This window comes from Sorex araneus, chromosome 8 (genome assembly GCF_027595985.1).
Source record: "Sorex araneus isolate mSorAra2 chromosome 8, mSorAra2.pri, whole genome shotgun sequence".
NCBI lineage: Eukaryota > Metazoa > Chordata > Mammalia > Eulipotyphla > Soricidae > Sorex > Sorex araneus.
In genome coordinates this window covers 45,437,557-45,560,186 of record NC_073309.1, presented here as the reverse complement: position 1 = coordinate 45,560,186, position 122,630 = coordinate 45,437,557, and the positions used below count along the sequence as shown (strand labels likewise).

General features: G+C 43.9%; 3 protein-coding genes across 3 annotated transcripts; all 3 read left to right on the top strand.

Annotated features, from left to right (window-relative positions):
* The first annotated feature begins 17,700 nt into the window (after positions 1-17,700).
* On the top strand, positions 17,701-39,931 carry LOC101545542 (cytochrome P450 2B4-like). The gene is made up of 9 exons (XM_004620775.2): positions 17,701-17,871; positions 27,313-27,475; positions 27,817-27,966; positions 29,420-29,580; positions 34,446-34,622; positions 34,984-35,125; positions 37,189-37,376; positions 37,944-38,085; positions 39,741-39,931. The coding sequence occupies exons 1-9, from the start codon at positions 17,701-17,703 to the stop codon at positions 39,929-39,931; spliced, it is 1,485 nt and encodes a 494-aa protein (XP_004620832.2).
* Positions 39,932-53,942: 14,011 nt separating this feature from the next.
* LOC101545812 (cytochrome P450 2B11-like) lies at positions 53,943-71,020 on the top strand. The gene is made up of 9 exons (XM_004620776.3): positions 53,943-54,110; positions 55,411-55,573; positions 55,709-55,858; positions 58,737-58,897; positions 62,004-62,180; positions 62,588-62,729; positions 69,946-70,133; positions 70,300-70,441; positions 70,830-71,020. The coding sequence occupies exons 1-9, from the start codon at positions 53,943-53,945 to the stop codon at positions 71,018-71,020; spliced, it is 1,482 nt and encodes a 493-aa protein (XP_004620833.3).
* A 22,973-nt stretch (positions 71,021-93,993) lies between these two features.
* Positions 93,994-116,468, top strand: LOC101552590 (cytochrome P450 2B11-like). The gene is made up of 9 exons (XM_004620717.2): positions 93,994-94,164; positions 100,487-100,649; positions 100,790-100,939; positions 105,085-105,245; positions 107,530-107,706; positions 108,110-108,251; positions 112,837-113,024; positions 113,199-113,340; positions 116,287-116,468. Exons 1-9 carry the CDS (start codon positions 93,994-93,996, stop codon positions 116,466-116,468), a joined length of 1,476 nt encoding a protein of 491 aa, XP_004620774.2.
* Positions 116,469-122,630: the final 6,162 nt, after the last annotated feature.

The following is a 122,630-nucleotide window of genomic DNA, read 5'->3' as shown; positions in this document are numbered from 1 at the left end:
GTAGCCTCTCATCTACAGCTTCTCCTCACCCTTCTGTCCTGGATGGGGAGCAGGGCCCAGCTACTATTATAGAACAGACTCTGGAGATGGACCACAATCTAGAATTGCAGTCACTACGGCACAAGGGTCCTTTGGGATGTGCAGGCCAGTTGAACAGGTTCAGGAGCTGTTAAAACCTAAGATTTGTTATTGGTGCCGAGTAAGGAGACCAAACACTCTTGAAGTACTACAGGCGCTGGCAGTCCAGGGAGATTTCTATGCTATTGTTTTCTATGCTATTTTTATGCAGAAGTGGGAGCGGGGGGCGGGGGTGTGGAGAGAGAGAGAGAGAGAGAGAGAGAGAGAGAGAGAGAGAGAGAGAGAGAGAGAGAGAGAGAGAGAGAGAGAGAGAGAGAGAGAGTGGAGCTACAGACAGAAATGACTTTTTGACACCCAAAATACAGACCCTCTACTGCCACGGGTAGCTTGCCAGGCCCCCAGAGCCCCCTGCTGGGGCGCACTCCTGCTCATGCCTTATGTGTATTACTTAGTTTATTTCTCATTTTTAAAAGAAATCAATTGCTGTACTGATACCAAATCATATAATTTAAAAAATAATTGCACTGGCCACTAAACCAAGCTTCCAAATTACCAAATTGAAGATAATTATACTTATCACTTCCAAAAAGCAAGTGAAAAATTGCACTACAAGTGTTCAGAAAGGTTTTTTTTTGGCGGGGGGTCACATCCGGCAATGCACAAGGGTTACTCCTGGCTCTGCACTCAGGAATTACTCCTGGGAATGCTCAGGGGACCATATGGGATGCTGGGATTCGAACCCAGGTCGGCCGCATGCAAGGCAAATGCCCTATCCGCTGTGCTAGTGCTCCAATCCCGTGTTCAAAAGTTTTAACAATGAATAAGAACTATGTTTAGCTCACACGTGTGGTGTACAGTATAACAACAGGTCTGGGTGACAAGTCTGGGAGTCTCTTTCCAGCCTCTGTCTCCCTCTCATAGAAATAGAACTTCAATACTAAAATACTAAAATACAGAAATCCAAAACCATGCGGCCACTATCGCGGCTGCTTGACCTCATATCTCTTCATTCTCAGCAATGGAAAACAAATTATCAAATGCTTCCTTTTCAGCAGGTCCGACTTTGGGGGGAGAAACTCCAAACAATAATAGTGAGGTTTTTTGTTGAAATATAGAATGTAATCAAAGTAAAGTGAAAGTAAAGTGAAATTTATCAGTTACACAGGCGGGGTGAGGGGCTAGAGAGGTGGGGGGTGGGGGGAGATATACTGTGATTCTTGGTGGTGGAATATGTGCACTGGTGAAGGGATGGGTGTTCGAGCATTGTATAACTGAGACTTAAACTTGAAAGCTTTGTAACTTTCCACATGGTGATTCAATAAAAAAATAAATTAAAAATTAAAAAAAATAGAGCTTCAGCGGAATGGAGCATCAGCTGGGTGGAATAGGCCAAGGTCCTGCCCATTCTGAAAAGTAAGGGATATGATTTGTTTGTTTTTCTTTGAATTCGGTTTTTGGGCCACATCCATGGTGCTTAGGGCTAATTCCTGGCTCAGTGTCAAGGACTATTCCTGGCAGACCTGCAAGAACCACAGGAGGTATTTGGTGATTAGCATAGAGGAGCCAAGGGACCTAGTCATATTGAGGATGGCAGGTCACATTGACCTCAGTTCTTGACCTCAGGGCCTCTTTCCATGTCACTGTAGCACCTGTTTTCCCATTGCTCATCAATTTGCTCAAGCAGGCACCGGTAATGTCTCCATTGTGAGACTTATTGTTACTGATTTTGGCATATCAAATACACCACGGGTAGTTTGCCAGGCTCTGCTGTGCAGGTGAAATACTCTTGGTAGCTTGCCAGGTTCTCTGAGAGGGATGGAGGAATTGAGCCTGGGTTGGCTGCGTGCAATGCAAACACCCTACCCACTGTGCTAATGCTCCGGCCCTCTCTTTCTACATATATATGCATATGTATAAATAATGTTGGAGTGCTGCTATTTGTTCAGCTATTGATTAAGCTGATTGAATTGGGCATGAACTCCACATTACTTTTTTAAAAATTGTATCACCATGAGATAAAGTTACAAAGGTTTCATGTTTGAGATTCAGCCATACAATGATGAAATACGCATCCCTCCACCAGTGCATATTTTATACCACCCATATCCCAGTCCTCACCCTGCCTCTATGGCAGACAATTTCCCCAATACTCTTTCTCATTTTGGGCATTACGTTTTTTTTTTTCTTTTTGGGTCACACCTGGCAATTCACAGGGGTTACTCCTGGCTCTGCACTCAGGAATCACTCCTGGCGGTGCTCAGGGACCATATGGGATGCTGGGAATCGAACCCGGGTTGGCCGCATGCAAGGCAAACGCCCTATCCACTGTGCTATTGCTCCAGCCCCATTGGGCATTAAATTTTGCTCAAAATTTCCCACCATTATTCAAGCCTACCTGCCAGGGGCAGACGCTATATAATTTATTTTCCATTGCTCATTTTGAATATCATGAGAGCTTGCATGGCCATGATTGTAAATGTAAATTTCTAGATTGTAAACGGTCGGGTTCCAGAGACATCTCTGTATGGAATTAATCCATTTTGGAATTCAATTGGGGGTCTCTGGGCCAGGGCTGTTGGGGCGCTAAGATGGCACCTGGAGGCAAACGTGGGCATGACAGCCAGTCTACGGGGCAGTCGGGGACCCAGGGAGGGGCAGCCGGGTCCTCTGCTGCCATGCGGCCTGGAGATTTAGTCCTGGAACCTGCATACCCGGGAGAGGTGGGGGCTTACTTGTGGAAGCTCTTGTTCTCTGGGATTCCATCTGGAGTAGGTGGGGAGAGTGCACCTGCTCTATCTGGGGTGCCCCGGTGAAAATGGTCCGGTATGGGGCCGGGAGAGATCTCTGGCACTGTGGTGTCTTCCGGGACTTGCTGCTGTGTCTCTGGGCCAGGGCTGTTGGTGTGCTAAGATGGTGCCTGGAGGCAAAATGTGGCTGTGAGAGCCAACAGGGCCTCTTTCTCTAAGAGACATTCCTGGGGTGATTTAGTGTTTGTGGACCAGGGTGCATGTTTGTCCTTAGGAGAGGCGTCCCAAAGGACACCATTGCTTAGGAATGTCAACAGTCCCAGGATGGACCCCTTCCTTACCTTTCCTGGGTCAACTGGACCTTGATTGCTCTGATCCGAATTTTTTTTTTATTGTGCTTTTTGGGTCACACCCAGAGATGCTCAGGGGTCACTCCTAGCTCTGCACTCAGGAATTACCCCTGGCTGTGCTCAGGAGACCATATGGGATGCTGGGAATCAAACCCTGGTCAGCCCGGTGCAAGGCAAAAGCCCTACCTGCTGTGCTATCACTCCAGCCCCTGATCCGAATTCTTATACACACTCCCTCCCTCTCCCCCAACCCCCACTTATAGATTCCACTTTATAGACCTTAGGAGTCTCACACCAGCCTAAGAGGAACAGAAAGGTGACTGAGGGCAAGAGTGCCCTGTGCCTTTAGCTGCTGGTTTCATGGGATGCCTGGAAGGGCTGGTGGGAGTGGGAGTCAGTCTCAGGGGTGCAGGATGGGGAGCTCTTTGGGAGACTGGCTGCTTTCCTATCAGCTGGAGAAAAACTTTAATACTTTGCCACCAGTGTAAACTTGGCCCCCATGATCCTCACACATGGAAGGCATCTGAGTGAAGGGACCCTTGAGCTCCAAGGAGAGCAGCAGGAGAAAAGAGCAGGGCACTTCAATGTAGACAGACCTGACTATGGGTTCTTCCCCTGCCAGGCTCTGTGCTTTCTGGGTGATCTAGGTTCTGCCCTGAGTATGAGGAGTTGATGCTGGATATAGGGAATGGCACAGGGGAGATGATGGATTGTTCTGGCGTCACTTGGGGAGCCAATTGAAAAGCTGGGCAAAAGCTGGGGCTCAAACTAAGGTCAATTGAATTCTGTTCCAGAGGCAGGGGTGCACCTTCCAGCTGTGTGTGACTGTGAGAAAGCCCTTTGCCTCTGCATCTGCCCTCACTCTCTTTCCTCTCCCTTCTAACTTAACTCAGTTCTAGCTGCACCTCCTTGTTCTGGGATTCTCCAGGCCTGTCCTCACTTGGAGGTTAGGACAAAATTTGAATTCTGTTAGTTGAGGTGCCTATAGCGGTCAGGTTCAAAAAGGCAGTAGGTGGGAAGGTTGCACTGGAGTGGAGCCAAGGGAGAATGAGGTGGTGGTGTTAAAATGCTAACTCTGGCAAGATGGATCAGGTTTTGGGGTGATAATGATGTTTGCCTATAGTATGTACTGAATACCACTGGAATGACACACTTCAAATAAGATGGAAATGTTAGATTTTTGTTCTGCATATTTGATCAGCAGTAGAAACCATTTACTTGGAGCCAGAGAGCTAGCTCAGTGGCCAAGTGCATGCTTTGCATGCCTGGTATTGGATTGTAGTGCTAAGCATTTTAAGAAGTAACATTGGTTTATCCTTTCTCCCCCAACAGGGATTTTAGGTATATTGAGGTACACCCAACCAGGCACACCCAATTCCATCAGGCACTCCCAATCCTTTTTCTTTATCTTTAACTTCTCTTCTGTGCTCTTGTTCTGCTGTTAATCACAAATCTCTCTTTTATTTTATTTTATAAAATATTTTATTGAATTACCATGAGATAGTTACAAGCATTCATGTTTGGGTTACAATCTCACAATGATCTATTCCATCTGCCTTCTCCCCTTTGCTCATGAAGCACTCTTCCAGCTATGGGGCAATCCCCCTGGCCCTTGTATCTACTGTTCTTGGGTGTCAGCCTCAATCACAAATATCTCTAAATCAGAGACTGTTATCTGTAAATTCAAATCTTCCGATGGCTCTGGATTTTGTATATGTAAGTTAAACATTGCTTTTTTTCTTTCTTTTATGTCCTTTGCATAGTTTATTTCAGAGAAATGTCCTTTTTGTATAGACACAGGAAGAAGTAAATGCTGCATTTATGTAACTTGGGAGTTAATTGACTCTGAATAACATTTACTTCTGGGCATCTGTCATATTTATTTGACTTAAACCTCAGTTGCCCTTAGTTCCTAACACCTCAAGAGGAAGTCTTGCCATGGGATTTGGATGAACTCAGAGCAAGCCATAAGCTATCCTGACTTCGAGAAAGGGATAGCTCAAGTGCCATAAGTAGTATAATAAGTTAAAAGCATGGTCATGGAACAAATTGACATAACCCCAAAAGAAGTGACTGAATAAGGACCCTATTGGGGTTAGGAAAAATTAACCTGGCCTGAGGAGTATAGTCTGGGATATATAGCAAGATGTCACCAGGAAGAGCCACTCTTTAAGCTTCATATATCTCTTACTGTGTTCATACAAAATGACTAGAAATATTATTAAGAGGTAAATTTAATATGATTGTTTAAATGAATTACTAGCTAAGGAAAGGAGAAAGCAATACTCCCTTTGGGAGAATGATCTCCTAGTAGGAATCTAGAGTGCTGGATTCCCTAGATGAGATTTTGTCCTTGAGTTAATCTCCTAGAACTTCCCTGAAGGAAGGCTTTACATCTGTTCATTTGTTTATGATAATGTTCAACCACACATATGTGTAATTACTACCCCCAACCCTTCATGATTTCTCTATAATTAATGCTGTCAGACTTGAATAAATAATCACTGATTACCAATCAGCAGGTGGTCCCCATTCCTTCATCCATTGTTGGCCGGCTGGAGGGATGGTGATCAGTCCTGAACGCACCAGGGACCCCTAAGTCACCGTAGGGCGGTGACTCTGAACAATGACACCTGGCATTATGAATGTCTGGCAGTTTGATCTCAGGCACATAAAGGTCCTCTGAGCACCACCAGGAGCAACTCTGAGCACAGAGCTGGGTCCCTGGGTGCCACCGGATGTAACCCAGAAACAAAACCAACCAACCCAAAATGCCGAAATCAAAAAAGGGAACAAACAAAAAACCCAAAACAAAACCCAACAAAAACCTTAAAATTGATGAACCAATATTTTGAAAAAAATCTGAACAGGTCCACAGATCTATTCAAAAATTTTACTAAAAAATTTACATAATAGAGTCTGTGTGAGCTCTTAAGTAAAAGTATATCATGATGAGCACGAAGATTCCAAACTGTCACCCTCCCTGTTACTAAAGGGTCATGGTAGCATCTCCTGAGACCCCACTTAGCAGCTGGTTACCTCTGTGCCTCAATTTCCTCACCCACTCGTGGAAATAACTTACTACCTCTCAGGATTCAATGACTTAAAACTGTCAAGACCTTTTTTTTTTGGGTTGCTTTACAACATGGCCAGCCATAGAAAAAGTGGTTAATAAAGGCCAGCTATTTTTTTTACCAAATATTTTATTTTTATTTATTTGTTTATTTTTAGTGGCTTTACTTAAGTTATTTTTATTTTTATTTTTTTATTAATGAATCACCGTGAGGTACAGTTACAGACTTACAAACTTGTGTTTGCGTTTCAGTCATACAATGGTCGAGTACCCATCCCTCCACCAGTGCCCATTTTCTACCACCAATGGTCCCAGCATCCCTCCCACCACCACCCCACCCCACATCTGTGGCAGGGCATTCCCTTTTTGCTCTCTCTCTCTCCTTTTGGGTGTTGTGGTTTACTATAGAGGTATTAAGTCGCCATCATGTTCGGTCTATAGTCTACTTTCAGCCTGCATCTCCTATCCCGAGCGAACTCTCCTAGCAAACTCTCCTTTACTTGGTGGTCCCTTCTCTATCTGAGCTGACTTTTCCCCCAGCATATGAGGCCGGCTTCTAAGCTGTGGAGTAATCCTCCTGGTACTTATCTCTACTATTCTTGAGTGTTAGTCTCCCATTCTGTTCCTTTATATTCCACAAATGAGCGCAATCTTTCTATGTATGTTCCTCTCTTTCTGACTCATTTCACTTAACATGATACTTTCCATGTTGATCCACCTATAAGCAAATTTCATGACTTCATCTTTTCTTTTTTTTTTTTTTTTTTTTTTTTTTTTTTTTTTTTTTTTTTTTTGCTTTTTGGGTCACACCCAGCGATGCTCAGGGGTTACTCCTGGCTTTGCACTCAGGAATTACTCCTGGCGGTGCTTGGGGGACCATATGGGATGCCGGGGATCGAACCCGGGTCGGCCGCGTGCAAGGCAAACGCCCTACCCGCTGTGCTATCACTCCGGCCCCGACTTCATCTTTTCTAACAACTGCATAGTATTCCATTGTGTAGATGTGCAAAGTTTCTTTAACCAGTCGTCTGTTCTTGGGCACTAAGGTTTTTTCCACATTCTGACCATTGTAAACAGTGCTGCAATGAACATATAAGTGCAGATGTCATTTCTTTTTTTAAAATTTATTTTATTGAATTACCATGTGGAAAGTTACAAAGTTCCCAGGCTTATGTCTCAGTTATACAATACTCAAACACCCATCCCTTCACCAGTGCCCGTATTTTACCACCAAAAACCCCAGTAAAGGGACTGGAGCAATAGCACAGCGGGTAGGGTGTTTGCCTTGCACGCGGTTGACCTGAGTTTGGTTCCCAGCATCCCATATGGTCCCCTGAGCACCGCCAGAGGTGGTTCCTGAGTGCAGAGCCAGGAGTAACCCCTGTGCATCGTCAGGTGTGACCCAAAAAGAAAAAAAAAACAGTATACCTCCCACCCCCCACCCCCGCCTGCGTAACTGATAAATTTAACTTTGTTTTCTCTTTACCTTGATTACATTCCATATTTCAACACAAAACTCACTATTGTTGTTGGAGTTTCCCCCCAAAAAAGACAGCCCTACTGCCAAGGAAGCATTTGATAATTAGTTTTTCATTGCTGAGAATGAAGAGATATGAAGTCCCGCTGTTCCAAGTACATAACTCTTTTTTTTTCCTCCTTCCCGAGCCACCAAGTTCGTGCCTGCTTAATAGTCCTCATAATATGGCTGACGCCATGCCGCCCGACAAGGGAATAAAAACCGAAAAAGAAGGATATTTCCCGTCCTCAGCCGGTGTGGGGCTACGGCTTAGTTCACAGTCTAGAGACATGGCTGCAAGCAGTTTCTGGAACCAAAAGTCGTCTAGTTGGCCTCCGGATCCTGGTTGATCAGTAGCAAAGTGAGGGCACAAAAGTGTGGCCATCGGGTCGAATCTTGGCAGAGCGTGCGCTGGTATGGGCCCCGGCCTGAGACTGTCCAAGCATTCTGCTGTTCCAAGTACATATTTTTTTCCCCCTTCCCACGCCACCAAGTTTGTGCCTGCTTAATAGACCTCATAATATGGCGGACACCACGCCGCGTTTTTCCCCAAAAAGGGAAAAGAACCGAAAAGAAGGATATTTTTTTTCCTCAGCTGGCATGGGGCTATGGCTTAGTTCACAGTCTAGAGAAATGGCTGCTACTTTGATTACCTTCAATATTTCAACAAAAAACTCACTATTATTGTTTGGAGTTTCCCCCCAAAGTCAAACCTGCTAAAAGGGAACCGTTTCACATTGCTGACAATTAAGAGATATTAGGTCGCGCAGCCGCAACAGCCACGATTGGATTTCTGTATAAAGTCCAGGGAAAATTCTGCCAGAAATTGCATCACTGCAAGCTTTTACTTCCCTTTTGTGGTGCTCATAAGATGGAAAATCCTGGAGAGAGAAACCCTTCCCCGCTGGCGCCTCATGGGACAGTGGCTCAGTTCACAGTCTGGAGGCATTTCTGGGAGCTGCTCGTGTCCAAAGTAGTTCAGTTGGCCTCCGGGATCGTGCTCGTGCAGCAGAGGAAAGCACATGTCATTTCTACTATACTTTTTTGCATCTCTGGGGTATATTCCCAGAAATGGTATTGCTGGGTCAAATGGGAGCTCAATTCTAATTTTTTGAGAAGCATCATGCTGTTTTCCAAAAGGGCTGAACCAGTCGGCATTCCCACCAGGAGTGAAGGAGAGTTCCTTTCTCCCCACATCCGTGCCAACACCGGTTGCTTTTGTTTTTTAGACCAGCTATTTTTGATGGCTGGAAGTCATAATTTTCACATTCAGCCTCCTCGTGAGGTTAACTATTTACTCATTAAAGACTGTGAATCTGATTTTTAAAAGATAGCGTGGCTATAAAATCAAAGTGCATTTTGAATGAGGTAACTAGTTGTCCTCACAGGGGATTGTTTTGAGAGTAAAAAGGGTGTTATTAATAATAACGTCAAGATTAGCTTGTCAGCCCTAGGGGTCTGGATCCCATCCTGGGCAAAGATTAGTTTTGCTAAGGCTCACCCCCTCAATTTGAGGGCAACAGAGAGTAAACCATTCAGTGGTACAAAAATGGGCTCTGTGCTTCATTTACTGTCCAAATTTTACTCAAGTAAAATTTTACTCAAGTAAAACCAAATTTTACTCAAGGTGAAAACACGTGGTCCCTGTGTACATTTCTGTGACACAGGCAAGCTTGTGGGATGGAACCTTCCCAGGCCACCTGCACTTGTTGGATCTGGTTAGTAGTTGGGCACCAGAGAAAATGGCCTCTCGGGTCCTGCCTCTATCAACACCTGATGGAGAATCCACAGGTGAGGCATTAAAGGCACTGAAAAAACCCCAAACATATTACCGTCCTCTGCTCAAAGTTCCCTCAGGATTTCTGTCTCTTTCAGGGTCAAAGACCCAATCCGCTGAAGTCCTCCATCCCCTTCGCTTATGTCTCCCACTTCTCACTTGTCCACTTCAGCCCTGAGGACCACCTGGCTTCTTGGCTACTTCTCCAAACTCCGCCCACATTCCTGCCTCGGGCCTATGAACAGAATGTTCCCTTCTGTCTGGAACTCTCTCCATCTGGAAACATGGCCCAGCGTTGCTATGTCCTGACTCAAGTGTTTGATCAAATAGCCCCTCCCCTGCCTGATCTTTCCACTTACTTACTAATCATGACAAAGGTCAGTATAATCTTATAATACACCCCCATGTTTATTACCTTCCAACACTCCATATTATGTGAGTACTTTCCTCCTTCTCCTTCTCCTTTTCTCCCCCTCCTCCCTCCCTCCCTCCCTCCCTTCTTGATTTCCTCCCTCCCTCCCTCCCTCCTCCCTCCCTCACTTCCTTCCTCCCTCCCTCCCTCCTTCCCTCCCTCCTTCCCTCCCTCCCTTCTTGATTTTCTCCCTCCCTCCCTCCCTCCTTCCCTCCTTCCCTCCCTCCCTCCCTCCCTCACTTCCTTCCTTCCTTCCTTCCTTCCTTCCTTCCTTCCTTCCTTCCTTCCTTCCTTCCTTCCTTCCTTCCTTCCTTCCTTCCTTTCTTCCTTCCTTCTCTTCCTCTTCTTATTCTTTTGGGCCACAGCTGGTAGTGCTCAGAGCTTACTCCTGGCTCTGAGCTCAGGATGACTTTTTTTTTTCTTTTTGGGTCACACCCAGCGATGCTCAGGGGTTACTCCTGGCTTTGCACTCAGGAATTACTCCTGGCGATGCTTGGGGGACCATATGGGACGCCGGGGATCGAACCCGGGTCGGCCGCGTGCAAGGCAAATGCCCTACCCGTTGTGCCCCTCAGGATGACTTCTGACAGGCTCAGGGGACCATATGAGGTGCTGTTGATCGAACCTGGGCTAGCCACACTCAAGGCAAGTATGTGCCTTAACAATGAACTCCTGTACTATCTCCTGTCCAAAGGGTGTTGCTCATTTTATCTAACATTGGGAGGATTATGTTTCTCTTCTTTTCTTTTCTTTTCTTGGCCACACCTAGAAGTGCTCAAGGCTTACTCCTGGCTCTGCACTCAGGGATCACTCCTGTTGGGCAAGGGAACCATATGAGATATCAGGGATTGAACCCGGGTCAGCCATGTGCAAGGCAAGAGCCCTACCCACTGCACTATCAATAACTCTGGCCCTTATTTGCCTCACTTCTAACTCCCAGAGGAGACTTCGAGCCCATGCTGAGAATTTCAGCAGTTTTGATAAAAAATTTGGAAAGTGTCAGTGATTTATTCACTTCTCCACTTCTGGCCACTTTTACTGTCAATTCAAGCAAATAAACACCCAGCTATCACGATGGATATCCAGGAACTTTCAGCCCCTAAGATAAAAACTTTCTTCACTGCCTTGGCAAATTTCTCCCCTTGGGTATTTCCTCCTGGTAGCTGCTGGAAAATTCCCTCTGCAAAACAGGTGTGTGCTTTTGGGTATATACCCTGGGGGTCCAAAAACACAGCAGAAATACTCCTGAACATAAGAATCTCTTATGTTCATTGAAGCATTATTCACAGTAGCCAGAATCTGGAAACAACCTGAGTGCCTGAGAACAGATGTATAGATGAAGAAACTATGGTATATCTACACAGTGGAATACTACACAGATGTTAGGAAAAATGAAGTCATGAAATTTGCCTATAAATGGATAGACTTGGAGAGAATCATGCTGAGTGAAGTGAGTCAGAAGGAGAGGGACAGATATGGAATGACTGCATTCATTTGTAGATATTAAAAAAACAGTATGAAACTAATATCCAAGGCCAGGGAAAACGGACTTGGAGAACTGGCCAATGGTTGGTCAATGATATGCGAGATGGAGGGTAATTAAGATTGAGGAGGTCCATTATGACAATACTAGTTGGAAATGATCACTCTTAACAAGAACTGAGTATTGAAAGCAGGGTTATAGATGATAACCTTTCAGCATCTGTATTACAAATCATAGTGCTTAAAAAGGAGAGATAGAAAGAGAGAAAAAGAGAAGAGGGGTGCCCGCCATAGAGGCAGACTCGGACGGAGATGGCTTGAAGGGGTGGGAGGGAAACTGGGATACTGGTGCTGAGAGGTTACACTGGTGGAGGGATGAACTTAGAGCATTGTATGACTGAAACACAATCATGAACAACTTTGTAATGATCTATCTCACGGTAATTAAAAAAACAACAGGTATGTAGGCACACTTCCCATAAACCCCAGGACATGCTGCTTGTCTAGGAAACTACCCTTTCTTCCTGCCCCCTCCCTCCTTCCCAGTTTACCTCCCTCCCTCCCCCCTCCCTCCCTCCCTCCCTCCCTCCCTCCCTCCCTCTCTCCCTCCTTCCCTCCCTCCCTCCTTCCCTCCCTCCCTCCTTCCCTCCCTCCTTCCTTCCTTCCTTCCTTCCTTCCTTCCTTCCTTCCTTCCTTCCTTCCTTCCTTCCTTCCTTCCTTCCTTCCTTCCTTCCTCTCTCTACTTCTTCCTTCCTTCCTTCCTTCCTTTCTTCCTTCCTTCCTTCCTTCCTTCCTTCCTTCCTTCCTTCCTCCCTCCCTCCCTCCCTCCCTCCTTTTTCCCTTTCTTCCTTCTGGGCATCTAACTCAGGATGTCACATATATAAAGCATGCATTGTGTATCCGAGTCACATTCCTGTCCCCTAACCATTCTTTTAAAATACTTGCAACATATATAATCCATGTGTAATTCAGGATAAACTCTCCTTTGTGGTGAGATTATTTAAATTTAATACCTTCTATGCAATCTCATAGACTAAGTAGTAGAGATAATACAGCGGATAGGGCACCCACCTTGCATGCAACTGACCCAGGTTTGGTCCCTAGCACTGCATAGGGTCTCCAGAGCACCATCAGGAATGATTCCTGAGTATCAGAACCAGGAGTAAGCCTTGAGAACTACTATGTGTGGTTCCCCAAACCCAGCCCAACTCCTTTCATTGACCACATAAGGATTGAATTCCATAGGTCATGAGGATTTGTATCCTGGCTGATGGAGGACATCAATATCCAGTCTACTGCAGACTTCACAATCATTAGCCTAGGGGAAGCATGCAGACAAAAGTGAGCACATCTGGTGTGATTCTACTGCACCAAATTTAGACCTTCCAAGTTAAACTCAAGTACCAAATAGAGATCAGTGACTACTGGGGCATAAAATTGAATTTTAATCTATTCTAATACTGGTCATGGAGGAGTAGGGAGAAAGAAGTGGTGAAAGGACTGGAGGAAACTTGTGAGGTGACTTATGTTCACCGTCTTGATTGTGGTGATGGGTTCTCGCGTGCAATGTCAGCATTGGATCACATTGCAGTTTTTAAATAGTTTGAATACTGGGCTGGATGATAGCACAGCATGTAGGGCACTTGCCTTGCTTGTGGCCCACCCACGCTCAATCCCGTGCACCCAGGCATCCCGTTGGTTCCCCTAAGCACCACCACCACCAGGAGTAGTACCTGAGCACAGAGCCAGGAGGTACCCCTGAGCATCACTACGTGTGGCCCCAAAACAACAAAAAAGATAAATTAAAAAAAACTTGGACTGGAGCGGGTAGGGCATTTGCCTTGCACGCGGCCAACCTGGGTTCGATTTCCAGCATCTTATATGGTCCCCTGAGCACTGCCAGGGGTAATTCCTGAGTGCATAGCCAGGAGTGACCCCTGTGCATCGCTGGGTGTGACCCAAAAAGCAAAAAAAAAAAAAACCCTTGATGATAATGATGATGATGATTTTGGTTTTCAGGCCACATCTGGAAATGCTCAGGGGTTACTTCTGATTCTGCACTGCACTCAGGAACTATTCCTGGTGGTGGTGTTCATGGAACCATATAGGATGCCAGGGATCAAATCCAGGTTGGTCATGTGCAAGGGAAACGCCATGCCCACTGTGCTATTGCTCCTGTCCCCGAGAACATAAGAGTGTTGGCCTTAGGTCAAACTCTCCACTTCTCTATGCATCACTGTTCTATCTCTGAAGCAAGGCACCAACAATACCATCCACCAACTGCGAGGATGAAGGGAGTTACTGGGTGTGAAGGACTTCATTCCGCCCTCTCAGGAATTCTCAGAGTTGGAAAGGGACTAAGTGCAGTGCCAGCTCACACAGCAGAGCAGGAGACAGGATCTGAGGTCAGGGAAGTCCATGGTGGCACCTGCCTCAGGTCAGGAGAATGCAGGCTCTGCCCTTTGCAGTGGTGTAGGTCCCCCTCCTCCTGCACCACAGGAGTCTGACTCAGCTTCTGGGCCAGGGTCCTCGGTCCAGCAAGGTGTTTGTTAACATTGTAAGAAAGGTTCTCCCTCTTCTCACCTCTATCCCTTTAAAACATTTTATTAAAAAAAATTTTTTTTTAGTTTTTTGCTTTTTTGGGTCACACCCGGCAATACACAGGGGTTACTCCTGGATCATGCACTCAAGAATTACTCTGGCGGTGCTCAGGGGACCATATGAGATGCTGGGACTCGAATCCGGGTCGGCTGCTGCAAGACACATGCTCTTCCCACTGTACTATTGCTCTAGCCTTGTTTTTATTTTTTATTTTATTATTTTATTAAAAAAATTCTTTTTTTGCTTTTTGGGTCACACCTGGTGATGCACAGGGATTACTCCTGGCTCTGCACTCAGGAATTACTCCTGGAAGTGCTCAGGGGATCATATGGGATGCTGGGAATCGAACCCGGCTTGGCCGCATGCAAGGCAAACACCCTACCCACTGTGCTATTGCTCCAGCCCCTCCAGCCTTATTTTTTAAAACATAGTATGAGGCTTATGCCCAAGGACAGTAGAAACAAGGGCCAGAAAGATTGGTCCATGGTTTGGAAATTTGCTTCAAGTGGTGTGGGGAGAGGACAGTTGGGAGAGAGAAGACTGCCTTTCCCCCTGCCACACCTGGTTGGTGCTCAGGGCTTACTCCTGGCTCTGAGCTCAGGGGTCATTCCTGGCAGTGCTTGAACCTGGGCTGGTCACATGCAAGACAAGCATCCTCACCACTGTGCCTCAGCTCTCCCTTTTAAGGTGTGATAAAAAGAAACAGGCAGCACTTGAAAAACATGAGGGAGGCAATCCAGTTTTATTCTACACGCAGACTGCACCTGGCTACTGCCAGCAATGGGTGACACGCCTGGACTCATTCGCACAGAGTTGATAGCAGTGTTTTATAGGGGACACACAACGATCGCATTTCATGGTTGGCACATCCCTTTTACAAGTCTTTTTTTTTTTTCTTTTTGGGTCACACCTGGCAATGCTCAAGGATTACTCCTGGCTCTTCACTCAGAAATTACCCCTGGCGGTGCTCAGGGGACCATATGGGATGCTGGGAATCGAACCTGGGTCAGCCGAGTGCAAGGCAAATGCTTTTCCCGCTATGCTATTGCTCCAGCCCCCTCCCTTTTACAAGTCTTAACAGATAACTTCCTACGTTTCTTTCTTTTTTCTTTTTGGGTCACACCGGCGATGCACAGGGGTCACTCCTGGCTCATGCACTCAGGAACTACTCCTGGCAGTGCTCAGGGGACCATATGGGATGCTGGGAATTGAACCCGGGTTGGCTGCATGCAAGGCAAATATTGCCTACCCGCTGTGCTATTGCTCCAGCCCCAACTTCCTACGTTTCTTGCATTCTCTCAGATCCTGATTTTACAGCTTTATCAGACCCATATGGTCTTTGGAGTAATTTACTACTGATGCGGATGACTTAAGTGAAGCAGAGAAGAGAGAGGGAATTTGCCGTTTTCTGTCTGACCCCCTCTGCCGCTGAGGATTGGCTGGGGAAATTTAGGACTGTGAGCCTGGTTCCTTACAGGAAGTAATATTACTCCTAAATCTACCCTGGCCTTTCAGGTCCTTGTCTTTCTCTCAGAAAAGAATTTCAGGAGAGATGAGCAGTGAAATATGACAGATTTTATTTGGATGTTTTGAGAAAGGGGGGGGGGTGGAGAGTGAGAGTAAGAGAGAGAGAGAGAGAAAGAGAGAGAGAGACAGAAGGAGAGAAAGCGAGAGAGCATATGCACTCAAGACAGAACATAGGCTTCTCCAAAGTGAATGGGGAGCCTCAGGACATGTCCCAGCATTAGATATGAAAGTTCACATCCAAAGGGGAGATGTGGGCAACACCTGTGCTTGGGCATCACATGGACTTGTGCACCACACGTGCTCAGCAGCAACATGTCACACAGGCAGCACACGTCACACATATACGGCACACAGGCTGTATATGCACAGGCTTCCTTTGTTCAAGTTGACTTTTATAGGGTTTCTCCCAAGCTGACCCATGTGGGGCTTTCTAGCTAGGTAAGAGTCCATTGCTTGAATAGTAGCCAAAAGAGTAGAGTTGGGAGCGGTTGATGATATCTCCTTTGATATTCCTTTTCTTGCCTTTGTTCCTGATGGAGCTTCTCTTGAAGGGGTTGGGAGGTGGGGTGGGGGTCCAGCCTTCTCTGGGTCTGTGCTGAAGCCAGGTAAACACCTTATCAGCCTTAGTTTCTGTGTCCACGAGGTGGATTTTTGCAGCCTCGGGGCTGTTGGTTTTATTACTTCCCGGGAATTCATTGTGATGGGGGTCCTTCCCTATCTCCCTGCCTGCGTTCTTCATTCCCCACTTGGCTCCTGCCCAAAGAGTTTATTCCTAATTTCTGCTTCACGAGAGTGGCTATTCAGGCACCCTGCCTCTTGCTTCCTGCTTCTACCCCTAAATGTTCCACTTTGAAGGGAGGCGAAGTGATGAGAAGAAAAGCCAGGACTGACTAAGACAGGTGGACCAGGACACATTCATTCAGAACTTCTGTAGATCTGGACTGAACCATCAGTGGCTGTGTGTGGCAAGCTCAGGGCAAGGTCAGATAGAGGTGTACACAGGTGGTCATTGATCGAACTGGATGCCACCTCTATGCTCTTGGAATGCAGAGAGTAGCTGGGAAAGAGGCACTGAGGTAGAGAGAGGGAAGGAGAGGAATGCACATGCCCAAGACAGTCCAGCTCTGTGAAGACAAAACCTGAGGTGGGGTGGGCCAGAGAACCCTCTCCCTGCAGCTGCCCCTCAAGCTTCGAATCTGCACAGGTATGTCTCCCCATCAACCCCACCGGGGGTGTCATGGGCAGGAGGGTGAAGGAGGGGACCCCTCTAAACACATGAATTGGGAGGTGGACACTCACAAACTCACACCATAAACTCACACTACATGAATGCACACACATGAGCTCACACTACATGAACTCACACTGCATGAACCTTGCCACACAAATGCAAACCCACCTCTCCACATGTGAAAATATTAAATCATAGAAGTAATACACATGCCAAAATAGAAGCACAAGCTCACACAGACTTAGACACAGAGACACACCACACCAAGTTCACCAACATGCAGACACCCTTTGACATACTAAAAGCACATATCAGAGATACAAGGGCCAGCGTGCATGCACACACTTTTGCATGTACAATCATGGCTGGAAGAGTAAACATACACTTACAAAAATCCCAGCATCACACACACACACACACACACACACACACACACACACACACAAACATGGATTGGATTTTGGTATCTGCCAAGTCCAGAGAGATACCAGATGCAGATTAGGGAGAGCATAGAATGAGCAGACAGCTGGGCTGTGGAGCCAGAAGTTCAGGTTCCAGGCCACTTTTTTTTTCTAAGTTCAGGCTCCTGAACAATGATGAGAAGGAGGTGGGGTTTGTTTATTTTTATTATTTTTGGCTTTTTAGGTCACACCCGGCGATGCACAGGGTTTACTCCTGGCTCATGCACTCAGGAATTACTCCTGACGGTGCTCGGGGGACCATATGGGAAGCTGGGAATCAAACCCGGATCGGCGCGTGCAAGGCAAACGCCCTACCCGCTGTGCTATTACTCCAACCCCAGGAGGTGGGGTTTGGATGAAGTTACATAACGGGGTGTGGCGGCAGCTCAGCATAAGAGGAACTTCTCCTGGAAGCAGCGGAGAGGAAGACAGGCTGGCCGGGACCATGGAGCTCAGCGTCCTCCTCCTCCTGGCTGTCCTCACAGGACTCTTGCTGCTCATGACCAGGGGCCAGCCAAAGGCTCGTGGACGTCTCCCTCCGGGCCCCCGCCCCCTGCCCTTCTTGGGGAACCTCTTGCAGATGGACAGAAAAGGTCTGCTCAAATCCTTCCTGAAGGTGAGACACAGAAGGACAGGGTATGAGGGTGGCTCCCCGTCTCAGTCCCTGGGGATGACTCTTGGCAAGGACTGGGATGGCATCTTTCCAGACTCAGGGGTGGGTAGGCAGTGGTTGGTGAGCAAGGGCCATGGAGATGAAGCTGGTGGAGGGTGGTCAGAGCAGTGACCAGAGGCATCGGTGCTATGTTGGAAGCACATGGCTGCAGTAGGAGGGGGACAAGTGGGGCCTGGGGGGTAAGCCATGGGCAAAGAATTTCACAATGCAGTGTCAATTCTGTGCCTGGAGAGAGAGAGAGACAGACAGACAGAGACAGAGAGACACAGACACACACACGTACACAGAGAGAAAGAGAGAGAGAGAGAAAGAGAAAGGGGCTTTGACACTAAGGAAAGAGGTTCTTGGGGCCAGAGAGATAGAACAGTGGGTAGGGTTTTTTGCTTTGCAAATCTGGGAAGCTTAACTGGCTTTGATCCTTGACACCACATATGGTCCCCTGAGTACCACCTGAAGTAATTCCTGAGTGCAGAGACAGGAGTATTCCTGAGCATTTTGGGGGTGGGCCCCAAACAAAACAAAGAAGCAAACAAATAAATAGAATATCGTCTGTCAACAATAGATATCAGAGAAGTAAGGAAAAGGTGTCTTAGAATCTTATTGATGAACATTAACCTGAGAATAGAGTCGGTGATAATGGGGAGCCACAGCTGGGTACAGTTTCTTATTTAATGATCTACTTTGTTAGCTGCTTGGTGAACATGAATAAGTTTTGACTGTGACAGACCCTCTGCTCGCACTGTTGACTACTCCTGAATCAGGACTCTGACTTACTAGTGTGTGTATGTGTGTGTGTGTGTGTGTGTGTGTGTGTGTGTGTGTGTGAGAGAGAGAGAGAGAGAGAGAGAGAGAGAGAGAGAGAGAGAGAGAGAGAGAGAGAGAGAGAGAGAGAGAGAGAGAGAAACTGCTGTATCACAGTATCACAGTCCTGTGTGCATATCATTTGCTTCTTATCACAAAGATTTGGACTTACACACTTTGGGACTTGTTTTTTTCCTGTCATAAGTGACGTGCCCAGAATTCACCTGCATTGTGGTGGGAGTTCATCTGGTCTCTTTCTCGATTCCATTAGTTTATTTATTTTTTAGTAAAGCAAATTAGTTTTTATTGCCTGAAATTTACTTAGAATGGTACAAAAAGGTGGGTGAGAAGAGAGGAAGTGTATTCAAGAGAGAACATGGGCTTTTCCAGAGTGGAAAAAGCAAGCAAAGAGACACATAGTAAGATATGTGTTCAAGGAAACACGGGCTTGAAGAGCAAGCCTTTAATTTTTAAAATTTGAGGCAGTGTGAATTTCTTTATTAAAATTTATTTATTTTATGTTTTTTTTTTGGGGCCACACCTGGTGTTATTCCTGATTCTATACTCATTGATCACTCCTGGTGTACTTGGGGCAGGCAGGGTGTACTTGGGATGCCAGGAATTGAAACTAGGTTGACGATGTGCAAAGCAATTGTCCTGTTCACTGTGCTTTTTTTCCAGCCCAGAACTGTGGTTTTCAATACTTTTAATGATAGGGTTTAATGCACGGAACATTCCAGCACCACACCCTCCACCATTGTGTCAGTAACCCCCACCTCGTCAGATCCCACAAACTCTAGCCTCCCCCTTCTTTCACTTTCCTTCTGAAGATCACTTCTCGGTTGTGATTGTATTTGGGCATTTGTTACGTCCTTACTATGTCTCTTGTGCATGGTTCTGGGGCTATCATAGTCCTTTCATAGTGAGTTGAGGTGGTTGAGTTGATTGAGGTGCTCTCACCTTCTAAGAGGTAAAGCACTGCGAGACTCAGCCTGGGGAAGAGGTTTGTCATGATCATACAGAAGGGGACAAGCAGGAGGGATGTCCTCAGCTGTGCCTCCTAGAGTAGAGCTGCTGGACATTTCCCACAGCCCTTGGAGAATTAGGTGAAAACTAAGCACTCTGTCCCCTCCAAATAGCCACACTCGTCACATAGATATTTGAGTTTTTGACCTCCTGCAATACGTCCCCAGTCCCTGAAAAGATCTTGTAGGTATTCAGGACCTTCTGTCATAATTGCCTCTTTGTAGAGTTGTGCTCAGGTCACTCTTAGCAGGGGGTCAAGGGACCAGATGGGATGTGAGGAATTGAACCCAGGTTAGCTGCATGCAATTCAAGTGCCCTGCTCTCTGAAGCCCCTGAAAACACATTTGAATGGGATTACTTTGGCATGGGGTGTGGGGATGGTTGCAGTGAGCCAGGAATGGAAATTGGGAAACCAGTGAGGAGCTTTACAATTGATTGACATAAAAGATTTTAAGGTAATCTTAACCTTCTTATGACTTTGTCAATCATTGTTTTCCAATTTAGTTTTAAAAATGTATGTGCCTGATTTACAATATAATTAATATTATTTTTTTTCTGGGAGGTCCACACCTGTTGATGCTCAGGGCTTATTTTTGGCTCTGTACTCAGGAACTATTTCTGTTGGGCTGGGGTTGAACCCAGATCAAGCACATACAAGGCAAGCGCCCTACCCATGATACTATTTGTCTTGCCCCAGTAGTAATAGTGCAGGTATAGAGTTGCTACAGCACACCCACTCCCAGCATGTCAGGGTCTCCCGCCCTCCACCGCTAGGTTCCCTCCCTTCCCTAACCCTCTAGCTTCCCCCAATGCCCCACTCCCCAACCCTTGACAAGCAATTCAATGTGTATATTCTCAGGGTCTGTTATGGGACATGTTCTTCCTCTCTTCCTCTTTCTTCCCCTCCCTTCCTCCCTCCCTCCCTCCCTTCCTCCCTTTCTTTCTTTCTTTCTTTCTTTCTTTCTTTCTTTCTTTCTTTCTTTCTTTCTTTCTTTCTTTCTTTCTTTCTTTCTTTCTTTCTTTCTTTCTTTCTTTCTTTCTTCCTTCCTTTCTCCCTTCCTTTCTCCCTTTCTTTCTTTCTTTCTTTCTTTCTTTCTTTCTTTCTTTCTTTCTTTCTTTCTTTCTTTCTTTCTTTCTTTCTTTCTTTCTTTCTTTCTTTCTTTCTTTCTTTCTCTCTTTCTTCCTTCCTTCCTTCCTTCCTTCCTTCCTTCCTTCCTTCCTTCCTTCCTTCCTTCCTTCCTTTCTTCCTTCCTTCCTCCCTTTCTTTCTTTCTTTCTTTCTCTTCTTTCTTTCTTTCTTTCTTTCTTTCTTTCTTTCTTTCTTTCTTTCTTTCTTTCTTCTTCCTTCCTTCCTTCCTTCCTTCCTTCCTTCCTTCCTTCCTTCCTTCCTTTCTTTCTTTCTTTCTTTCTTTCTTTCTTTCTTTCTTTCTTTCTTTCTTTCTTTCTTTCTTTCTTTTCTCTTTTATTTTATTTTATTTTTTAAAATTTATTTTATTGAATCACCATGTGGAAAGTTACAAAGTTCTCAGGCTTATGTCTGTTATACAATGCTCAAACATCCGTCCCTTCACCAGTGCCCATATTCCACCACCAATAACAACAAAAACAAAACAAAACAAAACAAAACAAAACAAAAAACCAGTATACATCCCACCCCTCACCCCCCAAATCCCCACCTGCGTGACTGATAATTTCACTTCCTTTTCTCTTTACCTTGATTACATTCCAGATTTCAACACAAAACTCACTATTGTTGTTGGAGTTTTCAACACAGACTCACTATTTTTGTTGGAATTTATCCCCCAAGAATACAGCTCTATTGACAAGGGAAATATTTGATAATAAGTTTTCCACTGATGAGAATGAAGAGATAAAAAGTCACGCGACCGCGGGCGGTTTACAATTTCTGTATTATATTCCTCTGTTAGCCGGCAAAAGCTTAGTTCACAGTCTCCATACATGGTTGCAAGCACTCGCTGGAACCCCAAGTCCTAAAGCTGTCTCTGGTTCCTGCTCGTTCCACATCCACGCGGCTGTGCAAAGGCATGGCCACCGGGTCGAATCTCGGCCGGAGCCTGAGCTCCAGCCCCCGGGCTGAGACTTCTTTCTTTCTTTCTTTCTTTCTTTCTTTCTTTCTTTCTTTCTTTCTTTCTTTCTTTCTTTCTTTCTTTCTTTCTTTCTTTCTTTCTTTCTTTCTTTCTTTCTTTCTTTCTTTCTTTCTTTCTTTCTTTCTTTCTTTCTTTCTTTCTTTCTTCTTCTCTCTATTTCTTTCTTTCTTTCTTTCTTTCTTTCTTTCTTTCTTTCTTTCTTTCTTTCTTTCTTTCTTTCTTTCTTTCTTTCTTTCTTTCTTCCTTCCTTCCTTCCTTCCTTCCTTCCTTCCTTCCTTCCTTCCTTTCTTTCTTTCTTTCTTTCTTTCTTTCTTTCTTTCTTTCTTTCTTTCTTTCTTTCTTTCTTTCTTTCTTCCTTCTTTCTTTCTTCCTTTCTCCCTTCCTTCCTTCCTTCCTTCCTTCCTTCCTTCCTTCCTTCCTTCCTTCCTTCCTTCCTTCCTTCCTTCCTTCCTTCCTTCCTTCCTTCCTCCCTCTCTCTTTTCTTTTTCTTTTTGGGTTAACCTGGAAATTCTTAGAGGGGTTACTCCTGGCTCTGCACTCAGGAATCACTACTGGCAGTTTTCAGGGAACCATATGGGATGTCGGGGATAGAACCTGGATTGGCTGCATGCAGAGCAAACACCCAACCTGCTGTACTATCGCTTCAGTACTATTATGGGACATTTTTATTCCCTCATTGTATTTCTTTATATGCCATATGTGAGAGAGATCATCCTGTATTAGTCCCTTTCCTCCTTTGAAGTCCATATTTCATTGAACTCAAACCGCATCCTGTTAAGGCACACATTCGTGGGTGCATGCATGGATCAGGAGATTTTCCCACACAGCAAGTTCATGTGGGTGACTCACAGTTGGGTCTGAAGGTGGCTTTTCCAGAAACTCCTCTTGTGACCCTTCTCAGTGACATCTTACCCACTTCCCTGTAATTATTTGTTTGTTTTTGGCTTCCACATAGCACTGCTCAGGGCTTACTCCTGGTAGACTCAGGGCTCCATATGGGGTACTGGGATGGAACCCAGGTCAACTGCTTGCAAGGCAAGCACCTTCCCACTGTGCAATCTCTCTAACCTCTAAAACTTTATGTTTTGTGTGATATGTTTGATCCCACACTTAGAATTGTAAGGCATGGATACTTCTGTACCTAGTTGCTCTTGCTTAATATCATGAAGCCTTGTATGGGTGTTAGGTGTAACCGGCCTTTATTTTCTTTAGTATTACACAACATATTCTACAACATGACTACACATTTGGCCACCAACCAAACTCTCTGTGAATCTCCCTCTTCAGTTTTTTTTAGTGGATACACATATACTTATTTTTTGTTGAATATGAATGTGGGTGTGAAGTTGCCGAATCACTGAATAACTTGTCTTCAGCTTTAATGGTTATGGCTTCATATTTTGTGGTGTGAAATCAAAGACCAAAATGAAGAAAGTTCCATGGTAGAGCCTATCAACACTTAGACTACGTGGTACAACTTTATGGTGACTGTGTGTATATGTGATTCATTATTGAATGTAACAGGGGTAAGCTGATTCCTGACTGGAATGCTGGACAATTTTAAGTGGCTGAACTGTTGTGATTTTTCAGATTTCATCATTAGCCTGAGAGGGGCCTGCCCTCCTCTTCTGTTTACCAACGATGGGCCAAGATTTTTCTCTAGAGAAAATGTCAGGAGACAGATGAAAAGTGGGGTTGGGTCATAGGAGGCTGATTTTTTTCTTTGATTTATCAACTTCAATGCGTGACGTTGAGGAAATTAAATAGTTAGTAACTCGGAAATTAAATTAATTATTATCTAAAAATTAAATTTATTATGCGATTATTGGTTTTAATATACTTTTAGTGACCCTAAATGCTCACTGCTTGCAAGGCAAGCACCCTACCTGCTGTACTATCATTTCATCATAAAGATACTTTATTTTTGAAAGAACCAAGACAATGGTTATTTAATTTTTGACAATTCCAGGCTAAGTTAGAATGAACTTGCTGCTGAAGAAAGATCTGATAGAAAGGATGAGCTAATTATTGGGTCCTACCTTTGAGTTATGCCCTAAGTTAGGGTCACTGAGGACACCCTCGGGGCTTTCTCTGGCTCTGTGCTCACGAATCACCCCAAGCAGGGATCCAGGGGATCAAACTCAGGTTGACTGTATGCAAGATAAGTGCCTTATGAGCTCAACTATCTCTCTGGTCCCTGGTACTAATTTTTTTTGAATTCAGCATTTGAATTCAATTTATCTTTACCTCTGAACTATACATTCAGTTCTCAAAGGGGAGCCTCTAAAGCAGTCGGGCAAAGGTGGCAGTAGGGCCAGAGCCCTGGTAAGGAGTAGAGAAAAGTTTGGCATGTAGGAGAGAGATAGGAGTTTCACCAGGTCTATTGATTTGGAGCAGAGTAGGAAAATAGATGTCCTCTCCTATGACAATTCTTGACAGAGTGAAGACTTCTTGGAAATTATATTCAGACTCCCTCTCTTTTTTTGACCTTGCCAGGCAGTGCTCCAGTGCTCAGGCTTACTTTTGGCTCTGTGGTCAGGGATCACTCTTGGCAGGGTTCGGGGGATCATATGTGGTGCTGGGGACTGAAGCTGGATCAGCTGCATGCAAGGCAATCTTCCTAACCTGGGAATTATATTCAGAAAGAAGTACGAGGATTAGTGTGGGTTAGGGAGTGTCATCCATGTCATCCATAAGTGGTGAATTCCTTGGGTACAGGAGTAGACTCTGATGGTACTATATGGATCACATGTTTTCTCTCCCCATTTGAGATTCAACCTCAGAGGCAGGGATAAACCTCATCTTAGCCAAGGCATATTTGATGAGGATCTATGAGTGATGAGATGCAAGGACTTGAGTAGCAAGAAATTCCTATCAGCTTCCAAGCTGACCTAACAGAAACTATAAGGGGTAACAAGTATAGGGAAGTTGGAGCATGATTGGGTGTTGGCCAATGTGTTTAGATAATTCTCCTGTAGAAGATAAAGCATTAACAAAAAGCAACTTGAAACAAAACAAACAAAAAACCAACTAAAAAAACCCCTCAGACCCCTTTCAAATAATTCAAAACAAGAAAACATAACAAAAAACCCTGCATTAGGAGGGAAAGGTAATAGCAATCATGAGAAAAAAAATTCTCCTGGAAACTACAATTGGTCACTTTTTTAGTTTTTCAAGTGGGAGAGCACATTTGTAGCATGTGCAGGACCTTGAATTTGATTCCATGAAACACATGCCCCTTGACCCCAACACCAGTGGCCCTGACCCCTCCCCTTCTTAGGTTCCACCATGGGTGGGCCCTAACCTAAGCAAAACAATAAAGCTCTAGCCCTAGGTTTAAAAATGGGACTTGGTGAATAGTAGAAATAAGTACCAGGAGGTTGTCACCATGGCTTGGAGGCTGTTCTCTCATTCTGGGCAACTCAGAGAAGGGAACAGCAAGTAAAATGTGGTTGTTGGTCATGTGGGGGAAAGATGATGCGGGCCAAATATAGACTAGAGACTGAACGCAATGGCCACTCAACACATTTATTGCAAACCACAACACCTAACCAGAGAGAGAGAACAAAAGGGAATTCCCTGCCATAGTGGCAGGGTGGGGTGGGGGGAGACGGGACTGGGAAGGGGGGGTGGGATGTTGGGTTTACTGGTGGTGGAGAATGGGCACTGGTGAAGGGATGGGTTATCAAACTTTGTAAGGGAGAAACATGAGCACAAAAATGTATAAATCTGTAACTGTACCCTCACGTTGACTCACTAATTAAAAATAAACTATTAATAAAAAAAAATGGGACTTGGTGCCTGAAATGGAAAAGGAGGGAAAAATGAGGGTGAGAGGCAGAGAAGATGATATGATGAAATTTGTATACTGTATTCTCATGAAGTTAATTTTGTTCATGGTGCCAGAGAGATAGTACAGTGGGGAAGTTGCTTGCCTTGCATGTGGTCGACTTGTTAGATCCTTGGCATCCTGTGTGGTCCCCTGAGCACCTGTTACTGTTGCCTGGTGTGATCCCTGAATACAAAACCAGGAGTAATCCATGAGCATCACTGGGTGTTACCCCCAAACAACAACAACAACAAAAGTTAATTTTGTTCTTTTTTTTCTTCCTCCTATTGGCCGAATGGTTAGTTTCTTCCTTTTTTTTTGTTTTTAATGTTTATTTTCTAGTTCACATAATTAAGATGATAACATTCTCTCTGTGTACCAATTTGGCTTCATTGTATCCCCAATTATTTGAAATAGCCTTACTGAAAAGAGCCAGAATTTCATGTTTGATTTTCTCTATATCCAAATTAATCACTGTCACTGTCACTGTCATCCCGTTGCTCATCAATTTGTTCGAGCAGGCACCAGTAACGTCTCTCATTGAGAGACTTATTGTTACTGTTTTTGGCATATCCAATACGCCTGGGTAGCTTTCCAGGCTCTGCCGTGCAGGCTCCATACTCTCAGTAGCTTGCCGGGCTCTCCGAGAGGGGCGGAGAACACGGGTCGGCTGTGTGAAAGGCGAATGCCCAACCACTGTGCTATCGCTCCAGCCCATCCAAATTAATGAAACAAAAAATTAAAGTACTTCTTTTTCATTTTGGTTTTGGGCCATACTTGGTAGTGCATAGGGGTTACTCCTTGCTCTCCACTCAAGGATGAGTGGGGCTTGGGAGACCCTATGGGGTGGCAGGGATCAAACTCACACACAAGGCACACACAAGGCAAATGCCCTTCCCTCCCTCTGTACTGTTGTCCTGGACCCTTCAAATACTTTCAAAACAATGGGGATTTGAGGGGATCATCTTTCCTCTCATTTCTTTGTGCCTTTTCATTTTTTTTTAATTTTAGAAAAAATTTAAACTTTATTATTATTATTATTATTTTTTTTTGCTTGTTGGGTCACACCCGGCAATGCACAGGGGTTACTCCTGGCTCTGCACTCAGGAATTACTCCTGGCAGTGCTCAGGGGACCATATGGGATGCTGGGATTCGAACCTGGGTTGGCCGCATGCAAGGCAAATGCCCTACCCGCTGTGCTATCTCTCCAGCCCCCAAAATTTTTTTTTTAAATTTATTTATTTATTTATTTTTAATTTTTTTATTGTGGAAAGTTACAAAGTTACAAAGTTTTCAGGTTTAAATCTCAGTTACAGCCCCCCAAAATTTAAACTTTAAAAAGTTACCATGATTCACAAAGCTATGGCCAAAGAAGGAGGATTATTTCTTTAGCTGAGATGTCAGACAGATGTGTCCAGAGCCAAGGGAATGGACTAGGGTGACAGTAAAAACATTTAACTTCTGTGCTGCTGAGGGCACCTGTCATGAGGTCTGGGATGGGACAGTACACCCTTTACGGAAGGAGATATGTGTTAGTCTATATGTATTAATGATTAAGCAACAGGAAAAATCGAAGAAGAGCATACTATTAATAATCATGGGTGTTGATGTGCTTGGCAGATACGAGACCAATATGGGGATGTGTTCACTGTGTACCTGGGACCACGGCCTGTGGTCATGCTCTGTGGGACAGAGGCCATCCGGGAGGCTCTGGTGGACCAAGCTGAAGCCTTCTCTGGCCGGGGAAAAATTGCTGTGGTTGAGCCAATCGCTCAGGGGTATGGTAAGTGCCTGGAAGTTTCCAGGAAGATTGGGTTGGAGGATGTGGATTAAAGATAGTGAATCCTGGGGCTGGAGCAATAGCACAGTGGGTAGGGCGTTTGCCTTACACACGGCCAACCCGGGTTCGATTTCCAGCATCCCATATGGTCCCCCGAGCACCGCCAGGAATAATTCCTGAGTGCAGAGCCAGGAGTAACCCCCGGGCATCGCTGGGTGTGACCCCCCCAAAAAAAGCAAAAAAAAAAAAAAGATAGTGAATCCAGAAAAGGAAGCCAGTCGTGCAGAGGAATTCAGGTCTACTTCCAACATCTTCTGCAATCCATGATGTGGTCTACACTCCAGGTGTAATCTTTGCCAACGGGGAACGTTGGAAGGTCCTTCGACGATTCTCACTGGCCACCATGAGGGACTTCGGGATGGGAAAGCGGAGCGTGGAGGAACGAATCCAGGAGGAGGCTCAGTGTCTGGTGGAGGAGCTGCGAAACACTAAGGGTAAGTCCTGGGGTATGGGTAGGGCAGACACACACACACACACAAACATACACAAATACAGATACAGAGCAGTGCATGGCAATAGAAATTCATGTGCAAGAGATCAGAGAAGGGGAGGCAGAAAGTAAAAGAGAAACAGAAACCACCCAATAGAGAGACCCAGGACATGGAGAGGGTTGGAGAGAGCTCAGTGAACAGGAAGAGTTGATGGAATAGACTGTCAAGAATAACACTCAAACCTGTGCTGAGATGTCTCTTCTAGGGAATAGCAGCACATGGATTGAATGTGTCTGTGAAAGGCAGAAGTAGGAAGTCCAGGAAGCCAGGAGAGAAAAAGGAAAATCAGACATGTAAAGGGCAGTGAACAATGAACGAAGCAGGAGTGGCGGGGGGAACATCCAGATAGCACTTCCGGTTGGTTTTGGAGTCTCCCCAAATGGGCATTGCTGAGACAGAGATGACAGGGCTCTTTGTCAGGCGATCATCAGTTTGGAGTGAGGAAAGAAGCAGAGGCAAGACAGGGAGCAGGGGGACAGGGCCAGAGGGAGTGAGAAGGAGCTGGTGCTGAGTCTGAGAAAGAAAGAAAGAAAGAAAGAAAGAAAGAAAGAAAGAAAGAAAGAAAGAAAGAAAGAAAGAAAGAAAGAAAGAAAGAAAGAAAGAAAGATATGGAAAGATCAAGAAAGAAATTTAAAGAGGTTAGGGGAGATAGTGAGAGAGAGAGACAGAGACAGACAGAGAGAGAGAGAGGACAGAGAAAAGAAAGGCACTGGAAGACAAATGCCTGAAGGCTCTTTAGAGGCCAGAAAGGAGGGACGGTGGAGACTAGAAGTGAGGCTGCATCTGTGTGTGGTTCCTGGATTCTGCACCCCCCCCCCCCCCATTTTCCCACCTGAGTCTGGGATGTGCAGACATCAGCCAGTGAGGGTGGAACAGTTCCCTGGAGGTCTGAGAGTCCAAAGGTGGGGACAGAGGAAGGGTATAAGATATTTATGGAACAGGGAGAGCAACATTAAAAAAATTGAATATGACTGCAAGATTGAACGTCTGCTCCACATCCCCCACCCTGGGTCTTCCCTTTTCCTGCTCCTAGAGACAGAGCAAGATCCCACTGCCCAGCTGTTATTTGCACCTGGCTTCAGCAATTAGGGCTGTGTAATGGCTCAACCGCCTCCAAGGTGAGAGGATGCTGAGAGCTCTGTGTGTCCATTTGTGAAATAGGTGCACCAGCAGCCTGGTACCTTCCTCACAGGTATGGTGAGGATGAGAAGGGCCAAGTTGTGACAGTTATTGGAGAAGTTCTCACACATAACATGGGATCATGAGTGTCTCTATTATTGTTCAGTTTCCTGACCCCTTGCTGGGATATACAGAATGGTGACAAATCAATGGGCAGCATCCTGGGCTTCTCAGGCCTTTGAGTGCGTGTCCAGGAACCTGTGTCCTCTTTTCTCAGGAGCCCTCCAGGATCCCACCTTCTTCTTCCACTCCATCACTGCCAACATCATCTGCTCCATTGTCTTCGGGGAACGTTTCTCCTACCGAGATCCCCAGTTCCTGCGCCTGCTGGATTTGTTCTTCCAAACCTTCGCCCTCATCAGCTCCTTCTCCAGCCAGGTTGGGAGAGTGGAAGGGGAGTGGGGATGCGGTAGACGCATAGGGCAAGCATGGCAGCTTGAGCGGGTGGGAATGTAGCACAGGGCTGGAACAGGGCTGGATGGATAACAGACAGACAAGAGAGGCAGGGGGCTCAGGAGACTGTATTTCTCCAATTCCTCAGTGTCTTTTCCCTCACTGTGTTGGCTCCCCTTTCTTTCCTATTCTTGTTACAATGATGTCATGAGTCACACACTTGGTTTGGTGCTCACTGGCATCACACACTGTAGTTGTGGTGCTCATACACTTTGTTTGGTATCCAGGGTTCCATCTCGCATTGTCTCATGGACCCTTCCCATCTCCTGGTCTCATGCTTCAATTCGGGTATTTTTGCTACAGACCCAGCCTGGGACCCCTCCTCCCTCTTTCTGTTAAAAGCAAAAATTTCTTCCAGATTACAAAGATGCCTCTCTTTAAAAACAATTGAAAAAGGTCTTCCATTAAATAATGATCATATAAAAGGGAATGGGTTATTGTACCTTTTTATTTTTATTTTTAAAAATTTTTTAATGTGAGTCACCATGAGGGTACAGTAACAGATTTACACATTTTTATACTTTGTGTTTCCCTTATACAATGTTCAAGCACCCCTCCCTCTACCAGTGTCCATTTTCCACCACCAGTGAACCCAGTGTCCCTCCTACCTCCCAATCCCACCCCTCCCTCCCCCCCGCCCCCCCGCCTCTGTGGCAGGGCATTCCCTTTAGTTCTCTCTCTCTCCTTTTGGGTGTTGTGGTCCACAACAGGGATATTGAGTGGCCATCGTGTTCAATCTATAGTCTACTTTCAGCACGCATCTCCCCTCCCGAGTGGGTCCTCCAACCAGGGTTTACTTGATATTCCCTTCTCTATCTGAACTGCCTTTCCCCCAGCATGTGAGGCCAGCTTCCAAACCATGGAGCCAACCTCCTGGTACTTATTTCTACTATTCTTGGGTGTTGGTCTCCTACTCTGTTATTTTATATTCCACAGATGAGTGCAATCTTTCTATGTCTGTCTCTCTCTTTCTTTTTTTTTGCTTTTTGGGTCACACCCGGCTATGCACAGGGGTTACTCCTGGCTCTGCACTCAGGAATTACCCCTGGCGGTGCTCAGGGGACCATATGGGATGCTGGGAATCGAACCCAGGTCGGCTGCATGCAAGGCAAACGCCTTACCCACTGTACTATTGCTCCAGCCCTGTCTCTCTCTTTCTGACTCATTTCACTTAGTATGATACTTTCCATGTTGATCCACTTATATGCAAAATTCATGACTTCATCTTTTCTAACAGCTGCATAGTATTCCATTGTATAGATGTACCAAAGTTTCTTTAACCAGACACCTGTTATTGTAACTTTTTCTGAACTTTGTTATGCAGTAACAGTCATTAATAAAAGCTGATGTGTAGGACCGAAGTGATAGTACAGCAGGTTGGGCATTTGCCTTGCATGTGGTTTACCTGGGTTTGATCCCTGGTATGCCATATTGTACCCTGAGCACCACCAGGAGTGAGTCCTGAGGGCAGAGCCAGGAGTAAGCCCTGAGCATTGCTGGGTGTGACCCCAAAAACAACAAAAAAAGGCTGGCATGTATTAAAAAATACCACCAACAGCAGCAACAAAATAACTGTAATACACAGTTGATTGTTGAACTGCCAGGGGTTAGGGTGCTCACACACCCACTCCAGTTGAGAGGAATTAATGATCACTTCTTCTATATTGTGATTCTTTACTAGAGGATAGGAAACCCAGGATTGGAAAAAAATCCTTGTGGAAGTTTGTCTGCACAGGTCAAACCCTGCCATTCAGGCTCAACTGTATTTTATTTTATTTTTTGGTTTTTGGACCACACTAGGTGATGCTCAGGGGTTACTCCTGACTCTGTGATCAGGAATCACTCCTGACAGTACTCAGGGGACCATGTGGGATGCCGGGGATGGAACCTGGATTGGCTGTGTACAAGCCAATGACTTACCCACTGTACTGTTCCTCCAGCTCCTCAACTATATTTTCAATGAAAAAGTCTAGAGCTGGGGCTGGAGCAATAGCACAGCGGGTAGGGCATTTGCCTTGCACGTGGCTGACCCGGGTTCAATTCCCAATATCTCATATGGTCCCCTTAGAACCGCCAGTGGTGATTCCTGAGTGCAGAGCCAGGAGTAACCCCTGTGCATCGCCGAGTGTGACCCAAAAAGAAAAAAAAAGAATAAAAAAGAAAAAAAAGAAAAAGTCTAGAGCTGCAAAGCAGCTGGCCTCTGGCATTTCTTAGAGGAACTGTAGGTCAGATAGTAACTTAGGACTGTCCCCAGAGTTCCCATGATCTCCCTAAGGAAAGTCTGGTGGAAAATTGGGAAGAGACCCTGGTGAGCTTGTGTGACCAGCCTCAAAGAGGGATTTCCCTGTTCTCCTTCAACAGTTAACCCCAGGGAGAGAAAATTCAGCTTGAGAGGTTTCATCCAACAGCCATAGTTATCTCTAGAAGGAGGAATTGCAAGGGATTTTACATCTTTCTATGTACAGTCCTGCATTTTTCTAACAGTTATTAGCAACAAGCTAGGTATTGCATTTTCCATTAGACTAAAGGATAAAGCCCAAATAAGTAAATAGTGCTGAGTGTCTACTGCCTCATCTGGGTGAGCATAATGTTATCATTCCTGGTGCAGTACAAAACAGGCAGAGAGGAGGGAAGAGTCAGGGAAAAGTTTGAGCAAAACAAATAAAGTGGCTGTGGGAGGCAGCCAACACATTCTTTTTTTTTTTTTTTTTTTTTAAGAAATATTTTATTGAACCACCGTGAAAACAAAAAAAATACAAAGCTTTCAGGTTTAAGTCACAGTCAAATACTGATTAAACCACCATCCCTTCACCAGTGCACCCGTTCCACCACCAAGAACCCCAATGCACCCCACTCCCACCCCTCCCTCCATCTAAGTAGCTGATGATATTCCCATTATTCTCTCTACATATTGAGTACATTTCATATTTCCATACAGAACTCACTATTGTTGATTGGAAATTTTCCCCAACAATCAGGCCTGCTGAATAAGCATCATCTAATAATTTCTCTTCCTTGGTAAAGGTGAAGACTTTGAGTCCGCGCGGCCGCTATTGCGGCCGCGCGGTTTTGGGTTTCTAATATTTTAGCTCAGTTCACAGTCAAAATGGATGGCTGCAAGAATCTGCTCTGGTGCCAAAATGGGTTAGGAGACCTCAGGATCACAGTCAGTAGGCGGGAGGCTCTGCTTCTCGTGCCGCGGCTCTTGGTTCATCTCTGGGCGGAAGGCGCGCCGGGAACACCTCCCCTCCCAGGATCACCTACAGGCTACGTCACTAAAGAAAGTCCTACCTCCTGGTGTAGGGGTCTTAGAGGGTGGCTCTCACCGCGTGGCTGCTGCCGCTGCCGCCATTTTCGCTCAGAAAAATGGGGTGGAGAGGGAAAAAAAATCCCTTCCCGGGCTGCACGAGGTTGTAGTTCAGTTCGCAGTCAAAATGCATGGCTGCAAGAATCTGCTCTGGTGCCAAAATGGGTTAGGAGACCTCAGGATCACAGTCAGTAGGCGGGAGGCTCTGCTTCTCGTGCCGCGGCTCTTGGTTCATCTCTGGGCGGAAGGCGCGCCGGGAACACCTCCCCTCCCAGGATCACCTACAGGCTACGTCACTAAAGAAAGTCCTACCTCCTGGTGTAGGGGTCTTAGAGGGTGGCTCTCACCGCGTGGCTGCTGCCGCTGCCGCCATTTTCGCTCAGAAAAATGGGGTGGAGAGGGAAAAAAAATCCCTTCCCGGGCTGCACGAGGTTGTAGTTCAGTTCGCAGTCAAAATGCATGGCTGCAAGAATCTGCTCTGGTGCCAAAATGGGTTAGGAGACCTCAGGATCACAGTCAGTAGGCGGGAGGCTCTGCTTCTCGTGCCGCGGCTCTTGGTTCATCTCTGGGCGGAAGGCGCGCCGGGAACACCTCCCCTCCCAGGATCACCTACAGGCTACGTCACTAAAGAAAGTCCTACCTCCTGGTGTAGGGGTCTTAGAGGGTGGCTCTCACCGCGTGGCTGCCGCCGCTGCCGCCATTTTCGCTCAGAAAAATGGGGTGGAGAAGGAAAAAAATCCCTTCCCGGGCTGCACGAGGTTGTAGTTCAGTTCGCAGTCAAAATGCATGGCTGCAAGAATCTGCTCTGGTGCCAAAATGGGTTAGGAGACCTCAGGATCAAAGTCAGTAGGCGGGAGGCTCTGCTTCTCGTGCCGCGGCTCTTGGTTCATCCTAACACATTCTTCTGGAGAGATGACCAGAAGGAGAGGCACAGAGAGTTGAAGAGAGGAAATCAGAGAGATTGAGAGGTGGTACAGAGACCAGCAAGAGACAAGATGATGAGGGTCTTCAGTATCTGTATTGCAAACCATAATGCCCCAAAGGAGAGAGAGAATATTGGAGAAATTGTCTGCCATGGAGGTAGGGGGAAGGTTGGAAAAAGGGGGATATACTGGGGACCTTGGTGGTGGAGAATGTGCACTGGTGGAGATATGGGTGTTTGATCATTGAATGACTGAAACTCAAACATAAAAGCTTTATAGCTGTATCTCACAGTGATTCAATAAAAAAAAGATGATGAGGGTCAAGATCCAGGAAGAGATAAATACACCAAGGAGATGATTCATTCCAAAAGTCTCAGCACAAATACAGACACAGAGACAGGGATGGAGGGCAGAGCCAGAGCCAGATGGAGCCAGTGAGACACTCAGAGACAGGGATACAGAGATCCTGAGGAGGTGTTGGGAACCAGGAGGTTGGTCTCTTCCGGTGACTGGGTAGCTCAGACACAGAAGGCTCTATAATCTCTCTCTCTTCCAAATAGGTGTTTGAGCTCTTCTCTGGCTTCTTGAAGTACTTCCCTGGCTCACACAGGCAGATCTATAGAAACCTGCAGGAAATCATTGTCTTCATTGGTCAGAGTGTGGAGAAGCACCGCGAGACTCTGGACTGCTCTGCTCCCCGCGACTTCATCGATACCTACCTGATCCGCATGGACAAAGTGGGGTTTGGGGGAGGGGAAGAGAGGAAAAGATGGGGAGCTGAGAAGAGAGGAGAATGGGGTGCAAGGGTGGGGAAGAGCAGGGAGGGAAGAATAGAGAATGTAGAAGGGAGATTAGGAAAAAGGAGATGTGGTTGGGAGTCAAGAGTTAGAAAGGAAGGAAAGAGATAGGAGAGAGAGAGGAAGAGAAAAGAGAGAGAAACATAGGACAGGGAAAAAATAAAGCATCTACTCAGAGAGAAAAGAGGGGCTGGAAATGTGCAAGAGAAGTAGAAACTGATCTGGATGCCTAGAACCATCCTTGGGTACGAGTACAGTGAGGCTCCAGGGTCCCTTGACCTAAACTCTCTCCCGGACACAGGAGAAGTCTGATCCGAATACTGAGTTCCACCAGCAGAACCTCATCATCGGTGTACTCTCGCTCTTCTTTGCTGGCACGGAGACCACCAGTACTACGCTCCGCTACGGATTCCTGCTCCTGCTCAAATACCCTCATATGACAGGTGGGCATAATGGGGGGTCCATTTAGGTGGATGGGTAATCTGACTGCTCTTTGAGTTGCATATGCAGGATTAGGGGTTCTGCCAAGATGAGACACAACAGTTGACTCTCAGACCAGGAGCACTGCAGGTTTTGAACAAATCCCCAACCTAGCCAAGGCTCTGGGTAGATGGATGAATGAAGAATATGTTGATATGTTTTCTCACTTTTTTACTTACTTTAAAGTTTACTTTAAACTTCAAATCTTCTATCCTTTCATTCATTCCTCCCTTTCTTAATGCATCTCTCATCCATCTCACCATTCATCCCTTTCCATCTTTGCTTTTACTTATTAATTTACCTGTACCCCTCGCCCCAATTCTGTTATCTACTATTTGTCCAACAAACTCACTTCCATGCACTTATTTGGGTTACATTATTTTTCAGTGTTTCCTTGAGTGAGCATGTGTCCATCTGTCCTATGATCTTGGCTCGTTCCTTACTGTTTCTCACTCTTGCTTCATTTTCTTCCCATCTGGTTATTTATGTATTTAGCCTTTTATCATTTATTAATCCATGCATACTATCAGTCAATCCACCCATCAATTATTCCTCAGTTTACTATATTTTCATTCATTTGTTTAGTCTTTTTATTCCTCCATCAATCCAGCCATCCACTCATTCATGTGATTTATTGATTGGTTGAGATCCTATAGTTTTATATAGACTATTAATTTTTCTGGTTTGCTTTTGGCTCATGCAAGTGATGCTTTATGATTATACCAGCTCTAAGCTCAAGGGTTGATCCTTGAAATGTTGGGAGATCATGTGGGATTGAGAGTTGAATAAGGGCATACTGCATACAAAGATGCAATCAGCATGTTGATCTCTCTGGTCATGCTTAGTAATCAAACACATAATTTGGTTACTGACTAATAAGTATATTAATTGGATTTCTATTTCTATTTTGGTTTTGGGGCCACCTGCAGTGGTACTTGGGGCTTACTCCTGGCTCTGCACTTAGGGATCACTCCTGGCAGTCCTCAGGGGACCATATGGAATGCTGGGGATAAAAACTGGGTCAGCCTTGTGCAAGTCAATTGCCCAACACCTTATACTATTGCTCTGATCTCCTAATTTTTTTAAATTCTTTAATTAGTGAGTCACCATGAGGGTACAGATACAGATTTACACATTTTTGAGCTTGTTTTTCCCTCATACAATGTTCGCAAACCCATTCCTCCACCAGTGCCCATTCTCCACCAGCAATAAACCCAGTATCCCTCCCACTCCCCAATCCCATCTCCCCCCCCCCCACCCCACCCTGCCTCTGTGGCAGGGTATTCCCTTTTGACCTCTTTCTCCACTTGGGTGTTGTGGTTTGCAATAGGGGTATTGAGTGTCCATTGTGTTCAGATTCTAGTCTACTTTCAGCACGCATCTCCCTTCCTGCGTAGGATCTCCAACCACATTTTACTTGGTGTTCCCTTCTCTATCTGAGCTGCCTTTTTCTCCAGCATGTGAAACCAGCTTCCAAGCCGTGGTCTAATCTCCTAATTTTTAAAATTAAAAAAATTATTTTCACTTATAAATTGATTGATGTATTTATTCAGTTGTTTATTTATCCATGGGTTAATTTATTTATTTATCCATGGGTTAATTTATGAATGTCTCTCACTGTTATATACCCGATCCCCTAGTTCAGTACTTCATCTACCCACACAATAGAGATTCATTTATCTTACGCTCATCTCAGAGGGGAATTTGGCAGCTTCATGGTCTTAAATTCTAAATATTAAGTAATTTGAAAAATGTGGGATATATGCCATGTGTATGTGTTTACCTGTACGTGTGGGGAGAAAAATATCCATAGCATTCATTAGATTTCAAGGGCTAAAACTATTTGTTGCTTCCTTCCTTTCCCACCCCCTTTGCTCCATACTGTGGCCAGGAATGTCACTGATGTAACCTTTGCTGTGGAGTTTTTCTGCTTCATTTCCCCCAGAGCTAAAAAAATAGCTCGAGGGCAGTTTCCTTGCTAAACTCCTCTCTGAACATTTCTCACCATTCCCCCTCTTGTGTGTAGAGAGAGTCCAGAAGGAAATCGATCAGGTGATTGGCTCACACCGTGCTCCTGCCCTCAATGACCGAGCCAACATGCCATACACCGATGCCATCATCCATGAAATTCAAAGATTTTCGGACCTCCTTCCCATTGGCTTGCCTCACACTGTCACCAAGGACACACATTTCCGCGGGTACATTATCCCAAAGGTGAGGCCAACTGGGGTCCTGAATCTCCTGAATTTTCTTAGTCTCCCTATGTACCTCCCCGTGAGTTCTCCTCGGGCAATCTTGTCCCACACACCACCTGTGGGATGGGTTTATTGGAATATATCATCTTTATTTTCTTTATAATTGGATTTCAGTCATTAATTTTCTGACACCCATCCCTTTAGCAGTGAACATTTCCCACCACCAATGTGCCCAATTTCTTTCTCACTGCCCTCCCCAACCCCAGCTCTATGGCAGGCACTTTTCTTCTCTCTCTCTCTCTCCTTTTAGGCATTATGATTTATAATCAAATACTGAAAGGTTATCAGGTATATCCCTTTATCTACTTTCACCACTCAGTTCCTGTCTAAAGTGATCATTTCCAGCTATTATTTTCATACTGGTCCCTTCTCTATCTTTTTGTCCACACACACCTGTGACAAGCTTTCAACCATTGACCAGACCTCCTGGTCCCTGTTTTCCGTAACCTTGGATATAAGTTTCATACGTTTTTTTTATATCACACAAATGAATGCATTATCTTTTGATCTTGTGACCTTTCCCAAGGGCACTGAAGTGTATCCCATCCTGAATTCTGCTCTCAATGACCCACGTTACTTCGAGAAGCCAGAAACCTTCAACCCTGACCGCTTTCTGGACACCAATGGGGAATTGAAGAAGAACAATGCTTTCATGCCCTTTTCCATAGGTGAGAGGCCAGATACTTCTGTGCAGGAGCACGTCATCTTGAGAGAGCCAAATTGAAGCTTTTGTTTATTAGACAGTTGGTATCTGTTGCTTTAGTTGCCCTGCCCTGTCCATCTTTACAAAAACCCTAGATAGGGTTAGAGAAGTTAGATCACATCCCCCACAATTGATAATTCTGATCTGGGCATGCATTAAAACCCTTAGACACTTAAGGGCAACATACTTTTAAAATACTACTCTGAGTCCAGGGCTTTATTGGGGGTTGACAATAATACATCAGTCCAGTCACAAAGAGTTACAGTTTCTTTCCCCCCAAATTGCCACATAGTAGAAGGAAGAACATTTATTACATGGTCATAAGTAAAAATATCATTAAGGAATGAATGCTTGCAGAGTGCTTAAAAGAACTTGGCACATGGGGGGGTGGGAGGGATACTGGGATCATTGGTGGTGGAGAATGGGCACTGGTGGAGGGATGGGTACTCAAGCATTGTATGACTGAAACACAAGTATGAAAAGTTGTAAGTCTGAAAAAAATTAGAAAAAAGAAAAAGAAAAAGAACTTGGCGCAATCCATTGGTCTTGTGCTATAGAAACAAACACAGAATAGTAAACACAGTATCCTTCACCAAGTGGTATTGCCACGTTCACTAGAATTGTTGCACATTTATTTATTTATTTATTTATTTAATTTATTTATTTTGCTTTTTGGGTCACACCTGGCGATGCACAGGGGTTACTCCTGGCTCTGCACTCAGGAATTATTCCTGGCGGTGCTCAGGGGACCATATGGGATGCTGGGATCTGAACCCGGGTCGGCCGCGTGCAAGGCAAACGCCCTACCCGCTGTGCTATTGCTCCAGCCCCAAATTGTTGCACTTTTACACCCTTTTTTTCTGCCAAACTTGATTTTGCTTAGGTTTTATACCAGCTCTACACCTAGGGATCACTCCTGGTGGGGCTTGAGGCACCATATGGGTTGCTGGGGTCTGAACCCAGGTTGGCCATGTATAAAGCAAGCATCCTAGCCTCTGTGCTATCTCTCCAGACCCATATTTTAACTTCCTAATTCACAATACTTCTATGAGGTAGGTCTCCTGTTCCACATTGGAAAAGAAGGGCATTAAAATGTTAAGCCAGATTTATGGGGCCAGAGCAAAGCATAGTGGGTAGGGAATTTGTCTTGCATGGAACTGACCTAGGTTTGATCCCTGGCACCCCATATGGTTGTCCAAGCCTGCTAGGTGTGATTCCTGAGTGCATAGCCAGATGTAAGCCCTGAGCACCTCTGGGTGTGGTCCCCAAACCAAAAACCAAAAAAACCACCCTACACACATATTGAGTGGAACATAGACACATGTATATTTACACTCATGTCCAACTTGAAGTGGGTCTACATACTTTGTGGGACCCTTGGGAATCCTAACTCATGTTATAAATGATCTCTAGAAAACGTGTGTGGTATTAGCTACCCAGAGATTGCACTTGGTTTTAGGGCTTAGAACCTCCCTAATCATAGTTTATCTGGAATTGCAGGTTAGAGATTAGCCCAAGGCGAGTATGTTTCAGTGGATGCCAGTGTCTGGGTTTTCAGATGAGAGAGGGTAGAGAATGCACATGCCACCTCCCCACACCTGTGACTCTCTGTGTCCACAGGGAAGCGCATCTGTCTTGGAGAAGGCATCGCCCGCACAGAATTATTTCTCTTCTTCACCACCATTCTGCAGAACTTCAACCTGGCCACCAACATGGCCCCTGAGGACATCGACCTCACCCCCATGGAGTGTGGTATTGGCAAACTGCCCCCACCATACAAGATCCGCTTCTTGCCTCGTGGTGAAAACTGAAGGAAGGGAGGGGGAGTCATGGCATTCTGTCATTCATTAAGACACCCGACTTCTGCAGAACATGGCCCCCTGTGGGAGGTATCTCTAGCAAAAGGACACCCAAGGTTGGGATAGTCTCCTGGGCAAATCGGTTTAGGTCTTCAAATGTAATCAGGTATCAAAAGTGTGCCTAGGAAAGAATAGAATAGATGCGAGGCAGAAAAATGGACACCCAGGAAAGGGCAGAAGCAAGCAGTTTGGATATGGAGGGCAGCATTGTCAAGACTTTTTATACTTGAGGGGTGCTCACTGATTGTCGAAGTGAAATATCCAAGTCTCTGCTCTTACTGTGCCTGTTGAATTTTGTTGTGCTTACTAATTGTTCTTCATGTCTCTGTCAACTTAAACAATGGCTCACATGTTGGGAACCAGGATGGGAGAGCAATATTGTGTTGAATAAATGGGGAGCCTGTGAGCTCACTGAGGACTGGCCAGGTCGCCCTGAACCTTGGACAGTTCTTGTGTATTTTTTGTCTTCTTGTGTATTTGTCTCATTCTCTGTAACTAACTCCTGATGGATAGAGTCCAAGGCACTAATGTGATTTGCTTTAGTGTGGTCAATTGGCCCGCCCCTGACTCTCATGTCTTGCTTTCGTTAATGAGGAATCGAGGAGGGAGGAACCAGAAGGCGGAGGCTGGGGTCAGATTTCTGATAGATCATTGTATAAATCCATATAAGGGCTTATGTGATCTGAGTGTTGGTCCCATATATGTTATTTGCATACATGATTAGTTTTTTCAATCAGATGATCTTATAGGACATAACCAACCAGAATAAAGAATGAAGGGGTGGGGGTATGGAAAGTTAACCCAGGTCTCTAAATAGAAAGAGGGAAAAGAAGAAGAGAAGGAAAGGTATGGAAGAAAGTGAAGAAGGGAAAAGAAAAGAACAATGAGTGGTGAACGATGAACAGAGTGAGGAGGACGAGGAGGAGAAGATGAAGATGAAGAGAAACAACAATTGGGGTTGCTGTTCAGCAAGTGGAGGTTCTTATTTCTCAGTCTGCTGCAACCAGTAGAGATACATCTACATGGGTGTTAGATGAAAGAGCTATTATAGAGGGGAGGTATGTTGCTGCCAGCAGATCAACCTGTACTACAGGGCGGGTGCATCAGCAGCCTGATGGTGCTTTCAGACTTCCTGATACTCCAAAATTGTTGCTGTGCCTTTGGCCAGACCCCAACAACTTGGGACCAAGTTTACCAAGAAATTAAGTGGCCAAAAGTTAGGTATGTGGGAGCCACGTACCACCTCCAGCTCAGCTACATAAGCTCATTTACTGGCCTTATTTCAGAGACCCATAAATTAATCTCTAAAGAGATCAAAAGTCACAAATAATCTTGGATCCTCCCATGGCTGAACACATGGGGGTAAATCGGAGGGAGGTGGGTCAGCCTGGTGCTGGTGGTACTGGTACCTTGTGCCAAGTACCCTGATGCTGAGGATACTCGGCCTGATTGATTCCACCATTTCTCACCGAGATATAATCTGCTGAAAATTTGGGAATACGGGTTTTTCGACAGAAATGTCCAGGCTTTCTTGGATTTGGGATGGGCTATCTCCTTCCACTTTTCAATACTCTGGAAGCACTGGCAGTCACCCAAATGAACCAACTCCAGTGCCACTATGTAAGCTCTACTACTGGCCTTGCTCCAGAGACCCATAAATAAATCTCGAAAGAGATCAAAAGCCGCAGTTAATCACAGACCTGTGCAAGACTAAACAGACAGGGGTAAATAGGAGTGTGGCAGGTCATCCTTGTGCTCTCCCAAGCAGAGCCCTGGGCAGTTGTTTGCTCCCACAATTCAAAATTGCCACCATATCCTCGGTCTGACTCCACCGTCTCAGAACAGACCTCACTGAGACATACTTAGTTGGGTTGGGCTAACTCTCCCCCACCTCCATGTACTTCTGGAAGCCTTGGCAGTCACATCTACATTCCAAAGTTGCCACTCAATTGAAAAACTGCTCCAGCCTTACTGTCCGATAAAAATACTGAATGCCTTGAACAAACACCATTACCTCTTAGTAGCTGCATTGCAAATCATAATGCACAAAAGGAAAAGGAGAGAGAGCAAGAAGGAAAGTGCCTTCAATAGAGGGAGGCTGGGAGTGGGGTGGGGTGTTGGGGGATGGTGGGAGGGAAACATAGGACATTGGTGGTGGGAATTGTACACTGATGGAGGGATGGATGCTGGATCTTTGTATTACTGAAACCCAATTATGAACAGCTTTGTAATGGTCTACCTCACGGATATTCAATTAAAAAATTTTAAAAAGAAAAGAGATGGAACACAGAAGAGTCTGGTGGTCAACATGCTTATCTTACATGCTGTTCATAAGAACCCAGAATTGGTTGGTTACTCTGTGACTCTTCCTCAGAGAGACCCACTGCATTGTATTGATTCCTCTTCCTGGTAGTCACCTCTACTGGGAACTCCTCAGTGCAGTTTTGCCTCTTCTTAGCTCAATGCAACCTTTTTTTTTTTTTTTTGCTTTTTTTTTGCTTTTTGGGTCACACCTGGCGATGCACAGGGGTTACTCCTGGCTCTGCACTCAGGAATTACCCCTGGCGGTGCTCAGGGGACCATATGGGATGCTGGGATTCGAACCCGGGTTGGCCGTGTGCAAGGCAAACGCCCTACCCGCTGTGCTATCACTCCAGCCCCGCAATGCAACCTTTTTGACGTTGACCGGATGTGGTCTGTTTAGTGAGATTCCTCTGGGTGAGATTTCTCCAGGAATACAAAGTCTCAGTCTCAAAGAATTATGCTTACATATGGGGCAGTGTCATATGTAAACCCATGGCCCCACGCCTGAAAGCCTGGCTATCAACCATCTGTTCTCTGGTCCCCTACACACTTATTTCTATAAATGTTTTCTAAGTCAGAAGTTCAACATATGCCTCACTGGATTAGAATAAAGAAGCCACCTGAACCACATTACTTTATGGATGTTCTAGGGAAGAATATTTATTTTCCCTCGTAGCATCTATAAAAAGTCACGTTCTTAGTTGTGGCTCGCTGTCTACTTTTAGAGCCAATATAAAATCTCTTACTATTCTTCTTTATCACTGTAACCCCTTTGATACTTTCCTCTGCCTTTTCCCCCCACTTATCCCACAGCCCCCTGAACCTAGTGGTGCTCAGGGATTACTCTGGCTAGGTGCTCAGGGATCACTCCTAGTGGGTCTTGGGGGATCATATGGGGTGCCCGGGGTCAAATCTGGGTCAGATGCATTTAGGGTGAGTGCCTTACCCACTGTTCTATCTCTTTGCCTCCTTACTTTGAAGGACACTAATAATCATATTGTATACTCTTGGATAATTCAAATTTTTCTTACTTTCATCAGATTAGTGATCAGAATTCCACCGGCAACCTTAGTCCTCTTTTGCTATGGAGGACTGAGATAGGCACAGGTTCTAGGGATTAGGATGTGAACATCCTTTGGGAGAGAGTATTATTTTCATCCCATTATCTACTCCCATCAATGAAGAGCCCTCTGCCTTCATCAGTCAGAAGAATTCTATGATTATTATGTCAATTATAGGCCAGAGACATTATAGAAAGTAGGGAGGGCATTTGCCTTGCATGAAATTGACTCATATTCAATCTCCAGCACAACAGCTCCCTGAGGCACCTCAGGAGTGATGTCTGAGCACAGAGACAGAAGTAAACCTAGGAGCACAGACTGATGTGGCTCAAACACACCTTTCAAAAGTCAATTTCATGTGGATTCAGTACAGCCCTATAAAATTCTAAAAGCTATATATGATAAATTGATAAACTGCTCACTATTTTTTTTCTGGCTTTTGGGGTCACACCCGGCGATGCACAGGGGTTACTCCTGGTTCATGCACTCAGGAATTACTCCTGGCAGTGTTCGGGGGACCATATGGGATACTGGGAATCAAGCCTGGGGTGGCCGCATGCAAGGCAAACGCCCTACCCACTGTGCTATCACTCCAGCCCCGATAAATTGATAAACTGATTCTAAGATTCAAACCGAATTGCGACAACACTTCAAAGGCACACATTTCTATTTTTTAAATTAGCGAAACACCATGAGGTACAGTTGTAGATTTATAAACTTTCGTGCTTGCATTTCAGTTGTACAATGATCGAGTACTCATCCCTCCACCAGTGCCTGTTCTCCACCACAAATGATCCCAGTATCCCTCCCACCACCCCCATCCCATCCCACCACCCCCACTCCCGCTTCTGTGGCAGGGAATTCTCTTTTGCTCTCTCTCTCTCTCTCTCTCTCTCTCTCTCTCTCTCTCTCCTTTTGGGTGTTATGGTTTGCAATAGAGGTATTGAGTGGCCATCATGTTTGGTCTACTTTTTGGTCTACTTTTGTCTACTTTCAGCCCACATCTCCCATCCCGAGTGGATCCTCCAGACCCCCTTTACTTGGTGTTCCCTTCTCTATTTGGGCTGCCCTCTCCCCCAGCATATGCAGCTGGCTTCTCAGCTATGGAACAAACCTCCTGGTACTTATCTTGACTATTCTTGGGTGCTAGTCTCCCATTATGTTGCTTTATATTCCACAGATGAGTGCAATCTTTCTATGTCTGTCCTTCTTTTGACTCATTTCACTTTGCATGATACTTTCCATGTTGATCCACTTGTATGCAAAGTTCATGACTTCATCTTTTCTAACCATTGCATAGTATTCTATTGTGTAGATGTGCCAAAGGTTTTTTTTTTTAACCAGTCATCTGTTCTTGGGCACTCTGGTTTTATTCCAAATTCTGGCTATTGTAAACAATGCTGCAATGAACATACAAGTGCAGATGTCATTTCGACTATACTTTTTTGCCTCTCCAGGATATATTCCCAGAAGTGGTATTTCTGGGTCAAATGGGAGCTCAATTTCTAATTTTTTGAGAAGCGTCCATACTGTTTTCCAAAAGGGCTGAACTAGTCGGCATTCCCAACACCAGGAGGGTCCCTTTCTCCCCACATCCAGGCCAACACTGGTTGCTTTTGTTCTTTTGGATGTGTGCCAGTCTCTGTGGTGTGAGGTGATATCTCATAGTTGTTTTGATCTGCATCTCCCTGATGATTAATGATGAAGAGCATTTTTTCATGTGCCTTTTGGCCATTCATATTTCTTCCTTGAGAAAGTTTCTGTTCATTTCACTGTCCCATTTTCTGATGGGGTTGGATGTTTCCTTCTTGTAGAGTTCAACCAGTGCCTTATATAACCTTGATATCAACCCCTTATGAGATAGATATCGGGTGAATATCCTTTATCATTCTGTAGATTGTCTTTGTATTTTGGTCACTGTATTTTTTGAGGTTCAGAAGCTTCTTAGTTTAATATAGTCCCATTTGTTTATCTCTGTTTCCACTTGGTTGGTCAGTGGCGAAAGGCACACATTTCTTTTTTTTTTTTAGTTTTTTAGGTCACACCCGGCAATGCACAGGGGTTACTCCTGGCTCTGCACTCAGAAATTACCCCTGGCAGTGCTCAGGGGACCATATGGGATGCTGGGATTCGAACCCGGGTTGGCTGTGTGCAAGGCAAATGCCCTACCCGCTGTGCTATTGCTCCAGCCCCAAGGCACACATTTCTAAAGGAAGAAAGTGTTGGGAGGAAAACAATATCAGATGTGAGGAAATGAAAATCTTCCATTAATCAAAAATAGTTTGGTATTGGGGTGAAGATCACAAGGAATAAATAGGAGAGTCCAAACTTGAGTCATGAATATAGGCACCTGATTTTTATTTTTTTGTGGATGGGCACATTCCTTTATTATATAAATAATTTCTTTTTAAAAAAAGTTTTTTATTTTTTATTATTGAATAGTCATGAGATAGTTACAGGCTTCCATGTTTGAGTTTCAATCATGTAATGATCAAACACCCATCCCTCCATCACTACACATTCTCCACCACCAATGTCCCCAGTATACCCCCGCTTTCCAACCCTCCTCCAGCCTCCATGGCAGACAATTTCCCCCCAAACTGTCTCTCTACTTTTGGCATTATGGTCTGCAATACAAATACTGAGAGGTTATCATGTATATAAATAATTTCAAGCACATCTTTAATCAGTTTAGTATATCACATTATAAATTTATTTTAATGCCTTTTAGTAACATTTAAAATGTCTCAAATTGTTAGAATACCCAGAGAATACAGTGATTTTATTAAGACTTCTGTAAGTCATATTGTCAGATTAAAAGTTCTTTTTATTTATTTATTGAAAGTTACTGAATGTCACTATGCCTTTGGACCATCGTTGGAATATCAAATATGCCAATGATAACTCTAGTTACAGTGTTTAGAAAGTAAGAAAATTGACTTTATGTAATACATGTGAACTCTAATAAGCTTCTTGGAAGTTGCTTTTTTAATGATATCTTATTCATTAATATACTTTCTTATGGGTGCTTTCCAGAAAAAGCTGAGTGCATAAATATATAATGTCCTAATACTTCTTTTATTAGATAGGTGGCAGTATGGTTATTAAGTAAATTTGCAGTTGGTACAAGGACTAAAGTAAAAATAAGTTGTCCTGCTATCTTCTTAATTTCTGCGAAACCATTCTATTTTCAGAAGTATATTAATTGGCTTTTTAAATTCACTAAATACAAAGATATCATTTGTTGTCTTTGATTGTATTCAAAAGTCTTGGAGTATAGGGAAATGAGATTGGACGTGTAGCTATTAGGGTTTGCCTCACTCACCAAACTTAGCTGCAGAGATTCCCCAGCCCTACCTCTTAAACTTTGGTAGAATAAAAATACAACTGTATTTTGGTTACTAATTGATTTTTTGTTTTGTTTTTCCTCCTAAGACATGCATTGTTTCATCAAACTGAGAATATCTGAGAAAATTTTTTTCTATTTATTTTAATTTATTTCATTTTAATTTTGGGGAGTAATTTCTTTCTTTTTTTTTTTTTTTTGCTTTTTGGGTCACACCCAGCAATGCACAGGGGTCACTCCTGGCTCATGCACTCAGGAATCACCCCTGGCGGTGCTCAGGGGACCATATGGGATGCTGGGATTTGAACCCGGGTTGGCCGCGTGCAAGGCAAATGCCCTACCCGCTGTGCTATCACTCCAGCCCCTCGGGGAGTAATTTTTAAGGTGTGATTTTTTTGGTAATTTATTTATTTTATTGAATCACCACGTGAAAGTTACAAAGTTTTCAGGCTTATGTCTCAGTTATACAATGCTCGAACACCCGTCCCTTCACCAGTGCTCATATTCTACCACCAAAAACCCCAGTATATTTCCCACCCCTCCGCCTCCCCTCCCCCGCCTGCTTAGCTGATAAATTTCACTTCATTTTCTCTTTACCTTGATTACATTCCATACTTCAACACAAAACTCATTATTGTTATTGGAGTTTCCCCCCAAAAAACAGCCCTGCTGACAAGGAAGCATTTGATAATTAGTTTTCCATTGCTGAGAATGAAGAGATATGAAGTCGCGCGGCTGCAATAGTGGCTGCGTGTTTTAGGATTTCTGTATTTTAGTATTTTAGTAATTAAGTCCAGGGAGATTTATGTTAGAAATTGCATCATTTCCCTTCCTGGGGCAGCATGGGGCTGTGGCTTAGTTCACGGTCTAGAGACATTGCTGCAAGAAGTTGCTGGTACCAAAAGTAGTCTAGCTGGCCTCTGGATTGTGGTCAATCAGCAGTAGAGTGGGCGCACAAACGTGTAGCCTTAAGGTGTGATTAAAAATTTTTTTCTTTTATTGAATCGCCATATGAAAAGTTACAAAGCTTTCAGGCTTAAGTCTCAGTCAAACAATGATCGAACCCATCCCTTCATCAGTGCACATGTTCCACCACCAAGAATCCCAGTATACCTTCCATCCCACCCCTACCCTCCACCTGTGTGGCTGATGATTTTCACTTTACTTTCTCTTTACTTTGATTACATTCAATATTTCAACAGGAAACTCACTATTATTATTTGGAATTTCCCCCTAACAATCAGACCTGCTGAAGAGGCAGCATTTGAAAATTTGTTTTCCATTGCTGAGAATGAAGAGCATATGAGCTGCCACGCAGTTTTGGATTTCTGGTATTTTAGTAACTAAGTCCAGAGAAATTTCTGCTAGAAATTACATCATTGCAAGCTCGTACTTCTTTTCAGTGGGCCTTATAAGATGGCAGTTGCCATGCCGCTGCCAAGGAAAGGAAAAGCCGAGAGAGAAAAACCTTTCTCCTCCCAGGGCGACATGGAGCCGTAGCTTAGTTCACAGTCTAGAGACATTTCTGCAAGGAGCTGCTGGTGGGCACCTGATTTTTGATGCAGATGCAAAGTTATTTCAATAATATTTTTAAGAAGAAGTCTGACAAAAATTTTTTACCTACCACCGTATGCCAAATAGACTAAAAATTGGGCTATCGGTGACTGAAACTATATAACAGTGGGTTGGGTATTTGCCTTGAATGTGACCAACCTGGTTTCCATTCCCGGCATTCCATATTGGACCCTGAGCTTGCCAGGAGTGATCCCTGAGAGCAGAGCGAGGAGTAAGCCCCGAACACAGTCTGTGTGGCCAAACAACAACATCATCAACAACAACAAAATTGGGACTATAGACTGAAATGAGAGATTTTTTTTATTTTTGGGTTACACCTGGCGATGCACAGGAGTTACTCCTGGCTCATGCACTCAGAAATTACTCCTGGCGGTGCTCAGGGAACCATCTGAGATGCTGGGAATGGAACCCGGGTCGGCTGCATGCAAGGCAAAAGCCCTACCTGCTGTGCTATCGCTCCAGCCCTGAAATGAGAGCTCTTAAACTGTGATACTTCTAGAAAACATAGGCTAATATCTTCATGAGCTTGGAGAAACGTTTTGTAGATACTTTAAAAGTATAATCCATCAATCACATGTATCCATAAGTCATACTTTAGAAAAATAAATTGAATTACCTCACCTGAGAACATAAAATCTTTCTCCTCAAAAAAATTGGGTAGATGAAGAGAGTACACTCCATAAACACGAAGAAAATGTTTTCAATAGACACATCTGTCAAAAAGAGAATAGAATCCAGAATAAAGAATTTTCCAAAATCATTAAGCAGGAAAATCAGAACCCACTAAAATAAGGGACCAAGAATTTGACTAGACACTACACCTTAAGTGAAGTATATATGAGAAATCACCATCTGAAATGATGCTTAGTATCACTGGTCATTATGAAAGTTCAAAGGAAACTTACAACATGACTACAATCTTTTGAGAATGACTTAAATAATAAGTACTGTTACAAGAATGTGAAGCAACTAGTACACTTAGACATGGCTAATTAGAGTGGACATTCTCTCTTTCTCCTTCCTTCCTCCCTCATTCAATCCCTTCCCCCTCCCCCTCCTTCCTTCCTTCCTTCCTTCCTTCCTTCCTTCCTTCCTTCCTTCCTTCCTTCCTTCCTTCCTTCCTTCCTTCCTTCCTTCCTTCCTTCCTTCCTCCCTCTCTCCCTCCTTCCTTCCTTCCTTCCTTCCTTCCTTCCTTCCTTCCTTCCTTCCTTCCTTCCTTCCTTCCTTCCTTCCTTCCTCCCTCTCTCCCTCCTTCCTTCCTTCCTTCCTTCCTTCCTTCCTTCCTTCCTTCCTTCCTTCCTTCCTTCCTTCCTTCCTTCCTTCCTTCCTTCCTTCCTTCCTTCCTTCCTTCCTTCCTTTCTTCTTAACTCCCCATGCCCCCAAATGTGAGGATAACATCAAATTTCACCCCATCCCAGTGATATTACCTTTAGTTTGGACTATTAAGTCTGAAGGGCCTTTGGGCAGGCACCTAGGAGCTATAAAAAGAAAACTGCAGTGTCCAATCATCTCATTCTTTGAGAGAGAGAAAGGGCACTAAAGAAGTCTCTAGATTTGATTTCCATTTGTGTTGTCTGTGATATGGACGCCTGAATTTCCCAAGCTGTGGCTGCCGTCCTCATTTCATACTGAGTGAAGGTGAGGAACCAGTGGGATGGGGAACTGGAAACTGTCGCACTTTTTTAATAAATTTATTTATTTATTTATTTATTTATTTGCTCTTTGGGTCACACCCGGCAATGCACAGGGGTTACTCCTGGCTCTGCACTCAAGAATCACCCCTGGCAGTGCTCAGGGGACCATATGGGATGCTGGGATTCGAACCCAGGTTGGCCGCGTGCAAGGCAAACGCCCTACCCGCTGTGCTATCGCTCCAGCCCCATTTTTTAAAAAATTTCATTTTATTGAATCACCATGACAAAAATTACAAAAGCTTTCAGGTTTAAGTCCCAGTCATATAATGATCAAACCCCTATCCCTTCACCAGTGCACCCGTTTCCCCACCAAGAACCCCAATATACCCGTCTCCCACCGCTTCCCCCCCTGCACCTGAGTGGCCAATGATCTTCACTTTATTCTCTCTATACTTTGGATACATTCAATATTTCAACAGAGAACTGATTATTATTATTTGGAATTTCCCCCCAACAGTCAAACCTGCTGAAAAGACATCAGTTGATGGTTTGTTTTCCATTGCTGAGAATGAAGATTATAGGAACTGTTAGGGCCGCGCGGTTTTGGATTTCTGTTGTTTTAGCTCAATTTACAGTCTAGATGCATTTCTATAAGTCTCTGGGTGCCAAAATGGGTTAGTAGATCTCCTGGATCATAGTCTTTAAGGAGCAGAGGGGCCGTGTCATGCGCGGCTGCTCTGGATCTCATCTGGGCCGAGGGCGTGCCGGTAACACCTCCATTCCATGATCTCTTGCACACCACGTCACGACAAGCAAGTACTTCTGGGTTGTAAGTCCGAGAAAATGGCAGACGCCACGTGGGCACTGCTGCTGCTGTCGCTGCTATCATCCCCATAGAAAGAAAGTGTTGGGAGAGAAAATCCTTCCCCCTCCCCAGGCGGCATGGGGTCGTAGCTCAGCTCACAGTCTAGATGCATTTCTATAAGTCTCTGGGTGCCGAAATGGGTTAGTAGACCTCCCGGATCATAGTCTTTAAGGAGCAGAGGGGCCGTGTCATGCACGGCTGCTCCAGATCTCATCTGGGCTGAGGGCATGTCGCGCCTTTTGGATTTTGCTTTGGGGCCACACCCAGCAATGCCCAGGGGTTACTCTGGCTCTGTACTCAGTACTTGTTGTACTCTGTACAACACTTCTGGTGTTGCTCTGGACTTCTGGGACCACAGGGGATGCTGTGGATTAGAACCAAGGTCAGTGGCCTGCAAGTATCTGACCTGCTGCACTATTGCGCCACCCCAGATAGGCAGAGGTATAAATACGGTGAGAAATAATGAGACTGAGAGGAACAAAGATGGGGAGAGACAAGGGGATAGGACAGATGGGGAGAGTGGACTTAATGGTATTGTTGGATATATAACTTATATAAACACATACATATTATATATAGGGAGACAGAGACATAGAGACAGATACACAGAGAGACAGAAAGACAGAAACAATGACAGAGTGGCAGGTGACATTAGATCTGAGGCCAAGGAATGAGCTTGAAGAAAGCTGAGTATTAAATAGAAAAGAAGGGAACAGGGGCTGGAGCAATAGCACAGCGGGTAGGGCGTTTACCTTGCACTTGGCTGACCCAAGTTCGATTCCCAGCATCCCATATGGTCCCCTGAGCACCGCCAGGAGTAATTCCTGAGTGCAAAGTCAGGAGTAACCCCTGTGCATTGTCAGGTGTGACCCAAAAAAGAAAAAAAAGAGAGAAGGGAACAGAGAAACTGCATGACACCAGGTATTTAAAGCAGGTGTGATGAGGCTTTTTGTAAAGCACATATAGAAAGATAAATTCAAGAAAAACAGGTATTAGAGCAGAGGATATATCAGAGATGGGGCCAAGAAGAATCCCTAGGGCTGAGGAGGATGTGTTGGAGGGAGATGATAGGTTGATAAGAATAAACTTGTAACAGAACTAGCCAGGTCACTTAGAGAAATATCATGCTGGGAAGCTGCCTGAATGTTTCCCTTCCCCCACCCCCACATTAAAGAAAAAATTAGAGCATTGTGATTCACAAAGCTATTCTTGTTAAGTTTTAGACATACAGTGTTGCAGCATTGGGGGCTGGAGTGATGGTACAGCTGGTAGGGCATTTGCCTTGCATGCAGAAAACCCAGATTCAATCCCTTGGCATCACTTATGGTTCTTTGAGCACCACCAGGAGGGATCCCTGACCACAGAGCCAGGAATAGGCCCTGAGCATTGCCGAGTGTGACCCCAAAACCAACCAACCAACCAACCAACCAACCAACCAACCAACCAACCAACCAACCAACCAAAAAAAAACCAAGTTTGAAACAGAAGCCAGTGTTGGGGGAAAAAAAACAAAAGATACAAGGAAATGTAGTACTGTAGCACTGTCGTCTCCTCCCGTTGTTCATCGATTTGCTCGAGTGGGCACCAGTAATGTCTCCATTGTGAGTCTTGTTGTTACTGTTTTTGGCATATCAAATATGGCCACTGGTAGCTTGCTAGGCTCTGCCATGCAGGCGGGATACTCTCAATAACTTGCCAGGCTCTCCTAAAGGGACCGAGGAATTGAACCCGGGTCGGCCGTGTGTAAGGCAAATGCCCTACCCGCTGTGCTATTGCTCCAATCCTTGCTATTGCTCCAGTGGCTTACTTAACTCAAGCAAATGCCCTGTATTTAATAGAGACAAATGTGGTGGCCACTTTGTTGAAGCAGAAATGGATAGAAGCATGCCAGAGGGCTGATAGTCATCTGTAGCAGCACCTCTGCTCCCCAGAGTAAAATCTCTTCCCAAACCACTGGACCAGACTAAAGTAAGGATGGAATTCTAGCACACGCTACTAAAAAAATCTATAAGATCAAAGTTTCATTTCACATGCTTGCTTACATGCTCATGTTAAAATAAATTTAACTTCTTTGCTTGTTTGGGGGCCACACCCAGCTGTTCTCAGAGTTTACTTCTGGCTCCGCACTCCGGGATCACTCTTGGCACTCAGGGCACCATTCATATGCAGTTCCAGGAACTGAAACCAGATCAGCCACATACAAGGCAAAAGCCATACCTGCTGGACTATCATTTTGTCTCTTAAAATGAATTTAACTTTTTATGCTGAGACAAAAAAATAGTCAAGTTAATAAAATTCATATTAAATTAAATGACCTGATTTTATTTAGCCTCAGTCGTCATTAAAAAAAAAGTTAAATTCATTCTGCGATGAACAAGGAAATGTAAATCTTTATTAATGATGACAGTAAGGTATCGGGGTGAAGATTCACAAAATAAAGATGAGAAGAAAAGAATCCAAAGTTGAGTTGTGAATATAGGCATCTGAGTTTTGATGCAGGTACAAATACAAAGTCATTTCAGCTGGGGAAGAGTATTTTTAGCCAATAGTTCTGACAAAGACTGGTGGTACGCATGCCCCCAAAGGAGCACACTCACCGCACACAAGGACTCAGGCACAAGGATGCACACCACCACCACACAAATGCCAACCACCTTCATAGGTGAGACCATAAAGAGTCATGAAACACTGCACCCATGTGCAAACAGACACAGAATCACTCCAGCAAGCTTAACTATGTGCCAAAATTGATTCAGATACAAAAATCATGTGAACAGAGACACATGTCCCAGGGTACATGGATAAACACTTGTAAATGTGAGTGCATATTATGGCTGGAACAAGAAGAAATGCTCAACCATGCACACTCATAAAGATGGGGCAGCACCCCCCCCCACACACACATGCGCGCGTGTGCACACACACACACACACACTGTTGTGGATTTTGGCATCTTCCTATTTCTAGGGGTAGACAAAAAGGCACCAAGTGAGCAGTTTACTGCTTGTGCAAGAATCATGCATCATTTCATAACTCTTATGTAACTTCTTGCTACTGGGCAACAGTCAGAGAGGCAGGGATTGGATGACGTTACCTACTTGGCATGGTGGCGGCTAATAGGATAAAAGGCCCATTCCAGCGAGCAGTGGAGATGAAGGCAGGTTGACCAGGGACCACGATGCTTGGTGTAATCCTCCTCCTGGCAGTCCTCACAGGGCTGTTGTTCCTCATGGCCAGGGACAGTACAAAGACTCGTGGACGTCTCCCTCCGGGTCCTCGGCCCTTGCCAATCTTGGGGAACCTCCTGCAGATGGACAGGAAAGGTGCCCTCCAATCCTTCCTGAAGGTGAAACACAGGGTGTGGGGGTGGCTCCCCTTCTCAGTCCTTGGGGATCATTCATGGGAGGGACTCAGACTTCTTTCCAAGCTCAGGGGAGGGTGTGCACTGGTGGGTGACTAAGGGTTATGGAGATGAATCTGGTGTAGTGTGGGCAGAGCAGAAGCCCAGAGGCAGCTCTGCTCTGTTGGACACACATGGGCAATGTCCTTGGAGGGGGCTGGTGGGCCAGAGGAGTGATCTTTGGGAGTGATCCATGGGTCACATTGTGTTGCCACCCATCATTTTTCACTGGAAGTGAGAGACAAAAGATATGTAAGGTTAAGAAACAGGAGTCTGCAATGTCAGCAAAAGAGAGCTATGTGGCCTATTCCAGTGCACGGGAAGAGGGAACTTAGAGGATGGTCTCCTCCCGCTGAGTCGTCATTGTTGGGAATCAGTGTGTGAATGGAGAAGGTGATATTGTGGTGCAATAGCTGGACATGGTACTGCTAGTTAAGAAGCCTCCATACTGCCTTCCGCAGAGGCTGAAGCAGATACCAAGATCTGCTTCAGATACCAATCTCATCATGTATAAGATGAAATCTCAATGTTGTTTTGATTTGCAGTTTCTCACTTTATAATAAATGATGATAAACACTTTTTCACTTCAGGAGACTAGTTATTTTCATTTTATTTATTTATTTTTGGGCACACCAGGCAATGCTCAGGACTTCCTTCTGATTCTGTGTTCAGAATTCACTCTTGGTGAACTCTTGGGATCTTATGGGGTGCCAGGAATTGAACCTTGTCTGCATGGGCAACCTGGGTCTTCCCCACTGTACTATTTCCCAGGCCCCCAAGAGATTGACTCTTTAGCTGAGATATTAGAAAAATCAAATGTGAGAGCTAAGAGTAAGAACAGGGTGATTGCAAAGGCATTTAGCTTGGGATCAAAGAGATAACAGAACAGTAAGGACTTGCTTTACATGCAGCCAACTAGGAGTGGTCCCTGGCTCCACATACAGTCCCCTGAACACCACCAGGATGGATCCCTGAGCAAAATCCAGGAGTAATCCCAGAACATAGCTGAATGTGGCCAAAACAAAATACAACAGCAATAACAAACCCATTTAACTATCTGTGCTGCTGAGAGGACCAGAACAAGTAATAAATGACTCTTCTAGTTGCTGGGTTCTGGGAAGGAAAAACACATACTCTTTGTGGGGAGCTATCTCAATCCCTCTGTAAGCATTTTAATAGTCTAACAGCTGGAGTGAGCAGAGAGGTGCACACTTATAGTAAAGATGGGTGTGTGTGTGCTTGACAGATGCAAGACCGGTACGGGGATGTGTTCACTCTGTACCTGGGACCAAGAAGAGTGGTCGTGCTCTGTGGGACAGAGGCCATTCGGGAGGCTCTGGTGGACCAGGCTGATGCCTTCTCTGACCGGGCGAAAATGGCTGTATTTGACTTAGTATTTCAGGATTATGGTAAGAACCTCCAAGGAATCATGAGGGATGGGATTAAGTATGAGGTTTGGGGAGCGTAAACTCAGCACAGAAGGCAAGAGGGGTGCAGAGAGATTCAGACTGATCTTTCAACATCCTCTGCTCTCCCGCCTCCAGGTTTATTCTTTTCTAATGGGGAACGCTGGAAGGTGCTTCGGCGATTCTCTCTGGTCACCCTGAGGGACTTCGGGATGGGAAAGCGGAGTGTGGAGGAACGGATCCAGGAGGAGGCTCAGTGTCTGGTGAAGGAGCTGAGGAATATCAAAGGTGAACACAGAGGGAGGGAAGGGAGAGAGGGGCTTGGGGAGGGGGAGAGAGCAGCCAAGAGGGAGGGAGTGAGAGAGAGAGAAAAAAGAGAGAGAAGTGGAGTGTATGGCAATTAAAATAGAGATTTAGGGTCCAAGCAATTGTATATTGGGTAGAGTGTCTACTTTGCATGCAACCCACTTGGGTTCAACTCCTAGAATTCTATATGGTTTCTTCAATCTTCCCTCCTGTGCCTGGCTATCTTCACCCAGGCCCCTCGGAGGGGATGGGTTGCTTTTCCCTCCCCGCCCTGATCAGAGCCTCGCCAGTTGAAGACCTCTGGAACCCAACCACAGCCATGCTCAAGGCCTCTCTCCACATTTTCAGATGAGCCTTACACATGAAGGAACTGGCAGAGGAACCTAGGTGTGCGGGACCCGGGGCCAAGATCTACAAGGCTGCTCTGATCGGGACTGGGCCTCTTCCATTCCCCCATTTTCCAGTAGCTAGGCAGCCACACCCAGAAATTGCCTCTGGCAGCTGTGTAATCCTATCAATGGCCAACATCCAGAGACTATAAAACCAAGCTCCCAGAAGAGAGCAACCGAGCGACATCTAATAGCCTAGTTCTTCCTCTTGGAGAAACTGACAAGCTACCAAGAATCTATTGCCTGCTTGGGAGAGTCTGGCAAGCTTCCTGTGGCATATTCATATCCCAAATATAGTAACAGATATATACATACATCTCAGAGAGCCTGACAACTACCGAGAGTATCCCTCCTGCATGGCAGAGCCTGGCAAGCTACCACTGGTGTATTCGATATGCCAGAAACAGTAATGATAGGTCTCATTCTCCTGACCTTGAAAGAGTCTCCAATCGTTGGGGAAGACGAGTAAGAAGAGGCTGCTAAAATCTCAGGGCTGAGTGTAATAGAGACGTACTGGTGCCTGCTCGAGTAAATCGATGAACAATGGGATGACAGTGACAGTGACAGTGATATTCTCCAGCCCTCTAGGTGTGATTCCTAAATGAGAGTCAGGAGTAACACGTGTGGTCTTAAAACCAAAGGGAAAAAAAAAGAAGGGAGAGTGATTCAGGTAGTCAGAGAGAGGGAGGTAAAGAGAGAAAGACACAGTGAAGGAAAGACCAGCAGTGTCTGGGGAGGCAGAGAGGGCCTGAAAGTGTCCATTGAGTCAAAGGAGATACTATAGTGATGTGACTAGAAAGAACTCAGGGGTAAATAATCCAGAATGTAAGCAAAGCACCCGCCTAACTCTACTAGGGAAAAAAACTCATGATTGATTGCTTTGATGAAAGGCAGAAATAGAACTTCCAGAAAAGGAAGCAAGGAGAGAAAAGGGAAGAGCTCAGACATGTGCTTTCAGTTTTCCTTCCCTGGGTGAAGGTCAGTGAGCAGACAGTGCAGTAGAAGTCACTCATGTTGCACATTTTGTTGCTTTTGTTTTTCTCCCTAAATTTGCTTTGTGGAGACAGAAGTGACAGGTTGTCTCAGGAGGCTGGAGGACATCAGTGCACAGTGTGGGAGGGAGAGGCTGAGGCCGCCCAGACACAGGGAGCAGAGGAACAGGGACAGAGAACAGAGAAGGGCAAAGATACCAAGATGGAAGGGCCAAGACAGGAGACTTGTGAGATCAAGAGTGAGTGAAGGACTGGGAGATTCAGAGAGAGAGAGAGAGAGAGAGAGAGAGAGAGAGAGAGAGAGAGAGAGAGAGAGAGAGAGAGAGAGAGAGAAAGAGCAGAGAAAATTAAGACACTGGCAGACAGGTTAGAAAGACTCTACAGGGGACAGAGAGGAGGGACTGGGACAGAAGGAGTAAGACTGCACCCATGTGTGGTTCCTGGACTCACAGAGCCCCTTTCCTGCCACCTGAGCCTGTAGTGTGCAGAAATCAGCCAAGAAGGGCAAATCCGTTCCATAAAGATCCAAGAGTCCAGAGATGCAGACAGAGGACGGGGATATGATATTTAATTTATTTAATTATTTCCTAAATAATTGGAAAATATTTACTTCAATTGTACAAGACTTTGATGCATATATTGTTTTTTTGGCCTACGTCCAGTGATGCTCAGAGGTTCTGGTTCTGATACTCCTGGTTCTGCCCTCAGGAATCACTCCTGGTGGTGCTCTGGGGACCATTTGGCGATGCCAGGTTTCGAACCTGGGTCAGCTTCATGCAACTAGCACCTGTCTGTACGATCTCTTCAGCCCCCCAGACATTGAAATATTGATTGCTCTTCCAGCCTGTGCTCTCTCTTGAGCGTGTGTCTCATTTGTTTCTCTCTCTTTTTCTTTGCTTGCTTATTTCCATTCTGGAGAAGCTGGTGTACTCTCTTGAACACACCCATCTCCCTTTCTTTCCTCTCACAACTTTCTAAATAAGTTTCAATAAAAACTTTCTTGCTTCACCAAAACAAAAATAAAAAACCTGACATATTGATAATTGGTTCTGTGCACCTTCTACCCTACCTCTGGGACTTCTATCTTCCTGCTACATAGAAAGAGAAGGTTTCTCTTCTATCAGCTGACTGTGAGGGTCTCTACCTGGGCCTCAGTGATGAGCAGTTGTATAACCGCTTAATCACCTGCATGGCAGGATGATGTAGAGAGCTTTGTGTGCCTATCTGTGAAATGGGCCTATCAGCAGACTGCCATCATTCTCATAGTGTGCTGAAATGAGAACAGACAATATTTTGTCACTGTTATTGTACTAAATATATGACTGATAATAACATGGACTCATGCATTTCCCCTATCATTACTCTGTTTCCTAAACCCTAAAGTGGACAGTGGCAAATCAATGAGGGCTCTGTCATTGTTTAATGAGCAGACTCTGGCCTTTGAGTCAGTGTCCAGTAAACTGCATCCTCTCTCCTCAGGAACGCTCCAGGATCCCACCTTCTTCTTCCAAGCCATCACCGCCAATATCATCTGCTCCATTGTCTTTGGGGAACGTTTCTCCTACCAAGACCCTGAGTTTCTTCAACTGCTGAACCAGTTTTTAGAGACATTTGCTATCGTGAGCTCCTTCTCCACCCAGGTCAGGAAAGGTGGAGGATGGTGGGGATGAAGTGGACACTGAGGGTTGGGATGGTGATGATCTGTTTTAGAGTGCAGGAATTCACATCAGGGATGGAAGAGGACAGTGACAACAGTATGGAAGAGAGTCAGGGAGGGAGAAAGCAGAGGTCAGAGATGGTAGATAGATGGAAAGACCAATAGAAAGAGAGGGGAGTGATATGGGAGGTCATATATTCAAGGAACCAAAGACATCCATATAGACTACTAAGCAATATGATCTTTGGAGAGAAGGAAGAAGGATAAGAGAAAAGAGAGAAGGCATAGATAACGGGTGCTCAAAGACTACTAAGGAGAAAAAGATTGAAAACCACAGTTTCAGACTCTTGTTTCTGATTCTTCCAAATTATTGCCTGGATCCCTCTTTGGGAGAAATTAAAACAATCTATGAAAACTGGAAACTCTACTCAAATTTCCCAGTTATGTGTGCTGCCCCTGGTAGTTCCCTTTTCCTCCACCTGTTTGGTCATGTTGAGTCCACAGGTCACCCACAAGCTTTCAGGTGCTCACTGGGCTTGAACATTTCCATTGTTGTACTCACAAATATTTTTAGTTTGTTTGTTTGGGGGCAACACCTGGGGATACTCATGTCTTACTCTTGGCTCTATGCTCAGGGATCACTCCTGGCAGGACTCAGGGGATCATATGTGCCAAGAATTGACTCTCCATTCATCGCATGCAAGGCGAAGACCCTAATTCACTGTACTATCACTCCAGTCCCTCACACACTTTATTGGGCATGAGGGTTCCATCTAGCAGAGCCTCATGGATTATTTTTTTGCCACACCATTCCATGCTCTGGCATTATTCATTGCAAGGCTCAGGGCCATGTGGGAAGGTGGCAATAATTTGTGTTGGCTGCATTCAAGACAAGCCTGCTACATGATGTACTATATATCCAATCCTTCATGGACTCTTCTTTTCTCATCTTGGAAGCCCCAGGACTGAACTCTGAGCCCCATAGTTATCATTCACACAATTTTGCCACTGAGCAACTTCTGGGCTCATCTTTCTTCTTTTGTTAAAAACTCTCTTCAAGATTATGGATACAGAGACACAAAAAAATTTTGGACACCCATTCCCGGGTGAAACATCCAGGGCACTCTTAGAGAGGGGTGGGCCAGCACCTGCCCAAACCATGCCCCGCAGCCACTCACTTCCACACCCCAACATTGCTGCCATGCCTCTGGCTGGACTCTACTGGCTCAGGACTGAGCCTCACAGTGAACTTAACCCACCGGAAACCTCTGTGACTGAAAACTTCAGGCCTTCTTGGATTCGGAATAGGCTACCTCCTCTGACCTCCCTCTACTTCTGGGAGACCCTGCAGTCACTCCCACACCCCAAAGCGCAGCCAAATAAAAAATATAACTCCAGCTAGACTGATCAGTTAGACATTCTGGATTTTCTCCAAACTCTATCACAATACCGGCAATTCAGTAGTAGCACACCAGATTGCACGGGATATAATGTAGAAGCCAAGCAGTCTCATCTAACTAAAACATTAGTACAGAAGGCTTAACTTGTAACATTTTAGTAATCCCTCAGACAAGGACTTAATGTCCCCACGATGAGATAAGACAATTTTCACTAATTCTTTTGCTAAACTATTTTTTTAATCATTTCATTACCCATTTATAAAGCACTATAAAATAAATCATTGTAAGCCTGCTATGGGGGCTGACTTGAGAAGTGGTTGGCAAAACAGAGAAAATGGTGGAGAGAATGTATCAGTGTGGTGGGATTGCTGTTGGAATATTGAATGCCTGTAACAAATCATCATGAGCAACATTGTAAACCACGGGTTTTAAATAAAGTTTTTGGGAAAAGACCATAGATACATATTCCCCTCTATTAAAACAATGGCATACATTTAAGATGATGACTCCTCTTTAGTCATGATACACAATTGATCCTTAAAATACCAAGGACATAAGTTTCCACCTCCCCAGTCCTAGTAGATTTCATAATCACCTCTTTTATATGCAGGTTTTTATCTGCAGTGTTAAACAGTGACGTTCAGAATGGGTAAATTTGTGGATGCAGACCAAAAGGAGGGAAAATCCTTGTAGAACTTAGCCTGGACAATTCAACCTGTTGTTGAGAGTCATCTGTATTTTAAGTTAAAGGAACCTGAACTGAGCTGAGAGAGGACAGCAGGGAAGGAGTCCAATCCCTTTACTGTATACGTTCTTTTGAGCACCACCCGAAGTGACTCCTGAGCACAGAGACAAGAGTAAGCACTGAATACCACTGAATCTCCCTCAAACCAAACAAAACATGAAGAGCAGCAGCAATGAAGGCTTTTCCTCAGCAGAATTGTAAGTCAGATGGTCATGTAGGACTTTCCACAGATTTTTCATGACTTCTGACTCGAAAGTCAAATGGGAAATTAGGAGAGACCACGGTGAGCTTGTGCCATGGGCTCAAGAGGAGGTTTCAATGTTCTTGTCCACAGAGAACCATGGAGAGAGAAAAGTCAGCATGCAAGTCCAGGTAATAGCCACAGTTATCTCTGAAGAAGGAGTTAATAAGCAACTAAGCAACTTTACATCTTACTATTACTTCCCTGTATTAGGGTGATTATATGCAACAAGTTAAATATTACGTCTGTTATCAGACAGAATACTAGAAACCCAAACCCAGAGAAATCAATGGGGCTGAGTGATCTGGTGCCTCATCTGGGTGAACATCACGTTATCATTCCTGACATACCACAGGAAATGCAGAGAGGAAGGGAGAGCCAGGGAAAGGTTTGAGCAAAACAGACCAAGTGACCCAAGGAGAAAATGAATGCTCAGAGAGAGGAGCAGAGGTGGGACATAGAGAGATAAGAGAGGTGGAGTGGAGAGAGATGGGAAAGTGGGGGCAGAGACCCACAGAGGATTTGAGAATGAAGCTGGAAAACCAGGAAGACAAAAATGTCAGAAGGAGACAGCATCAGTATAAGCAGGATCCAGGGATAGAAAGACAGGTCTGGGCCATCGTTGGGAACTAGTAAGCGTGGACCACACTTTGACTTGCTTGCTCAGTTGCAGGAGGCACTAGAATTTGTTGCTCACCCATAGGTGTTTGAGATCTTCTCTGGCTTCTTGAAGCACTTTCCTGGCCCACACAGGCAGATCAATGAAAGGATGAAGAAAGTCAGCGCCTTCATTGCTTGCAGTGTGGAGAAGCACCGTGAGACTCTGGATCGCACTGCTCCCCGTGACTTCATTGATACCTTCCTGATCCGCATGGAAAAAGTGGGGCCCAGGGAGAGAAATGGGAAGGGAAGGGGGATGAATGGGGGGTAATAAGGGAAGGGCAAGAGAAGGAGTGTGAGGAGAGAATAGAGGGAATAACAGAGGATTGAGTGGAGAGATACACAAACAGGTGAAAGGCGTGTTAGGGCAGCAAGGCGTAGAAGAAAAAGAGGGAAGAGAGAGAAAGGGCCTGAGTGCGAAATAGAAAGAGTATGAGAGGGAGATAGAGAATGGGAGAGGGAGAGAGACTACAGCAGGACAAGTGACAAACTTTCTGTAGCGGTAGAGAGATCTGCAGAAGGAAAGTCTGAAATGGTGTGAGATGACCGGAAATAGAAGGGGAACCCAGAGTTGTCCATCTAAGAGTTCCAGGTTCCCTTGACTAAAACTGTTTTCCCTAAACACAGGAGAAGTCCGACCCCAATACTGAATTCCATCACAAGAACCTCGTCATCTCTGCACTCTCTCTCTTCTCTGCTGGCACAGAGACCACCAGCACTACACTCCGCTATGGATTACTGATCATGCTCAAATACCCCCACATCACAGGTGGGCAAATGGGGCCAGTAAACAGACTTGAATCTGATGACTCCTTTATGAGCTGAAGAATCAGACTAGAGTTCTGTCTGAAGAAGATTGAATATGTGGGTTTCAGACCAGAAGCAATAAATGTTTCGACCAAGCCCTCAATGAAGTCAAGTATCCAGGCTGCTGTATGAACAAAGAAACTGTTGAGTTGGTCTCCCACTTTTATCTTACATCACTTAAACGTCAACTCATCCTTCTTTTAATTAATCCCTACATATACTTTCAGTATTTATCCATCCCCTATCTATTTATCTCTTTTCTTTTATTAACTGATTCACCAGTATGCCCCTTGATTATTTTATCTGTGATTGATCTCAAGACATGAACTTCCTTTCTTTTATTTGGATTATAGGATTATCAATTATCATTTTATTAAATGAGCAGACTTTTGTTGATTCATTGTCTGCTTCATTCATTCATTCATGTGTTCAGCTGTCCTATTCCTTCTTCTTTCTTACTGTACTTTGCTCCATGCTTCATTTCTAAGTTTCATCACTTTTGCATTTAACATTCCACTCATTCTTGAACTCTTGATGTGTTTATTATTTGTATCACTTGTCATCCCATTATTCATCAATTTGCTCGAGTGGGTGCCTGTAACATCTCCATTCGTCCCTGTCACGTGCTAGTGAAGCCCAATGGTGTCTGCTCACTCCAGGAACAGGAAGAGCCTCAAACCATTCATTCAGGGTCTTGACGAAGAAGTTTGACCATCTTGCAGGTGGGCGGCCATTCATTCTTTTGATGTCCTGTGGAATCCAGTCAGTAACAGCTCTAGTCCAGCAGTTGTCTCTAAATTGCATTATGTGTCCAGCCCATCTGATTTTCGACGCTTGGGCAAATGAAACAGCATCTCTGATTCTTAATTGTCGATGGAGGTCAGACCTTTGGATTCCTTTTCTCACTTGAGTAAAACATGATATTCCAAGCATAGCTCTTTCGATTCCTCTTTGGGATACCCGAATAGTGTTCTCATCCTGTTTTCGTAGGGTCCAGGTCTCTGGAGCATATGTTAATACAGGAAGAATGGTGGAGTCAAAAAGATGTGCCTGGAGCCAGAAATTCTTCATCCTCTTAATAACTTCTTCGATGCTCTTGAAGGCGTTCCATACTGCTCTATTCCTCCTGCGCAGTTCAGGTGCCAGGTAGTTTGTCATGTTGAGTTCTCAACCTAGGTACACATAACTGCTGAATTCAGAGATGTTTGTTCTGTTGAGGGCAAATGGAACACTAGGAACTAGTCCATTTCTCATGAACATTGTCATAGTGAGATTCAGCTGCAGTCCAATCTTTCCACACTCACGGTCGAAGTCGGCCAGCATTCATACCGCTTGGCTGATAGTTGGTGTTATTAGAATGATTTCATCAGTGAAGTGGAGGTGGTGAAGTTGCCAACCGTCTATCTTCACTCCCATTCCTTCCCATTACCATGTTCTTGAGGGTGGCACTGAAGAGTTTCGGTGAAATGGTGTTGCCCTGCCAAACCCTTCTCTTTATGTTGATGATCACTTTGTAGAGTGACGAGATCCTGGTGGTGAATCCATAATACAGCTCACGGAGGATTCTGATGTACTGAGTTTGAATTCCCTACTGGCTAGGGCTTTGATGACTGCTTCAGTCTCAACAGAATCAAAGGCCTTCTTTAAATCAATGAAAGTTAGACAGAGCGGCATCTTGAACTCTCGCAAAACCTCACTGTGCTTGGTCACCCTGTGGATATGGTCGATCGTGCTGAATCCTTTACGGAACCTAGCTTGCCCGCATGGTTTTCCTTCTTCTCGTGTTCTGCCAATCCTATTCAGGATGACTCGAGTGAATAACTTTTAGATGACAAGCAACAGGCAGATTGGATGATAGTTCATGGTGTCGTGGATGTCTCCCTTCTTGTACAACAGAACGGTTCTGCTGGTTTTTCATTGGGATGGAACCTTGCATTCAAACGGGTAGCGTGTGAAGAGATGAGCCAGTGTATTGACAAGTACTGGTGGCAGATTCTTCAGGTGTTCGAGTCTGACCTTGTCTGTACCGGGTGCTGTACGCTTCTTTACCCGATGAAATGGAATGTCAGATTTCAGAAGAGAGGACGTTGGGAACGACATATCCATCCTGTGGAATTTGGTATGTGGACAGGTGACGTGGCTGTCGAAGAGATCCGAATAGAAGTTGTGAATAATCCTCTCCATTGCCCTTCTGGAAGATGTGATAGATCCATTAGGATGTTGGAGGGCAGTCATCTTGGTCTTATAGTTGGTGAAGGACAGGCGGGTGTTGCAAATACTTTTCCTGGCTTCTGCTGTATCAGCCAACACTGCTGCTCTTCTCTCTTTGAGGTCTTCCTTTATCACTTTTCTGCACAGCTTTGCAAGCTCTGACATTAACTTGTGATTGCCCGAGGCTCGCGCCAGACCACATTGGCAAATTAGCTTGAGAGTTTCCCAAGACAGGCAACTTTTTGTGGCTTTCTTTATCTCTGTATTCCTTGCGCAGTCATGTAGGTGCTGAACCAGTCGATCATATTCCTCATCGATGTTGTCAACGACGGCATCTTCCCATATTGCTGCAATAGTGCCAAAGAGCTCCCAGTTGGTGGTCATTCTGGGAGTACTCTTCTTAAGCTTTGCAGCCCTTTCTCCCCTCTTTGTGAAGTAGAAATTCTCACAAAGGAAATGGCAGTCTAATCCTGTTTGGAATTTTGGGACAACAGCGACATAGGTCAGGCACAGCCGTCAATTGAATATGATGTGGTCAATTTCATTGTGGAATTGTCCACCGGAGGACTCCCATGTCCAATGTTTAGATTTGGCCTTCTAGAACTGCGAGTTGCCATGGATGGTCTTGGTCAACAAGATGAACTCAGTCTCTCACCCTGTTAGTTCCATTCAAGGCCATGGCTTCTGATGTGGAGTTTTCCGGTGGACCTTCTAGGTCATATCTTGGCATTAAAATTACCAACAATGACTTTGTAGAAGTTGTGGTCTTCTTTATAGAACTTCTCCAGCTCCATGTAGAACTTCTCAATTTCTTCTTCATCATAGTTGGATGTTGGTGCATAGACGACTAAGATAGAAACTGCCAGCAATGAGCCACATCTATTCAAACGTAAGTGTCCGATTCGGGTTAGGCATTCGAACGAGTCAATGCTCATGGTCAAATTCGTGTTGACAAGGACACAGACACCACTGATGCCTCTACTGTCGCATGTTCAGATTTCTCTAGTATCAAAAATGGCGTGATGTATTCAATACCTTCTCACCTTGGTCAATCCAATGACATTGTACTTTATCTTCTGCGCTTGCACCATCAGGTCCTTGATGGATGATTTCGATGCCAGCGTATGTGTGTTAAAAGTCCAGTCATTTCAGTCCTTCTTTGTTTTGGCAGTCTAGTTTGGCCCTGAGATTTTATCAGCCTCTCCTTGTTTGTCCTTCTTAACGCTGCCATATTGGGGGCTCTTTCAGGGTAAAAATGTTTATAAATCATTTTATTCATCCATTACTGATTAATTTACCAATCCTTTCATTCATTTGCTTATTCACTTATTATTTTTAAAAAAATTTTATTGCATCACTGTGAGATAGTTATAAGCTTTCATGTTTGGGTTACAATCACACACCCATCCCTCCACCAGTGCATATTCTCCACCACCAATATCCCCGGTATACAACCCCTTTCCCACCCTCCCCCTGACTCCATGGCAGATAATATTCCCCATACTCTCTCTCTACTTTTGGGCATTATGGCTTGCAACACAGACACTGAGAGGTCATCATGTTTGGTCCATTTTCTACTTTTGGCATGCATCTCCCATCCCGACTGATTCCTCCAGCCATCATTTTCTTAGTAATCCTTTCTCTATTCCATCTGTCTTCTCCCCTCCGCTCATGAAGCAGTCTTCCAGCTATGGGGCAATCCCCCTGGCCCTTGTATCTACTGTCCTTGGGTGTCAGCCTCATGTGATGTTATTCTATACTCTACAAACGAGTGCAGTCCTTCTATGTCTGTCCCTCTCTTTCTGACTCATTTCACTTAGCATGATAGTCTCCATGTCTATCCATTTGTAGGCAAATTTCATAACTTCATCTCTCCTAATAGCTCCTAACAGACATAATACTATGTCTCTTAACACATAGTATTCCATTGTGTAGATGTACCAAAGTTTCTTTAACCAGTCATCTGTTTTAGGGCACTCGGGTTGTTTCCAGATTCTGGCTATCGTGAACAGTGCTGCAATGAACATACAGGTGCAGATGTTATTTCTACTGTGCTTTTTTGTACACTCGCGATATATTGAATAGGAGTGGTGAAAGCGGGCAACCTTGCCTTGTTCCCGATCTTAGAGGGAAAGCTTTTAGTTTTTCCCCATTGAGAATGATACTTGCTGTGGGCTTGTGGTAGATGATTTTGACTATATTGAGGAAAGTTCCTTTGATGCCCATTTTTCTGAGAGTTTTCATTATAAACGGGTGCTGGATCTTGTCAAATGCTTTCTCTGCATCTATTGATATGATCATATGGCTTTTATTATTTCTTTTATTAATATGATGAATTATGTTGATTGACTTGTGAATGTTTAACCATCCTTACATCCCTGGGATGAATCCTACTTGGTCATGGTGTATGATCTTTTTGATGAGTCCTTGGATTCTATTTGCTAATATTTTGTTGAGGATCTTTGGGTCTGTGTTCATCAGGGATATTGGTCTGTAATTCTCTTTCTTTGTGGCATCTTTGTCTGCTTTTGGTATCAGGGTGATATTTGCCTCATAAAAACTGTTTGGAAGTGTTTTTGATGCTTCAATTTCCTGGAATAGCTTAAAGAGGATTGGGAGTAAGTCCTCTTTAAAGGTTTGGAAGGATTCACTAGTGAATCCATCTGGGCCAGGACTTTTGTGCTTGGGGAGACTTTTTATTACTGTTTCAATTTCCTTGATGGTGATAGGTCTGTTCAGGTATTCCAGGTCTTCTTGGTTCAGTCTTGGGAGCCTATAGGAGTCTAGGAATTTATCCATTTCCTCAAGGTTTTTGTGTCTCGTGGCATAAAGATTCTCAAAGTAATCTCTGAGAATTCTTTGAATTTCTGTAGTTTCTGTTGTAATGTCCTCCTTTTCATTTCTGATTCGGTTTATTAGGGTTTTCTCTCTCCCTTTTTTTGTGAGTCTTGCTAGAGGTTTATCGATCTTGTTTATTTTCTTGAAGAACTAGCTCTTGGTTTAATTAATCTTTCGGATTTTTTTTTTTGGTTTCCATCTCGTTAATTTCTACTCTGAGTTGAGATGCAGATCAAAACAACCATGAGATACCACCTCACACCACAGAGACTTGCACACAACCAAAAGAACAAAAGCAACCACAGTTGGAGAGGATGTGGGGAGAAAGGGACCCTTCTACACTGCTGGTGGGAATGCCGACTAGTTCAGCCCTTTTGGAAAACAATATGGACGATACTCAAAAAACTAGAGGTTGAGCTTCCATTTGACCCAGCAATACCACTTCTGGGAATATATCCCAGAGGAGCAAAGAAGATAGTCGAAATGACATCTGCACTTATATGTTCATCGCAGCACTGTTTACAATAGCCAGAATCTGGAAAAAACCTGAGTGCCCTAGAACAGATGACTGGCTGAAGAAACTTTGGTACATCTATACAATGGAATACTATGCAGCTGTTAGAAAAAATGAGGTCATGAAGTTTGCATATAAGTGGATCAGCTTGGAAAGTATCATGCTAAGTGAAATGAGTCAGAAAGAGAGAGACAGACATAGAAAGATTGCGCTCATCTGTGGAATATAGAATAATAGAATAGGAGTCTAACACCCAAGAATAGTTGAAATAAGTACCAGGAGGCTGTCTCCATGGCTTGGAGGCTGGTCTCCCATTCTGGGCAACTCAGAGAAGGGAACACCAAGTAAAATGTGGCCAGAGGTCATACGGGGGAAGGGTGACGCGTGCCGAATGTAGACTAGAGACTGAACACAATGGCCACTCAACACCTTTATTGCAAACCACAACACCTAATCAGAGAGAGAGAGAGAACAAAAGGGAATACCCTGCCATAGTGGCAGTGTGGGGTGGGGGGAGACGGGACTGGGGAGGGTGGGAGGAATGCTGGGTTTACTGGTGGTGGAGAATGGGCACTGGTGAAGGGATGGGTTATCGAACTTTGTATGGGGGAAACATGAGCACAAAAATGTATAAGCTGTAACTGTACCCTCACGGTGATTCACTAATAAAAAATAAATAATTAAAAAAATAAATATATTGAGCACAAAAAAAAACAATTGTGAAAAAAAAATTTCTACTCTGAGTTTTATTATTTCCTTCCTCCTGTTTGGATTTGGCTCCTTTTGTTGGTTATTCTCCAAGCTCTTAAGCTGTTATTCACTTATTCTTTCATCAGTCTCTCTAGACATGCACTCATTCATGGGATGTTTGATCATTGGATAACATACAGTTCTCTGTTGAATCTTATTTTTTTTTGGTGTTGGTTAACAGCCAACAGTACCTGGAGATTACTCCAATCTCTGTGCTCATGGTTTAGTCTTGTCTTGATTGTGGGCCATGTGGTGCCAGACAGAACTTGAAATCTGTGTTCCCACATGCAAAACATGCACTGAGTCCATTGAGCTTCTTCATTAATCAGTGACAATTAATATATTGATTGAAAATAGCATTCCTCATTGATGATCCTTTCATTATTTTACTTACTATTAATCAATTGATGCATTCCTTTATTTATTCAGTTGTGTGTGGATCTTTCACTATTATATTTCACTATTAAATTTCTTGTTAAATAACTCAATAATTTGATCTACATATATACAATAGATATTTGTTCATTTTATACTCATCTTAAAGGGGAATATTACTTGATTCTTAATGTCAGGTTCTTGATCTGAAATTCGACGCAAATTGTCAAGTACTTACTATTTACATGTGTTTACCTGGTCACGTGAGGAGAAAATAGATATTGTTGGTTAGCTACAGTGCTACATTAGGTTTCAAAAAGTGAAAATTTTTGCTGCTTCTTCTTGCCTTACAGTGCCCAGCAGAGCATCCTTTTTTTTTCTATAATTTTTTGGGTTCATTATTGCACGAGCTGGGAATGATAGGTTGAGAGTAGTTTTCTTGCTAGATGCTTCTTAGAATATGGCTTATTGTCCCCTCTCTTGTGTACAGATAGAATCCAGAAGGAGATTGAACAGGTGATCGGCTCAGATCGAGCTCCAGCCCTCAAGGATCGAGCCAACATGCCATACACCGATGCCGTCATCCATGAGATTCAGAGATTTGCAGACCTCTTCCCCATTGGGATGCCTCGCATTGTCACCAAAAACACACACATCCGAGGGTACTTCATCCCAAAGGTGAGGATAACCTGGGTCCTGAATGTCTCCTGTGTGGGGATCCTGGGCGATCTTAGCTCCCTGTCATTGTGTTTGACTTGAGCACTATGGTGCTTTTGTCCTGTGCTTCAAGCTCATGGGGTGGAGAGGGAATGCATTTTCTTTTGATCTTGTGACCTTCCCTCAGGGTACTGAAGTACTTCCCATCCTGAGCTCTGCTCTCAATGATCCACATTACTTTGGAAAACCAGAAACCTTCAATCCTGATCATTTTCTGGATGCCAATGGGGCATTGAAGAAGAGCGATGCCTTCATGCCCTTTTCTCTAGGTAAGATTGAACATTCTCTGGATTCCAGAGAACATAGACAGAGAATATGTTCCAGAGAACATAGACGAAATAGAGATAATGAAATAGAGAGCATTGTTTATGGAGAAGTTAGAGTTTCTATTGTTATCACTGTCCTCACTGTCTATCTTCAGTTCAATCTCAGAGGCTATATTTTATCTTGTGAACACCTCAGCCAAAATGCATTTATTGAACACTTCTCCAAGCCCAGTCGTCTGCTGGGGGCTGGAGATAATGTATGCAGCAGTAAACCCAGGTGAATCTGTTACAATGAACACTGGTGTCTGTGCTTTCAGATGACACAGGGTATTGCATGTGCATGCCCCTCTCCCAGCCCACTGCTTATACCAGTGATCCTTTGTACCCACAGGGAAGCGCATCTGTCTTGGAGAAGGCATTGCCCGCCAGGAATTATTTCTCTTCTTTACTACCATCCTGCAGAACTTCAACCTGGCCACCAACTTGGCCTCTGAGGACATCGACCTCACTCCCGTGGAGTGTGGTATTGGCAAAATCCCCCCACCATACAAGATCCGCTTCCTGGAGCGCCATGGAGACTAATAAAGGGGTTCAAAGCATGCTGGCATCATTCAGATTCCTTCTTCTGCACAATGTGGCCCCTGCCTCTCTCCATGTCTTCCTTCCTTAGAGAGACCAACTGCAAACCCTTTCTTTGTCCTGGTTACCACCTCCATAGGAAAATCCTCCTGCAGCCTCACTCCTATCACTTGTGGGCCTCACAGGGGGTCACACATTTAGTTGTAGGGTGGTGAGCCTCTGGGATCCAAATTTCAGTAGGTCTGGATCAAACTTGCATGTGAGGCCAAGCTGGTGACTAACCTTAGAGCATTAGGCCTGCAAGGCAGGTGCTCTACCCTAGATCAATTCTAGGTGTCTGGTTTGTTCCATGTCAGAAACTTAACATATATATCTCACTGGATTAAAATGAAGGAATCAAATAGACTGAGATTCTTTGTGGAAGTTCTGGGGAAGAATCTTATTTCCTTGCCTTCTCAGCTTCTAGATTTCTCAACATTTTTTTGCTACATCATCAGCCTCCCCGACTTGCTCCTGATTTCTTTCTTCCTTTTGTTATCTTCTATTCCTCCCTCCCTTCCTCCCTCTCTCCCTCCCTCCCTCCCTTCCTCCCTCCCTCCCTCCCTCCCTTCCTTCCTTCCTTCCTTCCTTCCTTCCTTCCTTCCTTCCTTCCTTCCTTCCTTCCTTCCTTCCTTCCTTCCTTCCTTCCTTCCTCTTTTCCTTCCTTCCTTTCTTCCTTCCTCTTTTCCTTCCTTCCTTCCTTCCTTCCTTCCTTCCTTCCTTCCTTCCTTCCTTCCTTCCTTCCTTCCTTCCTTCCTTCCTTCCTTCCTTCCTTTCTTTCTTTCTTTCTTTCTTTCTTTCTTTCTTTCTTTCTTTCTTTCTTTCTTTCTTTCTTTCTTTCTTTCTTTCTTTCTTTCTTTCTTTCTTTCTTCCTTGTCACACTTGGCAATGCTCAGGGGTTATTCCAGGCTCTATAAACAGGTGTCACTTATGATGGTGCTCAGAGGACTGTAAGGGATGTCCATAATTGAACCCGGGTCAGCCAGGTGGGAGGCAAGTACCCTACTCACTGTGATATCACTTTAGGCCCCCACCCTTGTTTTCATGCCAACAGTTTTGAATTTTTCTGCCTATTCCTTCACATCACCATCTCCCTGTGATGTATTACTTTTGTCTCCTTTCCTCACTTACATTGAAGGATATTATCGAACATAATGCATCCACCTGGATAAATAAAAATACTATCTCTCTCTTACATTCAACAGTTTAATAACCAGAATTCGATCTAAAACTTGTTACTTTGCCACATGCCCTGAAATGGTAAGGTTTAGGGCATAGCAACATGTCCACCCTTGGGCTTGAGAGATAGCACAGCAGGCAGGGTGCATTCTTTGCTCATTGTCAACCAGCTTGGATTCCTGACATCCCATATGGTACCCTGAACACAACCAGCAATGATTTCTGAGTGTTCAGCTGGGAATAACGTCTGAGCATTGCTGGATGTGGCTCAAAAACCAAAATAATAATGTGCATACCATATTTGGTGGGGGTCATTGTTCTTCCTATCTCATTATCTGCCTATGTCAATATAGAGCTTTTCTGTCCCCAACTGAGCAAAGACAAATATGGCTAAGATATCAATTCCATATCAATTCAGTGCAATCCCTTTAAGTTCTTTGGGTGTTGAGATTGCAAATTCAGTAACTGATTCTAATATTCAAATAAAGATACAATAGCACCTCAAATGCTCAAGTTTTAAATTGAAGGCCAGTATTGGAGGACAACTAAAATCAACAGGGGAACATAATCCTTCATTAATGAAGACAGTTTGGTATTGGGGTGAATCTCCACAAAATAAGGAATAGAGGGGAAAAATCCAAAGTTGAGTCATCCGAGTTTTGATGCAGATGCCAAGTCATTTCAGTGGGGAAGAATATTTTTAGCTAATAGTTCTGACAAAATTTGGTTATATTTTTGCCCCCCAAAGAGCACATTCATCCGCACACATGAATTCAAGCACAGGGATATACAGCACCACCACACAAATGCCAACCACCTCCATGGATGAGACCATGTAGAAGAAATTGGGCAGGTCCGTCTCTCACATACACGTTTAGGAATTACTTTTGGCGGTGCTCAGGGGACCATGTGGAATGCAGAATATGTGGTCACTTGAAACCTTCTAAAGTTAAATACAGCTTAATAAACTCTTAGGTAAGGACTTAACAACCCTCCATCAGATATAACAATGTTCACAGAAATTGATTTTCTAGATCTATTGATTTTAAGTTGAAGTGATAACATAGCGTGTAGGGCGTTTGCCTTGCATGCAACCAACCCCGGTTCGATTCTTCTGCCCCTCTCGGAGAGGCTGGTAAGCTACCAAGAGTATCTTGTCTGCACTGCAGAGCCTGGCAAGCTACCCGTGGCATATTCGATATGCCAAAAAAAGTAGCAACAAGTCTCACCATGGAGATGTTACTGGTGCCTGCTCCAGCAAATCGATGAGCAATGGGATGACAGTGATACAGTGATAAAGTGATTGATTTTAAATCCAGCATAATTTTTGGCTTTGTTTTCTCAGCCTACCACACAATAACCTTCCTCAGGGCAATGGCTAAACATATTTATTGCATCAGCTTTAAACTGTCCATCTTGTTATGCAATGGGTCACAGAAGGTGGTCTGCTGGCCATAAAGAACCCTTGAGTGATTGACCTCACTTTTTCATAGTAATAATAAGATGTTTTAATCACTGGATAGACACTTGCTGATAGTAAAAGATATATGTAGTTAGAGGTTACTTAAAATACCATATTTACCAGATACAAGTAAGAACCTCTTGACTTATTTGTTATCTAATAAGTCAACTAATCTGACTAATTTATTATCTAATCAAATTTTTTTGCTTTTTTGGTCACACCCAGAGAAGCTCAGGAATTGCTTCTGGATTTGCACTCAGGAATTACTCCTGGTGGTGCTTGGGGGACCATATGGGATGCCGGGGATTGAACCTGGGTTGGCCACCTGCAAGACAAATGCCCTACCCACTGTACTATCACTCCTGTCCCCTATCTAATCAATTTTTATTCTAGAATCATTTCAACAGTTGTGGCTGAAAAGTCTGAAACCTCGCCAGGTGCAGAAAGAGGATAGAGACAAGTGAAGATATTAGAGAAGTTTATTGGTGTGTGCTCCTGGGCAGATCCTAAGACCTCTGGGGACCCTGGAGGAGAACCATGCCCTGGGAGAGACTAAGGGGATGAGAAGGTAGCAAAGACCCATGGGAGTGGTATGCTTGGTAAGCATGGGATATATTCTGGGGGCTACCAGACTTGGGATGGGCCATAAGTCCTGTCTTCAGTGCCAGAAGGGGCACGGTGATCTTTGATTCTGGGAATGTCTCTATTTCATCAGCTGGTCTCCATTTGGTCCCAAGTAAACATTGCATACCAGTGGTTTTGATTATATAAAGGGGACACCAAGGAAGCTCTTTAGTCACTTCCAGTGGGAAGAGGGTTGTCGTTTTTTGTGTGATTGTTTGATCAGGAGGTCACTTGGTGAGCCGGAATACTGAGAGAGTAGCAATTGATTGAGGGTGGTTTTGAAGATTTCCCATACCTGTGCCTAAATGAATTTAAGTAGGCAATATGTCAGAGAAAACCCAGGCAGATTCCAAGGAAATATACCCTTATTAAAAAGTTAACAGCCCAGCAGAGTCTTCTGACCCCATGCCAGGCTGTCTTCACCAGGGCACCTCGGAAGGGGGCGGGTTGGGTTTCCCTCCCCATCCTAAGCAGAACCCAGCAGCCAAAAACCTCCAGAACCCAGATGCAGCCATGTTCAAGACCACTCTTCACACTCTTGAATGAGCCTCATCCATGAGGGAGCCAACAGAGGAACCCAGGTATGCAGGATCTGTGGCTCACATCTTCAAGTCTGCTCAGATCGGGACTGGGCCTCCTCCACCCAGCTTCCCAGTTTTCCAGTTGCTTGGAAGTTACACCCACAAGATGCCCCTTGCATCATGTAATCTCATCAACGGCCACGATCCAGAGACTATAGAATAAATGTCCCGGAAGAGAGTGATGCAGTATTTCCTGGAGTGCGCAGCTGCTTTCACAGCTACATGACCTCTTATACTCTAGCCCACTAATGTACCTAAAGTAGCACACATTTGTTTCATTTTAACATACTTTTTTGGGGGGTGGGGGAGTCACACCCAGCGATGCACAGGCTTACTCCTGGCTCTGCACTCAGGAATTACTCCTGGTGATGCTCAGGAGACCATATGGGATGCTGGGAATCGAACCTGGGTCGGCCGCGTGCAAGGCAAACCCCCTACCCACTGTGCTATCTATCCAGCCCCCTTAACATACTTCCTTGTATTCTCTTATATATGGACTTAAGTGGCTCCAGAATGAGATACAACAACCTTCACACACTTCCCTCTTATTGTGGTGGGAAGATGCTTGCTGGTGGGGTGGGTGTTTGAATATTATCTGTAATGAACTATTGTGAACTACTTTATGAAAATATAATGTATAAAAATCGCAAAAAAAATTAACGGCTCTACAGTGTGGGTGCAAACCCAACTGCTAGGCTTTTGAAACCCTTTTTTTATCGGACCCATTAGAATGCATTTGTCCAATCACTTGTAGAACTAGAATCTGATTTCTACAGAGGGCAAGTTACAAAAACATCGTTTTCTTCACTTTATATTGCTAGATGGCTTAAAAAACCTGGCTTGTTCTTTTGCATAAATGCAGCAAGATTGGAGAACTCTATTTGGAATTCCCCATTATTTACTGAGATGCCCTGTTTTTTTTCTAGAGACAGGAGATACACCAATAATGGCATTAATATTTTATCTGAAATATCAGGTTTACCCAAGCTTATCCATAAAATGTAAAGATTAGGTCAACACAATGAGCTGGTCAGTTATAGCAGATCTGCAGATTCCTAGCTTTCCATAGCAGGTACGGTTTCCATTTCTTAGTTAAGCTAGACTGCCTCTAAGATCTCCAGATGAGAGGTCTTTGACCTCACCCAGTGCAGAAAGAGGGACAGAGACAGTAAAGTGAGAAAATAGAAGTTTATTGGGATGCACTGTTGGGAAGACTCTATGACCCCTGGTGAGGCTGGAGTAGAGCCGTGACCTGGGAGAGACTAAATGGATTTTAAGGATTTTAAGTAGTCTTGGGTAGGAAAAATAACAAAGACCAATGGGAGTGATATGCTTGGAAAGAACGGGGACATAGCATGGGGGCTACCAGGTATGGGATGGGCCATAAGTCCTGTCTTAGGTGCTGGTGTTGGAGGGTACAGGGTGATCTTGGATTCTGGAAATGTCTATTTCATCAACAGGTTTCCATTTGGTCCCAAGTAAACCTTACAGTGGCTTTTATACATTAAAATAATGATAACAATGATGATGATGATGATAATGATAATAATAATAAAGAAATAAGTGTCTGACAGCTAAAAGAAATGATGAACTCATGTTATTTTCTGCAGCATGGAAGGAACGGAAAGAAAGCATGTTAAATGAAGCAAGCCAGAAGAATAAAGACAAACACAGGATGATCTCACTTATCATGGTTTTGAGAATAACTGGATGAAAGAATGGAATGGCTTAAAGAGGGGATGCCTAGATCATCTTTGGCCCCAGGTTAAAGGAGAGAAAAGAAAGAAATAGAGTGGAAGAGGGGAGAAAAGATAAATGAGAAGCAATTAGGGGAAGGGGGCAGGGCCAAGGGGATTCAGGCATAAAGGTGGCATTAAGGAAAGATGAGGTTAAATATTCAAACCACAGAATCAACAACTCTAAAGTCATGAGTCCCAAAGTTTAACAACTATTCTTAAAATCCTGCAAAGATGGCAGGTTTGAGGCAGGTTGGTATGCAACGGAATCTGGAAACACTGGTGGAGCAAAGTTGACACTGCTTGTGGGATCGGTTCTGGAAACAGTGTATATATAAAATTCAACTATGAATAACTGTAAATCATGGTGCTTTAATAGAATTTTAAAAATAAAAGAGAGAAATGCATCTGTACTGTCAAGAAAGAGATGGGATTGTCGAGATAGTACGGTGGGTAGGCTCCTTGCCTTGCACGTGCCATCCTGGTTTCAATCCACAGCATCCCATATGGTCCCCTAGCACCTCCAAGGGTAATTCCTCAGTACAGAGCTAGGAGTAACCCCTGATAATTGCTGATTTTGACTCTAAAACAACACAAGAAACAAAGGAATAAAGAAAGAAAGGAAAAAAAAAAGAGAGTGATGTTGGTGGGCCCCACGGATGACTCATGTGAACCGGGGAGGAGAAAGATGGTCACTTTCTCCCCAGCTGCCTCTGCCACCTGGGACCCAGGGTTACTGGGTTCTTGGCTTGCAGAAAGGAATTTCAGGAGTAGACAAGCAGTGAAATAAATAGATTTTATTTGGAGGATTTTTAAGGTGTGGACGGCGGGGGGGGGGAGAGAGAAAGAGAGAGAGAGAGAGAGAGAGAGGGAGGGAGGGAGGGAGGGAGGGAGGGAGGGAGAGACACGAGCTTCTCCGGAGGCGGAGAGAGCCCCTACATACATCCAAGCTTTAGACAAGGAAGCATGAAAGTACACATCTCAAGAGGGGAGATGTGGGTGCCACATGTGCTCGGCCGTGTGGGCACAAGCAGCACATGGGCTCTCGCAGCATATACGCGCCCTTCCTTTGTTCAAGATGGCTTTTATAGGGTTTCTCCAACCTGCCCCCACGTGGGGCTTCTCCCCAGATAAAAGTCCGTTGCTAAGGAGGTTACCAGGGAGGTTGGGAGTGGTGATGGTCTTCTTTGGGCTGAATCACTGAAGTCATTCAGATTGAGGGAGAGGTGTGAGGGAATTCGAGAAATTTCCTTCATGGGGAGGGGTCTAATCTCCTCAGGGTCCGCTGCTCAAGGTCTTATCCGTATCCACAAAGTGGATCAACCTTGGAATTTTCCTTCCGGAACTTTTGCTGACCTGTTTCATTGTTCAGGGCCTTTCCCTATCTACCTGCCTACATCAAGAGGAAGAAAGAAAGGAGGACAGAAAGACAGAAATAAAAAAGAAAGAAAAGAAAGAAAGGAAAGGGAAAAACGTGATCTGTTTAAGTGCCAGAATGACTGAGATGTCGGAGTCTTTGTTGTTTCCCATCATTAATTATCCTTCATTTTCCTTTAGGCTCGCTCCTTCCTTCCTTCCTTCCTTCCTTCCTTCCTTCCTTCCTTCCTTCCTTCCTTCCTTCCTTCCTTCCTTCCTTCCTTCCTTCCTTCCTTCCTTCCTTCCTTCCTTCCATTCAAAATGTGGGTGTGCGACGCGACGTGTGCATTTGGTGGCTAAGAACCATCTCCTTGGCCTCCCCAGCAGAAGAACAAAGAGACGGGAGGCAGCAGACTGACGGTCAAAATTTTATGCAGACCTGTTAGCATACATACTTATAGCACACCTGGGTTGGGGGAGGGGGTGTCTAGGTACAAGACTGAATGTAGGTGTGATTGATTATTTACGGAGTTAAAGTGTTTCAAGGAGGCAATTCTTTTGGGGGGATTAACTCAAGGAGACACACTGTCTCCCAGGGATGTCTATATTATTTTCTCTTTCCCTTAAGTTTTACATACTAAACAATTAAGTTTACTTCTTATTAATACTTGCAGTTATTTGGATAAACACAGTAAGAGATATAGATTCCAAAAACTTAGTTCTCTGGGCTCTGAGGGCATGCACGCTAGGCTTTACTGTAAATCCCGACTAGGTTCTCAGGCTGGTTCAGCTTGTCCCTCTCCACGGGGGTCCTGGCTCTGAAGTTATAATGGCTTGCATCAAGACTGTGCTTTTATGCTTTCTAGACTGTCCCACTTTGATGCCAGGGTAGCTTTGCTGCTTGCCCTGGGTCCATCCAAGGCCCAAGGAGGGACCCCCCCCCCCCTTTTGGGGTGTTAAGAACTTTGGCAATAAAAAAATGTGAAGTGGAGCAAGAAAAGCCTCTTTAACAAATGGTGCTGGCATAACTGGACAACCACATGCAAAAGAATGGACACTGGAAACTTTCTCAAGGAAGAAATACGAATGTCCAAAGGGCACATGAAAAATGCTCTTCGTCACTAATCATCAGGGAGATGCAGATCAAAGCAACTATGAGATACCACCTCACACCACAGACACTGGCCCACATCCAAAAAAACAAAAGCAACCACTGTGGGCGTGGATGTAGGGAGGAAGGAACCCTTCTACACTGCTGGTGGGAATGCTGACTGGTTCAGCCCTTTTGGAAAACAATATGGACGATTCTCAAAAAATTAGAATTTGAGCTCCCATTTGACCCAGCAATACCACTTCTGGGAATATATCCTGGAGAAGCAAAAAAGTATAGTCGAAATGACATCTGCACTTGTATCTTCATTGCAGCACTGTTTACAATAGCCAGACTCTGGAAAAAACCCGAGTGCCCGAGAACAGATGACTGGTTAAAGAAACTTTGGTACATCTACACGATGGAATACTATGCAGTGGTTAGAAAAGATAGAGTCATGAACTTTGCATATAAGTGGATCAACATGGAAAGTATCATGCTAAGTGAAATGAGTCAGAAAGAGAGACATACATAGAAGAATTGCACTCATCTGTGGAATATAAAACAACAGAATGGGAGACTAACACCCAAGAATAGTAGAAATGAGTACCAGGAGGTTTGCTCCATGGCTTGGAAGCCAGACTCATGCTGGGGGAAAAGGCAGCTCAGATAGAGAAGGGAACACCAACTAAAGTGTGATTGGAGGATCTGCTTGGGGTGGGAGTGGTGTGCTGAAAGTAGACTATAGATTGAACATGATGGCCACCCAATACCTCCATTGCAAACCACAACACCTAAAAGGAGAGAGAGAACAAAAGGGAATGCCCTGCCACAGAGGTGGGGTGGGGTGGGGGGAATGGGATGAGGGGGTGGGAGGGATACTGGGGTCATCGGTGAAGGAGAATGGTCACTGGTGGAGGGATGGGTACTCGAGCATGGTATGACTGAAACACAAGCAGGAAAATATGTAAATCTGTAACTGCACCCTCACGGTGATTCATTAATTAAAAAAAAGAACTATGGCAATCAAATCAAACTTAAGTCAAGTAATTTTGATGGATGCCCAGGAGTAGATATATTTCAGAGCCAGTCAACTCCCAGATATTAAGAGCAGAGCATTAATGTTCTTTCTCTGATCAAGCAAAGGAAATTGCTCTATAGTGAAATATAAAAAGGCTATAGGGGAAATAGAAAAACAGTAATTTACTACAAATACAAAGTCCAGAGTTACCAGAAGGTTTGACTTATAAGTAACCAAGAATGACTTGGGAAGTTGTGACAATGAGAGGTGAAACACAAAGGAAAGTTTAAAGATAAACTCGGGGTATAGTGGTACTCGCAAAAGCACTGTAAGTTTTCTGGGGGGAGGAAAAGGGGCAATTCACTGATGAATCCTAAAGCACTTAGGGTTAATATCCAATATTTCCTTCCTTCCTTCCTTCCTTCCTTCCTTCCTTCCTTCCTTCCTTCCTTCCTTCCTTCCTTCCTTCCTTCCTTCCTTCCTTCCTTCCTTCCTTCCTTCCTTCCTTCCTTCCTTTCCCCCTCCCTCCTACCTTCCCCCCTCCTACCATTCCCCCCTCCCTCCCTCCCTCCCTCCCTCCCTCCCTCCCTCCCTCCCTCCCTCCCTCCCTCCCTCCCTCCCTCCCTCCCTCTCTTCCTCCTTCCCTCCCTCCTAGGGTGTCACACATCTGAGGAATGCACTGTATAACCAAGCCATTACACTGAGCCTTTCCTCTCTTATAAAGATCCTGTGACACATCATACTCCCTGCTGGATAATCCTGGATAATCTCCACATTTGAAGGGAAATGATTTTATTTATTTATATTTAATATTATTTTTAATTGAATCACTGTGAGATATAGTTATAAGCTTTCATGTTTGAGTTACAATAACACAATGATCAAACACCCATCCCTCCACCAGTGCACATTCCCCACCACCAATCTTCTCAGTATGCCCCCCTTTCCCACCCTCCCACTGCCTCCATGGTAGACAATTTCCCCCATACTCTCTCTCTACTTAGGACATTATTATAGTTTGCAATACAGTTATGGTTTGCAATACAGAGGTTTCATGTTTGGTTCTTTATCTACTTTCAGCACACATCTCCCATCCCAACTGATCCCTCCAACCATAATTTTCTTAGTGATCCCTTCTCTATTCCATCTGCCTTCTCCCCCACTCCCACCCCTCCACCCCCGCTCATGAGGCAGGCTTCCAATTATGGAGCAATCTTCCTGGCCCTTGTGTCTACTGTCCTTGGGTGTCAGTCTCATGTTATGTTATTTTATACTCCACAAATGAGAGCAATCCTTCTATATCGGTCCCTCTCTTTCTGACTCATTTCACTTAGCATGATACTCTCCATGTCTATCCATTTATAAGCAAATTTCATGACTTCATATCTCCTAACAGTTTCATAGTATTCCATTATGTAGATGTACCAAAGTTTCTTTAAGCAGTCGTCTGTTCTCGGGCATTTGGGTTGTTTCCAGATTCTGGCTATTGTGAGCAGTGCCTCAATGAACATACAGGTGCAGATGCTATTTCTACTGTGTTTTTTGCACCCTTGGGATATATTCCCAGAAGTGGTATTTTGGGGTCACATGGAAGTTCAATTTCTAGTTTTTGAAGGAATTTCCATATTTGGAAGTCTTTCCAAAAAGGCTGGACCAGTCAGCATTCCCACCAACAGTGAAAGTGCGTCCCTTTTCCCCCACATCCATGCCAGCACTGGTTGCTTTTGTTATTTTGAATATGTGCCAGTCTCTGTGGTATTGGATGATATCTCATTGTTTTGATTTGCATCTCCCCGATGATTAGTGAGGTGGAGCATTTTTTTTTCATGTGCCTTTTGGCCATTTGTATTTCTTTTTTTGAGGAAGCTTCTGTTCATTTCTTCTCCCCATTTTTGATGGGGTTGGAGGTTTCTAAAATCTTCTCAAAGTAATCTCTAAGGATCCTTTGAATTTTTTAGTTTCTGTTGTGATCTCCCCCTTTTAATTTCTGATTCGGTTTATTAGGGTTTTCTCTCTCCCTTTCTTTGTGAGTCTTGCTAGAGGTTTATCCATCTTGTTTATTTTCTCAAAGAACCAGGTCTTGATTTCGGATTTTTTTGGCTTCCATTTCATTAATTTCTGCTCTAAGTTTTATTATTTCTTTCCTTCGGTCTGGTTTGGGTTCCTTTTGCTGGTCCTTTTCTAATATCTTGAGCTGTGAAGTCAAGCTATCTATGTAGGCCCTTTCTTCTTTCCTGAGAAATGCTTGTAGAGCTAGAAACTTTCTTCTTAACACAGTTTTTGCCGTGTCCCATAAGTTTTGGTAACTCATGTCCTCATTTTTGTTCATTTCCAGAAATCTTTTGATTTCCTCCCTAAGCCACTTAGGGAGGAAATCAAATTAAATAGTGAGTTGTTTAATTTCCAGGTGTTTGATTTGATTTTCTGTTTGTGTGTGTGATTTACTTCTATTTTCAGCACATCATGATATGAGAAGATCATTGATACAATCTCTATCTTCTTAATTTTATGGAGGTATGTTTTGTGGCTCAGCATGTAGTCTCTCTTGGAGAATGTCCCATGCACACTTGAGAAGAATGTGTATTCAGCTTTTTTTTTTCTTTTTGGGTCACACCGGCAATGCACAGGGGTTACTCCTGGCTCTGCACTCAGGAATCACCCTGGCAGTTCTCGGGGGACCATATGGGATGTTGGGAATCGAACTCGGGTCGGCCTCTTGCAAGGCAAACGCCCTACCCGCTGTGCTATTGCTCCAGCCCCGTGTATTCAGCTTTTTGAGAATGAACTGTCTTGTATATATCTACTAAACCCCTTTCTTCCATTTTTTCCATCAGATAAAGTATGTCCTTGCTAAGTTTGAGTCTGGTTGATCTATTGAGGGGTGATAAAACCTTGTTGATATCTCCCACTAGTATCGTGTTCTATTGATGTCTTTCGTCAAGTCTATGAGTAATTGTTTTAAGTACTTTGTTGGTCCCTCATGAGGAGCATATACATTTAGGAATGTAAGCTATTCCTGCTGTACAGATGATGGGGAAATGATTTTAACTTAATCCTGTTTACAAAAATTTTTGTTCCCTCATACACCCATCCTTGTCTGCTATATCTGTGGGCCCAGAGCCACATTTCCTGAACCTTAACTTGATGTCACACTCTTCCAGGTAGATTGATCCCTGGGCTGAAAATTTGTAGCCTCTTAGAACAGAATTTAGAACAGGAAAGGCAGAGTCCCCTTCCTTCCAATTAAGTCTGAAAGCCTCTATCCCAACCTTCACTGCCATATGGATGCCCTGATCACAGTTTCTGAAGCGAGGGGTGGAATATGAACCTGTGTGAAAGTTCCTCCAAATTTCACACCACTAACAGCAGAGTAGGAGCACAGGCAACCTGATGGGAGGACAAGTCAAAGAAAACCAAGCACAATGATCAAAAACAGAAGGCTCAGCCAGCACCAACCAGCTCAGTCAATCCTCAGACAATAACTTTAGTAACACCAGTTTGAAGATGTCAACGGACTCAAAGAAACAATGGTGCAGATAGTCAGCAATGCCAGTAAAGTATGAGTGCTAAAATGAGAAAACTGTAAGCAGAAATGAAGAGTAGAGTAGGTGATGTAAGCAAACAAACAAACAAACAAACAAAAATCCCCAGTAAAAGCTCTGAGCAGCAGATTAATATCAGTTGGGCAAAAGATCAAAGAAGTTCAACAAAAACTACAGAAATTCAAAGAATCCTCAGAGATTACTTTGAGAAGCTTTATGCAATGAAACAAGAAAACCATGAGGAAATGAATAAATTCCAGGATTCCTATAGCCTCTCGAGGCTGAACCAAGAACACCCGGAATACCTGAACAGACCTATCACCATCAAGGAAATTGAAACAGTAATAAAAAGCCTCTCCAATCACAAAAGTCCTGGCCCAGATAGGTTCACTAGTGAATTATTCTAAATCTTTAAAGAAGACTTACTACAAATCCTTTTAAAGTTTTTCCAGGAAAATTGAAGAATCAGAAACACTTCCAAACAGCTTCTATGAAGCAAATATCACCCTGATACCAAAAGCAGACAGAGATACCACAAAGAAAGATTAATTACAGGCCGATATCCCTGATGAACACAGACTCAAAGATCCTCAACAAAATCCTAGCAAACAGAATCCAGCGACTCATCAAAAAGATCATACACTAGGACCAAGTAAGATTCATCCTGGGGATGCAAGGATTGTTTAACATTAGCAAGTCAATCAACATAATTCATTATATTAATAAAAGAAATAACAAAACCATGTGATCAGATCAATAGATGGAGAAAAGCATTTGACAAGATCCAGCACCTGTTTATGATAAAAACTCTCAGCAAAATGGGTATTGAAGGAACTTTCCTCAATGTAGTCAAAGCCATCTACCACTGCAAGCATCATTCTCAATGGGGAGAAACTAAAAGCCTTTCCTTTAAGATTGGGCACAAGACCAGGTTGCCCGTCCTTGCCACTCCTATTAAATATAGTACTGGAAGTTCTGGTTAAGTTCTGCCATAGCAGTTAGGCAAGAAAAAGATATCAAGGACATACAGATAGGAAAGGAAGAGGTCAAGCTATCACTATTTGTGGATGATATGATACTATACTTAGAAAATCCTAGAGACTCTACAGAAAAGCTCCTAGAAATAATAGGTTTGTATAGTAAAGTGGCAGGCTACAAAATCAATACCCAGAAGTTCATGGCCTTCCTATATACAAATAATGAAAGAGAAGAAAGAGATATTACAAAAACAATCCTGTTCACAATAGTACCTTGGAAAATCAAGTACCTCGGGATCAGCTTAACCAAAGAGGTGAAGGACCTATACAAGGAAAATTACAAAACACCACTTCAAGAAATAGAAGAGAACACTAGGAAATGAAGACACAACCCCTGCTCATATATAGGAAGAATTAACAGTATCAAAGTGGCAATACTCCCCAAATCAGGATATCTATGACATTTTTCAAAGAAATAGACAAAACATTACTGAAATTCATATATAACAATAAATGCCCATGAATAGCTAAAGCAATCCTTGGGAACGAGAAGATGGGTGGCATCACCTTCCTCAACTTCACACTCCACTAAAAAGCAGTAGTAATTAAAACAGCACGGCATTGTGCTAGGAACAGACCCACAGGCCAATGGAACAGAGTTGAATATTCTGTCAGACTCTCAAATATATGATCACTTAATCTTTGACAAAGGAGCAAGAAATGTGAAGTGGAACAAGAAAATCCTCTCAACAAGTATTGCTGGGAAAACTGGATAGCTACCTACAAAAAGAACTCTGACCTCTGTCTAATGCCAGGCACAAAAGTCAGATCGAAGTGGATTCAAGACCTCAATATCAGACCTGAATCCATAAAGTACATGGAGGAAAAATAAGGCAGAACCCTCCATGACATTGAAGCTAAAAGCATCTTTAAGGAAGAAACACCACTGTCCAAGCAAGTGGAAACGAACATAAACAAATGGGACTACATTAAACTAAGAAGCTTCTGCACCTCAAAAGAAACAGTGACCAAAATACAGAGAGAGCCCACAGAATGGGAAAGAATATTTACCTAATACCCATCTGATAAGGGATTAATATCCAGGATATACAAGACACTAGTAGAATTGTACAAGAAAACCTCCAACCCCATCAAAAAGTCATCATCATCATCATCATCATCATCATCATCATCATCATCATCATCATCATCATCATCATCATCATTATCATTGTCCCGTTGATCGTCGAATTTCTCGAGCGGTCTTGGTAACGTCTCCATTCGTCCTAGCCCTGAGATTTTAGAAGCTTCTCTCTACTCATCCTTCCAATGATGCCGTACTGGAGGCTCTTTCAGGGTCAGGGAAATGGGACCCAGCTTGTTACTGCTTTTGGCATATTAATACACCATGGGGACCTTGCGAGGCTCTCCCATGTAGGCAGGAAACGCCCGGTAGTTTGCCAGGTTCTCCCAGAGGGAGAAGTAGTCTATAAGATATCTCGCGGCCACACACTTCCAGGAGCTTGCTTTTAAGTCTCTGGATGCTGTCTGTTGACAGGATTACATGGCGCCGGGGGCAGTCCCTGGGTATAACTGCCTAGCTACTTGGGAAATGGGAAACCTGGGTGGATGAGGCCCAGTCTCAAACCGAGCAGCTTTGGAGGTCTCAGCCCCGAGTCCCACACACCTGGGTTCCTCTATGCATGAGGCTTGTCCGAACATGTGGAGAGGGACCTTGAGCATGGATGTGGCTAGGCTCTGGAGGTCTTTGGCTGCCAGCAGCTCTGTTCGGGGTGGGAAGGGAAGCTGGAACCCATCCCCTCCAAGGAGACCCCAGGGAAGATAGTCAGGCACGCGGGCAAGAGACTCTCAAAAAATGGAAAGAAGAAATGAACAGAAGCTTCCTCAAAAAAAGAAATACAAGTGGCCAAAAGGCACATGAAAAAATGCTCCACACTGCTAATCATTGGGGAGATACAAATCAAAACAACAATGAGATATCATCTCACACCACAGAGACTGGCACACATTCAAAAGAACAAAAGCAACCAGTGCTGGCATGGATGTGGGGGCAAAGGGATGCTCTTTCACTGTTGGTGGCAATGTTGACTAGTCCAGCCTTTTTGGAAAACAATATGAACATTCCTTCAAAAACTAGAAGTTGAGCTTCCATATGACCCCGCAATACCACTTCTGGGGATATATCTCGAGGGTGCAAAAAAAAAAAAACCACAGTAGAAATAACATCTGCACCTGTATGTTCATTGCAGCACTGTTCACAATAGCTGGAATTTGAAAACAATCCAAGTGCCCGAGAACAAACGACTGGTTAAAGAAACTTTGTTACATATACACAATGCAGCTGTTAGGATAGATGAAGTTATGAAATTTGCTTATAAGTGAATGGTCATGGAGAATATCATGCTAAGTGAAATGAGTCAGAAAGAGAAGGACAAATATAGAAGGACTTCACTCATTTGTGAACTATAAAATAACATAATATGAGACTGATACCCAAGGACAATAGACACAAGAGCCAGGACTATTGCTCCATAATTGGAAGTCTGTTTCATGAGCTGGGGTAGAAGGCAGCTGGGATAGAGAGGGGATCACTAAGTCAATGATGGCTGGAGGAATCTTTTGGAATGGGAGATGTGTGCTGAAAGTAGATAAAGGACCACACGTGATAACCTCTCAGTATTTATATTGCAAGCCATAATGTCCAAAAGTAGAGAGCGAATATGGGGCAAATTGCCATAGAGGCAGGGGGAGAGTTGGAAAGGGGGGGCATACTGGGGACTTTGGTGGTGGAGAATGTACACTGGTAGAAGGATGGGTGTTCCATCATTGTATGACTGAAACTCAAACATGAAAGTTTTGTAACTGTATCTCATGGTGATTCATTAAAAAAAGAAAAAAAAGAAGAAAAAAGAGGTTGAAGATGAGATGAAAAAAATCACTGAAAAACAACAAGAGGTGGAAAATAATCTGAAAATAGATGAATAGCATATCTGGGATGAGTTCAAGGGAATCAATATAAGAATCACAGGAGTCCCTGAAGAACAGCAAGGCAATTTATGTTATGAAGCAATAGCTAAAGAAATAATTTCCCAGAATTGAAGAATACAGGCTCTGGTGTCCAACAAGCATGTTGGGTTTCAGCAAACTTAAACTCAACAAGGAAAGCTCTTAAGACACATTGTAAAGTTCTACCAATGCCTCATATATCTTTGATGTCAACCCCTTATCAGATGTGTCACTTGTCACTTGTCATCCTGTTGATCTTTGATTTGCTGGAGTGGGTGCCAGTAATGTCTCCATCCGTCCCTGTCACGTGCTAGTGTAGCCCAATGGTATCTGCTTGCCCCAGGAACACGAAGAGTCTCAAACCATTCATTCAGGGTTTTGACGAAGAAATCTGACCATATCGTAGATGGGCGGCCAAGCGGTCTTTTGACGGCCTCTGGAAGCCAGTCAGTAACAGCTCTAGTCCAGCAGTCATCTCTGAATCGCATTACGTGTCCGGCCCATCTGATTTTCGACACCTTGGCAAATGATACAGCATCCCTGATTCTTGATCATCGTCGAAGGTCGGAACTCCGAATTCCTTCTCTCACTTGACTGAATTGTGATACTCCAAGCATATCTCTTTCAATTCCTCTTTGGGATACCCAGAGTAGCCTTCTCATCCTGTTTTCATAGGGTCCAGGTCTCTGAGGTGTATGTTAGTGCAGGAAGAACGGTGGAGTCAAAAAAATGTGCCTGTATCCAGAGGTTCTTCGTCCTCTTAACAACTTCTTTGACGCTTTTGAAAGCATTTCACGATGCTCTCTTCCTCCTGTGCAGTTCTGGCACCAAGTCGTTCCTCATGTTGAGTTCTTGACCCAGGTACACATAGCTGCTGCATTCGGAGATGTTTGTTCTGTTGAGAGCAAATGGAACATCTGGGACTAGTTTTTATTTTTTCATGAACATTGTTTTAGTGAGATTCAGCTGCAGTCCGACCTTTCCACACTTGCAGTCGAAGTCAGCAGGCATTTGTGCCAGTTGGCTAATGTTTGGTGTTATTAGAACAATGTCATTAGTGAAGCGGAGGTGGTGTAGTTGCCAACCATCTATCTTCACTCCCATTCCTTCTCATTACAGTCATTGCATGATGTTCTCTCGAGGGTGGCACTGAAGAGTTTCGGTGAAATGGTATCACCCTGCTGAACCCCTCTCTTTACGTTGATGATCACTTCGTTGTAGAATGGTGAGATCCTGGTGATGAATCAGTAATACAGCTCGTGGAGGATCCTGATGTATTGAGTTTGAATGCCCTGTTTGGCTAAGGTTTCGATGACCTTCTCGGTCTCAACAGAATCAAAGACCTTCTTTAAATCAATGAATGTTTGACAGAGCAGCATCTTAAACTGTCGCCAAACTTCAATGAGCTTGGTCACTGTGTGGATATGGTCGATTGTGCTGAATCCTTTTCGGAACCTGACTTGCTCATATGGTTGTCCTTTGTCTAGTGTTCTGCCTATTCTATTCAGGATGACTAGAGTGAACAACTTGTAGATGGATGACAGACAACAAGCAGATTGGGTGATAGTTGCTGATGTGGATATCTCCCTTCTTGTACAACAGAATGGTTCTGCTGGATTTCCATTGGGACAGAACCTTGCATTCGGACAGGTAGCATGTGAAGAGCCACAACATTGGCAGCTTTTTTCGAGAGTTCAAGTCCAAACAGGGCGTTCAAACTCAAGATCCTCTGTGAGCTGTATTACTGATTCACCACCAGGATCTCACCATTCTACAACGAAGTGATCATCAACGTAAAGAGAGAGGTTCAGCAGGGTGATACCATTTCACCGAAACTCTTCAGTGCCACCCTCGAGAGAACATCATGCAATGACTGTAATGAGAAGGAATGGGAGTGAAGATAGATGGTTGGCAACTACACCACCTCCGCTTCACTAATGACATTGTTCTAATAACACCAAACATTAGCCAACTGGCACAAATGCCTGCTGACTTCGACTGCAAGTGTGGAAAGGTCGGACTGCAGCTGAATCTCACTAAAACAATGTTCATGAAAAAATAAAAACTAGTCCCAGATGTTCCATTTGCTCTCAACAGAACAAACATCTCCGAATGCAGCAGCTATGTGTACCTGGGTCGAGAACTCAACATGAGGAACGACTTGGTGCCAGAACTGCACAGGAGGAAGAGAGCATCGTGAAATGCTTTCAAAAGCGTCAAAGAAGTTGTTAAGAGGACGAAGAACCTCTGGATACAGGCACATTTTTTTGACTCCACCGTTCTTCCTGCACTAACATACACCTCAGAGACCTGGACCCTATGAAAACAGGATGAGAAGGCTACTCTGGGTATCCCAAAGAGGAATTGAAAGAGATATGCTTGGAGTATCACAATTCAGTCAAGTGAGAGAAGGAATTCGGAGTTCCAACCTTCGACGATGATCAAGAATCAGGGATGCTGTATCATTTGCCAAGGTGTTGAAAATCAGATGGGCCGGACACGTAATGTGATTCAGAGATGACTGCTGGACTAGAGCTGTTACTGACTGGATTCCACAGGACATCAAAAGACCACGTGGCCGCCCACTTATGAGATGGTCAGACTTCTCATTAAAACCCTGAATGAATGGATTGAGGCTCTTCCTGTTCCTGGAGTGAGCAGATACCATTGGGCTACACTAACATGCGACAGAGATGAATGGAAATGTTACTGGCGCCCACTCTAGCAAATTGAAGATCAACAGGATAAAAAATGATACAAGTGATATTTATCTTTGCTTCCACTTGCATGCTCAGTGGTGTTTCATCTTTGACCTGACCCCCCAATAAGACTCAGAAATTCTACTTTTGGGCATGTATCCCCAGGACAGAAACATATTAATTCAAAAGACTATGTGACCACCATTATTCATTACAGCACTCAGTGTGGTAGCTAATATTTGTAATCAACCTAGATGTTCAGCCACAGATAAGTGGATCATAAAGATATATACCCAATGGAATACTACACAACTGTAAGGAATAATGAAATCATGCAATTTGTGGCTACATGAAAGGAACTAGAAGACTTAAGACTTAATTCATCATCTTAAATGAATTAAGCCAGAAGGTGAATAAAGATGAATAATGACAGGATGATATTTCTCATGTGTGGTATTTAGATTAACTGGATGAGGGAGTGAAATGTTTTAAAGGGGGTGGTGCCCTGATCAACCTTGGTCCCCGAGCATAGGGAGGAGAAGAAAAGAGAGAGTGGAGGGGTAGGAGTGGAGAGACAGGTAGGCTGCCTGAACATTTCTAAGCTCAGATCTTGTAACATACTTTTAGAGAGAAAGTGTGTAACTTCCTGAAAAGTCTCAAAAAAAATCCTGAAATTCTATCTTTGAAAGGCTTTTCCCAGGCTAGTAGCTTGCGTATTAGGAGCCAGGGAGTAAAGCAGGAACATCTCCCTTTGTCCATGCTGTCCACATTGGCAGTTTTCAATTCACTGGGGAAGGTTCTTTACACCTTGGGGAATCTGATGAAACGTTAGACTCCCAGCACCATTTTCTGCCCTGTCCAGGACTTCAACCTTGAAGCATGTGACTCTGAGGAGCCAACTCAGACACAAGCATGAGCAGAGTCAGAGACAAGCAACCTTCCCATAGAGAAACAAACACACAACAACTACACCGACAGGATCCTTTAACCAGGCCGGGTTATTCTTGAACTATTTCCAGTATTAACTTGTTTAACCTCTTGGTAGGTTTCTAGGTAGGTGCAGTGTGTCATATTAGAGAGGAAGGTCACAATGTGCTAAGCCAGGAATGTGCAAACACCCCAGGTGTGGGCAGAACCCATGTCCAACCAGAAGTGGGTTCACAAACTCTGTCGGGGCACTGAGAATTCTAACAGAAGCTACAGTTGCTCTCTGAAAGGTCTGTAAGGCAATGCCATCCAGAGACTGCACCTGATTTTAGAGGTTAGGAAGTTGATACGTCACCTGGACTTGCAGGTGAGAGATCAACCCCAGGTGAATTTGTTGCAATGAGCACAGGTGTCTGTGTTTTCAGATGAAATAGGACAGAGCATGGGTGTGGCCCCCTGCCCTCATTGGCGACCCTCTGTGCCCACAGTGAAGCACATTTGTCCTGGAGAAGGCATCTTTCTCCGGATTGATTCCTCTTCTTCACCACCATACTGCAAGAATTCACTGTGGCTACCAGTATGGCCCCTGAGGACATCGACCTCACCCTCATGGAGTGTGATGTGGCAGACTGCTCCCAATATACAAGATCTGTTTCGTGCCCCGCCATGGAGACTGATGTAGAGGCTTATAGAACACTGGCATCATTCAGAGTCCCTATATCTTTGTAAACAACTGGGCTTAAATAAAGTTAGAAAAAAAATTCCCCATCTCTGCAACAAATGACCCCAGCCTCTCTCCATGTCTGTCTTCTTCACACAGACCTGCTGCCAATCGATAGTTTTCTTTCTCCTTGGGGGCCGCCTCCAGAGGGAAATCCTTCCCTCACCCTCACCTCTATCACAATGCAGCCCGCTGGGCCTCACTGGGGTTCAAACATTTAGTTATAGGGTGGTGCGTCTTCAGGTATCCAAATCTCAGTGGGTCTGATTCATACTTGCATGTGAGACGAAGGTAGGGATTGAACCCATGGCCTTAGGCTCGCAAGGTAGGTGCTCTGTCTTAGATCCTGCCTTAGGCATCTGATTTGTTGTAAGTCAGAAGTTCAACAGGTATCTCATTGAATTAGCATGAAGGGGTCAACTGGATGGAGATCATTTGTGGAGGTTCTAGGGGAAAATCTATTTACTTGTATTTTTGCTTCTATAGATTTTGACCTTCCTTGACTTATTACCCCACTCTCTGCTTTTAAGCCAACAATATTGAATCTCTCTGGTATCTTCTCACATCACTATCCTGCCCCCTTGCTTCCCCCCACCCTCATTTAATCCATTTCCTCTGCCTCCTCTCTAAATTTACTTTGAAGGACATTGACTATTACATTGCATCACCTGGATAGTCAAGATACTATTCCTCTCTTACAGTTTAGTAATCAAAATTCTGTCTAAAACTTATTCCTGTTTTGTCTTGTGGCCTGAAATATCCAAAGACTCGGGGGATTCAAATGTGCACACCCTTTGGTGGGGGCATTGTTCTGCTCACCACCTTATTTTTTTTCTTTTTATTTTCTGGGTCACACCCGGCGGTGTACAGGTGTTATCCCTGACTCATGCACTCAGGAATTACTCTTGGCGGTGCTCAGGGGACCATATGGGATGCTGGGAATCGAACCCGGGCTGGCCGCATGCAAGGCAAACACCCTACCCGCTGTGCTATTGCTCCAGCCCCTCACCACCTTAGATGCCCATGTAGATGAAGAGATTTTCTGTCACCACTGTGGAGAAGAATGTGGTTCTTCTATAGTTCAGATGTCGATTTCATATCAGTTCAGTGTAATCCCTATAGCGCTCAATGTAGTGGGCATTGATGGCCTGTTTCTAATATTCAAATCAAAGTGTAGAAACGCTTCAAGTGCACAAGTTCAAAATAGATTGCCAGTGTTTGAGGACAAGAACCAAAAGGTACAAATAAATGTAAATCTTCATTAACCATGACAGTTCGGTGTTGGGGTGAAGATTCACAAAATAAAGACGAGAATCCAAAGTTGAGTTGTGAATAAAGGCATCTGAATTTTCATGCAGATGAAAAGTAATTTCAGTGACAAAAGAGTATTTTTAGCCAATAGTGCTGATAAAGATTGGTTATACCTATGCCCCCAAAGGATAAAACTCACCTCCACCTCCATAGATGAGACTATACAGAGTCATCGAATACTACACCCACGCAAAACCAGACAGAATCACTCCAGCAAATTCCAGTGTGTGTTAAAAACTGCTTCAGATACCAAAATCATGTGAGCACAGACTTATGTTCCAGGGTGCAGGAATAAACACTTGTACATATGAATGCACATATATGATTGGAACCATAAGATGTGCTCAACCATGCACACTCACAAAGATGGGGCAGCACCTCTCTCTCTCTCTCTCACTCTCTCTCTCTCTCACACACACACATACATGCATACACACACTGTTGTGGATTTTGGCATTTTCCTACCTCTAGGGGTAGAGAACAAGGCACAGAGTGAGCAGGTCATTGGCTGCCTGTGCAGGAAGCATGGGTCACTTAGTAACTCTTGTCTAAGTTCTTGCTATTGAGCAATGGTCAGAGAGAGGCGAGGATTGGATGAAGTTACCTACTTGGCATGGTGGTGGCTATGGATAAAAGGCCCATCTCCAGCAAGCAGTGGAGAGGAAGGCAGGTTGATCTGGGTCCATGATGCTTAGTGTAATCCTCCTCCTGGCGGTCCTCACAGGACTGTTGTTCCTCATGGCCAGGGACCGGACAAAGTCTCATGGACGTCTCCCTCCAGGTCCCCGGCCCCTGCCCTTCTTGGGGAACCTCCTGCAGATGGACAGAAAAGGCCTCCTCCAATCCTTCCTGAAGGTGAGACACAGACAGGGTGTGGGGGTGGCTCCCCTTCTCAGTCCTTGGGGATCATTCATGGGAGGGACTCAGACTTCCCTCCAGGCTCAGGGGAGGGTGTGCAGTGGTGGGTGACTAAGGGTTATGGAGATGAATCTGGTGTAGTGTGGGCAGAGCAGAGGCCCAGAGGCAGCTCTGCTCTGTTGGACACACATGGGCAATGTCCTTGGAGGGGGCTGGTGGGCCAGAGGAGTGATCTTTGGGAGTGATGCATGCGTGGAGAATTACATTGTGTTGTCATCATTTGTTTGGGCATCTATTTGTCACTGGAAGCAAAAGAGAGCAATGTGGCCTATTCCAGTGCCAGGAGGACTGAGAGCAGGGAGCACTAGAGGATGGTCTCCTCCCACTCAGTCATCATCGCTGGGAATCAATGTGTGAATGGAGAAGGTGATATTGTGGTTCAGTAGCTTGACATGTTGAAATCCTCCGTAGTTATTGCCTCTTTGTGGAGATGCACAAAGAGAGGGAAGACATAGGGAAGAAATGAGAGAGAGAGAGAGAGAGAGAAGAGACAGAGATAGAGATAGATGGATAGAATGGAGACATGAGATTAGTGGTTTTTTAAAAATGTCTTTTTAGGGTCACACTCAGTGATGTTGAGGGGTTACTCCGGGTTCTGTACTTAAGAATTGCTCCTGGCAGTTCTGGGGAACCATATGGGAGTTGATAGGGATAGAAACTGGATTGGCCCCATGCCAGGCAAATTCCCTACCTATGATGTACTATCACACCAGTTCAAGAGATTAGTTTTTTTTTTTTTTTTTGCTTTTTGGGTCTCACCTGGCGATGCACAGGGGTCACTCCTGGCTTTGCACTCAGGAGTTACTCCTGGCGGTGCTCAGGGGACCATATGGGATGCTGGGGATTGAACCCGGGTCGGCCACGTGCAAGGCAAATGCCCTACCCGCTGTGCTATCGCTCCAGCCCCGAGATTAGTTTTTGGAGTCAGATACAGGTTTGTGTTCTGTGCTTACTGTTACTCAATGAGACAGTTTCCTTGAGACAATGAGGTGGTTTTGATAAGGCTTTTGATAATTGAGTGTCTCAATTGCTGTGAGGATTTGGGACGTGACCAACAGCCTAGTGTGTGGGAGTGCTTGACCAATGGAAATTAGTTGCTTTGACCCAGTGGTCATGTATTTGTTCATTCAGTAATCATTTCCACGGTCCCTTCTGTGCCCTAGAAAATATTCTAGGCATTGATGATAGAGTGCTGGACAAGACATGCAAAATAAATCAAAAAGTAAATGTAATGTACTCATGGACTACAGTGAAATAAAGTGAGGTGTTGCTTTGGAATAGTGGTAGTCTAGCGGGTAGGGAGTTTGCCTTGTATGTAGCTGATCTGGATTTGATTCCTAGAATCCCATATGGTTCCCGTAGTACGACCAGGAGTAATTACTGAGCATAGAGCCAAGAGTAACCCCATGGGCATCACCAGGTGTGGCCCCCAAACAACACAACAGAAAAATAAAGTGGTATGAGTCATTTAATTGGAGTGACAGTGATACACCTAGTTTTTAAAAAATGAATTGTGTTTTATTTTTTGAATCACATATAAAAATATTTTCTTAACTCAAAGTTACAAGGTTCTCTTAGATTTTATTTTAGGAGTTTTATCATTTGATAATTTTAACATAATAAGTCTGTTGATCAGTTTGAGATCATTTTAAATTATAACATTGGATAAAAATTGAAGTATTTTTTTCAACTATATTCTAGTTGATTTCCAATGTTGTGGGATTTCCCTGATACTCTTGCCATTTATTTTCTCTTTCTTTCTTTCTTTCTTTCTTTCTTCTTTCTTTCTTTCTTCTTTCTTTCTTTCTTTCTTTCTTTCTTTCTTTCTTTCTTTCTTTCTTTCTTCCTTCCTTCCTTCCTTCTTTCTTTCTTTCTCTCTCTCTTTCTTTCTCTCTCTCTCTTTCTTTCTCTCTCTATTTCTCTTTATCTCTCTCTTTTCTTTCATTCTTTCTTTCTTTCTTTCTTTCTCTCTCCTTTCTTTCTCTCTCCTTTCTTTCTTTCTTTCTTTCTTTCTTTCTTTCTTTCTTTCTTTCTTTCTTTCTTTCTTTCTTTCTTTCTTCTTTCTTTCTTTCTTTCTTTCTTTCTTTCTTTCTTTCTTTCTTTCTTTCCTTCTTTCCTTCTTTCTTTCCTTCTTTCTTTCTTTCCTTCTTTCTTTCTTTCTTTCTTTCTTTCTTTCTTTCTTTCTTTCTTTCTTTTCTTTCTTTTCTTTCTTTCTTTCTTTCTTTCTTTCTTTCTTTCTTTCTTTCTTTCTTTCTTTCTTTCTTTCTTTCTTTCTTTCTTTCTTCTTTCTTTCTTCTCTTTTGGGATTACACCTGGTGATGCTCAAGATACTCCTGGCTCTGCACTCAGGAATCCTGGTGGTGCTCAGGGGACCATATGGAGTGCTAGGGATTGAACTTGGGTCGGCCACATGCAAGGAAAATGCCCTACCTGCTGTACTAACTATTGCTCTCCCTCCCATCAATTTTATTCCTAATTAAAATTGCCATGTTTTGTGGACAACTTTTTTACATGTAATTGATTAATTTATCAACCACCAATGAATTCATCCCCAAATTAATTTTCAAATTAATTTATATTGTTCATTTATCTTTCTAGAAAGTTAAACAGTTTATCACACATCACATATTGAATATGGTTACATTTGCCACTAATTAGCATATATGATTTTTATATTGTGAAGGGGAAGAGAAGACACAGATGAGAAGCAATGGGGGTCAGGTCAGAGGATTCAGGTACAAAGGTGGTGGTATTAAGGAATGGTAGAGACAAATATCCAAACCACAAAGTCAACAACACTGAAATTTAGAGACCCAAACTCAAACATCAGTCCTTAGATAGGAATCTGCCAAGAGGGCAGGCTGGAAGGGAGGATATGGGAGGGAATCTGGGAACACTGGTGGAGGGGAAGTTTACACTGTGGAACTTTACACTGGTGGTTGGGTGGTTGCTGAAATACTGTATGCCTAAAACTCAATTATGAATAATTTAGTAAATAATAATGTTTTTTTATTTTTTTATTTATTTTTATTTTATTTTTTAAATAAATTTATTTATTTTTAATTAATGAATCACCATGAGGGTACAGTTACGGATTTATACACATCTGTGCTTATGCTTCCCCCATACAAAGTTCGGGAACCCATCCCTTCACCAGTGCCCATATTCCACCACCAGTAAACCCAGCATCCCTCCCATCCTCCCCAATCCCATCTCCCCCCACCCCACCCTGTCACTGTGGCAGGGCATTCCTTCTGTTCTCTCCCTCTAATTAGCTATTGTGGTTTTGCAATAAAGGTGTTGAGTGGCCACTGTGCTCAGTCTCTAGCCCTCATTCAGCCCGCAACTCCCTTCTCCCACATGGCCTTCGACTACATTAAATAATAATGTTTTAACAAAAATAAATAAAATCAAAAGTATATTAAACCTCATTATATATAATAAGTTTAGGGATAGCCTAATTTCATTTCTTTCCCTTCCTTCATTTCTCCTTTCTTTCTTTCTTTCTTTCTTTCTTTCTTTCTTTCTTTCTTTCTTTCTTTCTTTCTTTCTTTCTTTCTTTCTTTCTTTCTTTCTTTCTTTCTTTCTTTCTTTCTTTCTTTCTTTCTTTCTTTCTTCCTTCCTTCCTTCCTTCCTTCCTTCCTTCCTTCCTTCCTCCTTCCTTCCTTCCTTCCTTCCTTCCTTCCTTCCTTCCTCCTTCCTTCCTTCCTTCCTTCCTTCCTTCCTTCCTTCCTTCCTTCCTTCCTTTCTTTCTTTCTTCTTTCTTTCTTTCTTTCTTCTTTCTTTCTTTCTTTCTTTCTTTCTTTCTTTCTTTCTTTCTTTCTTTCTTTCTTTCTTTCTTTCTTTCTTTCTGTTTTTGGGCCACACCTAGCAGTGCTCAGGGGTTACTCCGGTTCTGCACTGAAAAAACACATTTCTTTTTTTTGGGGGGGTCACACCCAGCAATGCACAGGGGATACTCCTGGCTCTGTGCTCAGAGATTACTCTCCTGGTGGTGCTTTGGGGACCATATGGGATTCTGGGAATTAAACCCGGGTCAGCCGCATGCAAGGCAAACATCTTACCCACTGTGCTATCGCTTCAGCCCCTTCTTTTTTTTTATGACGTAGGAGCACTGCTATTTATTCAGCCATTGATTAAGCTGATTAAATTGGGCATGAACTTCACATTACTTAAATTTTTTTTTTGATTTTATAAAAGTTAGTTCACAATGTTTGATTATATTCAATATTCAAACACCAACCCCGGGGCTAGAGCAATACTATAGCAAGTAGAGCATTTGCCTTGCACACGGCTGACCCGGGTTCGATTCCCAGCATTACATATGGTCCTCTGAGCACTGCCAGGGGTGATTCCTGAGCATAGCCAGGAGTAACCCCTGTGCATTGCCAGGTGTGACGTCCCGCCAAAAAGAACCCAAAAAACAAAACAAAACAAAACAAAACAAAACAAAACAAAAAAACATCAATCCCACCATTATACCTTCCCACCACCAATTCGAGATGTTTCCATCCCAAACCCCAATCCCTATCCCAAAACACAACCAAAACAATATATTTCGTATTGTTTGTTATGAAGAGCTGCTGAACATGCTTACAAAAAAACGTTCATGTAGGAAACAGTGTGAAGATTGTTTTATTTTGCAGGAGCCATTAAGATATTCTATAGGATATCACTAACATGTTGTTAAAATTTGGGTGATGTGAGCTTTGGTATATATACCTGAAAATATGTATATATGTGTGTATATATATTTCCCTCTATGATTTATTGCCTACTATCTGAACCCCATCAAATGTGGTGTGGTACTTATAGATAATAGGTAGGGAGTGTTTTATGATGTGTCATGTGGCCGCTTTCCAGGAATATGTTTACTCATATGTGAGGCTCCCTGAGCACGTCGGGAGTGGCCTTGAGCATGGAGATGGTTGGGTTGGAAAACACACATTCCTGAGTGTAGCTGTAGCTCAATGGATTTTCTCAGGTAGCACATTTAGATAATAGTTATACATCTTTTTTTTTTTAATGATCCCATGGCCATCCATGCACATATGTGTTTGTGTGTCTGTGCGTGGGTGCCTCCCTTCATCACTCTCATCTTCACCTTAATTCCTGATTCCGTGTGGACAGGGTAAGCATGTTATCCCCAGGCCCCCCTGCCTAGGTTGGGGAAGCCCACTAACTCGTGCCCCAAAGGCTCTGTGTCCCTACCTGCACACCAGAGCATCCACAGCCTTTGCCTCACCCATCTGAGACAGTGGCCATCCCACAAATAGACCACTGCAAGGCTACACCCCACCCCGCCCAGGCTCAGACCCTGTATCCTGGGACCCCTTGGGAGAGTCCATGTCTGGAGCCAGCAACACATTCCCACTGAAGTTTATGTTGTGTACTTGAGCTTCCCATAAGTAGAATTGTGTCTGGTTCTTTTCTATGGAAATAACTATGTTTCATCTAGATATTGGGGGAAGTCACATTTCATCTTCTTCAATGCTGCATAGTATTTAAAAACATGAATGTATCACTATTGATTCCATATTTATGCTGCTGGTCATTTCACCAGTAGACCCTCTGTGAACTGGCCTCTTCATTTCTGAGTGAACACACACATGCATATTTTTGTCAGACATGTGCCTGGCAGTGAAGTTGCCAAGTCACTGAGTACCTTGTATTCTGCTTTAGTTGATATGATTGTATGTTTCTATTGTGTGAAATCAAAGAAATTTCCCTTGAGGGCCTACTGCACCCACCTAGACTGCATGGTTCAGCTTTATGGGAACCGAATATCTGCGTTCAGTCACTGTCTGAAACACGGATAAGCTAATTCATTCCTAAAGGCAACGTTGAACAATTTCCCTAGTGACTGAACTGACATTGTGATTTTTTTCCTATTTCATAATCACCCAGAGAGGGTCCTACATCCTGCCTACTAAGAGGGATCAGCACAGTTTCCAGGAAAATGGCAAGACGCAGATGAAAGGTTGGGGCTGGGTCCTAAGAGGCAGACCCTTTAATTGACAATTTAGAAAAATGTGGTCAGTCAAAGGTCTGGACAAGGATGGTATTAAAAACATCTGTGAAAAAAAAACCCATCTGTGCTGCCGAGGTCTCTGGTTACTGAGTCCAGGCCTGGGTGAAAGCATTATTTTTTGGGGGAGCAGGAGCTAAGTATAAGTTTATGTGTTTTAATGATTAAAAAAACAAGGATAACCAGAGAGGTGGAAACTAACAATAATTATGTTGTGGGTATTTTTGGCAGATTCGAGACCAGTATGGGGATGTCTTCACTGTGTACCTGGGACCAAGGCCCGTGGTCATGCTCTGTGGGACAGAAGCCATCCGGGAGGCTCTGGTGGACCATGCTGATGCCTTCTCTGGCCGGGGGAGAATCGCTGTGATTGAGTCAATATCCCAGGGATATGGTAAGGGCCTGGAAAGCACTAAGAGGAATTTGATGGATGGAGGAGATTGCTGAGGGTGAGTCTAAGATGGGAGACAAAAGGGTGCACAGGAACTCCACTTCCAACTTCTTCTGCATCATACCCTGTCTCTATACTCCCAGGTGTAATCTTTGCTAATGGTGAACGTTGGAAGGTCCTTCGGCGATTCTCTCTGGCCACCATGAGGAACTTTGGGATGGGAAAGCGGAGCGTGGAGGAACGGATCCAGGAGGAGGCTCAGTGTCTGGTGGAGGAGCTGCGGAACACCAAGGGTGAGCCCCAGGGGAAGAGGAGGGCAGAGAGATAGTGAAACTGAGACAGATAGACACCCATACACACATGCACACACAGTGAATGAAAATTGAAATAGGTAATCAGAGAAGAGAGGCAAAGTAATCAGAGAAGAGAGGCAAAGAGAGAAAGACAGAGCTTGAGAGACCATCAGACAGAGATGTGGGGAACAGGTCAGGCTTTGGAGGAGTTGCAGCAAGTCAGAAGAGATTCCTGTAAGAGTAGTGCCAAGGATTTTTGGGTATTGATTTTGTAGCCTGCAACTTTACTGCATAAGTCTATTGTCTCTAAGAGTTTCTTAGTAGAGGCTTTAGACTTCTCTAGATATAGTATTATATCGTCTGCAAATAGGGAGAGTTTGATTTCTTCCTTTCCTATCTGGATGCCCTTAATCTCTTTTTCTTGTCTAATAGCTATTGCAAGTACTTCCAGAACTATGTTGAAGAGAAGTGGTGAGAGTGGGCATCCTTGTCTTGTGCCTGATCTTAGAGGAAAGGCCCTTAGTTTTTCCCCATTGAGGATAATGCTTGCCGTAGGCTTGTTATAGATGGCTTCGACTATCTTGAGGAAAGTTCCTCCAAACCCCATTTTGGTGAGGGTTTTCATCATGAACGGATATTGGATCTTGTCAAATGCTTTCTCTGCATCTATTGAAATGATCATATGGTTTTTATCCTTACTTTCGTTGATATGATGAATTATGTTGATTGATTTCCGAATGTTAAACCATCCTTGCATCCCCGGGATGAATCCCACTTGGTCATGGTGTATGATCTTTTTGATGAGTTGTTGGATTCTATTTGCTAATATTTTGTTGAGGATCTTCGCATCGGTGTTCATCAGGGATATTGGTCTATAATTTTCTTTCTTAGTGGTTTCTTTGTTTGCTTTTGATATTAGGGAGATATGTGCTCCATAGAAACTATTTGGGAGAGTTCCTGTTTTTTCAATTTCCCGGGGAGATGCAGATCAAAACAACCATGAGATGCCACCTCACACCACAGAGACTAGCACACATCCAAAAGAACAAAAGCAACCACTGCTGGAGAGGATGTGGGGAGAAAGGGACCCTTCTACACTGCTGGTGGGAATGCCGACTGGTTTGGCCCTTTTGGAAAACAATATGAATGATTCTCAAGAAATTAGAAGTTGAGCTCCCATTTGACCCAGCAATACCACTTCTGGGAATATATCCCAGAGAAGCAAAAAAGTATAGTAGAAATGACATCTGCACTTATATGTTCATCGCAGCACTATTTACAATAGCCAGAACCTGGAAAAAACCCGAGTGCCCTAGAACAGATGACTGGTTGAAGAACCTTTGGTACATCTATACAATGGAATACTATGCAGCTGTTAGGAAAAATGAGGTCATGAATTTTGCATATAAGTGGATCAGCATGGAAAGTATCATGCTAAGTGAAATGAGTCAGAAAGAGAGAGACAGACATAGAAAGATTGCACTCATCTGTGGAATATAGAATATAGGAGGCTAACACCCAAGAATGGTAGAAATAAGTTCCAGGAACTTGATTCCATGGCTTGGAAGCTGGCCTCACATTCTGGGGAGAGGGCAACTCAGAGAAGGGAACACCAAGTAAAAAGTGGTCAGAGGCCATGTTGGGGAAGGGTGCTGAATGTAGACTAGAGACCGAATACAATGGCCACTCAACACCTTTATTTCGGACCACAACACCTAATTAGAGAGAGAGAACAAAAGGGAATACCCTGCCACAGTGGCAGGGTGGGGTGGGGGAAGATGGGACTGGGGAGGTGGGAGGGATGCTGGGTTTACTGGTGATGGAGAATGGGCACTGGGGAAGGGATGGGTTCTTGAACTTTGTATGAGGGAAACATGAGCACAAAAATGTATAAATCTGTAACTGTACCCTCACGGTGATTCACTAATTAAAAATAAATAAATTAATAAAAAAAAGAGTAGTGGCAAAACAGAAGCCCAGATGTTAGCACACTCTTTATTTTGCTCATGACTGAGTGCATTTAGGGGAGGCAGCAATAGGATTTCTGTGAAAGAAAGTGAGAGAGGGGGAAACCCGCAGAATATGCCACACGTTTTCCTTTCCAGGGTGGAGAGCAATGAGAAGAGAGGGCAATAGGAGACACCATCCAGACAGCACTTCTGGTTGCTTTTGGATTCTTCCTAAATGGGTGTGGGTGGACTACAGAGGTGACAGGGCTCTTTGTTAGGAAATTGGAGACTACGGGAATGTGGGAGGAAGAGACACAGGGGGTAGAGACAGGGAGGGGGATGGGAGAGAGAGAAGCAGCATGGCTGAGAGACAAAGAAGGAAAAATAGACCTGAAGACATATGTCAATGAGGCCTGCCGAGGGACCAAAGCACCATGCAGCAGGGAGGGCACTTGCTTTGTATGTGGCCAAACTGGGTTTGATCCCCGGCACCCTATATGGTCTCCTGAGCACCACCAGGAATGATTCCTGAGTGAAGAGCCAGGAGTAAGCCCTGAGCGCCATCTGGTATAGCCTCAAAGCAAACGCGAAAAAGTGAGAGCAGAGAGCTGGGAGAGGCAGAGAGAAAGGGTAGAGAAAATAAAGACACTGGCAGACAGGGGCAGGGAGGCTCTGCAGGGGACACAGAGTGGAGACAGGGGACACCAGGAGTTAGGCTGTACCCACCTGTGGCTCCTGGCTCACAGTGCCCCATCCTGGCATCTGAGGTGGGGTGTGGAGACATCAGCCAGCAAGAGCAGAACCATTTTCTGATGACTCAAGAGTTCAGAAATGAAGATAGAGGAAGGATGTGTGGGGTTCAGATCAGGGAGAGCAGTCTTGTAAACTTGCACATGATTTTGGCAGATTGAACACTCACTCTGTATCCCTCAGCTCAGGGACAGTGCCCTGGAAGGGCCCTAATACACATCTGTTGGGCTGAGGCTGCCTGAGTCTGCATCTGGTTCCAGTGATGCACAGCTATGTACCGCTGTGCTCAAAGTCTTTTTGAAAAGAGGATGCAGAGAGCTCTGTGTACAATCCAGCTGGATTGGCACTTTTGACCTCTGACCTGCATGGATGGGTTCCAGAGACAAACACATAAGAGGAACAAATAAACACAGATTGTCTAGACATTAGTCTCTCTCAGGCAGCCCTCTTATCTTAGAGCTCATGGGATGGTCATTTACTTAAGACAATATTGATCCCCATCCAGGTCCCCAACAAGGGACTTATTGTTTAACTTAAACTATGGGGCTGGAATGATAGTACAGCTGGTAGGGCAATTTTTTTTGCATGTGGACAGCCCTGGTTTGATCCTTGACAGTTCATATGGTCCTCTGAGCACAGCCAGGAGCAATTCCCGAGTGCAGAGCTAGGAGTTACCCCTGAATGTGACCGGGTGTGACCAAAAAACGTCAAAAAAATGCTAATTGAACAATAACAGAGACATTAAGGACAATTAGTGTGCACATCAAAATTCAGTGGTACAAAAAAAACCTCAATGGGTACATGAAAGAGCAGAGGCAGAGATTTTAAAGAGTCAACAGCAGGCACCTTTGAATTATAGAGTGAGGTCATGACAATTTCCTATTCTATTTTCCTTATGCCTGAAAGAGACTCTAATGTGGCATTGTTGGGAAGGACGTGTATAGAGAAGCTTCTAAAATCTCAGGGCTAGGACGAATGGAGACATTACTGAGACCACTCAAGAAATTCGACGATCAACGGGATGATGATGATGATGATGATGATGATGATGATGATGATGATTTTTCTCATGTTATCCTCTACATCTAGAAGACCCGGAACTGTTTTATTTTTTTTCCTGCTGCATTTTTGTTGCCCACTTATATTCTAAGACCTGTGCTTTTTGAACAGGGAACTATCCTGAGATAGGGGTTCAGTTTTGTTAGGGGAAGATCTCCCACACTATGTCTGCCATCTATGAAATGGGCACACCAGTCAAACTGACCAGTAAGGAACAGTTTGCAGCTGGTATTAGAGTGGTCTGGCACACAATATGGGCTTATGTATGAGCCCTGTCATTGTCCTGTTTTCTGGTTCAGCGAGGAAATCACAGAGAGATGGGCTACTCTCCAGGATTCCCAGGCCTTTTTTTAGTGAATGTCCATTAATCTTCATTTTCTTCTCCAGGAGCCCTCAAGGATCCCACATTCTTCTTCCACTCCATCACCGCTAACATCATCTGCTCCATCGTCTTTGGGGAACGTTTCTCCTACCGAGATCCAGAGTTCCTGCATCTGTTGGATGTGTTCTTCCAAACCTTTGCTCTCATCAGCTCCTTCTCCAGCCAGGTCAGGAGAGGGGGAGGGCGGTGGTTGGGATGAGGTGGACAAGGCGTAATCTGTTTGCCTGGGTTGGAATTCAACAGAGGATGAGCAGAAGTCAGGGAAAATGGACAGGAGAGGCAGGGAGGCAGAAACCAGAGGTAGGAGAGATGGTGAGATATTGTGAGAACATGATCAGGAGAAGGAGAGCAGTGATCATGAGGTGGGAAGAGAGAATCAGAAAGTTGGGCAAGACCAACATAATGATGAGGAAAAAGAAGTTGGAATATATAGAAGGAAGGGAGAAGGAGGAGAAGAGAGAGAAGGGCAGAAATAAAGGGCTCTTGAGAGACACGGTGGAAAAGAGATAGCTGAGTCACTTCTGGAATCTACTCTTCTGCTATTATTCCACCAGATCTTTGCCCCTGTCTCTCCAAGATCTGCAAAAACTGGGAACCACATTTCTTCACTTGGTCTCTTCTTTCTGTCCCACTTTTGTTTGTTCCCTCTTCCCTCCCTTGAGTATCTCACATTTGGTTGTGGTGCTCAGTGGGGCTCACACACTTGGTGCAGAGCTTGTAAACATGGACATGGATTGGTGCTCGCATATCATAGTTGTGGTGCTGACATGCACCTGACTGTATGCTGGATGTCAGATGCAAGTGTTGCTTGCTAGGATCCTTAACAGCAGAGTCTCAGGGATCATTCTATGCCTCTGTGGGTGGCACCGGAAGGCAGGTTCTTTGGCTGTTGAGTCATCTCCATCCCTGTCTCCTCCTCCTATTAAAAAAACAACAACCTGAGATTGGGGTTGTCATATTGAATGTCACAAATAATTATAAACAACTTTATTAAAAATAAAATAAAACAAAACCAAAACCAAACAAAAACCCCATCTACCACTACTACCCCTCAACAGTTATACAGAAGTAGGTCCCTCCTTTAAAACAAAGAGATCAAGTAATCAAGTTCCCTTTGTTGACTAACCTTAAAATAACTCTAAGCCATAGTTGACCCTTGAGTCACACAGAGGTTAGGGATGCCCTACCCCCCAGGCCCCTAAATCCATCTTAGTAGAATTCATAATTACCTCTTGCATATGCACATTCCCTCTTTGGGGTGTCAATCAGCCAATATCCAGGGTGTGGAGAGGACTGTGGAGACTGAGAAAAATCTAAGTACAAGTGCTTCTTTACAGTCAAAACTCTGTTATTGAGGGTCAGCTGTATTTTGTATTTTAAATTTAAACAAACAAAAAAATGAAGCAGACTACCGATGTCCCTCAAAAGGAATGGAGGTTAGATTATCACTGGGGCTGTCCCCAGAGTTCCCATTACCTCTCACCAGAGAGTCTGATGGTAAATTGGGAAGGTGCCTTGGGGAGTGTGTGTGACCAGCCCCAAAGGGGTTTTTATGTTCTCCCAGAAATCGTAGAGAGACAAATTCATCAGAATGCCCAGCCAACAGCCATAATTCTTTCTAGAAGGAGGGATTATGAAGGAATTTTATTTTATTTAATTCGATTTATTTCTCTCTCTCTTTTTCCCATTCTTTTTTAAAAAATGCGTTTGGAATTTTATTCTCTGTTTTTAATTGAATCACTGTGAAATACACAGTTACAAAGCTGTTCATGATCAGGTTTCAGTCATACAATGTTCTAACACCCATCTCTCCACTAGTGTCCATTTCCCCCCACCAATGACCCCAGTTTCCCTCCTGCCCCACTCCACCCAGCCTACTTCTATGGAAGGCACTTTATTAAGGAATTTTATATCTTACTGTGTACATATCAGCACTTTTACAATTATTTGCAACAAGTTAGTATTCAATTTGACATTGGATGAAACAATGGAGATGGGAGCCCAGAGAAGTAAATGGTGCTAAGTGTCCACTGCCTCATCTCATTTGAGTGTCACATTATCAATCCTGATGCAGCATAGGAGTTGTGGGGAGGCGGGAAGGATTTGAGCAAAACAGATAAACAGGTAAGGTAAGGCAGTAGATACACAGAGAGATCACAGGTGAGACACACAGAGATAAGAGAGATGGAAAGGAGAGAGGTGGAGAGGTGAAACAGAGACCAACCTAAAAACAGAATGAGAATGGAAGGTACATAAAGGGTAAAACACGGGAAGGGGACTGTATTCATGCAAGAGGGACTCAGACACAGAGACAGAGATGCAAAGAGAGATGGAGAGACAGAAGGAGACAGAAGGGTAGCTAAGGGAGGTTTCAGGAACCAGGAAGGCTGACCCTCCTTGTGTCTTGCAACTCAGTCCCAGAACTGTCTAAAATTCCTCTTTTCCCACAGGTGTTTGAGCTCTTTTCTGGCTTCTTGAAGTACTTCCCTGGCTCCCACAGGCAGATCTATGAAAACTCACTACTTATCATAGACTTCATCAACCGCAATGTGGAGAAGCACCGCGAGACTCTGGACTGCACCGCTCCCCGAGACTTCATTGATGCCTACCTGATCCGCATGGACAAAGTGGGGCTTGGGGGAGGAGGGAGGAAAAGACAGGAGATGAGAAGGGGGGATGTGGGAGGGGAAGTTAAGAAAGAGGATATTTAGTAGGGAGGCAAAGAGTAGAAGGGTAGAGGAGACAGAGACAGAGTCAGAGACAGAGAATGGCAGACAGATGGATAGATCACAGAGTAAGGGACAAAACTGCCACCTCAGTGGAGAGACCCAGAAGCAGAAAGAAAGGTTGTAAGAGGGAAACAGACACACCAAAGAAATGGAAAAAAGCCTGAGAGACAACTGGACGAATAGAGGACAGAGAAAAGAGACAGATGTCAGTCAACCAGAAACAGATGGGGGTCCCCAGAGATAGTCACAGGTGCAATGAGACTCCAGACTCCCCTGACTCAAACCCTTCCTCTGCATGCAGGAGAAATCCGATCCCAATTCTGAGTTCCACCATCAGAACCTCATCATCAGTGTGCTCTCGCTCTTCTTCGCTGGCACGGAGTCCACCAGCACCACACTCCGTTATGGATTCCTGCTCCTGCTCAAATACCCCCAAATCACAGGTGGGCAGAATGGAGGTTCCTTTCTGTGGGTGGGCTATCCGACCCCTTCTGGAGCTTCATAAGTAAGATTAGGGAGTCCTGCTGAAATGAGAGGCAGCATGCAATTCTCAGACCAAGAGCAATGCAGGTTTTGAATAAACTCTCAACTGAGTCAAGGTTCTGGCTAGATGGATAATGGAAAGTCTATTGATATGTTCTTCCCACAGCTCATTCCTTCACTTTCTTCCATTTATCTCTCTCTCTTTATACATCCATTTATTAATTTTTTAATAAAAAATTTAAAAATTGACCTTGAGATACACAATTACAAAGTTGTTTACGATTTGGTTTCAGTCATACAATGTTTAATGCCTGTATCTTCACCACTGTATATTTCCCACTACCAATGTCCCCAGTTTTCCTCCCCCAGCTGTCCTCTATGGCAGGCACTTTTATTTTCTTTCTCTCTTCTTCTTGTGGGCATAACGGTTTGAAATACTGAAAGGTTATCACACATACATTTATTTATCTTTTCTTCTGCTCACCAACTCACCTCTATACCCTCTGATAAATCAAAGATTTATCCAAAGACACATACATTGCTTCACTTATTTGGATTTCATGATTTATTGATGAATGTTTCATTGAGTGAACAATGTTATTGAGTCACAGGCTGACTCATTCATGTGTCCACCTGTCTGATGACCTAGTTGTCATTCTTTAGTCTTTTCATTTGTTGTTTACTTCATGTTTTATTTTTGCTTTTTGAGTCACACTGGCGATGCCCAGTGGTTAAGTCCTGACTCTGCACTCAGGAATTACTCCTGGAAGTGCTTCGGGACCATACAGTTTCTATGAGGCACTTATCTCCCTAAAACCAAAAGCAAACAAAGATACCACTAACAAAGAAAATTACAGACCAATATCCCTGATGAACACCGTTGCGAAGATCCTCAACAAAATATTAGCAAATAGAATCCAACAACTCATCAAAAAGATCATACACCATGACCAAGTGGGATTCTTCCCGGGGATGCAAGGATGGCTTAACATTCAGAAATCAATCAACATAATCCATCATATCAACAAAAGCAAAGATAAAAACCATATGATCATATCAATAGATGCAGAGAAAGCATTTGACAAGATCCAACATCTGTTCATGATGAAAACTCTCACCAAAATGGGGTTTGGAAGAACTTTCCTCAAGATAGTCAAAGCCATCTACCACAAACCCATGGCAAGCATTATCCTCAATGGGGAAAAACTAAGGGCCTTTCCTCTAAGATCAGGCACAAGACAAGGATGCCCACTCTCACCACTTCTATTCAACATAGTACTGGAAGTACTTGCAATAGCTGTTAGGCAAGAAAAAGACATCCAGATAGGAAAGGAAGAAATCAAACTCTCACTATTCGCAGACGATATGATAATATGTCTAGAGAAGCCTAAAACCTCTACTAAGAAACTCTTAGAAACAATAGGCTTGTACAGTAAAGTCGCAGGCTATAAAATCAATACCCAAAAATCCATGGCTTTCCTATATGCAAACAATGAGTCAGAGGAAAGGGACATGAAAAAAGCAATCCCATTCACAATCGTGCCCCAGAAAATCAAGTACCTCGGAATCAGCTTAACCAAGGAAGTAAAGGACCTCTACAAAGAAAACTATAAAACGCTACTCCATGAAATAAAAGAGGACATGAGGAAATGGAAACGTATCCCCTGCTCATGGATAGGGAGAATTAACATTGTCAAAATGGCAATACTCCCCAAAGCATTATACAGATTCAATGCAATCTCTATAAAGATACCCATGAAATTCTTCAAAGAAATGGATCAAGCTATCCTGAAATTCATATGGAACAACAAACGCCCACGGATAGCTAAAACAATTCTTGGGAAAAAGATGATGGGAGGCATCACACTCCCCAACCTTAAACTTTACTACAAAGTGGTAACAATTAAAACAGCATGGTACTGGGTTGCAGACCAACAGAACAGGGTGGAATATTCCTACACACAACCCCAAATGTATGATATTCTAGTCTTTGATAAGGGAGCAAGAAATGTGAAGTGGAGCAAGGAAAGCCTCTTTAACAAATGGTGCTGGCACAACTGGACAACCACATGCAAAAGAATGGGCTTAGACCTCGACCTGACACCATGCACAAAAGTCAGATCAAAATGGATTAAAGACCTCAACATCAGACCACAATCCATAAGGTACATTGAAGATAAGGTCGAAAAAACCCTCCACAATATTGAAGCTAACGGTATCTTCAAAGGTGACACACAACTGATCAAATGGAAACAGATAAACAAATGGGACTATATTAAACTAAGAAGCTTCTGCACCGCAAAAGATACAGTGACCAGAATACAAAGACAATCTACAGAATGGGAAAGGATATTCACCCAATACCCCTCTGATAAGGGGTTGATATCAAGGGTATATAAAGCACTGGTTGAACTCTACAAGAAGAAAACATCCAACCCCATCAGAAAATGGGGTGAAGAAATGAACAGAAACTTTTCCAAAGAAGAGATACGAATGGCCAAAAGGCACATGAAAAAATGCCCTGCATCACTAATCATCAGGGAGATGCAGATCAAAACAACTATGAGATACCACCTCACACCACAGAGAATGGCACACATCCAAAAGAACAAAAGCAGCCGCTGTTGGATGGGACGTGGGGAGAAAGGGGCCCTTCTACACTGCTGGAGGGAATGCCTACTTGTTCAGCCCTTCTGGAAAACAATATGGATGCTTCTCAAAAAAATTAGAAATTGAACTCCCATTCGACCCAGCAATACCACTTCTGGAAATATATCCCGGAGAAGCAAAAAAATATAGTCGAAATGACATTTGCACTTAAATGTTCATCGCAGCACTGTTTACAATAGCCAGACTCTGGAAAAAACCTGAGTGCCCGAGAACAGATGACTGGTTAAAGAAACTTTGGTACATCTATACAATGGAATACTATGCAGCTGTTAGAAAAGATGAAGTCATGAATTTTGCATATAAGTGGATCAACATGGAAAGTATCATGCTAAGTGAAATGAGTCAGAGAGAGACAGACATAGAAAGATTGCGCTCATCTGTGGAATATAAAATAACAGAGTAGGAAACTAATACCCAAGAATAGTAGAAATAAGTACCAGGAGGTTGGCTCCATGGTTTGGAAGCTGGTCTCACATGCTGGGGGGAAAGGCAGTTCAGATAGAGAAGGGAACATCAAGTAAGCTCTGGTTGGAGGACCCGCTCTGGAGGAGAGATGTGTACTGAAAGCAGACTATAGATTAAACACAATGGCCACTCAATACCCCTATTGTGGACCACAACACCCAAAAGGAGAGAGAGAGAACAAAAGGGAATGTCCTGCCAAAGAGGCAGGGAGGGAGGGGCGGGGGAGGGGGGATGGGATTGGGAGGTGGGAGGGATACTGGGTTCACTGGTGGTGGAAAATGGACACTGGTAGAGGAAGATTGTGTGTTTCCCTCATACAATGTCCCTCGAACATTGTATGAGGGAAACACAAGTATGAAAATGTGTAAATCTGTTACTGTACCCTCATGGTGATTCACTAATAAATAAATAAATAAGTAATTTTTTAAAAAAAGAAATAAAAGAGGACACAAGGAAATGGAAACACAACCCCTGCTCATGGATTGGAAGAATTAATATTGTCAATATTAATGGCAATACATTATGCAGATTCAATGCGATACCTATACGTGTTTCTTATTCAAACATATTTCTTTTTTATTTTATTAAGTAGTTCACAATATTTGATTACATTTAATATTCAAACACCAGTCTCACCACCATTACACCTTCCCTGCTGAAAATGCTCCAAAAATGTTTCCTTAGAGGAAAGAGTGTGAAGATTGTTGTGTGTCATCCAAGGGCCATTAAGCCCTTCTAAAAGAGATCACTAACATGTTGTTAAAGGTTGAGCCTTGTGTGCTTATATATTCAAATGTATTTGAATATATTCAATTTGAATATATTCAATTTGGATCTGGTGGCATGGTTATGTTGTGTGTCGTGTTATGCTCCCTTCTGGGAGAGAAGAACAATGTGACTCTGGATCGTGACTGATGATAAAATTATCTGGCACCAGCAAGAGGTAGCTTATCGTTGCTACTTCTGAGTTGTTGGAAGCAGGGGGGATATGGGCAGGATATTCCCATTCCCAGTTCCGTTGAACCCATAGTTTTCAGTCACAAAGTCCCGCATACCAGAGGCCTGTTTCTAAAATAAGAGTTTTCCCTACATTTTCATCATTACACTAAGTCTTAATCTGAAGTTCTATGCAAACAGTTGAGTGCATGTTATTTGTCTGTGTATACTTTTACATGTAGGAAGAAAATCCAGAACATTTACTAGGTTTCAAAAGATAAGAATGGTTGTTGTTTCTTCTTTCCCTGCTGTTCCAGCATAGCTGGTGTCCAGGGAGAGCAATGTTGTTATGTAATCTTTCCTACAAGGTTTTCCTGGTTCATTTGCCCATGAGCTAGAAAAAACAGGCTGAGAGTAGTTTCCTTGCTAAATGCTTCTTTGAACACAGCTCACAGTTCCCCCTTTTGTGTGCAGAGAGAGTCCAGAAAGAGATTGACCAGGTGATTGGCTCATACCGTGCTCCTGCCCTTAATGACCGAGCCAACATGCCATACACGGATGCTGTCATCCACGAGATTCAGAGATTTGCAGACCTGCTTCCCAATAGTTTGCCTCACATTGTCACCAAGGACACACACTTCCGAGGGTATCTCATCCCGAAGGTGAGGCTAATCTGGGTTATGAATGTCTTCTGTGTGCCTCCTGGGTTTTCTTAGTCTCCTACTGGAACCTTTTGTGGGTTTTTATCACTAGGCTGCTCTTTTCCGGTAGACCCATCTGATAGGGTTGGGGACTAATCCAATGCACTGTCTCTTGATCTGGTGACCTTTCCTCAGGGCACTGAAGTGTATCCCATTTTGAACTCTGCTCTCAATGACCCACATTACTTCGAGAAACCAGAAACCTTCAACCCTGACCATTTTCTGGATGCCAATGGGGCATTGAAGAAGAATGACGCATTCATGCCCTTTTCTATAGGTAAGATGGAGCCAGGCTCTGGCTCCCGAAGACCAGAGTGCCTACTCATCTTGAGATAACCAAGTGAAGTTCTTTGTTTATTGAGCAATAAGTATCTTTCAGTTCCTTTAGCTTCCCAGACCCATCACACCTTCACTACACTACACTGCTAGATGAGGCTTCAGCTAAGACCACACCCAGAAGACTTGTGCACAGACCTGTGTGTATGTGTGTGTGCATGTGTGTGTGTATGTGTGTGTTTTGGAGCCACACCCAACAGTTCTCTGAGCTTACACCTGGCTCTGCAGTCAGTGGTTATTCTTGGTGAGACTTAGGGAAACATATGCGGTAGTCTGGCTTCCAGAGAGCAAGGGGATTATACCCAGGTTGGGTAGCATGAAAGGCAAATACCTTCCTTCCTACCTGTTGTACCCTCTAGCCATGGGTATATTTTTTATTTATTTTTATTATTAATTGTCATATATTTTTATTAAATGATTTTTAAAAATTTAATCATAGTGAGATACACAGTTACAAAATTGTCCATCAGGTTTCAGTCATATAATGTTCCAACACCTGCCCCTTCACCAGTGTGTGATTCCCACCACCAATGTCTCCAGTTTCCCCACTGCCCCACCCTGCTTGCCTCTATGGCGTTCACTTTTCTTCTCTCTCTCTCTCTCATATTTTGGGTATTGTGGTTTGCAATACAGATATTGAAAGGTTATTATGTATATCCCATTGCCTAATTTCAATACTCAGTTCTTGCCCAGAGTGATCATTTCCAACTATTATTGTCATATTGGTTCCTTCTCTAACCTAACTACTCTTTGCCCCACACATACTTGTGGTAAGTTTTCAACCATTGACCAGTCCTCCCGACCCCTGTTTTTCTTGGCCTTGGATATTTGGCTATATGTTTTAACTTGTACAATTCAGTATAAAATGCATCTTTGAACCCAGCCCTTTATTGTGTTCTGAAGATAATGTCTCAGCTAGATCACATGGAAGTAGAGGTCCTTTTCCAGAATATTATAGGCAGTGTGTGTATGTGTGTGTGTGTGTGTGTGTGTGTGTGTGTGAGAGAGAGAGAGAGAGAGAGAGAGAGAGAGAGAGAGAGAGAGAGAGAGAGAGAGAGAGAGAGGAGCAGGGATCAAATAATGATTTCATTAAGGATTGAATGCTTACTGCGTATAGATATGATTGGCACAAATAAGCTGCTAAAATGGGCAATCATCTTTACTGTATGAGTCATAATTATGGTGAATGATCTATAGGCACTTGAGGTAATGTTTATGGGGTCCAAATGGTAAAGATTCCTGGAAGCACAGACTTCTAAGCTAAATGCCTTATGCACGGGCTGATTCAACACTGGAAAGAGCACAACCTGCAGAGGGAACAGCAAGGGCACAGCCTGAAGGTGGGGGCAGCGGGGTGCATCAGAGAAGTAAGCCGGAATATTGGGGTTTTGCACATATGAGGATCATAATTGTGACTTGTCTCTATTCCCATACAGAGAAAACCCCCGTGTTCAGGCCCTCTCATACTTTGGAAGAAAGGGAGTCCCTATGAATAAGTTCCTATTTCAAGTACAGTGACTTCAGTCATCCAGGGCAAATGGGGTACATATGGCCTAGAAGGGTATAAAGTCATGTGAAGACAAATGTGTGAGAGCGGAGAAGCCCCAGGGTTGTGTTGGGAGGAAAGTGACAGGCTGATGTGGAGAGAGCTACATTGCACAACTCATTGTTGGAGTCTAAAGAGCTGCCTGAGCTTTCCTAAGATCGTTTCTTCACTCTGGCTGTGTCAGCAGCTGAGTCTGCACAATGTCTCAGGTCCTGAACAGCCACCACACAGCTTATCTTTCTGTCTCTGAAAGACCTTTCCCCAGGTCATCGGCTTGCAGTCAGAACCAGGAGAAAGGGAAAGGTCTCCCTTATTGCCTCATCGCTTTCCATGTCTGCAGTTCAAGACTTTCTGAGGATGGCTCCTTTCTACTTCAGAGAAGCTGGTGGCAACCCTAGACTCCCATCACATTCCTTTTTTTATTTTTTTGTTTTGCTTTGTTTTGTTGTTGGGCTACAGTTGGCAATTTCAGGGCCTTAATACTGACTCTGTGCTCAGAGATCACTCCCAGCAATGCTTGGGGGGACCAGAAGCTGTTTCAGGGATTGAGTCAGGGTTGGCCATATGCAAAGCAAAGAATTAACCCCTGTACTATCTCTTTGACCCCTCATCACAATTTTCTTCCTGTTAGGGGTTTTTCAGAACTTTGAGGCTCTGAGTTTGAGATCGAGAACCAACTCAGATATAAACAAGTGCAGTGCCAGAGACTTGCCTCTCCCTAACTAGAGACAGACACATATAGAGACAAACACATGACAGGGTCCTACTGGGTCCTTCATGTAGATCGGCATTGAGAATTGTTACCAGGGACTGGAGTGATAGTTCAGTGGGGAGGGTACACCTTGCACGTGGTCTACTTGAGTTTGATTCCCGGCATTGTCTATGGTCCCCCAAGCACCGCCAGGAGTGATTCCTGAGTGCAGAGCCAAGAGTAACCCCTAAGCATTCCCAGATGTGACCCAAAATGCCATAAAAAAAGAACTGTTACCAATAATAACTCCTTTGCCTCACAGTACCTCTATGAGGTAGGTCCACTCTCATAGGAGAAAGGAAGGACATTAAGTTGTGAATCCAGAAATATGCACACACACGTGAAGAGGCACACATATGCATGACATGCATAAGTGTTCAGAACAAGGGTTCATGTACTCTGTGCTATTGAGAATTGTCAAGGAAACTACAAATGCTCTCCTAGGAAAATGTGCATGGCACGGTCACAAGGAAACTGCACATGTAGGTGAGAGGTCAACCCCAGGTGACTCTGTTGCAATGGACACAGGTATCTGGGCTAGGGCACAGCATGTGCCCCCTGCCCCAAATGGTGACTCTTTGTGCCTACAGGGAAGCGCATTTGTCTTGGAGAAGGCATCGCCCGTGCAGAATTATTCCTCTTCTTCACCACCGTCCTGCAGAACTTCAATGTGACCACCAACATGACCCCTGAGGATATCGACATCACCCCCATGGAGTGTGGTGTGGGAAAACTGCCTCAACCATATAAGATCCGATTCCTGCCCCGCTAGAGGTTGAGGGAAGGGGCTCAAAGAGTTGGGGGGAGTCATTGAGAGTCACCATTTCTCTAGGATAAGGTACATCTCTCCAAATCTTCTTTCCTTATAGAAATCTGCTGTAAGCTAGTATCTTTTAAGCTAGTATCTTTCTCGATCCTTGGAAGCCACCTCCACCAGGAATTCATCATAATGCAGGCTTGTGGTGCTCAGGGGGAGTCATACAGTCAGTTGCAGGGCAGTGCATCTTCAGGGAACATGTCTCAGTGGGTTGGTTCAACCTTACACTGATGTCACACTGGAGAATGAACTTGTAGTCTCACCTTCATGGCAGGCATGAGGCCTCCAGTCTACCCCTGTGCCCTCCACACTCATTCCATTATTTTTGTAAGTCAAATATTCAACCTGGGTCTCTTTGGATTAAAATCAAGGAGTCTGAATCAGAGGAGAGTTCTGATAGTGAATGAGGGTTCCATTTTACCATGATCATTCCAGCATTGGTTATTTCTGTTCTTTTTGTTGTGGGCTAATCTCATTGCTGCAAGGTGATATCTTGCTGTGCTTTTTAATTTTTTAAATGAAAAAAAAATGGAATCAGAGTGAGATACACAGTTATAAAGTTGTTCATTATTGGATGTCAGTCATATACTGCTTCAGTAACTGTCCATCACTTCACCAGTGTTCGTTTCCCAACACCAATGTCCCCAATTTCACTCCTTCCACCCTGCCTCTGTCTGCATTTGTGACAGGCACTTCTCTCTCTCTCTCTCTCTCTCTCTCTTTCTCTCTCCTCTGTCTGTCTATCGTCTGTCTCTCTCTCTCTCCCTAGAGGCATTATGGTTTACAATATAGATAATAAAAGGTTATTATTTATATTCCTTTACCTACTTTCAACATTTAGTTCTTGTTCAGTGAGATCATTTCCAAATATTATTGTCATATTGATTCGTTCTCTATCCTAACTACCCTTTGCCCCCCACACACTTGCATCAAACTTCCAACCATTGATCAGTCTTCCTGAACACTGTTTTAACTGGTCTTGGATACTAGTCTCATATTATTATTTTTTTTCTTCCATGGAAAAATGTTTTATTCCCTTTGTAAGCCATTTAGTTGTAACAAACAACATAAAATAAATTATTGTGGGACTGCTACAGGGGCAGACTTGAGGGGTAGTTGGGAAAATGGAGACAATGGTGGAGGGAAGGTGACAGCGGTTGTGGGATTGGTGTTGGAATATTGAATACCTGTAATACATTATTATGAACTACTTTGTAAACCATAGTGCTTAAATAAAGTGGGGAAATTAAGACAAAGTATATCAAGGAAATAAATGTAAAAGCTACGAAAATCTCCAAAGGAAATATTGATATTAATCTTTGTAACTTTGAATGAAGCAATAGTTTCATAAATATGACATCCCAAACACAAGCAACAAAGGAAGAATGGGTAATTTGGACTATCTAAAAATAAAAAAAAGGATTTTGCTTCAATGATGGTACCAAGAAATACACAGCTGGGGCTAGAGAGATAATACAGCAGGTTTTGTGCTTACATGCCACTGACCCAGGTTCAATCGTTGGCATTGCGTATGGTCCCCTGAGCACTGCAAGAAGTAATTATGAGCACAGAGCCAGGACTAACCCCTCAACATTTCTAGATGTAGCCCAAAAACTAAACAAAAAAGAAAGATACAATTCAACGAAGATAAAATATTTGACAATCTTACGTATGATAATGTTTCAGTATTCTGAATATATGAAAACAATTACATATCATAAACAAAAGAAAAACAATCTAATCAAAATAGGAAAAGAAACAGTTTGCAAATGGTCAATAAGCACTTGTCACTTGTCATCCCGTTGATCTTTGATATGCTTGAGCGGGTGCCAGTAATGTCTCAATTTGTCCCTATCATGTGCTGGTGTAGCCCAATGGTATCTGCTCACTCCAGGAACATGAAGAGCCTCAAACCATTCATTCAGGGTTTTGATGAAGAAGTCTGACCATCTCATAGGTGGGCGGCCATGCAATCTTTTGACTTCCTGTGCAATCCAGTCAGTAACAGCTCTAGTCTAGTGGTCGTCTCTAAAGGTCCAAGTATAGTTGAATCTCACCAAGACAATGTTCATGAAAAACGAACTAGTCCCTGATGTTCTATTTGCTCTCAATGGAATGAACATCTCTGAATGCAGCAGCTACGTGTACTTGGGTCGAGAACTCAACATGAGGAATGACTTGGAGCCAGAACTGCGCAGGAGGAAGAGAGCAATGTGGAATGCCTTTAAGAGCATCAAAGAAGTGGTTAAGAGGACGAAGAACCTCTGACTCCAGGCACATCTTTTTGATTCCACTGTTCTTCCTGCACTAACATACGCCTCAGAGGCCCTACGCAAATAGGATGAAAATGCTATTTGGGTATCCCAAAAGAATCGAAAGAGCTATGCTAAGAGTATCACGTCTCACTCAAGTGAGAGAAGGAATCCGGAGTTCCAACCTCCATCGATGGTTAAGAATCAGGGACGCTGTCTCATTTGTCAAGGCATCAAAAATCAGATGGGTCGGACATGTAATGAGATTCAGAGACGACCGTTGGACTAGAGCTGATACCGACTGGATTCAACAGGACGTCAAAAGACCGAGTGGCCGCCCACCAATGAGATGGTCAGACTTCTTCGTCAAAACCCTGAATGAATGTTTTGAGGCTCTTTGTGTTCCTGGAGCGAGCAGATATCATTGGGCTACACTAGCACGAGACAGGGACAAATGGAGACGTTACTGGTGCCTGCTCGAGTAAATTGAAGATCAACGGGATGACAAGTGATACAAATGATTCCACAAATGAGTGCAGCCATTCCATTCTATATCTGTACCTCTCCTTCTGACTTATTGCATCAGCATGATATTCTCCAGGTCCATTCATTTATAAGCAAATTTTATGACTTAATTTCTCCTTACTGTTATTTTAATTTGCATTTCTCTGATCATAAGTGATCAGAGAGCAGCTTTTCATATGCTTATTTATTTTTTTAATGTAAGGAGCTACTTTGTTTTTGTTTGTTTGTTTGTTTTCGGGCCACACCCAGCAATGCTCAAGAGCCTCTGTATAGGGTGATGATTGTGTGGTGCAGGGAATTGAACTTAGGTTGCACACACCTTAGGTATGTGCCCTAACTTACTAACCCCCATTCTCTGTCCCTCAATCTTAAGAAACTCTCTTGCTGCTTTGTAACTTTGATGTTGAACTAGGTCCAGTTGCAGGTGGAGCGAATGGGGTCGGGGTGGGGGCAGGGAGAGAACAATGGAACTCTGAGAACATTTCAGTTCTCATCATGTCCAGAGTCTCTTCCTTGGAGAATTGTCAACAGTGTTATAGGCTAGGCACCCACAGAATGCTCCACAAAGTCAGAGTTTTGTCGTAAATTAAGGGGTCTTGATTAGCTGGCCAGCGACTGCTCTCTCAAGCCCAGCCTGGGTGAGAGATGCAGCCTGAGAGTAAAAAGAGTATTTTCTTAAAGGGCCACACCACTTATTGGAATTTCACAAAGCAAGCAAGCAAGACTGCAGAAGTCAAAAAAAGTGGTTAGCTAAACAATCCATTAGTCAATATATGAGCCAAAAAAATTAAGAAGTTAAACAAAGAAAGAGTCAAGTGGTTAAATAAAAAAACTAAGTTGTTAGAGTAGTAAACAAAGTGGAACACAGAGTGTAGTAATAATTAGGCAAAGACTATGAAAGTAGTAATTAAGCAAAGACTAAAGTAGTTAAACAACCAATAAAGTCAAACAAATAATAAAAAGTGAGTACACACATTCTAGATGCTGAAGCCAAAACTGAACCAAAAAAATATCGGGGGCTGGAGCAATAGCACAGCGGGTAAGGCATTTGCCTTGCATGCGATTGACCCGGGTTTGATTCCCAGCATCCCATATGGTCCCCTGAGCACTGCCAGGAGTGATTCCTGAGTGCAGAGCCAGGAGTAACCCCTGAGCATTGCCGGGTATGACCCAAAAAGCAAAAAAAAAAAAAAAAAAAAAAAAAAAAAAAAGTGAAGCAAGCTGGTTTCTTTCTCAAGGGAACAGGGTCAGTCTTCCACAAACAGCCCCCTGGAAAGGTTTTTCAAGGGATCATGCAGATCCCAGAGAAGGAGGACAATTGATTGACCACCTATCTCACAAGGAACAGACACCACCCTACAGGGACCCATTAGCACTGAGTCCAGCCTGACATCACAGCCCCTGCTCTGCCTATGGCCTTAACCTTCTCACTTATTTTCCCAACCAGTTCTGTTTAGCCCCCTATGCCTGATCTGAAAGTAAGATTTTTTTTGGAGGGGGGGATATGGGTTCACCACCTTCTCAGGTTGTGAGCCCTTGAGAAAAAAAACTTGCATTTTAAGTGTTTTTGTGGGGGGGTCTACATTCAGTGATGCTCAGGGCTATTCCTGACTCTACATTCAGGGCTCACTCCTGGTGGGGGTTGGGGTCCATATGTGGGACCAGGGAGCAAACCTGGGTCAGCTATGTAAGGCAAGTTAGTGCCTTAGCCACTGTAGAATCTCTCCACACCCAGCTTTTCATTTTTTTTGCATCAACATTTGTCTCTAGTGATGAGCACCCAAATTTGGGTTTGGCAATGAAATTGGCAAATTCAGCCAGGAGCCAAACATGACATTTGCTTAGAGGATGAATTCACTCTGGATTCTGCTTATGAGAGAGGCTGTGTGCAATGACTCCTCAGGGTGTCCAGGGTCCAGTTTGCTGAAAGCTTATAGCACCAGTTGTCCTGAGTGCGCTGGCTGCTCAAGTCTGTCCATGCGGGGGAGAGCGCTAGGGCCCCCAGCAGCTGTAGTGAGATGGTTTCAATCTCACTTGAGACTCACTTGACTTGTTTGCTCATGACGTGAGCTCCCCTCAGCACTACATCGGTAGACAAAGACTAAGTTGGATATGGAAGGAGTTGACAGACTCAAAGACTTTGTGAATAGATACGTCCTGGGTATGCCTAAGTAAACATGCCCTGTCTGCACCCTTTGTGCATTTTGTGCACTTAGCTATCTGGGACTTTTTGGATTGTTGGATTAATCTGACTTTGTGACTCCCAACTTGTTTCCTCCTCAGGAGATTTGCAGGAGCGACATTAGTGCTGCTGATCAGAATTTCCTTCGCCTACCACAGCTTTTGGTTCATACCAGGAGATGCTCAGGGGTTACTGCTGTGTGTTCAAAAAGTGTTTGGATGCCCGCCAAATACGTTCAAATAATTGGAACTCAGTTCAGGCCTCTTCTCCACCCCAGATGATCGACGGCAATGGATAAAAGAAGAAGGAAACGGGGGCCAGGCTGGTTGGTGATCAATTGTAGTTTATTCCAGTCCCTAGTATCACTCTCTGTCCCCCGAAGGTAGTCTGCCCCCGTCTCATATTCCCATGCCACTCCCCCTCTGTGTCACAGTCTAATTGTAAAGAACAATCACCAAGGGTTTGGAGTGGCAATTACACATAGGTGAGGTAGCACAATCAGCATATATAAAGCCCCTCCTTCCTGGAAAGCTCTTCTAAGACAAAGATCTCATCCTGCTAGGAGATCTGCTCAGGGGCATACATCTCCTTTCCTTAGTCCAAATTCATTTAAAAATCATCTTAAATTTACTTCTTAATAATATTTCTAGTCATTTTGTATGGACTCAGTAGGAGATATAGTAAGCTTACAGGGTGGTCTCCAGGGGACATCTCACTACACATCCCAGATGGCAATCCTCAGGCCAGATTAGTTTTCTTTCTATCCTCAGCAGGGTCCCTGTCCAGTCATTTCTCTTTGGGACATGACAGAATTTGTCCATGACCATGCTCTTAACTTATTATAAGTTTTATGGCACTTGGCCTGTTCCTTTTCGATGCCAGGGTAGCTCATAGCTTATCCTGGGTTCATCCAGGATATAAAGCAGTCTCTTCATCAGGACCCTGCTTTTGGGTGTTAGGTACCTGAAAGCCAGACCTAGAGCCAGACTGAAGCCATGACAGACCACAACTAACATTAAGTTTTGACTAGGCTTAAGTTTATGTTTTCCAGAAACTGAACTTGCAATTTCTGGTAAACTTGCAGTTGAGTAACCTGCTCAAAGAAGGAACTGCTAGATCATCTTACTGGTCATGAGGGGTCACCATGCCCATTTTTTT

Excerpts from the sequence above, each read along its gene's own strand:
- LOC101545812 (XM_004620776.3), top strand. The coding sequence starts at position 53,943 with ATGCTTGGTGTAATCCTCCTCCTGGCAGTCCTCACAGGGCTGTTGTTC. Across the intron at positions 62,730-69,945 it reads CAAATACCCCCACATCACAG|ATAGAATCCAGAAGGAGATT; the intron begins GTGGGCAAATGG and ends TCTTGTGTACAG. Across the intron at positions 70,442-70,829 it reads CTTCATGCCCTTTTCTCTAG|GGAAGCGCATCTGTCTTGGA; the intron begins GTAAGATTGAAC and ends TTGTACCCACAG.
- LOC101545542 (XM_004620775.2), top strand. The coding sequence starts at position 17,701 with ATGGAGCTCAGCGTCCTCCTCCTCCTGGCTGTCCTCACAGGACTCTTG. Across the intron at positions 34,623-34,983 it reads ACCTGATCCGCATGGACAAA|GAGAAGTCTGATCCGAATAC; the intron begins GTGGGGTTTGGG and ends TCCCGGACACAG. Across the intron at positions 37,377-37,943 it reads GCGGGTACATTATCCCAAAG|GGCACTGAAGTGTATCCCAT; the intron begins GTGAGGCCAACT and ends ACCTTTCCCAAG.
- LOC101552590 (XM_004620717.2), top strand. The coding sequence starts at position 93,994 with ATGATGCTTAGTGTAATCCTCCTCCTGGCGGTCCTCACAGGACTGTTG. Across the intron at positions 108,252-112,836 it reads CAAATACCCCCAAATCACAG|AGAGAGTCCAGAAAGAGATT; the intron begins GTGGGCAGAATG and ends TTTTGTGTGCAG. Across the intron at positions 113,025-113,198 it reads GAGGGTATCTCATCCCGAAG|GGCACTGAAGTGTATCCCAT; the intron begins GTGAGGCTAATC and ends ACCTTTCCTCAG.